This window comes from Primulina eburnea, chromosome 11, assembly GCF_022965805.1.
Source record: "Primulina eburnea isolate SZY01 chromosome 11, ASM2296580v1, whole genome shotgun sequence".
In the NCBI taxonomy this organism is placed as follows: domain Eukaryota; kingdom Viridiplantae; phylum Streptophyta; class Magnoliopsida; order Lamiales; family Gesneriaceae; genus Primulina; species Primulina eburnea.
Window position 1 is genome coordinate 41,708,150 of NC_133111.1, and position 103,567 is coordinate 41,811,716.

General features: G+C 33.9%; 11 protein-coding genes and 3 pseudogenes across 20 annotated transcripts; 10 read left to right on the forward strand and 4 right to left on the reverse strand.

Annotated features, from left to right (window-relative positions):
- The first annotated feature begins 534 nt into the window (after window positions 1-534).
- LOC140806187 (L-ascorbate oxidase homolog) lies at window positions 535-3,763 on the forward strand (annotated as a pseudogene).
- A 781-nt stretch (window positions 3,764-4,544) lies between these two features.
- On the forward strand, window positions 4,545-8,931 carry LOC140806189 (autophagy-related protein 101-like). Of its 5 annotated transcripts, none has more exons than XM_073162699.1 (7): window positions 4,550-4,788; window positions 4,875-4,911; window positions 5,266-5,351; window positions 6,325-6,420; window positions 7,107-7,272; window positions 7,365-7,527; window positions 8,644-8,931. In XM_073162699.1, the coding sequence occupies exons 1-7, from the start codon at window positions 4,756-4,758 to the stop codon at window positions 8,837-8,839; spliced, it is 777 nt and encodes a 258-aa protein (XP_073018800.1). In that variant the 5' UTR covers window positions 4,550-4,755; the 3' UTR covers window positions 8,840-8,931. The 5 variants fall into 5 exon arrangements, with proteins under 5 accessions (XP_073018803.1, XP_073018800.1, XP_073018804.1 ...); XM_073162703.1 differs by having other exon boundaries at window positions 4,551-4,788; window positions 8,583-8,931; XM_073162700.1 differs by having other exon boundaries at window positions 4,551-4,788; window positions 8,636-8,931.
- Window positions 8,932-18,776: 9,845 nt separating this feature from the next.
- LOC140806191 (salicylic acid-binding protein 2) lies at window positions 18,777-26,361 on the forward strand. 4 transcript variants are annotated; one of them, XM_073162704.1, is made up of 3 exons: window positions 18,777-19,221; window positions 19,639-19,776; window positions 20,454-20,889. In XM_073162704.1, exons 1-3 carry the CDS (start codon window positions 18,841-18,843, stop codon window positions 20,733-20,735), a joined length of 801 nt encoding a protein of 266 aa, XP_073018805.1. In that variant the 5' UTR covers window positions 18,777-18,840; the 3' UTR covers window positions 20,736-20,889. The 4 variants fall into 4 exon arrangements, with proteins under 4 accessions (XP_073018805.1, XP_073018809.1, XP_073018806.1 ...); XM_073162708.1 differs by having other exon boundaries at window positions 18,779-19,221; window positions 20,443-20,567; XM_073162705.1 differs by lacking the exon at window positions 20,454-20,889 and adding an exon at window positions 25,950-26,361 and having other exon boundaries at window positions 18,797-19,221.
- Window positions 26,362-31,095: 4,734 nt separating this feature from the next.
- Window positions 31,096-35,487, forward strand: LOC140806193 (uncharacterized). The gene has a single exon (XM_073162710.1). It carries the CDS (start codon window positions 32,221-32,223, stop codon window positions 35,032-35,034), a length of 2,814 nt encoding a protein of 937 aa, XP_073018811.1. The 5' UTR covers window positions 31,096-32,220; the 3' UTR covers window positions 35,035-35,487.
- A 476-nt stretch (window positions 35,488-35,963) lies between these two features.
- LOC140806194 (uncharacterized) lies at window positions 35,964-38,050 on the reverse strand. Its single transcript, XM_073162711.1, has 5 exons — window positions 37,852-38,050; window positions 37,728-37,780; window positions 36,639-36,815; window positions 36,444-36,524; window positions 35,964-36,341 (listed from the first exon to the last, which is right to left on the reverse strand). Exons 1-5 carry the CDS (start codon window positions 37,909-37,911, stop codon window positions 36,179-36,181), a joined length of 534 nt encoding a protein of 177 aa, XP_073018812.1. The 5' UTR covers window positions 37,912-38,050; the 3' UTR covers window positions 35,964-36,178.
- Window positions 38,051-40,915: 2,865 nt separating this feature from the next.
- Window positions 40,916-45,680, forward strand: LOC140806195 (wall-associated receptor kinase-like 14; annotated as a pseudogene).
- On the reverse strand, window positions 44,961-45,401 carry LOC140805642 (uncharacterized). The gene has a single exon (XM_073161901.1). It carries the CDS (start codon window positions 45,399-45,401, stop codon window positions 44,961-44,963), a length of 441 nt encoding a protein of 146 aa, XP_073018002.1.
- Window positions 45,681-46,803: 1,123 nt separating the features above from the next.
- Window positions 46,804-50,095, forward strand: LOC140806196 (NASP-related protein sim3). 2 transcript variants are annotated; one of them, XM_073162713.1, is made up of 6 exons: window positions 46,804-47,176; window positions 47,349-47,596; window positions 48,652-48,843; window positions 48,946-49,036; window positions 49,176-49,449; window positions 49,522-50,095. In XM_073162713.1, exons 1-6 carry the CDS (start codon window positions 46,890-46,892, stop codon window positions 49,852-49,854), a joined length of 1,425 nt encoding a protein of 474 aa, XP_073018814.1. In that variant the 5' UTR covers window positions 46,804-46,889; the 3' UTR covers window positions 49,855-50,095. The 2 variants fall into 2 exon arrangements, with proteins under 2 accessions (XP_073018814.1, XP_073018813.1); XM_073162712.1 differs by having other exon boundaries at window positions 46,805-47,176; window positions 48,649-48,843.
- A 4,570-nt stretch (window positions 50,096-54,665) lies between these two features.
- On the forward strand, window positions 54,666-57,551 carry LOC140806198 (BTB/POZ domain-containing protein At5g66560-like). Its single transcript, XM_073162714.1, is given in 5 exon segments — window positions 54,666-55,239; window positions 55,338-55,407; window positions 55,508-56,776; window positions 56,858-57,241; window positions 57,243-57,551. Coding segments are annotated over 5 exon segments (1,944 nt in total). The 5' UTR covers window positions 54,666-55,192; the 3' UTR covers window positions 57,417-57,551.
- Window positions 57,552-57,683: 132 nt separating this feature from the next.
- On the forward strand, window positions 57,684-58,334 carry LOC140806200 (oxygen-evolving enhancer protein 1, chloroplastic-like; annotated as a pseudogene).
- Window positions 57,747-60,739, reverse strand: LOC140806199 (pentatricopeptide repeat-containing protein At1g20230-like). Its single transcript, XM_073162715.1, has one exon. It carries the CDS (start codon window positions 60,553-60,555, stop codon window positions 58,504-58,506), a length of 2,052 nt encoding a protein of 683 aa, XP_073018816.1. The 5' UTR covers window positions 60,556-60,739; the 3' UTR covers window positions 57,747-58,503.
- A 760-nt stretch (window positions 60,740-61,499) lies between these two features.
- On the forward strand, window positions 61,500-71,703 carry LOC140806201 (histone-lysine N-methyltransferase SUVR5). The gene is given in 13 exon segments (XM_073162717.1): window positions 61,500-61,836; window positions 63,239-63,784; window positions 64,362-64,664; window positions 64,831-64,941; window positions 65,672-65,782; window positions 66,434-67,961; window positions 67,964-69,195; window positions 69,476-69,637; window positions 70,241-70,357; window positions 70,424-70,527; window positions 70,629-70,766; window positions 71,048-71,135; window positions 71,274-71,703. Coding segments are annotated over 12 exon segments (4,485 nt in total). The 5' UTR covers window positions 61,500-61,836; window positions 63,239-63,301; the 3' UTR covers window positions 71,382-71,703.
- Window positions 71,704-72,794: 1,091 nt separating this feature from the next.
- Window positions 72,795-75,877, forward strand: LOC140806202 (BTB/POZ domain-containing protein At3g50780-like). The gene is made up of 3 exons (XM_073162718.1): window positions 72,795-73,282; window positions 73,522-74,487; window positions 74,768-75,877. The coding sequence occupies exons 2-3, from the start codon at window positions 73,843-73,845 to the stop codon at window positions 75,752-75,754; spliced, it is 1,632 nt and encodes a 543-aa protein (XP_073018819.1). The 5' UTR covers window positions 72,795-73,282; window positions 73,522-73,842; the 3' UTR covers window positions 75,755-75,877.
- Window positions 75,878-82,892: 7,015 nt separating this feature from the next.
- Window positions 82,893-88,497, reverse strand: LOC140806203 (BEL1-like homeodomain protein 4). Of its 2 annotated transcripts, none has more exons than XM_073162720.1 (5): window positions 88,231-88,497; window positions 86,686-88,035; window positions 85,589-85,971; window positions 84,645-84,705; window positions 82,893-83,613 (listed from the first exon to the last, which is right to left on the reverse strand). In XM_073162720.1, exons 2-5 carry the CDS (start codon window positions 87,979-87,981, stop codon window positions 83,083-83,085), a joined length of 2,271 nt encoding a protein of 756 aa, XP_073018821.1. In that variant the 5' UTR covers window positions 87,982-88,035; window positions 88,231-88,497; the 3' UTR covers window positions 82,893-83,082. The 2 variants fall into 2 exon arrangements, with proteins under 2 accessions (XP_073018821.1, XP_073018820.1); XM_073162719.1 differs by having other exon boundaries at window positions 88,199-88,497.
- Window positions 88,498-103,567: the final 15,070 nt, after the last annotated feature.

Consider the following 103,567-nt stretch of genomic DNA (forward strand, 5'->3'; position numbering starts at 1 on the left):
GTCTTATGTGAGACTGTCTCACGGATCTTAATCTGTGAGACGGGTCTACCCTACCCATATTCACAATATAAAGTAATACTCTAGCATAAAAAGTAATATTTTTTATGGATTACCCAAATAAGAGATCGTCTCACAAATATGAGACAAGTTATTGCCAAAACTTTGACCCGACCTAACCCAACTCTAAATTTGTTACATGAATCAAATCCATGATTTAATCTAGTTCAAAAAATGGATGCTAAAAAAAAGTAAAGATCAAGGAAAAAACAGAAAAAGCAATCAAACAAGGGAACTGCAAGTTGACTCCAATTAACGTATCTGCCATACTGCTGGCATTTGACTGCGACCGCCCCTTTTTTTCCCTGGCAGAAAAGGAGTAGATTTAGACAGTGATAATGGAGATTATCAGTAAGTTTTCTGAATAAAAATGGAGTCTTTATCATTAATAACGTATACTAATGTCTAATAACGCGGAAACGCGTGAACTGCACCGAAATGTGAGAGCTGGCAATTATGGACAGAGGCCATACTTACTCAGTGAAGATCATCTCTCCCAATTCAAATCTCTGTCAGTATCATTACTTTATATATTTATATTGTATATATATAGTATGAGTCGCTAAAAATCTTTGAATACATCCGGGTTTCTTGTAACTTCATTCAAATCAACCTGGTATGTTTCAAATCTTTCTGCATTTGATCTGGTTTCTACTTTCTTTTTGGTTGAAATCCCACTTCAGATCTGCTAGATTCTTGTCAGCATTTCATGTTTTGGCCTAGATTCGGTGTTCTCGTCTCATCTAGTTTGCATCCCATTCGTGAAAATGCGCATATAATGATGTGAATGAAACCATGATTACTATTTCTTGGCGTGTGGTTAAGATTTAAGAGTGTTTGATGGATTTGAGGTGGATGTTTGCAGATACATTGGTTCTGCGAAATGAGGGAAGCATTGCTGCTGTTCTCTATTACAATCTTGGCCTTTTGGGATGTTTCTGATGTGAAAGCAGAGGATGCTTACAAGTACTACACTTGGACTGTTACTTATGGAACTGCCTCTCCTCTTGGCCAGCCTCAACAGGTCAGTGTCATCTAGAGCCATCCCAAGATTTTGAAAATTTGGGTGGGATGTCTTTAGAATTTATGAGATGTTCATGTTGGGTTCTGCAGGTTATCCTCATCAATGATCAATTTCCAGGTCCTAGGCTTGATACTGTGACCAATGACAACATAATCCTTGACCTTGTCAATAAGTTGGACCTGCCCTTTCTTTTGACATGGTGAGTCACATAAATGATAAACTACCACGTGTAGCAAATCAAGAAACTGACAGCGGTAACCTTGGAACCTGTGGCTTGCTATGTATATTTTAAACGATAAACCCAATCTGACCCGAACAAGTTGCTTTCGATGCTACGATTTAGTTTCTTTTTTTGTACAAACTACGGTATGTTACTAGTAGTGTTATTTTTTTTAGGAGATTGGATGCTTGAAAGTTAAAATCTATCGCTTGAATTAGCTGCATTGTATGATATAGGAATGGGATCAAACAAAGGAAGAATTCTTGGCAAGATGGTGTTGTGGGGACTAATTGTGCAGTCCCACCAAACTCGAACTACACATATAAGTTCCAAACTAAGGATCAAATCGGAAGCTACACCTACTTCCCATCGACTCTGATGCACAGAGCTGCCGGAGGATTTGGTGCGCTTAACGTGTATGCAAGATCTGTTATTCCGGTCCCGTACGCTCCGCCTGCCGGAGATTTCAGCTTGCTTATTGGTGATTGGTATAAAACCAGTCATAAGGTGAGAGAGAGTTCCGTATTTTCGTGGATGATGCATTATAATAATCGTTTCCCGAGACTTACCTTGAGCTAGTTAGAATCGACGATAGATATATGTATTCCTCGGTGGAAACGATGAGAAAATGGTTGAAATCACGTGTGTGTTAAATACTTGATAAAAAAATGTTTTACAGGGGTTGCAGCAGATTCTTGATTCTGGAAAATCTTTGCCTTTCCCCGACGGGCTTACTTATAAATGGTCAGGGTCGAGCTACCTTCAGTGGCGATCAAGGTGATTTTCCAGGGGCTGAAAGTCTTAAATTCATGCACCCTTTACTTCTGGAACGAAATTTCGAAGCTGCCTTTTTTTTTGGGCTATGAAATGCAAATCAGAATAATCATGAAGAGCTGTGTATTCCAACTGTTTCCTGATCTGAATTTTCAGGTAAAACCTACTTGTTCAGAGTCTCGAATGTAGGCCTATCCACCTCCATCAATTTCAGAATCCAGGGGCATAAATTGAAGTTAGTTGAGGTTGAGGGGTCGAATGTGGTTCAGAACGTGTATGATTCTCTTGACGTACACCCTGGTCAATCCTCGACAATTTTAGTAATCTTGGATCAGCCTCCGAAAGACTACTACATCGTCGCGGACACAAGATTCACAACCACAGTTCTTACCGCAGCTGCGGTTTTACACTACACGAACTCTCAGGCCCCCGTTTCTGGACCCTTGCCACCCGGCCCACCTCCCGGAATTGAGTGGTCCATTGAGCAAGCTAGAACTTTTCGGTAAAACTTGAAGAACGACGGACTTGAGAAACCAACAGCCAGTAATTTGCCTTTTCTTTTCGAATAACCTTGTGTTCCCATCTCTTTTGCAGGTGGAACTTGACATCCAATGCAGCCAGGCCGAACCCTCAGGGCTCGTTCCATTATGGGAATATTACAATCATCAAGGACGATTGTTTTGGCTAATTCGGCCCCTATCATAAACGGGAAGCAGAGATACGCTGTCAATGGCGTTTCTTACATCAATGCTGACACCCCTCTAAAGCTTGCTGATCATTTCAACATTCCTGGTGTTTTCAGTCTAAATTCGGTCCCGAGTTCTCCATCCGGTACTGGCGCATATTTATCCACAGCTGTGATTGGAACCTCTCTGCACGAATTCATAGAAGTCGTCTTCCAAAACGACGAGAACGCCATGCAATCTTGGCATCTTGACGGCTACGATTTCTGGGTCGTTGGGTATGATACCATATTTAGCCACCTTGAAAAAATCGTATTCGAGGATTGAGTTCTAACCACATTCCTATTCCTTGTAAAACAGATTCGGGGCAGGACAGTGGACACAAAGCAGCAGGAAAGGATACAATCTTGTTGATGCCTTAACCAGACATACCACACAGGTAACTTCAAAACTCATCAGCATCATTCCACAATCCTTTTCGCGACATTTCCTTACTGCTTTTCTTTTGGGTACATTTTTTAGGTATACCCGAATTCTTGGACAGCTATTTTAGCATCATTGGACAACCAAGGAATGTGGAATTTGAGGTCTGCAATGTGGGGAAGGCAATATCTTGGGCAGCAATTATATCTGAGAGTTTACAATCCAATTCCCAGCTTGGCTAATGAGTATGATATACCTACAAATGTTCTACTCTGCGGCAAAGCTGTGGGCAGAACCAACATCCATGGCTAGTTCGAGGATTTTAATGAAATCATCAAGTATTTCTACTGTTTTCCAGTCATGAGAGGTTGACTGCTAGGCTAGTATATTTATATCGAGGAAGAATCTTGCCTTTTTTTTTTTTTACACTTTTTCTATTTTTATGATGTTTTATGTTATGACTATATTATTTAATAATTTTTAAAATTATTTTGAGAATGTGTATTGTTTGTACCACAACGAAGGGATGACTTCAACTTACCTGTTGTGTTACATTTTTATTCAACAATTCACGTTTATTTTCGCGTATGAATTCTACGATTTCTTTGTAGACTCTATGCGTGGAAAGAATTAGCACCATTGGATGCAACCTTAAGATATCATCTTGTCACGATGAGTAAAAGATATGAAAATAATTACTCGATTGAAATTTTTTCCACAAAAACTATCTGTTTATTACAATAGTTAAAGGAGTAGGTCTCTTGTGATACAGTCTCATGAATCTTATCTGTGAAACATGTCAACTTTATCGATATTCACAATAAAAAATAACTTTTTAGCATAAAAAGTAATATTTTTTCATAGATGACTCGAATAAGAGACCCGTGTCACAAAATACAACATGTGAGATCTCACACAAGTTTTTGTCATAATATGCTAGTTAGTTAACTTTATTGTATAGTTAGGTATATACATGGAAAATCAGTTCATGTATTACATCTTTTTACCATATTAGACACCACCAAACAAATGTTAGAATCCAAAAGTTTACTTATTATGACAATTGAAAGTAACCCACGATTAATCTAGATAAATAATTAATTAGAAATCGAAGTATGTTGACCAAATGAATACCAAATTAATTTTATTTATAACTTCTTTGTACCAAATTAATAAAAAAGGATATATCTTTTTTTTTCTCACAATATTTTGTAAAAATTCTTTATTTTATTAATGAAACTATTTTAAAAAATAAATGTATATTAACCTTGAGAAAATATTTCTATATATTACGTACTTTTTCCTAATAGTTTTGCAGAAAAAACAATTCAGGTGTACCAAAAGCGTGCTTGTGTACCTATCCCAAGCAGGTCTCCAGAGTCGTATAATATTAAATTAATGTGTGCGACAAAATCAACACGCTTCTCCGAGTCTTCCAACCTGGTATAACTTGAACTATTTACGCCACCACTAATCGGATCGGAGCTCACATCGGCGGGAGTCTCTCCGCTTGATTTCCTCTCTAGTTTTCCAAATTCGAACATCTTCTCACTCTTCCTTGTCTAGAAATCACGATGAATTGTGAAGTTTTCCAGCTCAAAGAACTCGTAAGTATCCTTTTTTTGATCACTCTCGCGATGATATATTTTTATACGCCGAGGGTTAACGATTAATTTTTCAATCGATAAATCAGGAAGTTGAGCATTTTGAGATACGTGAAGTTCTCCGATGTAAGTTGCTTTTCTTTTTACCTTTTTATTTATTTATTTATTATTTGTCGATGAACTGATGATTGGACTTTATTATAGTTTGGTAGATCGTTTTTAGTGAGATTTTTTCCTGTTTACTTGTGTAGCTGAATTTTGATTATTTTTGCTGTAATTTGTATGATGAATATTTGAAATTGAGATTGATGTATGATCTAGTATCATGATTATATGATCACTCTTAATATTTGTCATTGGGAACCATGAGTGGTTACGTTGTTGAACAAATCAAGATTTTGTGGATATCTAATATGCAGTTGTTTGTTACCGATGTCATTTGTGCTTACAATTACTGATGGGGTGAATGCTGATGTGCAGGCATTCTACACACTGTGTTGTTCCATCGAGCTTTAGGCCTAGTGCGCCCTAAAGATGTTGATTTGGAGCTTTTTGAGATTACATATGTAACTAATTACCAATTTCTCAGAGATTGGCTGATATCATCTTCCTTGATTCCATTTTTTGTTGATTATTCAGTTTCTCGCTGCTAGTAAAGTAAATTAATCCTGCTTAGAAGTTTTTTATAGTGTGCAAGTTTTGCATTCTTTGAACTTATATGTTGATTCTTTTGATTGGGACTTTTAATGGATAAGAGATCTGTCCCTATTTTTTAGATAATTATTGGATCCAATTCTTTGAACGAAAAATGGTTTCATTTGATATATGTCTCCTCATGCATAAGGATGAATTGACTGCTTTCTTTGGTGCTTCAGTTGTATGTATTGTGTAATTTAAACAAGCCTTGCTCTTTATTTAAGCTTTCCTTGAATTAGTGGACTTCACAAGGCTTCTAGCTTGACTGAGTTTTGTAAATTCTGAAGTGTCATGGCACTTCTACATCCATAAATAATATAACAATTATGAGTTAAAACCAAATTTTGTAAGATACAACACTATTATACTTCTCATTCTTGATAGAGTCTTAATATGGTTGCCATGGTGGTGCTTGATGTATGTTTTTATTATAATACTATGCCTTTTCATTTAAATTTCAGTTTTTCTCTCTTGTGTGGCCTTTGGGTAGGTATTCCTAGTATCACCATTTAAAAAATGTTTCTTTTTTGGAAGGAATGCCAACATATGCTGACAAATGTCTTAGGTTATATTTGGATGGAAAGATTTGGATTTCGAATCCTTGCTACATCCGTTCAAATCCATTATCTTTGATTTTAAGGCATTTTTTTAAGATAAAACCAATGTATTTCAAATCCTAAGTTATTGGAGTTGTTTCAGATCTATTGTTTAAACAAAACCACCAATCTAAATGGAGCCTTAGTTTTCCTAAAGTGCAATGCCCCCCTGCTCATGGGTAATTTCAGATGAGATTTTATTTTTGCTTTGTACCGGTTCTTCACATTTTTTATATCTAATATGCAGGTGCAATGTGGTGATATGGAGGTAGAGAGAAAAATTGATGAGAAGATCGACCAGTTCATTGATAGGGTGGAGAAGCACCCAAACAAGAAAAATCAGGTCCATGGATTGCAACAATCTTAAACTTTAAAAATCTGTGGTTCATACACTTTTGGTCAATTTATTTTATTTTTTTTTAAGTGCGTGGAAGGACAAATGACACTGAGGTTTCATAGGCATTAGTTGTGTCAAGAGTCAAGAATGTTCATTAGTCTCGATCCACCTTTGATTTTAGCTTGCATTTGGTCAATTTATTTTTATTTTTGTCATGCTGAAGAATTTTTACACAAGGTCTACATCCTTGCTAAATAATTCCATCCTAGCTGACATATTTTGCTGTGAACATTTTTTCGTTGAGTCCCTAGGGCAAGATGATGTAGCTATCTCTTTGTTAGATTAGTCTCCTGTTGCAATTCCTGATGTAACATGTATTTTCTTTTCAATGCAAAGGCTTATGAGGATCCAATCTGTGGCGGATACGTGTGTTTTTGCATGCTTTCAAGTAGTGAACATTTTGAGAGCTGGTCAATTATGTGAATTTAATTCATCCTGCTTTAGTCTAAATGATAATGCTAATCCACTCTGGTTCTGCTGAATGCAAATTGTTTTAGTGATGTATGTAGTTGTGTGAGAAGGAAATGGTAGACTTTATTATTGATGAATTGGATTCTGCCTTGAAAGTCTCTTTTCTGAATTCATTATGACATCTCTTGATGTTGTTTGTTCTGTAAATTTCTGGAACCCAGATATGTTTGTCCTTCTATGAAGTCAAAAACAAACAGGCGACATGGTTTACTAACAGAGTTGAACGCCTCTACTGGGAACAGTGGTACATAAACTTGAATGTTGCACATCATCCTAAAGGACATTCTGGCAAGTCTCATAATTCAAAAATAGTAGTTGATCCTGGAGGTAAAATTTTAATATGGTTTAGAGATTCAAGATTTCACTCTTTATTTTTAGCGTGCAAGTAGCTGTCACAGTAATTTTGTCATTGCCCACAGATACTGCGGCGGAGGCAAGGAGTGCTCGGCGCACTGCACTTGAATCTTCTCTTCGTGATGTTTTATTTCAGATAATTAGGTTTGTCAATGATAAGAAGGATCATGTTCCTCCAATACCAAACCTTGAAGGTGTTTCATTTCCCTATGAAATTATCATCTCAAGGTACTGTCCATACCTTCATTTAGATTATTTTATCATGCCTTCGCTGATAGCTTGTAGGGTTTTCGTATATTATTTTCACACTGTCTTATATACTATTTTATTTCAATATTTTAAAAGTGAAACCTTTTCAATTGTTTCTGTGGCGCTTGTGATATCTTGTACATAAATGGACTCAACTATAATCTTTATATATAAAGAACAGTGGAAGTTTTAAACCCTTCTATGACCCAGGGATAAATTTTAATTTATTCAGCTCATATTATGCAAAATAAAATATTTAAAATCTGGTACTGCACTGGTATTTGGATGAATCATGTTTACACTCAACTTCTCTTCAAGGTCATATCACATCTTTTTACCATGTAACCTAATTGCTTTTAAGTGATGTATAGTTTATTTATTTTATTTTGACGCATTTAGAATGTTTTCTTGTGAAACTAAAGCAGCATTCTAGCATTAGTTATCAGGTCCTTTGAGTTGAAAGTTAGGGTTTTCTTCTTAAGATGAAAAATATCTCGTGATGCCCATCAACTTGTTGGCCTAGCTGAAACCAGCATATGTGCAGTGGATTATTTTCCATTGCTTAATCCACTACATTTTCTGTGCTTTTTAATTTTTCTAAATGAAATTTGCTTAAAGCTTCTCTTTGATACACTACAATGTCTCCTTGGCATTACGTAGGTTGTTTTTAAATTTTTACTAGGATTGCAGAAAAACCTACGTTAGATTTAATTAGTTATCCATTCAGATGAGAACAAAGCCCTAGCTTTGAATTTGTTGGCAAAAGGTACACAAAAGGTGCTTTTCTTACCGAATATACGGGAATTTGGATTTTTCTTTTCTTTTCTTTCTAAAAAACAAATCTTATTCAAATCCTGTTACTGATGGTTCTCGATACCACTCATGTCTATCTGTTTTTGTAGTGAAACAGACTTAGAGAAAGTTATTAATATAGTTGGCCGAGTATAGATTAATTGATAATCCTCCGGTTTTGCGATTACAACAAATTATCACCATGTCTTTCAATGTTGCTATTGTTATTTTTGTCTTCCTAGAGGTGCCTGAAGCCAAGTATAAAGCTGCTTAGTTATGTACTGCCTTCTCTTAGTTCATCAGATTCTGCATTTGGGATGGATATGTTCAAGAGGATGCTCCAAACTGGGCATCCTACAATGCTCAGTTGACTTGCAACGACCCTGAGCCGACCCTTCTTTTATTATATGTGTTTGTCCAGGAACTCAAGTGGACTGCTTCACCTGTGAATATTAAGTCTGTGAATGGCAGCTGTAAGCTACAAGTGAAAGTCATTTGATTGAAGAAACTGTGGATATGTACATACCAACATTATAACTGCTTTCCCCAAGTTTCATTTGGTTTTGTGTTTATGTGTTCAGATTGGATCTAGGCTGAGAACATTTTGAGAGTCAATTTTTTGGGAAACTGTTCGAAATCAAAATCAATCCGTTTTTAAAAAATTGGTTATATTTCCCTGAGAAAGTAGAATCAGAAATGGTGATTCTGGAACCGAACCATCACAAGTAGAAGCAGAACTAGCTGTTTTAGAACCGAAGTGTGATCGCGGCTAGTTGACCATTATTCACATAATTTGGTACGTGGCCTGTTCCAAGTTTGTGTCTCTTTGCTTGGCTTGAGGCCTAAAAGGCATTTTTTTTTAAAGGAAAGAGATGTCCATATGACCATATCTTACATGTTGATCATGGCTTTTGCTCAAGTGATGGCCGTTAGGGCTTCTTTTTAGGTTTTTTTCTTCCCTTTTTTATGTACTAATTGAAATATTTAATTTCAATTTAAGATTTATAAGAGAAGCCTAGCGGGAAAGATGATTCTGAAAACTAAATTCATGATGTGACTATGAAAGTGCCACCACTAATACGATATAAAGTTGTATGTAGATCGAATGTTTGATATTCGATGAAAGCTTTGAAATGTCTTGCTGTTGAGATAGATTTGAAATCACCGTTAATATTTAAAAAATAACTAGTTATCTCATGCGCATTGAAAAGTAGCTGCGGGTTCCATCTTTAAAAAAATATTTAAAATTCATTATTCAATAGATTTGTCATCATGGATTTGAAGTCTTTAATTTCGAATATATAGATCCAAATGCTACATACTTTAGTGTCAACTAATGCTCGTTGTTATTTATGGTATTCCAATAATTTTTTTAATTTGTGTGAAAATATAAATAGACTTGTAATGATCACGGGTCTACTGATCTTTTGAGTCCGCAATCATATTTCTCACAGTGTTGTACTATTCTTTGATGTTATTTCTCTCTCCAAGACTCTAACCCATTACCTCCAAGTCAAATGTATAGGTTTTTAGAGTGCTGAGTACTAATTGAACTAATAAGATAACACACTGTGAGTAATAATCCATGAAATATTGTAAGAGATGTATCACATGTCCAAAAGATCGATAGGCTCGAGGTCATTACAAACCCAACCATAGTCCCATTGATTATTCAAATCCTTACTTGGGCCAATCAACTAAACAATCGATCACAAGGAAAGAAGGCTCAATGTGTTTATTTAATGGTCATTGATATCATGACATACCAAAACAGTTTTTATGCAAAATAATAATATAGCAGTAAGGCACGAAGGTCACCATCAGCATGCAGTCCATCAATTACCATTCTCAAACAAGCAAATAAAAATTGAATAATTCTAAAGATACAATTAATATATCGTTACATCGATATTTACAAATATTATATTGCAAAATTTTGTTATTATATTGCAAGATTTTGACAAATTAATTTTTGTGTCGTACAGATATTGACGTACATGTAATATCACATCGTAAGGATTTACTTGTAAGTATCAATATTCGGCATAGTAAGGCATTAGTGTCAGAACATATAGCGCAGCTTGATTACGCATCACTTATAAGAATTTACATTGAGCCAATTCGTTGCTCAACCTCGTTCCCCGCATCTGGCAGCTGTTCACCACTTGCTTAAGTATCTTAAATCATCACCAGGCCAATGCATATTCTTTTCTGCAGCTTCTTTGATTCATATTAAGGCATTCTCAGATGCTGATTGGGCATCGATCTTGCCCAGACACTACTCTTTGTCACGGGTTTCTGCATATTTCTTGGCGAGTCCCTTATATCTTGGAAAGCCAAGAAGCAAACCACTACTTCTTCTTCTTAAGTTGACGCCGAGAACCGAGCTCTGGCATGGACTACTAGTGAATTGGTTTGGATTGTTCAGTACTTATTCAAAGACTTTCACATGCATGGTTCTACCTTCTCCAGCCACCATCTTTTGTTCTAATCAAGCTGCTGTACATTTTGAAAATAATCCAATTTTTCATGAACGCACAAAACACATTTTTGGGGGAATTTTACCAGGAAAATTAATACTAACTTTGTGCGTCGGAGTAGTTTCGTTACGCAACACTGACATCTCCGACTTTGATATATGACTACCCACAAAATCTGCTCTCTAGACTATCCGAATCATCTTATTTTAGATAATATTAATTTTTGATATTTTAAGAAAGGAAACGGTAGTTCATGTTACTACCAAATTTGCTGGCATTTACCAAAAACAGAATAGCTTCTCTTGATAGACATTTTAAGAGGGAAAAAAAAAAAAAAAATTGGAAAAGAGAACCGCTAATTCATGTATATTAAAGGCGACATATTATCTCGATAATTTTGAAGAAAATTATATGATATTAATTGGTCGTACGTAGGATGTCGGTGGAGGAAATTACGTGCTATTACTTCCAAATTTTTTGATTTTTTAGTTACGTGTTCAAATTTAGTTCCAATGAACGATGAATCAAAATGTAACGACAAATTTGCAAGGTCGCATGGTCCTAAGCAATTAATCTAGTTTGTATTGTGAGTATAGAGTCGTGTACGTATGGTGGACATAATTAAGTGGCCCATTTGTAGTTGTGATCAAAGTTCGGTTTAATCGAAATGTAGAAAGTTTGATCTCAACTTTAAAATAAAAATAAAAATTATGTGAAAAGGATATTGATTAATATAGTTTTAGTTCTGTCAGTGAAATTGTAGTTAAAATAACTTATAAATGTAATAAATTGTCATTGATAATGTAGGAAGTTTTGAAAAGTAGACACCACTCTACTCCTGTTTAAAATAACTTATAAATGTAATAAATTGTCATTGTTCACTGAGTCGATTATAACATGTTCGACCAGATTTTTTTAACTCATATAATGATCTTTATAATTTCACATAATAACATTATTTTGGTTTTGAACTTTGTGCCTCAGACATCTTAAATCCTTCAAGGATTTTCATATAAATACACACACACATATATATATTACTATCGAGTGATCCGTAAAAGTAAGCTATAACTGTCACGCCCCGAAACTCGGGTTTGACACCGGCGTCGTTAAAATCACACAATTAGAACGACAAGCCTTTCGTAGCACAGTTTAAACCGAATCCAGTTTATAAATCATAATCTCAATAAAATTGTCTTTACAATACCGAAATAACTTAAATGACAGAATTCAATGCGGAAACGTAAGACTGAAATAAAATAGCTTAAACATATTAAATCTTTCTCGAGCATTCACCATCCCCAAAACTGCTCGGATTCTTCCTCCTCAATCTGTTCTTCGGGCTTATCTGGGGAGGGTCGTAAGGGGGGTGAGTATTTTGGGAATACTCAGTAAATGAGGGAAAATCGAGCACAATAATTACAACATGCATAATTTCGAACATACCACATGACTTGCATAAAATTTTCGTACCACATGCATAAACATATATCAAGCACTGCAATTTATCGACCTTCTATGGTTTATTGACGTCAGTCCCTAATTTTTACTCCTCTAAGGGGGCGAGGCCGTATAGCGGTTATGTCCCCCACCGCGTAAGGGTACGTCATGGTTGGGATTCCCAGCCATATACGGTTGACTCCTCACAGTGCGTTTAAAATCGTATGACAATGCAAGAAGTAGAAGAAAACGAATTGTACTCGATTGGTGTTTTTATCAAAAACCGAAAATCATGTATGCATAAAATCGAGATTTTTTTTTTTTTATTTCACAAACAAGCCCACTTACAGTGTTTTTGGATGCTAAAAAAAACGTAGGTTGCTTGCTTCGGCTGGATCGCTCCTTGCTCTACAGTTGACGGTGCTTCGACTCGATTTTTAGGCTAATTTTTGTGACGATAATTGGACAGAGCTTCGCTAGGGAAGGCTGCTGGAATTTCGAGAGTTTTAGCTCTAGAATTTCGAGATTTAGGTGTGAGGAATGGCTAGGTATGGTGTGGTATTTATAGGGGAGGGAAAATGATCTAAACTTGGTACTAAAATCATACCAAAATTCATGCCACATCTCACAAATTTGGCTCCAATATTCTTGCCCTTTTTCGAAAATTCAGTTACTTGATTAGTGAGATTATGTTCCAATTTTGGGGGATTTAAATCCTTGACTCCTAGCCTAATATTTTCGAAAATATGTAGCTAGATGAGGGGATATGCTTCCAATTATCCCTGTATCTATCCATATCAATAATGAGTCACACCTCCTAGTGCAAATTTCGAAATCTAGGGTTGTATCCCACCAAATCATGCATTATTTCATTCCTTATGTCTTGGCCTTGCACAATCTTCCATGATCTTGAATTATTTCTCCCAAAATTTCGAAATATGCAAGCACAAGTCTAGATTTTAATTGTCTTGGTAATAAAGATTTCCAATATACAAAAATTCCAATATTTATGTCTTATTCTAGTACAAGGGTCCAAGGTCCAAATTTCCTTGAAATTAATTAATTATATGGAAAATATATGGAGAAAAATTCGGTTCTCACAATAACAATATCTATAAGACGCATTTCTAAATTTTCAGATAACGCCAAATTAATCAAATACCGAAGCGTAATTGCATCCATAACAGGAGAATTCGTTTCTTCATAATCAATTCCAGATCTTTGAGAAAAACTTAGTGCAACAAGTCAAGCTTTATATCTTACTATTTCATTTTTTTAATTTCGTTTTCGAATAAAAACTCATTTGTACCCAACAGGTTTTACACCTTTGGGTGTAAGAACTATAGGTCCAAAAACATTACGTTTATTTAGCGAATTCAATTCAACTTGGACGACGTCTTTCCGTTTTATCCAGTTATGTCGATTTTTACATTCACAAAAAAATTTTGGTTCATGATTTTCATTGTCATTTTTGATGTCAAATGCTAAATTATAAGAAAATATCTCATCAATTTCTTTATATCTTTTCAGTTCCATATTTTTTCAGTATTAATATAATTGATAGAGATTTCACAATTCTAGTCAGTTTGTGGTTCTAACAGAACATTTTTATCATTATGTGTTTCTGTCGGAATATCATTTTCTATTTTATGATCATCGTGTTTTTCTATGCATTTTATTTTTTGAGGATTTTTATCTTTGGAATTTCAATTCGAGCAGGGGCATTTACAACATGTATATATGATTTAGTTACACTTTTTGTGTCTGCAAATGCATCCGGAATTTGATTTGCTATTCTTTGCAAGTGCACAGTTTGTTGTACATCTTTTTCACATTGTTTAGTTCTTGGATCCAGATATAACAATGATGATACATACCATGTAATTTCCTTTTCGATAAGTTTCTTTTATCCCCACACACTGGGAAGATTTTCTCATTAACATGACAATCAGCAAAACGTGTTGTAAACATGTCGCTTTTCTTGAGCCTCAGAAACACGTCGATCTTTTTTTGAGATCACATTCCTTTTCGTTGAGGCGGTGCAATAGGCACATATACCATACATCCAAAAACTCTCAGATGAGAAATGTCTGGTTTTATCAAATGTAAGCTGCAATGAGGAGTATTTATTATATGCACTAGTCTGATACAAATTAATGCAGAACCATGTAAAATTACATGTCCCCATATAGAAATAGGAAATTTTGTTTTCATAATCATTGGTATAGCAATTAGTTGTAGACATTTAATCACTGATTCAGCTAATTCATTTTGTGTATATACATGAGAAACATGATGCTCAACAGTGATTCTCATTGACATACAATAATCATTGAAACTCTGGAAAGTAAATTCATCAGTATTATCAGATATAATTTTCTTGATTGTATAATCGACAAATTGATTCCGCAATTTTGTTATTTGATCAATTAATCTTGCAAATGCCACATTTTGAGTTTATAATAAACATACATGTGACTATATGCTGAAGGCATTGATCAATACCATAAAATATTTAGATAAACCACATGGTGGATGAATTGGCCACAAATATCACCTTGAATACGGTCACATTGAAGCTAATTATTTTGAAAGATCTTCTGGTCTTTCAGCGAATGACCATATGTATTTTCTATAATTCTTCGTATCATTATTGAACCAGGATTTTCTAATCGATCATACTAATTAATTAATTTTGAAGATTATCAACTATCATGTTCGATTCAATTGGACTTATATGTGTATGATGCAATCAAGTATGGAACATAGATAGTTTTTCAACTACATATTTCTTTATTGATTTATATATGGTAAAAAAACATATATTTCTCATTTTCTTCATTTATTGTCCGAGTATTAAACCCATGGGGATATTGTCATTAAAACTCAACAAATTTCTTTTTGATTGTAATGAATACAAAGTTGTACCATTCGATAACAAAAATTGTGTTTTACTACAACATTTAATCAAGTCTACATGACCTGATATTGTGTTCACCATTGTTTTTGTTGGTTTTAGTTTCAAGAAATATCTTTTATCTCAGATAATAATATGTGTTGTACCACAATCATGTATGCAAACATCCATGGGATTAATTTCTTGTTTAGCTTTGTTCATAGCGTCTTCCATATTTGAATTTAAAAAATTGCAATGAAAAAATTACTGACAATACATATGTAATTTATTAAAAAATATAACACATATCATAATTAGACAATAAAACGTTATCATATAGCATATGAAAAATAAAATATTTTACATTTCTATTCCACTAGTATATTGATCATTTTCAGAGAAATCATTCAGAAAATTTACAGCATCAAAATGAGTTGAATCATTCAAACGGTCACTGTGTTCAGTGAAGTTAGTCTTTTTTATTTTCCTTTATTGATTCTTTATAGAGCTTACAAAGGTGTTCTGGGACTCGATAAATACGAGACCAATGTCCTGGAGTGCCACATGTAAATAAGAACTTTCAAATCGTTTTGAGTGATTTTCATTAACACTCATGTTCTTATGATGCCTTTTTAGTGAGTGGTTCATGACGCCCTTTTGAGATGAGTTATAGAAGTAACTATCTCGATTGTTTTCAAACCCACGACCACAACCACAACCACTTCCACGTCCATGACCACGACCTCGATTTCGACATCGACCAAAACCTTGTCTTCGCCTTTGATTGTTTCCAAGTTTAAATTTATTTTTACTTACGACATTTACTTCTGGAAATGTTGTTGATCCAGTAGGTCGAGACTGGTGATTTTTCATTAGCAGCTGGTTGTTTTTTTCCGTCACAAGAAGACATGCAATAAGTTCAGAAAATCTCGCAAATCCACGCACTCTATATTGTTGTTGTAGAAGTATATTTGATGCGTGAAAAGTGGAAACTGTTTTTTCAAACATTTCTGATTCTGTAACCTCATATCCACAAAATTTTAATTGCGAGATTATTCGATACATTGTCGAGTTGTAATCACCGACTTTCTTAAAATTTTGGAATCTTAATGTATTTCATTCATCACGGGCGATCAGAAGTATAAATTCTTTTATATGTTAAAATCTTTCATTTAATCATTTCCATAAAGCCATGTGATCTTTTTCAATGAGATATTAGTATTTTAATCTTTCATCAAGATGTCGACGCAAAAATATCATGGCTTTTGATTTTTCTTGTGATGATAAGATATCATTTTTCTTGTGATGCATTTCTACATCAAGAGTCAATGTCATATAATTTTTTCCCGTAATGTCAAACGTAACGAATTCGAGCTTTGTTAAATTTGACATAGTGATACTAGAAAAAAAATAACACGTCATTTTATTTGTTAAGTTCTAAATCTATTAATATGACAATACAAAGTAACGAATAAATTATAAGTAGAAGAATACTTAAAAATAAAGAAAAAACGTGAAGCGAATATTCTCCAATAAATACAAGACTAGTGAGTATAATAACCAAAATAATTATACAAATAACCTTGAAAGAATCATCTTCTTCTTCGAAAAATTGATGAAGAAAAATTTTTAAGGAGGAAAAGTAAGTTTGGAGTGATTGAATGTGTTTGTGAAATTATAATTATAAGGCAAAAACTAGTCGTTTATGACCGTTTATACAAATACAAAATCTTTAAAAAAAAATAAATGTATGTTTATGCATAATTTTATGGCAATAATATGATGTATATAATGTTAAATCATGTTTAAATAATTATGTATATCATATCACATTATTATAATGAAATTTCAGAGACTCTTTTTATATAATATTGTGACGTTATTCAAATATATATATATATATATATATATATATATATATATATATATATATATATATATAATTATTATATAGCACAATAAAATATATAAACAGTGAAATAATCACACCACGTTATTATAATAAGGTGTCTTAGACTCTTTTATATAATAATATGATATTATATATTAAATATATACACAATAAAAATAAATAAACAATAACACAATAAAAAAAATATATAACAGTGTAACAATATAATCACATCACGTTATTATAATGAGGTGTCATAAACTCCTTTTATATAATAACATGATATTATATATATACACAAATAAATAAATAGGGACACAATAAAAATATATAAACAGTGTAATAATATAATCACGTCATGTTATTATAATGAGGTGTCATAGACTCCTTTTATATAATAACATGATATTATATATTAAATATGTACACAAATAAATAAAAAGTAACACAATAAAAATATATAAACAGTAAAATAAATATTCTTATTTTTGAATATTGTTACTTTTTTCTTGTATTTTGAGGCTTTAAATAATATGGAGAACCTTAGAGTTTATTGTTGATAACGTGTTAAAAATAAAAATTTACGGTAAAATAAAATTTCGAACTCACAAAATATATTAACTTACACACTTTATAAAATTTTTTCTCAATTGTATATCTTTTTCATAAATTGATAAACCTATTTATAGAATATCTTTGAAAATAATTACATCATTACATACATCACCACACACTAATTTTCAATATTTTCGACTCTTATCTTCAACAGAAAGACATATCAGCCTATTAATATTTTTTAGGAGTTTTATACTCTTAGACGGGGTCGGGGTAATAATTGCTATTAAACACCAAATAGTCTATCACTAGTAATTTATTAGAAATTTATAAAATGATTCGAAACAATTATTACACCAAATAGTAGAAATTTAGAAAATGACTTGAAAACAATATATCTTTACTTTGATAAAGGCATTGAAAAATACACCAAAAGTCTCAATTACCATGGGACCACTTATCATTTGCCAGTATTAATAAGGCAAAAATTTGTGTGAGACGATCTCATGGATCGTATTTGTGAGATTGATCTCTTATTAGGTCATCCATGAAAAATTATTACTTTTTATACTAAGAGTATTACTTTTTATTGTGAATATGGGTAGGGTTAACCTATCTCACAGATTAAGATCCGGGAGAAGATCTCACATGAAACTCACTATATTAATAATGTCATCAATTGTATTTAATAAAATTAATGGACCACCCTCTAATTAATACTGCGTATTCACCAAAGGACCATCGGTGCTCCAATCTCGTAAGAGCCGGCCATAATCGCTTTTGTTCATTGAATTGTTGGATTCATGAAAAGTTGTATTATTACTATTATTATTATTATTATTATTATGTCAAATCAGCTCGTAAAAAATAAATTTATTTTTCAAACGATCACGCATGCATTATAATGACCAAACGTGGGCATAGAGATTGACCCGTATTAATCTCTGATCCAAACTTTATTTGTTTAGCAGATTGGTAGTCTAATTTGGAACCTCTCACATTTGCTGGAATGATATATTTGTTGTTACGCACTTTCATCCATACATATTATGTTGACTTGATGACAAGTAAAATAATTACTATTATGAATGTGTGAATTATGAACTTGTTCACACTCAAAATAAATAAATGAAGAATTATCCACCATGACTTGTAATTTCCCTCGTCCTAGCCTCTATATAAAGGCATATGCATCTGTCTCATGTTCAGCAATCAGACAAGAACATAAAACAAATGTAATGGAATTTAAAGTCTCAAGTAGGCAGAGGGCACGTATTGTTCTAGTCCACGGCGTATGCCACGGTGCTTGGTGTTGGTACAAACTCAAGCCCCTACTCGAGGCTTCCGGCCACGATGTCACGGCCCTGGACTTGTCGGCCTCTGGTGTCGATCAGAGAAGCCTGGACGACATCCGAACGCTGGAAGACTACACAAAACCCTTGTTGGAATTCATGGCTTCGATTCCACAGGACGAGAAGGTGGTTTTGGTCGGACATAGCATGGGTGGATTGAACATAGCTGTCGCAATGGACAAGTACCCTGAGAAGATAGGTGTGGCTGTTTTCTTGTCTGCCTCCTTGCCTGATGCTACACATGCGCCATCATATGTGCTGGACCGGGTAAATTTTTTCTAACTACTTCGTATGTTTATATTTTATAAAATAAAAATACATCAAAAAAAAAAAACAGTGGACTGTACTTGGTGGAGCATAGAATCAGCAAGATATCATGTGATTTTCTAATTTTAAGAAAATGGTCACTTTCTTTCTCACCTACCTGCCAACCTAGCATGATATCTTTAAACAATTGTTACAATCAACTACATCACATCTATCTTTTTATGTTAAACCATCTTACGAATTATTTGAAATCCATCAAAATCGCCACGTCGTGTTTCACCACTTTGCTTAATGGAATATATTCAGATCACTGATCCAATTGAAAAAACAATAATCAGTTCTTTTTTCGTATATTTTATCATTTTTAGTTGATTGTTAATTAACTTTGTTAGAATGATTTTGTTTTGAAATTTGAAGTATTGCGAGCAAATTCCAGCAGACGAATGGCTAGACACAAAATTCTCGCCCATTGGTACTCCTGAAAATCCTCAAACATCAATGTTGTTCGGCCCCAAATTTATCAGCCTCAAACTTTATCAATTATGTTCCCCGCAGGTTATTCTTTTCCTATTTTTCTGCAAATTTGTCGTGCAAGATATGACTTATATCAGCCTTTGCCTCTTCTCATGATTTTATATAAATCAATAAGTAGAAAGATTATCTGATAAAAAAAAAAAGAGTAGGTCTCTTGTAAGACAGTCTCACGGATCTTTATCTGTAAAACGGGTCAACCCTTCCCATATTCACAATAAAAAATAATACTTGTAGCATAAAATGTAATACTTTTTCAAGCATTACCCAAATAGATATTCGCCTCACAAAATACGATCCGTGAGTCCGTCTCACACAAATTCTTGTCTAAAAAAATTAAAATTATCATTTTCATTTTTTATAGGAAAAACTTATGTGAGACGGTCTCACGGGCCGTATTTGTGAGACAAATCTCTTATTTGGGTCGTACATGAAAAAATATTACTTTTTATGCTAAAAATATTACTTTTTAACAAAATACGATCCGTGAGACCGTCTCACACAATTTTTTGTCTAAAAAAAATTAAAATTATTATTTTCATTTTTATATTATCCCTGAACAATTTACTTTACACACACATATATTCATAAAAATTCATATTTTAATTTACTTTTTATTCAAACAACGAAAAATCAATTAAGTTAATCCTGAACCAAATCAATTTGGATTAATTGGGAGCTAAATTCAACTAAAATGGCAGGATGTGGCGTTGGCAAATATGTTGCTTAGGCCAGGCTCGTTATTTCTCGGAGATTTGTCAAAAAAGACCCCTTTCTCAAATGAAGGGTTTGGATCTGTGAAGAGGGTTTACGTTGTGTGCCCTGAGGACAAGGCTGTTTCCGTAAATTTTCAGTACTGGCAAATTGAAAATTTTGGAGTGGACGAAGTAAAAGAAATTGCGAGTGCAGATCACATGGTAATGCTCTCCAAGCCTCAAGAACTTTGCCAATGTCTACTGGAGATATCGAAAAGTTATGTTTAGGGTTGAAAATAATAAACACGATAAATAAGTTAGTAATTTTATTTTATTTTATGTAATTTTTTTTTGTTAGTCTATTTTAATTATATTATTAATTGGATTTGATAATTAAAATTTTTTATATCGTTTTTTTTGTTTCAAATTCCATTGTTCCAAATGACGTTATGCCTAAAGAATTTAAAATTTTGGTATTACATTTTCAAAAAAAAATTATTGCTATTATACTTTTTGTTTTAATTTTTAGGTAATTTATTTTAGAACCATATTTTTCATTGTTTTACTTTTTGTTGTACTAAATCAATATTTTTTTATAGTTACTTTTTATTAAATATAAATATGTGCAAATGTAATAATAGTTTTTATTTTATGCGTACATATCAACTACTATATCTATATTTTTATACTTTTTGAAATTAATTATTTGAAAAAATAATAATAATTTCACCCTAGTTGATTATATTATATTATTAAAGTTGAGACGCTGAGAGTAATAAAAATTTATATAACACGATAAATTTTAATACATACGAACATATCGTACCCAAAAGATACATATATAAACTTAAATATTTCTTAACAACTTGTTTCAAAACCGGGACCAAGAATTTATTGAGGCCCTACTCTGGGGATCACATGTGCATACGTATATAATTTCGTTGAGTTCCTAAAAGTTGTTATCCTTGTTGAAGCGTAATAGAAAAAACCAGAAACCTAAATAGAAAAAATAGGAAACTCGACCGAACTGAAAACTTTATTTAAAAAAGTTTGGATATGAATGTTAAAATCGAAGTTTATATAGTTCGGTTTGGATTATAGTATATCAAAATCAAATCAATAGAAAAACCAAAGTTTAATTAGATTAATAATATTTAATATTCTCATTTAGATTATATATTTTATAAAAATGATTATTGAATTAAGTATCATTTTTTGGTAGATTTTTAGTTTATTGTTATTTGTTGAATTCATTTAGAATTTAAATATAAATTTTTTTATCAAAAAAATTAATTAAGAAGATAATATATTTATTTTAAAAAACTTTAATTACTAATTTAAATAATTGTTCAATCTGAATTAAACGAACTAGTTCAGTATAAACTGAACTAAACCAAAATAAAATAGTTCAGATATCAGATTATATATTTTTAAAATCAGAAAGAAAAAAATGAAATAAATTATATAAAACTGAACCGACCGATGACAGTGACTTGCATACCTTTGTCAAATCTATTATTTTAGTCTCTTTATTAGTGACACATGGGAATTGCTCTTTCTAATTATTTTTTTAAAAAAAAAAAATAGGAGTGTATTATTGGTCTTTTTTTGAATTACAATGGAAAATAATTCAATTTTTCGTTCAAATATAGCAACGAATATCAAAAATATAAGGCCCCGTACCGTACATGTTATCTTTTTCCCTCAGCGTGGCCTCTATATAATATAGAGACTTTTTGCATATTCCCCACGCAAACAAAAACAAAATAACTAAGCTCAAAACCAATGGAAGTCCCAAAGCAACGGCGGACACATATTGTTCTAGTCCACGGCGCATGCCACGGTGCTTGGTGTTGGTTCAAACTCAAGCCCCTACTCGAGGCAGCCGGCCACCATGTCACGTCCCTAGACCTGTCGGCCTCTGGCATCGACCCTAGAAGCTTGAACGATGTTCGAACTCTAGCCGACTACACGGCACCGTTGTTGGAGGTCATGGATTCGATCCCACGCAACGAGAAGGTGGTTTTAGTCGGGCATAGCCTCGGTGGATTGAACTTAGCCGTCGCAATGGACAAGTACCCTGAGAAGATTGGTGTGGCCGTTTTCTTGGCTGCCTTCATGCCTGATGCTAAACATAGGCCATCCTATGTCCTGGACACGGTAAAAATTTCTAACTACTTTGTTATATTTAAGTATATAAACTTATATTTTTCAATTATATATATATATATATAATATTATAATTTTGATACGATGGATGCTCTCACTGAATGTTATATGTTAATATCTTGCAAGTATTTAATGCACATATCTCCAGATCGACTGTTGTGACGATCAATATAAACATCTTTCAAGCATTGATATAACATTCAATAGATGTACATCTGAATATGTTGCAACGTCCACAAAACGTTTAGCCAGAAAACTTAGTATCATATTATACATATATAAACTTATTTAGAAAAGAATAATCAAATAAACAAAGGCCATATCCGTATGTTTTAATGGTGGAAAATATATTCTTGGCCCACAAAGATATTGTAGTGTGGTTTAGTCAAATTACGGATATTGGCTTTGATTTGAGATTTGAAAATTATCTATCGATAAAATGGAAATCTCCACGTTTTATAAAAAAAAGTAGTTCAACTTTTTTCAAGTTTGTATAGTAGTAAAAACATCGCCAAAGCAATATACGAATAACAATCTTTATATATATATAAAAAAGGCAAAAATCTGTGTGAGACGGTCTCACAGGTCGTATTTGTGAGACATATCTTTTATTTGGGTCATCCATAAAAAAATATTAATTTTTATGCTAAAAGTGTTACTTTTTATTGTGAATATCGATAGAGTTAGATCCTGTCTCACATGATTAAGATCCGTGAGACGGTCTCACATTAAAGACACTCAACAAAAAGTCGGAGGATGTAGGCAATTTCAATTCTTGTTTGTTTAGGAACAATTTCAATTCTAATTTGGGGAAATTCTGTGGATACAATTGAAAATTTTTATTTATACAATTATTTCACACGCTTTTTTTTAAATAAATAAAAATATAAATATTGTTTGTGGAGTAAGGAATGATTAAAATTTCATCTTTTTTATATAAAAAAAAATAAAGTATACGTAATTCGAATACAATTTATATTAAATATCATGTAGAATTTTAATGAGGATCAATATATTATTATTTTATTTCATATATTCTTCACCTTCGTATTGACCAATACATATATATATTGATTATCCAATGTGCCATAGATTTTGCTGTTAAAATGATAATGATAGTTTATTTTAAAATTAAGTAATTTATTTCTTAATATTTAAGATACTTTTAAATTTATAATAATTTGTTTCTCTTTCACGTGCTGCTGACCTTGTACCAATAATGGAATAAAAAATTTCCAGTATTTGACATTGCACCGATAATGGAATAAAAAATTCTAGTATTTGATTCTTCATCCTATGTAACTATGCATGTAAACGAGTGGAATCGAGCCAAACACTGGTTGGCTCGAGCTCAGCTCGTTTAAGTCAAACATAAGTTCGAGTTCGTTCGTTAATAGCTCGTTTATCATGTTTCACGAGTCAGCTTCGAGTTTGCTAACAAACTCGTTTTCGAACTCGGACATTCTTACATTCATTTAAGAAGTGTGGTCCTTCTTTTATAGTTTTCAGTCACTCTCATTCTACTAAGTTAATCATTGTGGGACAATACATAAAACCCAACAAATCAGCCCAAGAGACCAGTCGAGCCGACAGACAAGTTCGTGAGCTTACGAGCTAAATATCATGAAGCTCGAGTTTGACTCGATAAAATTGTCGAGTTCGAAATCGAGATTCAGCTCGACGCGATTACTTTAACAAAAGATTTTGATCGAACTTTTTATCGAGTCGAACTCTAAACACCTTTCAAATGACTTGTTCATTTATATTTTTAAGTGAAGCATAATACGGTCGTGAATATAACTTTCAATTTAAAAATGTTTTTATTATTTTATATTTAAAAAACAAAAAAAAAATTGTTATTTTCTTCTCAACCATCCATCTATCAACAATATGTCAAAATATGTCAGAGCTACATCACATCCAGTAGTTTTAGGATCCCACATTAAAATTATGAAGGATACTTACATTTAATGTGTGGACCATGTAATAATATCATTCCTACCATCTTAGGTTAAGCAAATTTATTGCGCCATCACATCAGTTTGAAATTTATGAATATAGCATCGTCAATTTATACAAATTTCTTATAAATTTTAACCATATTTAGTTGGTATTGCTGACTTTTTTAATATGTAAATTTGTTTTATGATTTGGAGTATTGCGAGCGAACTCCGGCGGAAGAATGGTTAGACACAGAACTCTTACCCATTGGTACCCCGGAAGATCCTCTAACATCACTGTTGTTCGGCCCCAAATTTGTCCGCTCCAAGCTCTATCAATTATGTTCCCCACAGGTTCTCTTCTTTTAATCGAAGAATTGTGTATTTCAGATTTAAATGTTGAATGTTGTGTTGTAACACGTAAGATAGCATGCAACGAAATAATTTAACACACAAAAATTTACGTAAATAAATTAATACGTAAATAATTGTGCACAAATTGGGCAAAAGATTCACCGGAAAAATAGTAAGTTTACGCACCAAAAAAATACTAGTGAAAAACAAAAAATGAATTCTCTTAACACATTAAGGGAGCAAATTGCATCTTAAATTTCTTATCACCAGAAATAACCAAACAAAATAGATGTAGATTCTGTGAAACAAAAATTCAGTTGAGTAAACAACTTTCTAGCAACAATTTAATTAAGTATTGTCCTCGAGTGTTTTCAATACTCCACGGCAACACAAGAAAAACACGACGAGACTTAATCACTTTATTTTTCCTAAGCAACACATATTTTCTCTATTCATCATTTTTCTCTCTTGTCGTCTCTCTACTTTGTAACATCTATCCTTCTATATATATAGTCTCTTTTAACCTATAGATAATTCTTTGAATAGATACCTACAAAACATGAAACTTAGAGTTTTATTAGGAAATTAATTCTTTTAACTAAAAATATCATATCTAGAGTTAATATAAATCTTATCATAAATAACATTAGTCTAGAAAATCAAAACTCATATAAAAAAGAAAATATAATTTAGTAATAATTCTTTCTTTCATGCCAAGACACGTATATATATCATCTTTGATATGGTGTCCACCTTCCGTTCTCATTCTATTGTCCACTGCCAATGCAACACTTACCCAGTAGATGATACAATTTTGATACGAATTCTCATCAGCTTCTATAAGCACCTAATAACAATGTATGCACATATCCTTATATTTGTATTAAAACAAGTACATTGCACGAATGTTTATACCTTTCTTATCAGGTGAACATCGACCAGGAACAAATTTAGACATTACGATATTTTCTTTTTCTCTTTGAGCAGACGCCGTAGTAATTAACAAATGTATTTTATGATTCCCGTGTGGTCCTGGCAGGATGTAACGTTGGCAAATGCGTTGTTGAGGCCATCCTCTCTATTTCGTGAAGATTTGTGGAAAAAGAGTCCATTCTCGAAGGAAGGGTTTGGATCTGTGAAGAGGATCTATGTTGTGTGCTCTCAAGATAAGGCAATTCCCAAAAATTTTCAGCTCTGGCAGATTGAAAACTTTGGAGTAGATGAAGTAAAAGAAATTGAAAATGCAGATCACATGGCAATGCTCTCCACTCCTCAAGAACTTTGCCAGGAACTTGTGGAGATAACAAAAAAGTATGCTTAGTTTCAAAAAAAAAATAAGGTTCGACTATCGTGTGTCTTTTGGGATTTCATCGCTTCGAATAATGTTTATGTTATGACAATATAGTATATTATATATATATTATCCAATAAAGAGTAAGGAAATTCAATAATTCAAGATCTTCATTACAAACTATGGCAAACCTGAATTTAAAATATTATATTTTTTTTCATTAAAAGTATTATTTTTTTCTTTAGCCTCTTAATTCCGAAATTTTAGTTACACCCCATGTAACACGGAGTGCGTGAAAATTGGGCTCTCTCAGAAATACCCTAGGCTACCCAATCCAAGAGGCCTAGCCTTGGTGGGCTTTTGGTTTGGATTGGATATAATCATCAAAATTCGAATTTCGATATTACGACGACATTATTATAACTAGCTACTCTGCACACGCGGTGCGTGTGTGTACAATTTTTTTTTATAATTATTTATAGACTAAAATGAAATTTGACAAATTATCGAGGTACTAAAGTGCTATTTGAATAATTGTAATAAAAAAAATAAAAACAAAATGTTTTTTGAAATTAAAAAAAAAAAACAAAAATGTAATTTTGATATCAAATAGGGGCAAAATAGGGAAACCAAAAAACAGACCAAAGACACCAAAAACAGTTATTCTAATATGCTTAAACTTAATAAATAGTAAAAGATACTTGACTTTGAGCGCGTCATAGAAACTGTTTTAGCATAACAACAGACACGTTTCCAATTTTATCGTGTACAATATTTTTTTTAAATGTAATTTTGATGTTCTGTATGTTCACGCTTCCTTTTATATTTACTATCATATTTTTAAAAATATTTCTCATTCCTCACAATTAAATTATGAGTAGGTCTCTTGTGAGACGGTCTCACAAATCTTTATCTGTGAGATGGATCAATCCTACTAATATTCACAATAAAAAGTAATACTTTTAGCATAAAAAGTAATATTTTTTTCATGGATGACCTAAATAAGAGATATGTCTCACAAAATACGACCCATGAGACCGTTCCACACAAATTTTTACCTTAAATTATACGAGCACATTGGATTGCTAGTGTGTGCATACTTAAAATATATAAATAATGAAAGATACATGAAGTCCAAATGACAAGTAGATAATGATACAAGTCAAATGCAAATAGGATGAGATTGAAATTAGAACCAAACGAGATGTGTTAATTTATCTTCAAGGAACAATTCAATTATTGATTTTGCCAATACATGTCACTCTTTAAAATTAATGTCTTGATCACGATCAATTGTGCACGTAAACACTTCAAAAAGTCAATTATTATAAACAAATATTTTAATTTGTTGTACTATATATTAGGTGGATTATATATAGTAGTGCGAAATAATTTTCTAGACGTGATAATTTTTATTATTTTAAATTAATGATTTTTTCATATATTTCTTATGATGAGTCATCTAAGATAAAAGTAAATAAATACTTTTAGAATTTTTTGTTAAAAAAATAAATTGATAAAAATATGTTAGTTATATGTACATTTATTATTAATTAATTCAAAAAGCCATATTTTCGTTATTATACAAATTATAAGTCATTTTTACATTAAATTCGTTCTTTTAAGTAGAAAAGTACATCAATATAAAATGAAATGCATCATGAAATATATTTTATCTTTATATTTTATTTAAATTTTATTTTTAGATTGAATCTTGGAAGTTGGCTATTTTACAAAATAATTATATTTACAGAACGGAGTGGATAACTTTATGTCGATGTTTGTCAATCGATGTTAAAATGAACTAGACATAGATCTGATATTCGGCCATTTATTACCAGTGACATCTTATATTCTTGAATTAAAATATATGTTATTGCATATCATATTATTGTGAGACTTTGTGTGATGGTTACAAGTTGCCATTTCCTACTTGTAAGTGTCATTAGCTAGTTTTCGAGTCATGTCCATCTCCTTTGTAATTATTATTAAAAAAGTTGGTATGGTTGTTATCAATTTTTTCAATCTTAATAATTATGAATATCGGTTAAGTATGCATGATTGAAAAAGCATTAGATGCCTCACGTCGGTTATATTAAGTTTTTTAAAGTTGTATATATGAACTTGAACAATCTTTCATAATTTGAGTTATGTTATATGTATATACTTGGACAATCTTCTTAAGTTTTTTTTGGGTAAATTTAAGTTCAAGTTACCATCTTGATATGATATAATAGTGCATGTCCACCGTCATGTGTTGAATTACCATGTGGGTGACTCGCTAATTTTTTGTAAATTCACGTTCAAATTGTTCATTCATGGACGTGAAATGATGTGTTAGATGTCTCATGTCGGTAAGATTAAATTCTTGAGAGTTCTATAAATGAAGTTGATAAATCTTCCCATTTGAACTAACTTTTAGGATGGATTTAAGCTCAACTTCTAATCTTAACAAGAAGTAATGAGACAATTGACCTTTTGAAAACCCCTTGTACATCAAGTTGTTTACATTGTGTCGTCTAATCTAATTGGCTTCTTATAACTTAACAGATTAAAGAATAATATTATCTATGTTGAGGACATGAGTGACAACAGACAAAGACTATGACTGGTCTCGAAGATATATGAGGCAACATCAGTGGTAAGGCACGACTCTCCCTAGCATAGACCTAACAATCCGACCTATTGTCACCTAAGTACGTGCAACTCGTCATGTTCACATATTGCTTATTTTAAGAATCTAGCGCTACCACGAGTATAAAGAAGTAAAAGTACATCTTAATTATCAGTTTCAAATTTTGACATGATGATAAATGTTTGATTTTAACAATAATACATTGATAATAAATTTCATGATCATCCAACTTAATCATTTCACACACTATATTTTAAATATCATAAAATTAATTTAAACTCTTCAAAGTGTTGCGAATGAAAATATCAAAGTTTTTGGGTAAGATTTGTGGATTTTTTCATGTTAAAATTTGATAAAAATACTTATTGAAATAATTATTTATTTTAAGACATGGAGAACTTTTGATTCCATGTCAAATATGGCTTACCCGGTTTGATAATTGACTTGTTAAAATAAACGAGGGTTAGGTGGATAGTTGCACATAAACTAATGGCTAATCGACATTTCGTAAATTGTTTAGAGCAGTTGAAAATAACCATCAATCGATTCAAAATATTAATTATTACTAGTAAAAATTGCACACGTTGTATGCGTTATTATTATTTTTAATTTGATTAAATAATATTAAACAATTAACATGTAATTATTTTCAATTTAAAAGAGTTGTTTGATTTAAAAAAGAAGTTTTGTTTATATATTTTTTTTAAATATGGAGTGACTTGAAGAGGTTTTTAGTAGGGTAAAAAGAGTAATTATGAAATTAAATATTTTGGTGTCCTCTAAAGTAGTTACTCTAAGTGTCTCAAACTTAAAATCCTCCCTTGTTCAATTCAAAATTCACGGAATACTTCTTTTAAATTTCCACTCTTCTGTTTCATGAAAAATAATATAGTCAAATTAAAAATCAAATCGTGTAAGGTCGACCTTTATATTATATTTTTTCAATAAAATAGACCAAATTACTGAAAAAATTAATTAAAAATTAGAAAAGAATTCACGAATATAGTAAACAATTAATAAGTTATTTTTTTCAGATATAAAACTTATATAAAAAAATCAAAATTAACATAATTGGATCAATTGATTATTTATTTTTATTGTAACTGTGATACACTTGTCTTACGTCTTATGAATTAAAATATTTAAAATGAGTTTATAATAGACTACAATTGACTTCTATAACAACTTGAGTTAATCATTTTCGTAAACTGAAGATGAATACGAAGTAGTTGTTATAGGGGCCCATTGTGCAGTCACGCAGGCGCGAGCCAGGATCGGGGCATGACAGAATGGATATCAGAGCTGGTCACGCATATTGAACATCGAGAAATAAGTGCTATGCGGGGCAAAGTGCTACGTACATGAGAACCACCTCTTGAACTTGCGGGGCAAAGTGCTACATAACGGGAGCCGCCTCTTGAACCTGCAGGAGCCACCTCTAGATTCTCGGCACTGGTGGATCGAGTGGTCATGCTGCGACGAGGACGCCGCGTTCTGAATGAGGGGTGATTGTGATACCTTTATTTCCCATCTTAAAAATTAAAATGTTTAAAATGAGTTTATAATATGCTACAATTAACTTCTGTAGCAACTTGTGTTAATCATTTTCGTAAAGCGAGGACGAATACGAAGTAGTTGTCATAGGGGTCCATTGCGCAATCACGCAGGCGCGGGCCACTCGGGACTTGACAGTAACTCTCCGCACATAGATAATCGATGCTTAGTTTTTGTAATGACAAGCATGGGAAAAAACTAGATGACGAGCGGTCGATACTCAGATTAGATTTCACCACATATTCAATTCAAATTTCCAAGCTCTTGAATTTAGATTTTATTTTTAGATATAAAAATATCCATATAGAGAGAGAATTAACCCGATTGGATAGATCGTGTTTGTTTTATTGCAACATGTTGGCATAAAGTTAGTCGATGTTTATTTCCGATGCTGATAAGCACAAATATTAACGGAAAAGAATTGTATCTATCAATGATATGTCTTATTTTAGGTGGCATAAATTTTAGTCTCTCATTTCCAATACTGAGCGTGCACATATTAATGGGAAAAACGGTCACGGATTCTAGTAAAATTTCCGAGATTTTTTAAAAAATTTGGATTTACAATTGACTTTTAAGTTCTCAAAATCCTTTAGTAATTCTACTGAAAAAGATGATGATTGATAAATAAATAAATAATAAATAAATAACAAACGTACTGGATGTGTAAAAGTCAAATCAGATTTCTTTGGTTTGTTAAGAACGTAAAAGGGTAGGGTGTGGTTTAGTGTAGCACACACAAAAAAGCAATTCCACCATAGCTTCGCTAGCCCCCACTAGGGTCAATGTCAAAGCAAGAGAGGAGAGAGACGAATACTTAAATAGGGAGAGCAAACTGGGGTAATGGTAATCAATGAGGGATATGTTTTGGATTCAATACTGTAATAAATGTGCAGTTGTTGGGGTGGGTCTGCTCTTTATTGACCTGCAGAGAAGAGGAGAGAGAGAGTGGAGAACGTGGAAATTTGAGAAGAATTTGTAGTTTTTGTAGGTCTTTTAGGCGATTGAAGACGAGTGGGAGAAGGGTTTTTTGTGTGACTTACAAAGGGGAGATCTTGTGAGGGTTTTATTGACGAAATTGGAGGATATATCGGAGTTTTTGTTGGTGTTTTAGGTGATCCAGGGAAAGTGGATTTTTTTATATGATTTACAGAGCTGAAATCTTGTGACGGATTTTGCGTAGTTGGGTGGTTGTGTTTTTCTTGTTAGCATTCGATTTTAGGCGTCTCCCTTTCCTTTGCAATTTGTTTGAAATCTGGGTTTTTTTTGTTTCTGTGTTCTTGTTCTTATCCTTTAATTGGGTGTTTCGCAAATTTGATGCTAAAAGATTGAGTCTTTGAAATATTGGATCTTGAATATATGTGGTTTGCTCGGCAATGTTCCTTCTCTTTTTTTCTCTGTCTTTTTTTACATTCCTGAGCTGTAAGTGCAGAACCTTCGAAATCCATGCTTTCCCCATAATTTGTGGGTTGGGTACACTTCTATTCTCTTCTTTTTGAAGAATACTCATTTCGTGCTTTCTTATTGGCTATCAAACTAGATTTTTCGACTGAGTTCTGTAATAGACAGAGAATGTTCTTGCACTTTACCTCCGTAAGATAGTTGTTCCGAGATTTGAAACCAAAGGTGTCTATTCGGGAGCAAGCTTTTTCTGGCATTGATTCCTTTTAGCTTTTGCAACTTAAGTTTGAAACCGAACCAACTTTTCTGGGACAGATCGGCTAAAGTGAAATAAAAAATATATATGTAAAGTTAAACGAAGAATTCCTATATTTATATATATTTATTGAATTTGTTTACTTGCGGGGGGTAGACAGAAGGAAAGATTTAATGCATCTCTCACTATGGAAGCCAATATCTCACTGTGCTGCTCTAATCTTGGACAAAAAGAGCAGAAGAAGTGATGGGTCGGAGCATTCGACTGATGAAATTAGGTCGAATCCATCAGTTCTGAGGAAACTTCAAGAACACAAGCTGAGGGAGGCTCTTGAAGAAGCATCTGAAGATGGATCCCTTGTTAAATCCAAAGATATGGATTCCGAGGCATTGAGTAATCAAGACGAGGGCTTGGGCAGATCAAGGTCTCTGGCGCGGTTAAATGCCCAGAAAGAATTCCTCAGAGCCACTGCTCTTGCTGCTGAGCGCACGTTTGAATTGGGGGATGCAATCCCACAGCTTAATGCGGCATTTTCCAAGTTCCTTACAATGTACCCTAAGTACCAGTCAACGGAGAGGATTGATCAGCTTAGGGAAGATGAATACTCACATCTCTCGGGTGCTGCTTCAAGGGTATGCCTAGACTATTGTGGATTCGGGTTGTTTTCTTTGCTTCAAACTGTACATTATTGGGAATCTACTGCATTTAGTTTGTCTGAGATTACTGCCAATTTGAGTAATCATGTTTTATATGGGGGAGCTGAGGAAGGAACTGTAGAACATGATATCAAGAGCAGGATAATGGATTATTTGAACATACCGGAAAATGAATATGGTCTTGTTTTCACTGTAAGCCGTGGCTCGGCATTTAAATTGCTTTCTGAATCGTACCCTTTTCACACCAACAAGAAGTTGTTGACCATGTTCGACCACGAAAGCCAGTCTGTAAGTTGGATGGGTCAGTGTGCTAGAGAGAAAGGTGCCAAGGTTCATAGTGCATGGTTTAAATGGCCGACCCTCAAACTCTGTTCGGCTGATTTGAGAAAACAAATTTCAAACAAAAAGAGGAGAAAGAAAGATTCGGCAAATGGTCTTTTTGTTTTCCCTGTTCAGTCTAGAGTCACGGGAGCCAAGTACTCGTATCAGTGGATGGCTTTGGCTCAACAAAACAATTGGCATGTCTTGCTTGATGCCGGGGCATTGGGTCCCAAGGACATGGATTCTCTTGGATTGTCTTTATTTCGGCCAGATTTTATTATCACGTCATTCTACAGGGTGTTTGGTTACGACCCGACCGGATTTGGATGCCTTCTGATCAAGAAATCTGTGATGAGTAGCCTTCAAAATCAGTCTGGTCATACGGGGTCTGGAATAGTGAAAATCACTCCCGTATTTCCTCTGTACTTGAGCGATTCAATGGATAATATTCCTGGATTTGGTTGCGAGAATGAAGCTAATGGGAATGGTGAAGTTAGTTCTGAAACCAACCCAGGCTCTCAATTACCAGCCTTTTCTGGAGCATACACTTCTGCTCAGGTAAGGGACGTGTTTGAGACGGAGATGGAGCAAGATAATGTTTCGGACAGGGATGGGGCGAGCACCATATTTGAAGAATCTGAAAGTTTTTCTGTGGGAGAGGTGATAAAAAGCCCGGTATTTAGTGAAGATGAATCTTCCGATAACTCACTGTGGATTGATTTGGGTCAGAGTCCGCTTGGTTCTGATAATGCTGGTCATTCAAGCAGACTAAAGTTGTCCACACCACAGCCGCCAGCTTGGTTTTCTGGCAGAAAGAATAATAAGCTAACCTCTCCAAAAGCATCAAAATTATCAAGTAGTCCAATGTATGACAATAAATTTAACATGGGGCATCATGAAAACTGCCCCGTCTTATCATTTGATGCGGCTGTTCGATCCGTGTCTCATGAATCAGCCCGTTTCATGGATATTCCTGAAGAAGAACAATATACAGAGGGGCACCCTGAATCAAGAAAATGCAGTACTCCCGATAGTCAGCATGTTCAGGAGATCGAAGAAGAACCGGAGACCAATCAACCAAGTAATTTTGCTGCAAAGGACTCGAGCACCCATGATATCTCTTCTGTTTCCAAGCATCGGGCTATTCAGAACGGGTCAGTTCCTGGGATATCTCTTGAGAAGGAGAGTGCTATAAGAAGAGAGACAGAAGGTGAATTTCGGTTACTAGAAAGGCGAGAAAAGAGTAGAATTGCGGGTGGCAGATTTTTTGGATTAGAAGAGACTGATCAGTCAAAAATCAAGGGGAGCAGGGTATCCTTTAACACCGAAGATAACAACAAAGCTCGTCTTGGTCATTCTGCGGAACCAGGCGAACTATCTTCCATCAATTTAGACGATGATGATTATATCAGCAATGGAGAGTACGGAGATGAACAAGATTCGGATAGGGGTGAACCAGAGATAAACTGCAGGCATCTTGATCACATTAACATGCTTGGTCTCAACAAGACCACCTCACGTCTGCGGTTCTTGATCAATTGGCTTGTTACCTCGTTGCTCCAATTAAGGCTGCCAAGTTCGACTGGAACGGATAATATGCCCCTCGTTTATATTTATGGCCCTAAAATTAAATACGAAAGAGGTGCGGCTGTGGCATTCAACGTGAGGGACAGAAATCGGGGCCTGATTAGTCCAGAAATCGTTCAAAAATTGGCTGAAGCACATGGTATTTCTTTGGGTGTTGGAATACTGAGTCACATACGGGTTCTTGATAATGCCAAGAATCTATCTTTGTGTCTAGATGATACTACCCTTTGTAAACCGATGGAGAATGGCAGACATGACGGCAAAAGTGCATTCATCAGAGTTGAGGTCGTTACTGCTTCACTTGGATTTTTAACCAATTTCGACGATGTCTACAAGTTGTGGGCCTTTGTGGCTAAATTTCTTGATCCGGCCTTTGTAAAAGACGGCGATCTTCCTTCTGTAGCGGAAGAGACGGAAAATTGAGACTAGGGAGCTGGTAGCCATGCTTTTGGTTCGCTGCTTATGGCTACAAAGTGAAGATTCAGAGGTTTACTGCTTATATTTATGTATCTCATTTATTTCGGGCAGACAAGAGAGTTGAATTCAAGAAAGGAAATAATAAAAACGCTCGGTCCCGGAGAAAACCTCCCGCATCTTTGCTGCCAGCTGGTGAATTTGTTCATTCTTGTTTTTTATTGGTTGGAATTTATCATTTGCTTTTTGGGATTCCTGTAAAGTTATTTTTAGAATTTTTTTTTTATCATTTCTGGTAGTGATGAACTACATTGGATATGAATGCTCTTTGACATCTCCTTGTCCACACTGATATGTGGACCGAATCAATTTCCTGTGTAAAAACGACCATGTTTTACTTGCTCCAACGCTACACATGTATTGTATAATTCATCGTGTTCAATTTTTATGAGCTTCAGGAAATCGAGCTGGTCACTTACTCACTCACTAATTCTTGAATGATTCATCTCTTTTTACTGATTCCAGTAATGCAAAACCGAACTGGATGCAAGAAATGATTAAATTTTAGCGAGGAAATGGGGGCTCTGTGGCATGATATCAAAAGGGGAGATAGACGTGCAGTATAACGTAAATCCAAGAGTTTCCTTCATTCATCCTCCACCGAGTGGGTCTTAACTATGAGTTTTGCGTGCTGATTGGATGCAAATTCAAATACTTGTCTCGAAAATGCGTACTGCTAGGTTTATAGATCATAAACCAATAAAAAAAACCAATCAAGAACTCATAGATTTAATAGTTTCATTGAGAAAACAATCTAGTGCATTTCAGAAAGGTGAAACTTACATATTTTAAGAGCAACCTATAGGCCATGGAATTTGAAATCTTCCATTAATTGTTTCAGAACTATCGTCTTCCACTTAAAAGTAAAAGGCAATAACTTTCACAGACTACTGGTTTCATGAGTAAATTAATGTGAAAATTGCATAGCATCTACGCTGAGTACACTTTTTTCAAAACTCCTTTGCCCTCTTCACCAGCGTGTTCATAAACTCACTGAAGTACAATTTCATTAGGTAAATAATGATGAAAAATATCATTTGACATGCCACAATGAATAAACGTTTAGGACTGGCTGTTGTTTCCTTGATATCCTCTACTTTAGCAAGCCAGAAGTGGACAGGAGGCGCAGTGCTTGTTTCGAATTATTCAAAACAGCAGCAGATCTTGAAACCTGCATTTTTCGTTTCTTTAGAAAGTCCAGCGAATTCTGCACACATTGAGCTGGTGGCATGTCATTCAAAATAACGGGTTCTAACCTGCTCAACAAACCAAAGAAATTGTAGTTAATTCGGGTTAAAAAACATCTACGACAAGAGCATATGTTTGTGGTATGTAAAATTAAATGGAGAGAGCTTAACCCATATTTTTTTGGTCTTCTCTTTCTTGAGGCTGGCTTCTTCTCCGATTTCTCATCCTCAGAATCTGATGTAAAAACTATCCTGCGGATTAAATGCGACATTGGTTAGAATTCATATAACCATTCAGAAAGTAAAGCTGGTACATGCATATGAACTGAAAAAATCAAGGAACTCGAATAAAGCAAGGACTAGTACTTTTCACGAGCTGCAAGAAGTTGGACAATGTCGTCCGGTAGCATTCCTTTGTTGACATGAGACTCTTCATGTGTTTCGATGATTGCTTTATCACTAGTTTCTTGTCCTTTCGGTAGAGACTTTGGAGTCAATTTTTGCGCCAACTTTTTGCGACGCTCTTTCCCTTCACGGAAGACCCTAAGAAAATCAAAAAATTTGTAAATGATAGGTCATCAACAAGTTGAATTCACCAGTAGCATGCAGTTATCAACAGAAGCAGAAAATAGTGTCATTTAAGTGCATCCTGAAAAGGACACCAAATTTCAAGGACAAAATAGCTGTAAGAAATCACAACAATGAAAAATACAGATACAAACAAGCACAACATATTGAGCTGACTTGCAACCAATGTAAGAGTTCTCTTCCACACTGCATCAACAAGTAAAGCTCGTTCTTCCAAAATTTTCTAAAGAAGTAGTGCAGCAAAGCACCAATTTGGGGTGAAGGCCAATGCTACAGCAAGAAGAACGAGGATGCTGGGTCCATGGAGAAAGGCAAGCAGGTTAAGGAAAGCTGATTCAAATTCACCCGAGGTAAGATTCCTACCACCCTACAGATTCACTAAACAGAATATACAGGTTCAATGATGGGAAACAGGAATTAACTACCAGAGGTGCTTCAACCTAAGATTCCCAAGGCAGCCTTTTTAGTCTCTGAGGACCTATATAGTACAGGAAGAAAAATTAACCCACTGAAAGCAGGATATGAGCATCCATGAAAGTTAATACAGCAATATAAACTGTATTTGATCTCTTACTTCGGCTAAGTCAATCACAAATGGACAAGATATATCTATACCAAGTAAATAGTTCCTCTTCTGAATCCCCTTTTAGTAACAACAAATAATTGTATTTGAATAGATACTTCTAAAATCTTCCAAGTACCAAATATTTAACATATAACTTAATGGGGTTCCAAATCAATACCGACGTATAAGTTACAGAACTCTGAAGACATAATTCATTGCTCAAGTCTCACAATAACAGATTCTCAAAGCAGGTAATCCGCATATTCTTTGGAAAATAACAAACTCGATAAATAACTTCATGCCTGGCCTTATTTTCTCTTTGGATTTTCCTTATCTCTTCGTCTTGTTGCATCCCCTGAGTAAAAAAAACGCATTTTTTCACAATATATTAAACACTTGAAGCAAATAAATGAGAATTGAGCAAACCTGTTGCGAAGTAAACTCCTCGGGCGCATCGGAGTCCCAGTCCACTTCTCCGTCTGACATTTAAATTCAGAATATCAAAGAGGTCAATCAATCTGGTTCAACTGAAGATTCCACGAGGCTAAAAATTAGGGCTTTCGAATTAGGGGTTTCGCTGGCTCAGATCTATGATGCGGCGGAGTACTGAATTTTGACACTGGAATTATTTACACGACCTACCTTATTACAAATTATATTCTATTTTAAATTTTATTTAAAATCCCAAAAAAAAATTAAAAATAACCTCAATAAATATTTCCATGAAAATATTATTCTCAAACGTGATTTTTTTCCAACTTTTTTATTCAGTTATTTTTAAAATTAGTATTAAAAACTAACAACTTCTAGTGTTGTTTAAATCATAATAACTCCATTAATATTGGATTATGAGTAAAAAATCAATTCGATCCATCAAAATCGTGAATCAATATTTAATCGAGTTTTTCACAGATAATTCGACTTGTTTGCAATATCATATGTCAAAACCTAGATCCCAGATCTGCACACGAGCACAACTACTTCCTAATGGTTTTCATTATTTGAAAATGATTAACGCAAATTATTATACAGATTTATTGTATTCCATTATTAAATAATTTAAATATATATTTTAATTCATGTGCCATGGAACATCACATAAGTAAAGCTCATGAACATATCATTTACGAGTTGTTGAAAATATCAATGGTGTCAATCTCTATGTCCACCAATGATGTCGTGTGATGATTCTTCCAATTGGAAAATATTCAACGATATGGGTTGTTAATGTGATGAAGTTGGTAACTTTATTGCATAATGATATCAACGTTGATAATTTAATCTCATAGTTATGCAACGGTGAGATGATGTTGCATAAAGGACGTTGAAATATTAATTTTTTTATTTCATTAAATATATATGTATCTAAACACAGAATTAAATTACATATAACTGAAAAATTTAAAATTATAAATAATTAAAATTTAAAAACTCACACGTAGATTTAAAATCATAATTAAAAAATAACAAAAAAATTATAAATATCAAATTACACATAATTAAGAGGCTAAAATGATTTTAATTTTTTTTTATGATTTTTATTTTTAAAAATTATGATGATCTTGGCTGTTGATCTAAAGTAACCAAATCATCCAATTCACTCCTTTTAATTTTTTTTAAAATGTTATATTATTAATTTTTATATTTTTATCTTTGATTTTAATAATTAAAAAAATCGCCAAATTAATTTAGTCGTAGATTTGGTCAGAGGACGTGCCTCACCCATTGTACACGTCCTTATAGTGGAAAACCGCGACTTTAAGCTGGCAAAACTGATCAAAATATGCCTTTCCTCGAAACTGGTAGGATTTGTCATTTATGAACAAAGAATTGATCACTAATTTTACATACGAAAAAAATCTAAACAAAATTTCACTTTTAAATCGAACAAACTCTTCTAAATTGAAAATAATTTCGCGTTAATGATTTAGTGTTATTTTATTAAATTAAAAATACCAATAATACATACAACACGTGTACATATTTTGCTGGTTATAATAATTGATATGTACAATATAAAGAAACCGAGTTCAAACCATATTCCATTGTGTTACCATGGCAGGAAAAAAGCATATAATTTTAAAAATCATAGAATTCAGATAGGAAGGCCTCATAATTTATTATAAATAATAATAATTTTAATAAATAATAAATAATATTTGGTGTAGCTCATCAATGATGGTCAAATTTTTCCGCTCTGTAGGGTTACGACCAATTGTTTTTCAAAGAAACAATTTATTATATAATATATTTGTTTCCAAGTTTTGACTTAGAAGCCCACTCAAAATGATATTTCGTGGAATTTCTAAAAAAAAATTAATTTTTTTTTTAAAGATGGAGACCATTTATCTTTTGACGGGTGAAATGGCTTAAATTACATTCAAATTCAAATGACATTAACTACATTTTGAAACATACGTTTTCGAGAACCAATATATTATTTATATTTTTCAACCAATCAAGATCTTCTCGGCGGTACTTTCCGGGACATCAACAAGCTAAATGCATGCTTCGATTCATGACCAGATTCATGAGACACTCGGATCAGTCATCCCAGGTATATGTTTTATTTTTTGAGTAAGTCTCTCGTGAGACGGTCTCACGAATCTTTATCTGTGAGACGGGTCAATCCTACCGATATTCACAATAAAAAGTAATACTCTTAGCATAAAAAGTAATACTTTTTCAAGGATTACTCAAATAAGATATTCGTCTCACAAAATACGACATGTAAGACCGTCTCACACAAGTTTTGTCTTTTTTTTTTTTATCAACACGAACATGTATTGATAGACGCATGAACATCTCAGTCATTCTTATCTGTTATATTTATCGATGAACATGAGATAACTACTATTTAATTGGATACGGTGTTTGTGTCTATCATGCTGTGTGCATTTGATCACTCTATTAACTGAAGACGAGGATAAAAATCTGTTTCAATTTATCAAAAATCTCCCATTTTTAAGACCAAAGGAACATATATGATACACATCTAAATCTACATAGATTCGTGATGAAATTAAGAGAATCAATTATTTGATTTTTTTCATCGAAGAATTTTCTATATACATCAATTGTAAAGCTAAGTTTGTGATTTTAACTACACCGTATATAAAACAAGGAATTTTTTATTCATCAATAATAATTTTTTTTAACTATTATCAAACTTTACAAAATATCAATACATAATTCAAAACATAGCTGATTGTTTGTGAAAAATTTTAAAAATCATAAAACTCCAAAAAAATATCAACAGATTAATACATCATTCATTTTTAAAATTAAACTCATTTCACTCATGTTGTAAAAATTCTGAGATATTTATTATATGATAGATGGTTTAATGCATGATTTTTAAAATATCGGGGTCTAAAATATTATTAATTTAAATTAGATTTTTTTTTATTTTAATTATAATTTAAATTTTTTTTTTTATCGATTTCCCTTCAAACAATTAATTATAAGATGTATTGACCAGAAATTAAAGAAATCACGAGAAATCGTGTGGTGAACGTTCATCCGATCCTTCATGCGCCTCTGCACATAACATATTGAATTAGCCTGTTTGTTGCATTATCACATAGCGTTCTTCTTCTTCTTCCTCCTCCTCCGCCCTTGTTCGCCTTCTGCTCATCAAAATTAAAACCAGTTTCTTGCAGTAGCCGCCATGGTCAAGAAGCAGAAGCTGATGGAAGTTGGAACATTCAATAATCTGAAATGACAGAGCCATTACAAAATGACAGTAAAATGCATTTAATTTCTTGCCACCAGTATCAACTGTACCCCTTTAATGGCCGCCAATAGTTCTATCCTTACAAGTTAACCTTCTCACCATCACCATCTCGATTTTGCTCTCCCCCAGTTAGTTTTTTTTTTTACTGGGCATTCTCCCTTTATTCTGATGGTAACTCCTCAAGTTAGCCCACAATGATTTTTCGGTTCTTTTCAGTAGTTGTTATCTGTTTCAATCTCTCAGTTTTAGCTCAGTTATCTTCTGCTCTGAGGATAAACTCAACCGGGTGCGATCAGTTTTGCGGTAAAACCCGCGTGCCGTATCCGTTTGGGTTCTCTGATGGATGTGAAATACGGTTGAATTGTAGTAGATCGGGAGATATTATGGTAGGTGATTTTCAGGTTCAGAATTTGACTTCCGATCAGATTTTGGTTAGTGTTCCGGGGACGTGTAATCGTCCGATTGAAAAGTTGTCTCAGCTTTTCGGCGAGAACTTCGCGCCAACTTGGCATAACGGTCTTCTGGTGGAGAACTGCAGCTCCAGCCTCAACGATTGTGTGATCCCGGGTAGATTGATTCGGTCCGGGGTCAGTTTTGGGGGCTGCAGTTCAGGGAACCATCTTCACAATATAAGCTGTTATTCCGAGGGGATTGAAGATAAGTCGCAGTTCTTGGATTATGAAAAGGTTTTGAAAACGGGGAACTGCACCGTGTTGCTTTCGTCGGTCACTGTGAATATGATCGGAAGCTTTATTCCCAGGAGTGGGATCTCCGCCGTTTCTCTGGAGTTTCAGACAGCGGAGCTAGGGTGGTGGGTTGTGGGGAACTGTAGCTTGCCATCCAAACGCGACGTGTACGGCGGTGGACGAGCAGAAGGGGTTTCGCTGCCAATGTGCCGAAGGGTATACCGGAGATGGTTTCGCCGGTGGCGTAGGTTGTCGGAAAGGTCAGTCCATTTTCATTTAGTTTAATTAGTGATATTTTTTAGTATGGTAAATTCCCGTGTTGACTTTTTGAAGATTTTGAACAAGTCAATTGAAAGATGCCATATTTGATATACAACATAATAATAATAATAATAATAATAATAATAATAATAATAATAATAAAATTGGATGATTTGAGGGTGATTTTTTAAAATGCCTGATTGTGTGCATTATTTTTTAAATAGCCATTTTCTGTACATTTTAATATATGCGATAACTATTAATGAGAATAATTCTCTCTTTGGAAAAAAACGTAGCTGAACAAAAAAGGTTTACAAAATAGGCCATAAAAATGAGGTATATATATTTTTAAAAACTGTATGGTTCTATTTTTGCAATTAAACTTTTTCTAACCAAAATTAGAGCAAACGTGGATTAGATTTTTAATTTATGAAAGTTTTCTAATCGTTAACGAACGTGTAAGAATTGATTTAACTGCCAACCATGTTAGACTGTGTATTTGGTCAACTAATCTATTTAGCATGCACAAGATAAAACTTGAAACTTTATCTTATAATAATACAAGTTTTTGGATTTTTTGGGATTAAAATGAGAAGAAAGCATCCGTTAGGTAGATTGACTAAATCGTACCCAATATTTTATTCAACTATATATCGGGAGGCTGTTTAATTTCTTGATCTACTTTACCCGAAAAACAGACAAGAAATAAGTTAGAGGAGCATTAATTCATGCCTATATGACAAATACAAGGCCCGACCAGAGGAATGAGAGAGGATATGGATTGCTAAATAAAATTTTTTTACGGTTGTGTCTATGTTGGACGTGATTGTCTCGATAGACGGAGATCATATTTGATCTCTGTAACAGGAAATTACGTGACCTTACATGTCCTCGTAAGAATTATCAGATGAACTTGTAAGATTTATAAAATCTCCTGATTTATTTAGTCGGCCTTCTGATGTTGTGTTCGGTTTGTACCAGTTTCTCACTGCAGTGCTTCAAGTCACGTGTTGGGTCGATGTGGCGGAACCAAAGTGCGCATTCTCATTGGAGGTACTTCTTCGACCCTTTGCTCTAGCTACATTGGAAAGAAATCTTCTATGATATATATTCTTCGTTTTATTCTCTGTAACATTTTAATTAATGAGTTTCTAACTTTTTTGAATTTCCTATTCAATACATGTCCTTTGTTCGAATCCTAACAACTTTCTATTTTTGTAGGGATCATTGCCGGAGCCTCTTCAGTGGCTGGCCTGGCTTTCATCTGCTACTGCATAAAGAAACGCTCCAGATCTTTGAAAAGCCAGTTAACCATAAAGCGTCTGATCTCTGAAGTAGCCGGCAACTCCAGTGTCCCATTCTATTCATACAAAGAAATCGAGAGAGCGACAAATGGCTTCTGCGAAAAACAACGGCTGGGAACTGGAGCATATGGCACGGTTTATGCAGGAAAACTCCACAACCAAGAGTCTGTGGCGATTAAAAAGATAAGATATCGTGATCATGACAGTGTCGAACAAGTAATGAATGAGATTAAGCTTCTGTCCTCTGTGAGCCATCCGAGTTTACTCCGTCTTTTAGGATTCTGCATTGAAAATGGCGTGCAGATTCTCGTTTACGAGTACATGGCGAATGGGACTTTATCTCAGCATCTACAGAGAGAAAGGGGCACCTGTACTTCCATGGACTGTTCGTCTCACCGTTGCTGCTGAAACAGCTCGTGCTATTGCCTATCTTCACTCGGCCATGAATCCTCCGATATATCACAGAGACATAAAATCAAGTAACATACTCTTAGACTACAATTTCAAGTCAAAAGTAGCAGACTTTGGGCTATCAAGATTCGGCATGTTGGATGATTCCCACATTTCCACGGCCCCTCAAGGAACTCCTGGCTACGTTGATCCTCAGTATCATCAGAACTTCCATTTATCAGATAAAAGTGACGTCTATAGTTTTGGTGTTGTCCTTGTTGAGATAATATCGGCAATGAAGGTAGTTGATTTTACCCGGCCTCACAGTGAGATTAACTTGGCTGCACTAGCAGTAGATAAGATTGGAAAAGGTCGTGTTGATGAGATAATAGATCCATATCTCGAGCCAAATAGAGACGCTTGGACCCTTTCATCTGTGCATAAAGTGGCTGAAATAGCATTTAGATGTCTTGCTTTTCACCGGGACATGAGGCCTTCCATGATGGAGGTGGCGGATGAGCTAGAGCAGATTAAAATAAGTAGTTGGGCACCTTTGGAAGAGAACATGCACATGGGATCATCAGAGGCCTCGTCTTGTTCATCAACCTACCATGGAAGTGAGAGATCTTTTAAAGCTTCCACAACAATCAAGAAAACCGTGGTGGCGAGTAGGAGGCTGATAATTCCGCAGATGGAAGCAGAAGATGTGGACTGTTCCCCAGTTTCTGTGCAAGATTGTTGGTTGAGTAGCCCGAGCTCCCCCTCAACCAACACCTTATTGGCCAATGTCGTTCAGTAATGACATCATCGCATGTTTTAGCCTTCGTGCGTGTATATTTGTGTACTTCTGGAGCTGAGTAGGGCAGTCTAAAGCGCAGAATGACTCGAGAACTAATCGAGATGGAGAATTAGGATATATTTGAAGAGGAGAAATATATTGTCTTGCTCAAGTCGATGGTGATCGAATTTTTTTGCCAAGTCCTATAGTATAAATACAATAGAGATGTATTTCAATTTTTCATTCAAATCTTGAGGTTGGGCACATTTATTTAAGATGGGCAGAAACACAAAGTACAGATAATAAAATTCTTACATAAATTTCCAAGAATCCAGAATATATTACAATCACGACATGAACGATAAAACACACGACTTTACTCACGCTTTCTTAGCTTCCGGGCCCAAAATAGCGTTCACAATAGAAGAAGTGATAACAACTCCGAGCAGCTCCGCCACAGCCACCGCTACGGCCTGCGCCAGATTACTGGTCCTCACGGCCTCCTCGATCTCCTTCTCCGCTATCACTACTTCCTTCTCCGCGACTTCAATCTCCTTCTCCGCAGCCTCCAACCCTTCCTTCACAATCAGTTCCGCCTCCTGTTCCACCTTACGCAGGCCTTTCCGGAGCCCGAACAGCGGTATATCCTGAGCTCTCGCGGGCATCTCCATCGCCGTCAATGCAGTCGTGGCGGTGAACAGAAGCAAGCACTGCCTCCGGGACGGCAGCGCCATCTGCACATGCTTGCTTACGTGCGCCTTCTTGGGAGTGGGGTGCGCGGGGGGGATTTGTGCGGCGGCGAGAGGACTTGTGGAGGCCATGGATTTCGTCTCACGATAGCGAATGTGAGTGTCAATTCAGTTCAACGAATACCCGTCATTCAGTGGTTGTGATTTAGCGGGTTTATAGAATGAAAAGACCAAAATACCCACCATCATACAAGCCCATGATATATTGGAAACTTGGAATTCATATCTATTGTAATACCAAAAAAAAAAAAGAAAAAAATCCTATATAAATATTTTTATTTGTCTTTTTTTTGTTGAGGTTGTAAGAAGAACTATAATATTTTTATATATTTATACAAAATTAGATTGATATTACAGTTCAGCTATATAAAAAAAATAGTTTGTCAAAAAATAAAATAAAAATAGTATCCATTATATTTATTAGGATTATTATCACATAGTTAAAACATTAAGGTTTGTCAATTTTACTATTATCTATATTTTATATTATTAAGCTTGAACACTTAATGTTAACTTTGGTACGTCCACGTAACACTAAAATTTATTTACAATTTTACTTTTTATAATATTTGTTAGCTAACTGTGTTGGTGTGAATTTATTAGTTATTTTGTACATTTCTCTATCTTTCTCCAACTTCTCTAATTTATCTAAAAGTTCAAACTATCTCGGTAAATATTATATAATATATAATTATCATACCTTAATCAAATAATATATATTTTTGTACTAAAAAATTATCAAACAAAAAAAAAATTTATTTGGCACGCATGGTGTGCCATGAAATCCTAGTATATTCTTAAAATAATTTATGTTTTAAATATTTCAATCCTATTATTAAAGAGATAAGATAATGATTATTTTTAAAATTATATTTTAAATATTTATTATCTTTTAAATTTCATTTAGTATATAAAAAAATTTTATATCGCACACATTGTGTATGCTCAAGTATCAATATGAAGCCGACGAGACCTTGGCCCAATAATTAAAGTTGTGATCCTAAGACTTGTTGATATCGGGTTAGAGTCCCGCTAATTGTTGGTAGTTTTTTTTAAATTATTTATTTAGATTTAGTTGTTTTTTTGTATTTTTTATGTTCGAGATAAGCTAGTCTCAAATCCATGTTCAAATCTCGTCAATAATGCGAACAATTATATTATATCTTTGTAATTTGGAACAATACCATACATGTGGTATAAAAAAAAAGTACTAATATGAATAATATGGGAACGTGTAACTCTGATACTTGTAGAAATCGAGTAGAACTATGAATGAAACAACACAGTGGAAAGTGGAAGCAACTTGATGTATCGTGTAAGCCCGACGAGGGTGGACAAAAGCCCTATAGAATATAATATTGGGCTGGTCCATAATTTTTGTCAATCATCTGACAAAAGAATCAGTAAAATTATGGGTTGGGCCGCCATCCATAATTTTAGCCCAAAATATCGAGAAGTTGAATTAATTCTCCGAGTTTGCCTTCCGGATTCAATTTTGCGCGGTGAGGGTTTCTTGTTTCTTCCATTTGAAACACACAGGAGCGAAAGGGTTTTCCGAGTATGGCGGGAGAATCTGCAAATTCTTCGGCGCAGGGTCCTGCAACTGACGAAAACCTCAATTCTGTGGAAGCTACCATCGAGTCGGGAGTCGATTTCGGTGGCGCCGAATCCACTTGCAATAACAGCAACAATATGAGCAATGGAGAGAGCTCTGCTGCTGTGTCTGTTGTTGAGCGCGAGAAGTCGCTGGAATATGCCGAGGAGTTGATGGTGCGTGGCTCTAATGCCATTAAGGAACGTGATTACGCTGAAGCTACTGATTGCTACAGTCGTGCCCTAGAAATCAGGTGAGGTATTAAGATGTTCGTTAGATGGATTATTCCCCTGAAAACTGTTCTTGCGTCACATGCTGAGCAACTCCAAGACTTAATTGAGCCATTTCACATTCTTTTGGTAATTCTTATGCCAGAAATTTTTTAATGTGCTGAAAATTATTTATGACGATGAAAATGCATTCAGGGTTGCACATTTTGGTGAACTTGCTCCTGAATGTGTCAATGCTTACTATAAGTACGGATGCGCACTCTTACGTAAAGCTCAAGAAGAGGCTGATCCATTGGCTTCTATGCCGAAAAAAGAGGGGGTATCTCAGGAAGATTGTGATAAAGATGGTTCAGTGAAAAGTTCTGTTAATGGTGGATCTTCTGCTACTTCAGTTTCTACTATTGAACATGAAGGAAGCACCAATTGTCTGGATGAAGTTACAGGTAAAATTTAGTGTTTACTTCATCGATATTCACCAATGATTGAAATGGTTGTTTAATGGATAATGAGTGGGTAAACTTAAAAAATTATATGCTAGCATGTGTGCGTTATCAAAGATGGAAAATACATGCTTCTCGAGCATTAAATTTTCTCGACAGTCTTTTCTTCCTCTTAGTGCAGCTATGATTTAACTGGTGATTTTGTTGATCATGGGTTGATGAACTTAAAAGTTCATGTTACCGTGTGTGTGCTATTGAATATGGGAAGAGGCATACTTTTTTATCATTACAATTCACCTGATTATATGTATACTTCAATGTTTAAATAATTTTACACATGAAAAAATTCCTAATTATCCTATTATGAAAGATAAGTTCATGTTATCATGTGTGTGCTATTGAATATGGGAAGAGACATACTTTTTTATCATTACAATTCACCTGATTATATGTATACTTCAATGTTTAAATAATTTTACGCATGAAAAAATTCCTAATTATCCTATTATGAAAGAACTGCAATACATATATACTTATATATTTTTTAAATGATGTGTATACTTCAATGTTTAAATAATTTCACATGAAAAAATTCCTAATTGTCCTTTTATGAAAAAACTGCAATAGGTATATACATATGTTTTAAAATTATGTGTGGGATGGGGGTTGCGTTGACGAGAACCTGTGAACTCTCCATTTATGCCATTCCAACTGATAAGTGGATAGTACGGACTGCAATTTTCAGAAAGGTTAATGGGTGTTATCAATTGCTCAAATACCAGTTATACCAATTGAGTGATCCATCTTTTGAGATGTTTTGGTTTAACTTCTTGGGGAGGGTGGAATTGTATAATCTGTTAAAGATGCAGTTATATATGATTTTGAGGAATTATTTAGGTGTGGTGATGGTGGGTGTGTATACTCTGTTAAAGATGCATTTATATAGGATTTTGAGGAATTATGTAGATGTGGTGTACCTAGTTTTCTTCCGTGACATTTGTTTGAAGCATGACATACATTTTTGCTTATAGTTTTCTTCTTTTTGTAAATAACAGTAGAAGTGAAAAATGAAGAAGGAGATGACGAAAGTGATACTGAAGACCTAGCTGATGGTGATGAGGATGAATCTGACCTGGATTTGGCATGGAAGATGCTCGATGTTTCTCGGGCAATTGTTGAGAAGCACTGCGGGGATACTCTGGAAAAGGTGGATATCTTGTCTGCCTTAGCAGAAGTAGCTTTGGAAAGAGGTTTGCAATTTGTTTCAGTGATTGATATCATGACTATATATCTAGATAGCTTCGGTATGTGGTAATTTTTTACTCATTATTAAAACTTTCTGCTTTGTCCAGAGGATGTTGAAACTTCACTTAGTGACTACTTGAAATCCCTGTCCATTTTGGAGCGCCTGGTTCAACCTGACAGTCGGCTTATAGCTGAGTTGTATCCTTTACAAATTCGCACATCATAATTTGAAAGTATATTTTGCGAGATAGAGGACTTATAGTCATCGGGGTTTCAAATCATTTTCTAAACCTATGTCATAATTAGTTCCAGAAGATTTCTTAACATGAGAACCAAGAAATTTTAGGGTATGCCTGTGTTTGGAAATTGGTTCTAAACCTGTAGAAGCTGTTCCATATTGCCAGAAGGCTATTTCAGTTTGCAAGTCTAGACTGCAGCGACTTACAAATGAAGTAAAGCTCTGTCAAGTAGATGCAAAGACATCGGCTTCCTCTGAATCAAGAGAACTTGTTCCACCATCTTCTGATACATCCCATTCATGTGATCCCATTGCTGACAAAGAATCTGAGATTGACACGCTGACTGATCTGTGTGATGAACTAGAAAAGAAGGTAAGCATTAACTAGATATCGGCAATTGTTGGAGCAGCTTTGCTACTGTATTAACTTGTTTTCTTATTGCAGCTAGAAGATCTTCAGCAGCTCGCCTCAAACCCAAAATCTATCCTCTCAGATATCCTAGAGATGATGTCTGCAAAAGCAAATGCTGGTGAGAAAAGTGCAGTTTCAGTAGCAATGAACTCTTCTCAGATGGGTATAGCCATTAACACTGGTGGAATTACCGAGTCTCCGACTGTTTCCACTGCTCATTCAAATAACACTTCTGGCGTTACTCATCTGGGTGTCGTTGGAAGAGGAGTCAAACGAGTGGTCATGAGCTCGACCACAGAGTCCGGACCAACTAAGAAGCCTTCGGTTGATCCATCATCAAATAATAGTGATGGCAGTGCCTCTTGACCTTTCAGTGCTGACCATGGAGCTGATCTAATGGCTACCGGTAATGCTTTGTTATTTAGAAAAATTGGATCATGAAATACACGTGAATCTGAATGTGTCATAAATGTTCATTGTTGTTTTCTTTCTCTATCAACATTAAGGCTGATATAACCTCGATTTCTCTTGTATAACCATAGTTTGTGTTCTACTAGTTGTACTGACCCGTCGTCGAACAGTGACCTATGTTTGTACCTTCTGCTTATTTTGGTGTATTTTATACAAGTTTTTGTATAACTGTAGTTCACACAATCCGGAAGGTTCAGATAAGATAAAAACCCGCCACCGGGACTTATCATATCTGAATTCGTTTTCGATTTTTTTTCAAACAAAATGTACCAGCACTTTCTTCTCGGTTCTGGTTCTTCCCGGGCTTCCTTTTTTTCAGGTGACTATTATAAATTGTTGCAATTGTCCCGTTTCAGTTTTATTACATCGGCTAAACTCGAAGATGGTTAATCTGTTTGACAAAAACTTGTATGAGACGGTCTCATGGGTTGTATTTTGTGAGACGGATCTTTATTTGGGTCACCCATGAAAATGTATTACTTTTTATGCTAAAAGTATTACTTTTTATTGTGAATATGGGTAGGGTTGACCTGTCTCACAGATTATGATCCGTGAGACGGTCAGACCCACTCAACCTATTTATCTTTTAGCTGCTTCCAATATAAAAAGAATCCCAGTCATTGAACTCGAACGTTTTTGTTCTCTTATTCCACTCACGTTATCCAGTCCTATCATAGATGTGCATAAAATGTTTCAAATTTAGGAGGAATGTATTTTGACAGATTTTGTATGTATCCGCATGCTAATATCTGTGCTAGAATAAATATATGCTTTTTACAACATTTCTTATTCATAAACATTTAAAATTTTGAATTATATTTTGAAGAATATTTTTAAAAAATTTAATACAGGATATGATAGTTACTATTTACAATTATTTTATTCTATTTAATATTATTGTTATTATTAAAAGGTCTTAGAGCTTAAAAGTGTGGTATTATATCACGTCTAATCCATTTTAAATCAGAAAAGTGCTATAAAACAACATAATATTTTAAATAATTTTGGTTATCTTAATTTTGAAGTATAAGCAGTCACCGATGAAATCATATCTAAAGCTTATAATTTTTTATATAATCTCTATAGTTTTTGTTTGTATAAAAATTATTTCTAAGACCAACTAAAATTTATATACAAAAATACTAATTAATACACACACAAGTTGTGCAATGTGCATGGGAATACTAGTTACTGATTTTTTTTATTATTATTATTACAAGCTAGTTTAGAGATTTAGATTTTAGTCCTACTCATTCCTTTTCTGTATTAATTGTTGGATGTAGGTTTTTTTAAATAAAAAATGCATTTATTATAACAAAAATATAATTATAAGATAGTTGTAGAATTTATGGAATGTTACATGTGAGTGAGGTAAGAAGAAAGATGCAGTTAGGATTTCGTTGGTGGCTGCGTATATTGTTCAATAATCAATTTCTGATGAAAAGTCGCAGACTTTCATGTTAGACCATAACTACTTTTGTTTTATCTTCTTTGGATTCACGTTCCATAAAATGTTCTCGACCATGTAAAATTCTACTGTTATTGTAACACAACTCAGGCACTAACTCATGGATGCATATCTTAGTATTGTAAAATTTTACAGTTTTGAGAGGTGATGGTCGGTTTGCGGTTTTTTAATGAAAAATATTAGAACATATATTCGAATTGATTTGAAACAATAACAATGTAATGTCTTTCAAATATAAAATATAGTTCAAAGCATACAAAAATAAAATTTTTATTTTTAATCACGGGTTTTATAAATATCAGGAAAAAACGGTGCGGTACAATTCGGTTTAGACGGTTAATAAAAAAATTTTGATAACCTCAGATGTTGGACATCAACATAGCCCTCACGTTAGCTCAAAGAGATATGATTATCCAAATCCATATATACAACTCTCAAAAACTTAATTCAGCCGACATGGATATCTAACATGTTAAGATTGTGGATTTCAATTTAACTATATCCCAAAACTAGTTAAAAATATGATTGTCCAACAATATCTTAAAATTAAGATTTATCAATGCACGTGAAGTTGATTGATTTTTCATTAGACCTCACATCCATTAAATTTTTTTAAGAAAAGTAAAAACTCATCCACTTTTTTATTTTTATTTTTTAAAAAATATGTATTTTTCTATGCTATAAAACAACAAAACATCTGCAAGTTTATCGTCTGCGAAAAATATGTATTTTTCTATGCTATAATGTTGTGTTTCATTAAAGATTATGTAGAGCCTCTTATTAACAAGAAAACAGTATATTCCTTTCAACTACATCAAGTTCGAATTCTTTCTTTTGGAAGGGCTCGACCTTTTAATTAAAATATTCATAGCAAAGCACACACGTATGGTGAGAGCTAGGGGTGTAATCGAGTCGAGTCGAGCCGAACTTTTGAATGTTTGAGCTTGGCTCGTTTATAAACGAACCAAGCTCAAACATTCAAAAGTTCGGCTCGACTCGACTCGATTACACCCCTAGCTCTCACCATACGTGTGTGCTTTGCTATGAATATTTTAATTAAAAGGTCGAGCCCTTCCAAAAGAAAGAATTCGAACTTGATGTAGTTGAAAGGAATATACTTGGTTCGTTTATAAACGAGCCGAGCTCGAGCTTTATTTAACGAATATATGCATGGCTCACGAGCTTATTCAAGCATTTATCGAACATGTTCACGAGCTAACGAGCCGAATACTGTAAAGCTCGAGTTTGGTTTGTTTATCTTAACGAGCCTTATTAAACGAGCTCCAACGAGATTTTATCGAATCGAGTTTCGAATAACTCACAAACGGTTTGGTTCGTTTACATCCCTACTGAGAGCAGAATATAATACATATTTGTTTTTTTATATAAAGAAACTTAGAAATATCTACAATAAAACCTTAAATAAAAGGACATAATTTTGAAATATAATATGATTTATCATATAATTAATGATCATATAATTTATGATATAATTAATTTTTTTTATGAAATATGATTCCTTATTTTGGGTTGGATGATACGTGCACCAAAAGTGTGGTGTGTAAATTGAGATAATACGCATTTTTACCTTGTGCAGGGTGCCAACTTTATATAAGGGTGCCAACTTTATATATATATTATATATATATATATATTATATATATATATAATTAATTAAAGGTGGGTTTGCACTTTGTCTTTTCAGTCACTCTTAAAGGTGGGTTTGCACTTTGTCTTTTCAGTCACTCTTTCTTGTTACACACACACATATGATATATATATATATTTATATAAAATATATATATATATATTATATATATATATAACAATAAATGTTGTTTTCCTATGTGAGCACGTGATATTGGTGACAGTTTTATTTAGTGCCATATGAAGTGACATTCATCTCTCAATAGTTAGTATAGTAAAAATTGAATATAAATGTAATATATATATAATGTTTTTATTTTATTTTGTGAATAAATTTAATAAATATTTTACACATAAATAAACTTGGTTTATATAATATTTTATTGGAAGTAATATCAATTGTCACATGAAATAAATAATAATAAATGAGATGTAAATATAATTTCATATATATAATTACTCTTACTCAGCTTAGAAGATAACACAAATCAATGGATTTCGGACACAAAATGTAAAATAATGGCAAAAGTAGAAGGCAAAAAACTCGTGTGAGATGGTCTTACGAGTCGTATTTGTGAAACGGATCTATTTGGGTCACCCATAAAAAATATTACTTTTATGCTAAGAGTATTACTTTTTTTAATATGAATATGAGTATGGTTGACCCGTCTCACGGATTATGACCCATGAGACGGTTTCACATGAGACTCACTCAAAGTAGAAATATATAAGCAAATGAAAACGAATGGGTCTCATGTGAGACCGTCTCACGGATACTAATCTGTGAGACGGATCAGTCCTACCCATATTCACAATAAAAAGTAATGCTCTTAACATAAAAAATTATATTTTTTCATGATAACCCAAATAAAAGATACGTCTCACAAATTCGATCTGTGAGACCATCTCACACAATTTTTTGTCAACGAAAACTTGACCCGCTGAGTGTGACCATGTGAGGGGGAAAACATCTGCAAAGATTTACTGAGATTCCATGTGTAGTTTTCTAAAAATTAAAAATTTTGAAAGTGTCTTTGTTGGAGATGATTAAATCAGAGACAGGCTGGCAGAGGAGTTAATATCGCAGTTAATGCGAATTTAAGGAAGTGTACGGTGGGTAGATATGTTGTAATTAATGCCAAGAATCGATGATCAACAAGCGTCATTCACGCCAATACAATTCGCTCCATTGAATTGTTGAATGTTTTGAATTTCGGTTTTTTTCTTAAAAAAAAAAAAAATTGAATTTGGTTCGTGGGGTATATGTGACTAACCTAAAGATACCGGTTGAGGTGTGTTCTTGTTTAATAATAGGCAAGCTGAAAGGAGATATATATTACTGATAATTTATTCAACTTGCAAAATCATTAAATTCTAAGAGGCATCACCTCAATTGTATGACCAACTGTAAGCAAAATGGACTGTTTAATGGTCAATTTGACCCGTGAATAACGAATGTAAGGTTTTCACGAGTTGATTAAAGCTCAAGAGTATACTAAGTAAACAGAGATTTTTTATGGCCTAAAATAACCTAAAAGAACACTAAAGATACCTAACAAATCATGATGATCACATGATTACAGCAAAAAATGTTTCTTTCTTCAATTTTGAAAACCAAAATATGCTTCTTATAAAGTTGAAATAATTCAAAATTGCACTTTATAGTTTATATCTCAAAATCCGACCAACCATTTTTTTTTTGAAGACGACCCACCAAGCCTTTTTTCAATCTTCTTCCGATTCACTCTACAGTTCAGACATAGAAGTGCAGAAAAGAGGGAAGATTCTGGTATATTAATTTGATTCAAATAAAAGGCCCCCCAAAAAAGAGAAAAGAAGACCAATCAATCCAAATTAGAAAACCCATTATCTTTGAACTTTAATAATTCACCTTTCTCGATTTCTGCTCAGAGCCACATTTGTCTGTTCCAAAGTTTCTTGAATTCCTTCCTCCATTTCTCCCTTCAAGCATAAACAAGTGAATTCCCCTTTTAGTTTTCCACAAACATAATCATTCCACAAGACCCAGGAACTCAGAAAGTGAAGCTCATTTTTGGTACTCATTACACACGTAGTCAAATCGAATCCCTTTAACGCTACATGATTCTTGCTTGAAATATGTTGAAGCCGGCATCAGAAAAACCCACTTCCAAAGGGCAGGCTTGGTAAGCTCAAACTCCCACATGTACACTCTGAATTCAGATTCTATAATTTCTTTGCTTTCCCAAATCTTGCTTCTTGAATTTCTATGCATTGGTTGCAGGTTTTGCTCAACAGGGTTGCCGAGTGACGTCATAATCGAAGTTGCTGACATGACTTTTCATCTTCACAAGGTCAAATTTCTTCAAATACATCCGTAGTGGTGTCATATGTTGCCACTTTCACTGATATTCTTGTTTCTTGCGTCTAAAATCTGGATGAACTAATTTTCAGTTCCCTCTGATGTCAAAAAGTAAAAAGCTTCACGAACTGATAACTGAAGAAGAGAAAAACCAATCAAGGATCACAAAATCCCAAAACCCAGATGAATCCAACAAGAAAATTGACAGCGACTATCATGAAGAAGACATTGAAGAGGACGGGGAGTGTCACATCACCTTCCCAGATTTTCCCGGGGGATCCGAAACTTTCGAGACCGCCGCGAAATTCTGTTACGGCGTGAAAATAGATATTTCAGCCACCAATGCTGCAGCTCTCCGCTGTGCGGCGGAGTACCTACAAATGACTGAGGAGTTATCGGCAAACAATCTCATTTCGAGGACTGAAGTTTTTCTGTCCCGGTCTGTGTTTAAGAATATCAAACATTCAGTCAAAACGCTATCCTCTTGCGAGAAGTTGTTGCCGATGGCGGAAGATCTCGGCATTGTTCGGGGATGTATTGATGCCATTGCTACCAAAGCCGCCGCCGTAGATCCTTCGCTGTTTGGCTGGCCGGTGAATGATGAAGCTGTAAGCAACATAGGGAGTGAGAAATTTAGTAAAGGAGGATCTGCAAGTGGGGATTCATGGCTAGATGACCTATGGCTTTTGAGTCTTCCGATTCTCAAGCGGTTGATTCTCGCCATGAAAAGTTTGAATCTAAGCTCAGAAATTATCGAGAGTTGTTTGATTTCCTACGCGAAGATGTACATTCCCGGAATCTCGCGTACAACGCGGAAGCCATCGTCTTCTTCAAGGGTTCCGACAGAGAACGAGCAGCGAGAGCTTCTGGAGACTATGGTTTCGCATCTCCCCGTAGATAAAACCTTGCTCTCGAATCTATCGTCAAAAACGACAAGATTTTTGTTCGGATTGCTGCGAACTGCGTACATTTTGAATGCTTCGGAGATTTGTAAATCAACACTGGAAAAGAAAATTGGATCACAATTAAAGCACGCCACCTTGGATGACTTACTGATTCCGAGCTACTCGTACTTGAGTGAAACGTTGTACGATGTCGATTCTGTGGAAAAGATTTTGCGATATTTTCTTCAAGGAATTGCAGAGAGTTCGGTAAATAGAACATGTGGCGAAGACGAGAGTGGTAATCTCAGGTCGGCGGCTTTGATTCTGGTGGGAAAGTTGATCGACGGCTACCTATCGGAAGTTGCTTCCGACTCTAATTTGAAGCCGGAGAAATTCTACGACCTCGCTGTTGCGCTGCCGGATCACGCCAGAATCTTCGAAGATGGACTTTATAGAGCCGTAGATGTTTATCTCAAGGTAACAATAATATCAAATCAATAACCGAAATCACGTGTCATAAATTCAACACTCAATTCAATGTTTTGCGAATTTATGCAGGCCCATCCATTGTTATCAGAAGCAGAGAGAGAGAAGATCTGCGGTGTGCTGGATTGCCAAAAGCTCACTCTAGAGGCGTGCACTCACGCAGCACAGAACGAGCGCCTACCGCTTAGGGTGGTGGTTCAGGTGCTGTTCTTCGAGCAGCTTCAGCTCCGCCATGCAATCGCAGGGACAAATTATATCGCCGCCGATGCAGGAACCTCTGCGGAGGTTTCTCGGCCGTCCAGCGAGAGCGGACGAAGAATCGAGGTAGTGGAGGACGACTCGTCGAAGATCACGCCGGAGGAGAAACAGACGTGGAGAGCGGCTGTGAGGGAGAACCGAGTGTTGCGCGTGCGCATGGATAGCATGAGGACTCGGGTTCACGAGCTGGAGCGGGAGTACTAGCACCATGAAGGAGACAATCGAGAAGGTGGGGTCACGTGGACACGTGGATAGAATCGGTTGGCTGTCGAAATTCGGGTGCAAATTTAAAACCCAAGTGTGCGATTCACATGAACGGGCGTCGGCCGAGTACAAGGAAGGGCCGCAGCAACCGCCCCGCCGCCGTGAATGATTGATTTTAATTTCGTAGTCTGTATATACTTTCCATGAATTTCTTGATATCTTATTCTGTATGAAATATTATGGTTTTTTTTTTAAAAATTCAATCCAATTTGAAGCGTTAATGAATTGCAATTTGTACAATTGACATTTGAAAAAGATTGCAGCTTTTTATTCTGTAATTGTAATTCTAAATTTTAAAATAAAAATACTATTCAGTAACTTATAAAAGAGGGACCCCGCACAGTGTACAAACACACTCAATATAAAATAACAACATTCTATTCCAAAGTTTTTAGCAAGTACAAAATGTTATTCACTCGGCAAATCTACGTACATATGAATGGTTTTTTCACATTCACAGTGAAGGCAGAGGGTGTAAACAAGAATGCATCATTAGAGTTCCAAAAGACTAAGCTCATGACCCGTTTAACATACAGCCTCGATGAGATTGAGGGGCCTTTTTAGGTATCTTCGGATGGCAGCATAAAGTTTGAGGAGAAAGATGGGATCGATTATGCTGCCGTAACAGTAACGCTTCCTGGTGGCGAACGTGTACCATTCCTCTTCACTATTAAGCAGCTTGTCGCATCAGGAAAACCAGATAGTTTCAGTGGAGAATTCCTTGTGCCCTCATATAAAGGTTCATCCTCTCTTAACCCAAATGAAAAGGTGGATCTGCTGGTTATGATAATGCGGTGGCGTTGCCTGCTGGAGAAAGAGGAGATGAGGAAAAGCTCGAAAAGGAGAACATAAAGAATGTTTCTTCTTTAACTGGAAAGATCACATAAGTGTATCCAAATCGAAGCCCGAGACTGGTGAGGTGATTGGGGTGTTTGAGAGCATTCAGCCATCGGATACTGATTTGGGTTCAAAGGTTCCTAAAGATGTTAAAATCCAAGGCATCTGGCATGCACAGCTTGAGAAATAGAGTTGTTTAACATCATTGTACTGATTCTTGGTTTGAGTTTGTTGTAATGCAAAAGGGAACTTTAATATCAAATTTTGACCCGTTAAATCATGATATCTGTTTCCGCTAAACGAGGAGGATATTTTCCCTAACATTACTTGTTGACTTTACCATGAACTGAATCTTTATGTCACCAGAAATCTTTACAGGAACACAACCCATCTGTAAAGTGATGAAACCTCAAAGAATCTCTCACGATGATTCGAACTCCCACAGCTTTTGAAATAAATTTGATCGTGTTATGACAGTCGCCACAAATCCTCAAATTCTTAAAAACCCGTATCGATGATTGACCTTTAAAATTTAAGATTCCAAAAGCAACTGCCAGCTTCTCGCTGTGATTACACAAACTCGCCTCTTTCTCCTCTCCTTCCAAATCTTGGAGAACAAATTCTGTAACTGGAGAATACCCGGCTAATTTCATCTTCCTGCGCATTTCATCCAAAAATTCATATATTTCATTATCTTCATCACCAACAACAAATGTATGCACTATATTATTAACTTCAACCCAACTGCAACCAGGAACTTTTCTAACTCCTCTGTTTCTCATTAATTTTCTAATCTCTGAGGCTTCTCCCCACAGTTTAGCCGTAACAAGGATGTTAAAAAATAAAACATAGTTCCCAGGGTTGTTTGGTTCAATCTCGAACAAATGGTTTACTGCGATTCGGGCTAGATCTACATTCTTATATATTCGACATGCTCCAAGCAAGGCTCCCCAAGCAGAAGCAGTTGGTTCTACGGGCATTTTTTGGATAAATTTATATGCCTCTTCCAAACGACCAGCACGGCCAAGAACATCAGCTACGCAGGAATAGTGCTCAGAATCAGGTTCAACTTCATAATTCTTGCTCATTGAATCAAACACTGAGATCCCCTCATCTACCAATTGTGAATGGCTACAACCAGATAGGACACCTGTAAAGGTGACAGAGTTTGGTTTCACCCCTGAGTCAACCATTTTACGGAAGAGCAACAAGGCTTCCTCTCCTCTTCCATGCATTGAGTTTGCGATAATGATAGTGTTCCATGCTACTGTATCTTTCTCCGACATCATACTGAAAATTTGGTTGGATGCTTCCAGGCCACCACATTTTGCATACATTAACACCAGAGCGGTACTGGATACTATGTCCTCGGAAATACATCGTCTAACAAAATACAAATGAATCTCCTTTCCTTGCCTCAAGTTTTCCAAATGAGTACAGGCGGTCAGCACACTCGTCAGAGTGATTTGATTTGGTGTGATTCCAAGTTGCTGCATTTCTCCAAATAAATCTAGTGCTTTCTCTGGTTTTCCATTATCAATGCATCCAGCCATTACAGTATTCCAGGAAGCAGTATTTAACACAACTCCTTCAATTCTCATTTGACGAAATTTATTGAGAGCTTTGCAACATTCCCCATTTGAAAAATATGCTGATATTATCACATTCCACGATACTGTATCAAGATTTGGCATGTTATGAAACACTGATTCGGCATTCTTAATACTTGCACAATTAGCATACATGTCAACAAGTGCACAATTCACGAATATGTTATCTTTCATCCCATTCTTGATACCAAAACCGTGAATCTCTCTACCCCAGTTCAAACTCTTCAAACTCGAGCAAGCAGGAATTACCGTGGACAAAGTCATTGCATTAGGCATAATCTTGCTCAACCCCATTTCACGAAATACCGAGAGAGCTTTCTCTGGAAGACCACAAGCAACATGACATGAACAAAACGACGTCCAAGAAATTATATCTTTCGTACACAACTCACCAAAAACTCTCTCGGCACCACTCAAATACTTGCATTTCCCGTACATATCAATTAAAGCATTCCCAAGAAGCAAATCCGAACTATATCCATACATCACAGCATCACCATGAATTTCTTTAGCCTTCACTAAATCCCCAGAATTCGCACAGATTTTGGCAGCCGCTAGAATAACGAACTTATCCGGAATCACATTTCTGCTGTTTTTTATTTCAGTGTACAACTTTATTGCTTCCTCACACCGACCCATTTTGGTATAAGCTGAAATCAACGCAGTCCATGACAATACATCTGGTTCGGGAAAATTGTCGAACAGTTGGCGAGCCCGTGTTAAATCTCCTAAACTCAAATATTTCTTGATGAATTTCACGTTCATATGAGGTGGGAGATTCGTGGGTACCTTGGAAAGCATCTGATAGGCCACGTTAACTACTGCCACGAACCAAACAAAGCGCTGCAATGAATCATGGCCGGAAACTCATATATTAGCACTCGATTCTTTGATGGTTAGGATGAAAGAAAGTTCAGTCATGGCTGGTAGGCTGTAGCATCTCGCACAGTCCCGAATTTAGGACCAAACTCAGTTGTAAAAAAAAAAAAAAGAGTTGAAGGCCATGTTTGGTTGACGATTTGTCTTTGATTTCAATTTTATCTATTATTTATCTTATGTCAAACAAATCAATAATTATTTATTTCATTAATCTAATAATTGAAGGTAAAATATTATACTTGGTATCTTTATTTATTCATTATGTATTAATTGTTAAAAATAATAAAAATATAATTTATCATTATATCTCAAATTTAATCAGTCGAATCAAACATATCCTCATTATTTATTCAATATTATTCTACATTTACTCAATAATTTTACTAATAACAATATTAGTTATCTATTAAAGATAGCTGAGTTAGTTGAGTGTGCGAACCTTGAAACCGATATCTCAAATTCGAAATCTACAATAATATTTTCTGCTTGAGTATGTATATCGTGATCTATATGTTAACATGATATATTATCATGTATTTCGTAAGTTGCTGTACATATTCAAGTTTACTCAATGCTCAAAAGTTAATGAATAAGATCTCATTTAAAAAATATATATTTATAATATGTTTAAAATTTAAAAAAAACATAGGATAGCTTCAATATAATGCTATGTTCCTATAACTATGTCCAATTCTAATGTTCTCATGTTACCAAATTAGTGCAACCTTTTGGAATCCTTGTGCATAATTGTATTATTACCAAACGCATTCCACCGAATTCCCTAATTTGTCCCTAATCCATTGACACGAAACTACAAATCTACCCCCACCACGTTACAAGTTCCATTTTCCCCCGGACCTAGGAAATTCTAGCCCTAACTTTTCAATCTACGAATACAAATCCGTCCTCCCCATTTTCACTTATAATTTTTGCTTCACCCTCCCTCCCAATTTCCGCGTACCCCAACTTCACCGAATATCTGCCATTCTCGCACCCTTTAATTCTCTTTGTTTTGCCCCTGTTTTCATGTTAGACCGGTCACATTACGTACCCAATTTCCCCAGCCAATGTGAATTTGGTCACTCGCACGATTCACATATAATCAGTACCAAAATAAATTACTAGTCGAAATTTGCAATTCTCGTCAAAAAAAAAAAAATAAACCCACCTCGAAAATTTATGGTGATCCAATAGTTCTTTAAGGTACATTACCTACACGGTTTGAATTCGTCTGTAAATTATTATTATTATTATTTTTTATTTTTTTTCTTCTTCCCATTGTTATGTATATGGGTACAGTTGACATGACTGTGACATGTTTAATGGTAACATTGCATAATACAGCCGTGGCCTAGCCAAGAGTTTTTTTTTTCCTTGTGGTACCATCCAAATTACAGGTAAAATAAGGTGACCCAGAAAAAGGAAACAACTTGTATCGATCTATGTTTTGGTTATTTAAATTGGGTTCGTGTCAAGATTTTTTGTGCCATTGACTGTAACTTTACTGTTGCGTTAGGGGGTTCAAGAATTATTATTATTATTTTATTTTTTCCACGTGTTGTGGCTTGTAAAATCTTTGTTTGGGTTTTTTGAATTTTGTAGTGCTAGTCTTAATTTTTTTTTTCTTTTATTTGATTTGTTAAGGGTTTGAATTTTCTGCTTCAAATGAGATGATCTTTAGGGTTTTTTAAGCTGATGGGTGCTTATAATTTGGGGTATTTGAAAAGGGATTGTGGTGCAATGTTGCATACTGGGTAAAATCTTTGGTCTTTGCATGTGATTCTTGAAATTCAGTTCAAAGAACTAATATTGAAATTAAAAGTGTAATACTATTAGCATTTCTTATTTTGTCTCGTGATATATGTGATTTGTTTCTCTCTTTTTAAATTTTTGAATTCTTTTTCCTCTGATTCTGCATTTTATTCGGGTGTGTTCAATACAAGTTCAACTTACGCCTGTTTTGACTTTGGGACATCTCTAGGTGAGTTTTAGTTCGGGCACGATCTCCACGCAATGAGCTGGAACAACATAAATGCTAAATAGAGCTTTATTGGGAAAACTATATATAGATGATAGTCTGACTTATATGGCATGTTTGAAGGGAGATCTTCGTTTAAATGCCAACTATTTTTAATCAGTTAATTATTTTTCTTGAAATTGTTTCTTTTTTTAAAGCTATTTTTCGGACTGTGTGGATAGAGATTAGAGATATAGTTTCATTACGAGTGATGATTTTAGGAGTGTGGTGCCTTGAAACTATGTTGATGGTGGAATTTATCATTTTAAAAAGTTGATTTTTTTGTAAAAGTTTGACCAGCCCAGTGTGGGTCCGCCTCTGAATTTAGTCGCAGAGATAATAATTAAATTTCTGGGACGAAGAATTTGGTAAGTTACATTGCTTGTCATTGTATATTAGTTCCTCTGCATTATGTTCATGGTTTTAACTCAGACATAAGCATGCATGGGAAGCTTGTAAGTATCAACATCGATGGGAAATCCTCAAAACTACCAATCTTTTATGGGAAAATGTTTTTTGTTTGCAGCTGCATCAACATTTTCTTTATATACTCGTTTGAGTTTCTTTAAACTCTGTGTCTGGCTGCAGGTTTAATTTGGTTTAACTCCTTCTATGGACACAAGCTAACATTAAAACTTTTAGTTTTAAACAATGGAAACGCTCCCATGTACCGGTTCACATAATGTTGGAGAATCTGATCGTCCTGAACATGGCTTGCAAAGAGCTTATAAATATGATGGAAAATCGGAATTTTTCCTTGATGCAGAACAAGCTGGGAAAGAAGATCTCAAAGCTAATGGTGTGGTGCTAAATGAGGTTGAATCTCATGAGTTAGGGGAGGATGGAGGTCAATTTACTTTGGAGAGATTTCCTTCTTCAGAAGGCTGCTCTAATGTAGATATGTATAATTATTTTGATGTTGACAGCCAAAATCTCTCCGGTGACTCCCATGATTCTGAACATGACCATTTAGACCACAGGGATCATTTTTCTGGACCTGACGTTGTCTTAGATCACTGTCAGATAGTTTTTGAAACTGGTGAAAGCGGATTGCCAAATGACAAGCAAGAGGGATTATGCCATCCTGAAATCAGAGATATAGAATTAGATGAAGCCCAAGCAGTTTGGGTGAAGGTACATATAACTCTATTTCCTTTGACCAACCTTTTTGCAGTTTCATATATATGTTGTAGTTTCTATCCAGTGTTCATTATAGTTGTTAGCCAGCTCGGCATGATTTCTCGGATCTAGTTTCTAAGTTGAAGAAAATAAGCTAATTTCCAACGTTGTTTTTAGGGTCTGATAATGATCAGAAGTTTCCGAAGTAGAATAATGTAACCCCACTAACTTCAGAATCTCAACGTCAACAATGCTAAAATTTTCTCAAAATACTTAAAAGTGCAAGATGATCATGTTAATTGGCATAAATGCCTAACATTTATTTTCAAGCTTCATGAAATTTGAACTCAAGGTTTCATATCTAAAATGCAGAATGTGTTTTTTTTCCACGTGTTATTCTGAAGGTTAATAATGCAATATACCACAGGAATTCTCATTTATGACTGCTTGACCAATTTTTTTCTTCAAATCCCTGTAATATTTCTACCACGAGTTCATTTTAATGAAGTTTTACTCTTGTGGTTATGAAAATTCCAAAGAAAAATCATTTGAAGATTATTTGATGCTAACTGTTCAGCTTTGACACTTGCAGTGGAGGGGGAAGTGGCAATCAGGGATTAGATGTGCAAGGGCTGACTGGCCATTATTGACTGTGAAAGCAAAACCAACTCACCACAGGAAACAATATCTTGTGATATTCTTTCCTCGGACTAGAAATTATTCTTGGGCAGATGTGCTACTTGTTCGTCCAATCAATGAATATCCGGAGCCAATTGCATATAAAACACACAAAGTTGGTCTGAAAATGGTGAAAGATTTAACTCTTGCTCGTCGTTTTATTATGCAAAAGCTGGCTGTGAGCATGCTGAATATTCTTGACCAGTTGTACCGTGAGGTTTGCTTTTGAAGTTAATCCTTGATTTATTTTTGTTTTCTAATATACATTTCTAAGCATGTGTGTGTGAAGGGATTTTCAGATTGGCGAATATAATTAATTATTATCTTTATGTCGATTCTGCTGCTATTGAACTTTGTGTTAAGATCTTTTCATGGCAATCTAGGCTTTGGTTGAGACTGCTCGTGATGTGATGGTTCTGAAGGAATTCGCAATGGAGGCTTCACGATGTAAAGTTTATTCTGATCTTGGAAGGATGCTTTTGAAGCTTCAAAATGTAAAAAAATTCTCTCATTTCATTTATTATGTATACAACAAAAAATATACATAATTAATTTCTCCCTCATATGTGGAGTTTACATCAAGGTAGCTATAGTTATTTCTGCTATTACGATTCACTCTGCAGCTTTAGAAGTTGATGTTAAGCTTAGGCTACTGTGGCTGTGAATAAAAATCTAAAGAATGTTGTAGCTACAAGTTTCTATTGTTGCTAATTATTTGGGCTGAAATTTGTTGCGGTTTTTTGTAGCTTCAGATCCATTTTTTGATATGTTTCTATTCTGCGCACCTTCAAGTTATCGCCCCCTGTTTATTCTCCCCATTTTGTGGTTTGAGATTTACAGAATGTTTTATGTTGGATAGTTGCTTATGATGTATTTCTAAATTTCTAATTGCCCATAAAATTACCCTAAACAAGTTAGTTGTTATCCTATGCAAAGATTCATTGAATTTATTGTTAGAATGTTCAGTATGGTCCCTGGATATAGATTTTTTTCCAATATGATACAAAACTTCAAATGTATTGAACTTTACCAAGTTTTGAGTGTTCATTAGATTTTGTTTTCTATTCTATTTATATATGTACCATATGTAAAAATTTGGATAGAAGCAGTTTAGCTGACAGAAGAGAGAGATAATTGATGTTCTTTCAACATCCAATTGGCAGTGTTTATTATTTTCCTGGTTAACATAATGTCAAAATCTGGTTGTCTTTTTTTATTTTTCAGATGATACTGCAGAGCTGCCTGAATTCACATTGGCTTCAACATTCTTTGCAGCCTTGGATGCAACAATGTCAGAATGCAGACAGTGCTGAATGCGTGGAATTGCTTAAAGAGGTACTTCCAAAGCCACAAGTTTTAATCATGCATAGATGTCTGTGGATATGAAAGTCATTGGTGCAGGTTTAATAGTATCCGAGTCAACTGAAACAACCACTCAATCTGGTGTACTTTGTCGTAATTAGCCTCACCAGAGTAATCATTTACCCCATTAAAAACTTGGCTTGTAGTATCTACACACGGCTTGATGTTTTACTTGTTTTTTTCATTTTGACCTTGCTCACTGCATATCGTGATAACTTATAATCTGCAGTTTTAGTTAAAATAGAATAAATTCTTGATAGCACAAGTACCTAAGTACACTTTGAACACAGACATTTACGTAACTGTTCTGATATATGGATCTGAAGTCTGAACCAAATCTAAATTCTTGTTTTTATCAAATATGATGAGTTTGGTTAACTTTCATGCATTTTCTTTGTAATGGTTTTTAATGTTGTTGTTTTTCTTTCTGAGGGCCATCCTTGGTGCATCATCCATCTGTGGGATTGGGTATTATAATTTTGTTGATTACCTTGTTATAGGATTTCAAAAATGAGAATCTTATCTTGATTTCTCCTGTTTCACATGCAGTGAATTGCTCTTTCTTATTTTTATCTTTTACCACCAGATTTCTGAGAAAAATATTTCGATATATTCATGGTTCAGGAATTGAACGACTCCATCTTATGGTATGAGGTAAACTCTAGGTCAAGTTCAGCAGCACCGATGGAGTTGGGATCTGATTGGAAGAGTTGGAAACAAGAGGTGATGAAGTGTTTTTCAGTTTCACATCCTATATGCTCTACTGTAGGCTCAAACGAGCCTATTAATGATGATGCATTGACTGGGGGGCTTCAGATAAGCAGAAAAAGACCTAAGCTTGAGGTTCGTCGTGCTGATACACATGCGTTTAGTTCACATCCTTCTGCTCCTTCTGAAACCAACTCTACTTTTTTCAATGGATATGGTGTTGTAAACTGCTCTGCCCTCAATTCTGAGGCTCAGACTACATTAAGTTTTCAGGATGCAACTGCCCCAGCAGTATATACTGGATGTGTTTCTGATAAATGGGATGATATAATTGTCGAGGCCGGAAATGTGGAAGTTATTCAGGCTAAAGACGTGGAAATGACCCCTGCTGCTTCTCTAATGCCAAAGTTCCAGGAATCAGGAGATCGTAATCGACAATGCATAGCTTTCATAGAATCTAAAGGAAGGCAGTGCGTGCGGTATGCTAATGAAGGCGATGTATATTGCTGTGTGCATTTGGCTTCTCGTTTTGCTGGAAATTCAGCAAAAGCTGAAGCAATGCATTCTGCTGATTCACCTATGTGTGGAGGTACCACGGTTCTTGGGACTAAATGCAAACACAGAGCTCTAATTGGTTCTTCCTTTTGCAAGAAACATAGGCCACTCGATGGTAAGAATACAACATCTCCTATTCCTAACGTTAAAAGAAAAAGCGAGGAAACTGTCATGTATCCAGTGAGTAAAAGTCTGACACAATTTGTGCTTGAGCCAGTGACTGAAACTCCTTCCCAAGTTGATCCAATGTTAGATGTGGGAAAAGGCTTCATCTCAGCAAGCACTATGATAGAGAAACCTGAGCAGCTTCAGCAGGCTCACAGCAGCGATGAGATGGTAGAGTGCATAGGTTCATGGCCCCAAGTTGAAAATGATCCGTGCCTCGAAATCCCAAAACGGCATTCTTTATACTGTGAGAAACATATACCTAGCTGGCTTAAGCGAGCTAGGAATGGTAAGACTAGGATTGTGTCGAAGGAAGTATTCATAGATCTGCTAAAAGATTGTCACTCCAGGGAGCAAAAATTGCAGTTGCACCAAGCATGTGAACTCTTCTACAGGCTTTTGAAAAGTATATTGTCTTTGAGAAATCCAGTACCCAAAGAAGTACAGTTTCAATGGGCAATCTCTGAGGCTTCCAAAGATCCTAGGGTTGGGGAATTTCTGATGAAATTGGTGCACCATGAAAAAGAGAGGTTGAGAAAGCTCTGGGGCTTTGTGGTCGGGGGAATAGAGAAAGCATCACCAACTATCGAAGAGTTGGTTCCAGTTTCGATGCTGACGTCTCATGATAGAAATGACGAAAATGTTATCAAGTGCAAAATTTGCTCAGAAAAGTTTCTTGATGATCAAGTGCTTGGTGAACACTGGATAAATAGCCATAAGAAAGAATGCAATGGCTTTTCAGGGGCTATGTTTGTGCAATATGCTTGGATTCTTTTACTAATAAAAAGGTTTTGGAAGCTCATGTGCAGGAGAGGCATCACGTGGAGTTTGTTGAGCAGTGCATGCTTTTACAATGTATTCCTTGTGGTAGCCATTTTGGGAATCATGACCAGTTATGGTTGCACGTGCTTTCAAGTCACCCCGCCCATTTAAGGTTGTCAAATGCTACTTTGAAGCAAGATGAAGTTTCTTCGCAGAAAGTTGAACCAGAGAAGCAAGCTCCGGTGAAGCACTCCAATGCGGAGGATCAATTGGGCACACGAAGATTTATTTGTCGGTTTTGTGGCTTAAAATTTGATTTGCTGCCTGATCTTGGTCGCCATCATCAAGCTGCTCACATGGGCCAGAGTTCTACTGGTCCTCGCTTGACTAAGAAGGGAATTCAATTTTATGCCCATAAACTAAAATCAAGGAGGCTGACACGGCCACGATTTAAAAGGGGTTTGAATTCAGCATCTTATAAGATCCGGAATAGATTGCAGTCCTTGAAAAAAGGCATCTTCCCATCGAAGTTAGTTAACCCATTGGATATCATGGTTCAATCAAGTGTGCCTGAGGCTTCTACTCTTGGTAGATTGGCAGATTCTCAGTGCTCAGCTGTTGCTAAACTGTTATTTTCAGAAATTAAAAAAACAAAACGGCAACCTAGTATATCAGAAATTTTATCAGTTGCAAGATCAGCTTGCTGCAAGGTAAACCTTGTGGCATCATTGGAGGTTAGTTATGGAAATCTGCCAGAAAGAATATACCTGAAAGCTGCCAAACTGTGTAGTGATCACGACATTTTAGTGGAATGGCATCGGGAGGGCTTCATATGTCCCAAAGGATGCAGCCCTTGCGTTAGGTCACCAATTTTGTCACCATTGGTAACCACATCAGATTTCACATTTCAGGGAAGATCTATTCAGTCGCATCTTATGACGTCAGAGTGGACAATGGATGAATGTCACTGTGTTATTGATTCCCGACATTTTTCTCTTGACCTCTCTGAGAAAAATATCATTTTATGTGATGATATAAGTTTTGGACAGGAATCGGTTCCAATAGCTTGTGTCATGGAAGAAAATCTTTTGAATGCGGAGGGGCCTGATGAGCAAATTTCCGAGTCCTTTCCATGGGAAAGCTTTACCTACATTACAAAGTCATTAATCGATCAATCTCTCATTCTTGAAGCAGAGGTATCTTCATGCAACTTCTCTGCGAAAGAGTTGATCGTAAATGAGTTGTTTCTTGTTTTATTTTGTGCAATTACATTCGCTGTATCATGAGCACCGGCATGCTCCTACAGTTTTTCACATATGAGCAGCAGATTAATACGATGGGGTCTGCCTGATCTTAACAGTGTTTTCTTGTTATTTTTTGAATTGTAACTAATATTAACAGAGCTCCTTAAAAACGCACATACATTCTAGTTTTCTAACCAGATTTACGAAATGCTCAAATCTGTACATTGTCCAGAGCTTACAATTGGGCTGTTCTTGTGCACATTCTACATGCTTTTCTGCAACATGTGATCATGTCTACCTATTTGACAATGATTATGAAGATGCCAAAGATATTTATGGAAAGTCTATGAATGGAAGGTTTGCTTATGATGAGCGGGGTCGAATTATTTTGGAGGTAAGCAACAATTTCTTCCTGGCTAGTGATTTTTTTTCCCATTTGTGCAATTTGGATGCTCTCGAGCACTTCTTTATGATGGTTGTTGTACCCTGATAACTGTTCTATTCCTGAAACCCTTGCATAATAATCTGGCTGTTGGGTTTGATTGTTGGCTTATTAGATTTTTTCCAAAGTCGTTCAAATACTTACTATTTGATTAACTGGTATAGCGTTAACATAGAGTAATAGACTATGTTTTCTACAAAAATATTCAAAGCATTTCAAAATTGTTCTGTCTATTTCTTCCACAGATAACAGATTACATAGTGTGGCATTCACCTCAGAAATCTACTTGTTGTACAAGTTGAAAATTATGAAAGTTGATATTCCCAAACTTTTGTTACATGTTTGCATTACACATTACGTAATTGCGTCTTAGTTGACCGTGATACTCTTCGCTAATAACACCGTCGAGTGATGTAAGTTTAATGTTAGTCAACTGTATTTTGTATCAACAAATACTTGAGTTCGTTTAATGGTTGATGATGCTGTTATTATTTTGTGCTTCTTCATGGAGATGCTATCTGCATAACACGTTGAAGCTCTTTCCTGAATTGTCAGGAGGGGTATCTAGTATACGAGTGCAATCAAAGGTGCTGCTGTAGTAGAGCTTGTCAAAACCGGGTTTTGCAAAATGGAGTTCAACTGAAGTTGGAAATATTCAAAACGGAAAAAAAGGTGACTCTCGGAAACTGCTTGGAATTTTTTCAGTATCGAACTAAACTCTATGCATCCGAATTGTAGGGCTGGGCAGTGCGGGCACGTGAAGCTATTCTTCGTGGGACTTTTGTATGCGAGTATATCGGTGAGGTAATTGAGGAGCAGGAAGCAAATGAAAGACGAAACAGGTTTTTTTTTTAAATAGCTGATCAAATTTGTTCACCAGTTGATCTTACTTTTTAAATTGTCATTGACAACTTTAAACGTTGCCCTGCTTTTTGGATAGCAGGTACGGTAAAGAAGGTTGCAGATATTTTTATGAGATTGATGCTCATATTAATGATATGAGCAGACTAATGGAAGGGCAGGTCCCGTATGTAGTTGACGCCACAAATTATGGCAACATTTCCCGCTACATTAATCACAGGTGAGGAAGGTTTTAGTTTGTTATCTTTTGAATATATTTCCTCATTGAGCTCAAAGCCAGTTGTTTCTTAAATTGAAAATCCTATAAATCTGCCATTCTATTTCAAATTTCGCTTGAGATCTGATTGTGTTTAAACTATGGGATAAAATTGTTGGAAATTTTAATTTTTTTTTTTTAAATCGACCCAAGTTTTTTATCCAAGATCAAAGATGTGATCTTGATGCGATATCCATATATGTTGCTCTTTCAGCACCAATTTGATCTTCTTATGTTGTTCTTAGTTGCTCACCAAATCTTGTGAATCATCAAGTTCTCGTTGAAAGCATGGATAGTCAGCTCGCTCACATTGGTCTCTACGCCAACCGAGATGTGAGCATTCTTCAGCCTTTCCTCCAATGAATCAAAACTTTATGAATCATTAACAAGAAGCAAAATTATTCCGCCTCCATCGAAAAAACTCTAAGTTTGTAGTATTCTAACGCTTTGAATCTTCAATATATCGAGCAGATATCTTTAGGGGAGGAATTGACTTACGATTTCCGTTACAAGCTATTGCCTGGAGAAGGATGCTTGTGTCTGTGTGGAGCTTCCAACTGCAGGGGAAGACTTTATTGAACTGTTCCTATACTGGAATAAGCCAACTGCATAGTTCTATCTTTGATTCTTTGTAGTGCCCTGCTAAATTTTTCCTCTGAAAATTCAGATGTTATTTTCCTGTTGGAACTTCGTTAGGCTGGTAATGTTAACGTATGTTGCTCATTATAACGAGGTTGATGATAGACTGAATTCATACTAAGTACTAATTAGTAAATGAAATGTAGAAGTAATCGTATGTCCATACCTTTTTTTCCAGTTTTTGCATAAATATGATGAGAAGGAGGTGATTATATTTTTTTTTTTTCCTTTCCAATAATTTCCAACTATTGTGTTGGATTCATTTTGAACAGCAGAAACATTGAGCTTTTAACAAGCACATAACCAAGAAATTTGGCCTGGTCTCAATCTGATCCTCGGCTTCTGTTTAACTAAGCCTATTGCAGCCCTTTTGAGCCAGCCCTGGACCGGAAAGATATTGAATCTCTGATGGTTCTGAACCGGTTTTGCTTGTCCGAAACTACTGGACGAGTTTTAGGTTTATTGTTGGATGATGGCTTCCAAGAATCATGAATTGGATATATCCGACTCCCTCAAACATGAAAAATAATTTAATTATTTCTTGTTCAAATTTAATTTGAATTGGTGTATCAGAGATTCTATGATATAGTCCACATGAAAGAAAGATATGGCAACGTGGGGCAAATATTAGGAGAATGCCATCTCATGCAAGGAATTATTTTCACAGTCTCGAAGATGCTTCCTTTTTGTTTCACTTTCATAATTTACTCACCATCCCCTTTTAGCTCTTTTGTTTCAATTTTACAGCAACAAAATGGTCCATAGTTGGTCCATCCTCTAAAATAATAATGCAAGAAAAGATGAGAAAGTCAAAAGAAATTTGAAACCGCTCCATGAGATGTGTGAACATGGGGTCTACTCTATCATACCCAATTGCTTTTACTTCTGTAATTCTTGTCCTTTAATTAGAGGGATGATCATTTCTAAGTTTATTTATTTTTTAACATTATATTACAATTTTTTTTTAAAAAATAATATATGATACAAGCACAATTGTATCTCAAACTTGATATCACCTATAAAATTTAAGATTTTGATGTCAGATAAGTATATGGGAAGTAAATTACACGATTACACATCAACAGGTATTACGTATTGTAACATCAAATAACAACATATTATACTGCTGTGGTATCTGTCTAGAGGCATCATAATTGCTAGGCGTGGTCTGATTAAGAATATTCAATCAAGAAAGGCTTGAGCCGTTGCTTTCAAGAGCAACTCCTTCCATCTCACGCACACACAAATCCCACAAAAAGAGGGTATTTTAGACTACTCATGTTCCAAAAGACGTGGCTTGTAATCTACGGTGTCTTCGAGCAAAAGCTATTGATTACGTCTGATTCTACAGAGTACGAGGCACAATAAAATAAAGAACAAAAAGCAAAACCAAGATTGAAATGTGACGCAACCCATCTCCTCTTGCATGCTTGCCTCTCTCTTTTTCTCTCTCTCGGTTTGTTTTTGTGTGTACTTGCGAAATAGCATGAGATCATAAAACATATACTAGTAGTTCAAATCAAGAAAACATTTTTCAGACAGAGTCACATGCAGATTTCAAAGTTACAGAAACAGGCTTAGAAACAGGCATCAGCAAGCCTGTTTTACACCACTCCTTGCACAAACTATTTGCTAGTGTCAAATTGTTTATTCAAGGATTCTTGATCTTCGGGAAAATAATAATAAAAAAGAAAAAATGTGTTGAGTCCCCGTTAAAGTAGTTCCCTTTATGCTAGACATGATAGCTCTCTTCAATTAGTTTCAGTGGCTCATGGGTCATTGAGTAAAGTGATAAAGAGATGGGATTCTCAGAGAACCCTCTCAGATTTCTCTGTTTCTTGGTGAGTTTGCTTTTTTTTTAGTTCGATGAAATTTCTTGAAAATTGGTGTTTAAAGTTTCAATCTTTGTGCTTCTTTTGTGATCTGTTGGACTTTTACTGAGAAGCCTTCCTTTTATTTTGGTATTTCTAACACTAGAACTTGTATTTTAAGTTGCGGTCATTAGTTTGTCACTTTCTACCTTGTAGAAATTGTGTTCTAGCCCTAGTTGATGTGAAGTTGCTGCATTCTTGATTTTCAGATGTTGAATCTTTTGTGAGATTCTAGAGAGCAAATGCCTTTTGATTTCTGGCGCTCTTGCCTTTGGTAAAGAGAGAAAATCAGGGCCGTGGTTTAGATTTTCTTGATTGATCTTTTCTTTCAACTTTCTCGTGAATGGAGAGTGAGACATTTCCCTGTTCTGATTTGGACCCTTTTGTTCTTCATCTTTACTGATACCAAAGAAAAGAAGACAAACTAGTTCGAGTTATTAGCATATTTCCGATTTTGGGGGGGTTCATGTATTGTTTCCTTAGTAAAAGATCCGTTTTGACTTAATCGGGGATTTGAAGTGTTCTTGAACATGTCTGAAATAAGGGTTCCAAGAGTAGAACAAGGTCAAACCAAAATTAGGAATGTTCCAATTGCTGTGACCCCCGAAGGATTTTGGTGTTGCCCCTCTCCCGCTGTGTTTCAAAAGACTCAAAAGACACAACCTCCATTGAACAAGACCAGATCATCTCCTTCTCCCCATGGTACTTCTTCGGTTGAGAAAAAACAAACCTCCGCGACTCTGAAAAAGTCCGGAAGTGCGTCCAGGAGGACAGATCTTGTTACTGAGGAACAAAGCACACAAAGTTCCAATGCACCTGTTCTTAATAATAATGCCTCGGTGAAGAATGAGAGAGCTTCTCGGCCGAAGCTTGAAAATGTGCCTAGGAAGGTGAGAATTGAGTTTGGCGAACCTGGAACGAGTGACTTGAAGTTAATTTTGCTAGGAAAGCAGGGACTTTCTGTGAAGTTGTGTGTTCACAGGAGTGTACTCTTGGAAAATAGTAGTTACTTTGCCAGCGAAATATCCAAACAGCAACCTGTCTTTCCTTGTCTTGAAATCGAGGACTGCGAAGATGTGGAGATATATGTTGAGACTATTGGATTGATGTACTGTAAAGATCTGAAGCCACAGTTGATCAAGCAGAATGTTTCACGTGTGCTACGCGTCCTTAAGGTAGTCGAAATATGTTTCTCTATTGTAGTCTTAGCTAGATACTGGTTGAAAGATGTTTTTGTGATAGTTTATATTTGGAATTTTTCTTAATCTATAAATAATTCTGGGCTTTGAGCTTGTATATGTTTCGGTTGGTGAAAGACAAATTCTCAGTTAGACTACTTTTGACCAAGTATATCGTGAATTTATACTACTAAGGCTTCCATTATTCCGAGTCAGATATTAAGTTATTTCCCTATTTATAACGAATTCTGTAATTCTGATGGGAAATCTCTTTTAGATTGCTGAACAACTCGGTTATATTTCGTGCATCCAATCATGTTTGGAGTACTTGGAAGCGGTCCCTTGGATTGGTGAAGATGAAGAAGAAAAGGTGGTGTCTTTGGTCTCAAGTCTCCAAGGTGAGGGATTAGGAGTCGGACCTGTATTAAAACGAGTCTCTCCCGAACTTTCAGATCCACCAAAAGACACCCTTTGTCACATATTAGATCTAGTTCTGAAGAGCAACAAGGAAAGGGGGCGGCGTGAGATGAAATCCACTGTCCTGAAACTCCTCAAGGAAAACCAGTGTCTTCCCACCTCTTCTGGCTCGAATCACTTGTGCAATGAAACTGTCTACACTTCTTGCAAAAGCTCCTTACAGTCTTTGGTGTCTCTATTCAGACAAGCTGCTGAGCCCGAGTTTCGCGAAAAATATTTAGATACCAGGGAACCAGTGGTGAAGTTACTGGTTCTCGAATCAGATAACCTCATATGGTTACTCGATATACTGGCCAGCAGACAAGCGGCAGACGAGTTTGCCATGATATGGTCCACTCAGCAAGAATTGTCTTCGCTTCACACAAAACTTCCTACCCCGATACGCCACCATGTTAGCTCGATTACAGCAAGATTATTTGTAGGAATCGGAAGAGGGGAGCTGCTTCCATCTAAAGATACACGACATTTGTTGATCCAAACATGGCTACAACCACTTATCAACGACTACAAGTGGTTGCTACATGGCTGCAGATCGTTTGATCGTACGGTTGTGGAGGAAGGATTAGGCAGGACAATCCTCACACTGCCTCTAGAGGATCAGCAAAGCATTTTGCTCTCTTGGCTAGGTAGTTTTTTGAAGTCCGGTGAGGACTGCCCGAATCTTCAGCGAGCTTTCGAAGTGTGGTGGAGGAGGACTTTTATCCGGCCATTTGCGGAATTTGAGATTCTCCAGCAGGGAGACGATAGGCTAAGGACATCAACTTCAAAGATGGAAGTTGAGCAATAGAATCTTGCTGTTTTCAGTCACAATTGGAATCTTTTTGTGCTTTTTTTTATTTAATTTGATCTTTAAATTTGCAGTCCCCGTATGAAGTTTTTAAATATAATTGCCTCTTGGTGTGTTGCATAATAGTAATTGTCGAATTCAAGATTTTCTAAAAATAATATAATGATTTAGTTTTTCTAATTGTAAATTAAGATGAATGAATAATTGAATGACATTTTGCTTTCCTTCCCAATGGTTCTATGGAACTTAGTTTGGTTCAATTAGTTCAAGGTGTTCAAACAAAGTCGGTACCTCAAATTTGTAAAAAAAAATATATTTTTGAAACGTTATTCTTTGAAAACTGGAGAATTAGGAGTTGACAACACTCAAATGGCATTAGGGGCATGCAAGATTTAAATTTTCACATATCTAATCCAAAAATAAACATTTTATTTTACTTTGGTTTCTTTTTTCGGCAAAAATTTGTGTGAGATGGTTTTACGGTATTTTGTGAAACAAATCTTGTATTTGGTTCATCCATGAAAAAATATTATTTTTTATGTTAAAATTATTATTTTTTATTGTGAATATCGATAGGGTTGATCGTTTCACAGATAAAGATTCGTAAGACTGTCTCACAAGATATTTATTCTTCTTTTTTCTGTATTGTAGTTTGGTTAATTCGGTTAAGTTTAGATTTTGGGTGATAAATTGAATAGTAAATTAATCTGTATGTTTTACTAATGATTTACTAGTAAAAATGAACATTCATTTACAATCTCTAGAATATCAAATATCTGATAATTAAATAAAAGTAACAATTTACATAAATATAATTAAAATATAATAACATGATTAATATAATGTAATATTAAAAATCTATCAATTTAATATTTTACATTAAGTCCACGACTTTTTGCATTGATAAATATAACCTTTACTGCTTTAACATATTATATTATAATACTATATATTATAATAAAATTTCAACCATTAGAGTAAAAACACTTTTCCATTTTATCCATCATTTTATGAATAAAGATTTTATTTTATGTTAGTACATCTCATCAATCTTTCTCCACATTTCTCCCAATAATAATTCATATATATAATGTAAAACATCTGTTCATTTTTTATGATTTTTTAATTTTAAAAATGCGACGAAAAATCAAAATTACCAAAAATCAAAATCTAAACAGCCTAAAAATCATTTAAATCAAACTAAATAAACTGAAATTTAGGGATGTAAATGATCCAAACCAAGCCGAACAGTATCAGACTTGAGCTTGGCTCGTTTAAGATTAATTCAAACTCAAGCATCGAGCAGCTCGAGCTTGATTCGAGCTTTATCATCTAGCTTGAGTTTGGCTCGTTTAAGATTGATAGAGCTCGAGCTTTATTCGAGCTTTTATCATCAGGCTAGAATTCGACTTGTCTTGAAATTACTAAGCTTGTGAAAAGCTCGAGTTCGACTCGTTAAAAGCTTGTTTATCATGTTAATCAAGTCGGGCTCGAGCTTGGTTTATTAATAGCTCGTTTATCATATTTAACAATGTAAAACCCGGGATTTTGAAGTATCGTGATCTCATCAGAATAATATTAGATTAATAATTTGATGGTGTAATCTTGGATACTAATATTTAAATCATTCAGAATATAAGATATTTTTGGGTTATCAATTCAAGGATTTATTAAGAAATTTCGAACATTCGTAGGTAAATGTCTAAGATTTGAATTGATATTGAGATACCGGGATAGATCAAACAAAGGATAATAAAATCTCTAGAATTCGAAATTAATCAGTGTATATATATATGCAAATTTCGAAATTTGTATGGAATAAAAGATTTGGAATTCGGTTATCAGCCAAATCACGGATATATATATCACGATTCAAGATAAAAGATTTAAGTCAGATTTCAACGCGATATCACTCGATCCCGATAGCAGCCAACCCCTATAAATATGAGGACCCGTATAAGCTCAAAAATCACACATAAATTTCGAAATTCTCCCTCTAGTCTCCTTAGGAATTTTCGAGTACAGCGAAGCGCTGCCACCGTCCAGCCAGGGAAGTAGGAATTTCGAAGAACCCTAGTTTTTCAAGAATTTAAGGTAAGTGAGCTGTTTTAAATTTCGGTTTTATGCATTTGAAGGTTTCGTTTTTTTGGTTTTAAAAATTCGGTTGAACACCGTTTACGTTTTTAATCTTGTTACGTTTATACGTTGGCACTGTGAGAATTCCCTGAAAATGTATGGAATTCCAACATATGGCCCTTAACAGTGGGATAGAACTGTTTTATGGCCTCGCCCCTTAGAGGATTAAAACTTAGGGACTGATATCAGTAAACCATGAAAGGTGAAAAATCGCAGGTGTTACTATGTTACGGATACGATGTTACGATTATGAAAAGCATGTTGTATTTTTATGTATGTTTCGAAATATTGAAAAAAAATGTTTATGTTGTTTTCAATATCCTCCATTTACTGAGTATTTCCCAAAATACTCACTCCTTACACCCTTCCCCATATAAATCCGAAGAACAGGTTGACGAAGAAGAATCTGAACAATTTTGGAGATGGTGAATTTTGCGATTTAGTTTAGTTATGTTATTATTTTTTTGAATTTTAGTACTTTCAATTTTATGTTAGACGTTTCCGCAAGTTTATTTTATTTCAGTTGTAAAGACAGTTGTTTTTGAGAAATTATGAATAATAAACTGGTTTTCGGTTTATACTATGCTACGAGGCTGGTCGTTTCAATTGTGTGATTGTTAAACGACGCCGGTGTCAAATCCCGAGTTTCGGGGCGTGACAAACAAGCCTGACTTGAGCTCGGCTCGTTTTTGAGCTCGTAAAACATACAATTGAGCTCGAATTTAAGCTTGATTCGAGCTTGTTAAAATTAAATATATCTATGAACTAATTTTATATTAGACATTAAAGTTTAACTTTTATTAGTACTAATATTTTTATTTGTCAACTCAACAAATGAGTCAAGCTCGAGCTTACGAGTTACGAGCCACCTAAACGAGCCGAGTTCGAGCTTGGAGCCTATTAACGAACATGTTTGCGACCTCACGAGCCGAATACGCTTAGGCTTGCGCTTGGTTTGATTAAGTTGTCGAGCTCAAAATCGAGCTTGAGCTTGGTTTGATATGATTAACAAACGAACTCAAACAAGCTTTTTATCGAGCCGAGCTCCGAATAGTTCGCGAACGGCTTGGTTCGTTTATATCTCTACCGAAATTTATGGCTCAGTCAGTTTTTTAATTAGTTTCGGAAATTTTAATAGAAAATTGTACTGTTTAATAAATTTAAATAATATATATATACACAAAAAAATTCAATTATGTTAGGATTTCAGGATGTGCTTTAGGGTGGAGGTTGAATAGAGCACAATGCTAACTTCCTTTTTCGAATGAACTGGTGACCTCCGCTGGTGTTAGTAGTAGAAATCTGGTCTCAACCTTAAAGATCAATAGCTAATGAGTAATGTAGAATGAGGCTATCGAACCTTGTGAACAATAATGACAATAATAATAATAAAACAATAATTGTTTTTGGAAGTTCGAATGATAAATGTCTTTTATGTTTTCTTTTTTTCCAATTTCCAGAAGACATCCACTAAAAAACTTTGATATTTACAATTTCTGTAAACATCCACTTTAGAAAGACTTAATAGTGCTTACTGAAACTCTTAGTACAAATTCTTTTCACAATGAAAAGACTACTGGACAGAAAGACTATTTATGTTAGTTATAATGACTTACTCAAATCATAAAGTACAAGCACAAATAAAATGAGTAAAAAAATATGATATCTGAAAAGATCTGATATGAACTTTAGAATGTGCTTTTGATAATTTCAGGAATCCTTTTGAGTTATTAGAGAATGATCGTGTAAGTGTATCTTGCTAAAGACAAAGAAATAGCCTTATGTAGATGATCTTCAAACGTTCGGATACGAACGACTATAAATTGGTCGAATCATGATACGTAATGGATTTGTCTAAATTATCGAATATAATTTGACACACTCTAAAAGTAGAAGGTGACATTAAATGCTTGACACTAGTCTGTCAATTAGTTAGAATTTGTTTTCTTTAAATAGTGTACCAAACATTCTGAATGTTTGATTTGTTGAATTCATGCTCTGTTAAGTACGATAATAAATTGAATGCTCATAAATGATTATTTCCGATATTCAGTAATGCTTGTACATCATCTTGATTGACCATATTTTCTATATCAAAAGCAAACAATCGATCTGCTGTATTTTATCGGCTACGATTGAATTTTATAATCAAATCTAAAATGTTCCAACAAATTCCATGAACAAAAACAAAATAAAAAAATATTTTAATATGTGAAATTGGAAAATATAAGAAAAGGCATTTGATAGTTTAAAAAGGGTCCAATTGTTTAGGCCCAAACCAATCCAATTTATGGGCCCGTGAATAAAGTGGTAGTTGCGGTCTAATGCTTTATCAATCAGTATAAATTACCTTTCAAATAATAATAAAAAAAAACATCCCATTAATTTTAGGTATAGTTTTAGGGGACACAAAATTAGATACTTATTCAGCTCCAAATATATAAACTGCATTTTTTTTTATTTTCTTAAATATATTATGCGGTTTTTACATTTAATGGTATTATTTTACTAATTATTCCTATTAACTAAGTGTTGGAAGATGTGCAATCATTTTTTAAATAAATTAAATTAAGATAAAAAAAATTTGTTTGCACATCTACTTTTTTAATAATTTTTTTATCTATGGAGAAAAATAAACAAACTTATATTTTAAAAATAAGAAAGTATCAAACTATTTATAAGTATCAGCAAAGAAATTAATCTCAATGAGTAGGTCTCTTGTTAGATGGTTTCACAAATTTTTATCTGTAAGACGGGTTACAAAATACGACATATGATACAGTCTCACACTAGTTTTTGTCATTCTCAATTGTTTGTTAGTTCCTAGGATGCACGTGCCAGAATCCACATAAAGTGAGAATAAAGTGAATAATATATTTGATATTATAAAAATAAAAAATATATTTGATATAACAGAATAATTGACAGATAAAATTAGAATCTATTTAACAATTCAACAACTTATGTTGTTATATTAAATATATTTTTATATGATATATATGATATAACATATTTATGTGTTTGTACTTTCAACAATTTACTATTTGTTATATGTTTTATGTTGATAAACAACGCCACCCCTTGCATGCACATAGATGAAGACGGTTGGTAAAAAAATATATCAAAATTATATATATCTATATATATATATATATATATATATATATATATATATATATATATATATATATTTATGACCTCCCATTTGTACATAATTATTTAATTTCCGACAGCGAATTCAATATATATGTTTTGGGTAGTTAAGATGTAAAAACAATTGACTGCATTAACATTTAATTTTCAGTCCAAAGACATCTTAGGTTTCCTGCTGGACCATCATTGTATGGGAAACGAAAAAATGTATGCATATAGCTAGGCCACGAATTAGTTTGAGGAAAAAATTGTCATTTTTTTTTCTTTGTATATATTTCCATTTTTGCAATTTTGGATCTTTGTTTCACCCGAATTTTAGCAATTTTAATATTTGGTCGTTGGGAGTTACAACATGGTATTGTTTATGTAAGCTCTATGTCGATATTGTGTCAACATCACATCAGAAAAAAAAAAGATTACGAAATGGTGGATGATTTGTGGTTTATGAGTCTGAAAATTCATCGCGGCAAAGAAATATCTATAGGATATTTTTATAAATAGGAGTTTGAGGCAATAATTCTTAATTGAACAACATTCATTACTCATTACTTAAATTGTTAAATATTTTCTTTCCTTATATATATATATAAAGCTTTGATATATAACACACCAACCGTGCACATATATTGAACATCGATGAAGTGACACTCACCTATTTGATGTTATGAAACGTAAAATTTTTTTACAATCCAATAGGTGGGTGTCATCACCTCAACGATCTTGACATATGCGTACTCGGTAGGTGGATTCAGATACTGATGGCTGTAGTTAATATCAAAAAACTTGATTCACGGTTAAAAAGCAACTAGGTAAAGGGTAGTTGTCATGCTTTGCATATATGCCTTAATTCTAATCATTGCATATTTTAAAAAAACATACAATTGTGGTTTAATCACGTCCATAGATTGAATTAATTAAAGTTAATAATTTGGTGTTAAATATAATGGTTGCTAATGTTTTTCAAATATTAGATTTTTTATAATATATCTTGAGAATTTTCTTTTTGAACATCTAGAAAATCATATGTTACAAAATAAAATAAAATTTATTTTCATTGTTGCGTGGAAATGGCATTATAGAGACGAGACAAGCAAATCGTTACAAAGAAATTAATATTTTAGACTAGTAATTTAATAAGCAATATATAATAAATGTTTTGCACACATAACTCTTGTTAATTTGAAAAGTTCCACCATATTAAATATCTCACATGTCTTATCGACAAAATTTGAAATGTAAAGGAAAATAATATTGTTGGTCCACAACGTTATCTCATTTTGGGTTTTAGAAACTAAATATAAAGTTGGCAAAAACTTGTGTGAGACGGTCTCACGAGTGAAAAAGATCTCTTCTTTGGGTGATCAAGGAAAAAAATATTACTTTTTATATTAAGAGTATCACTTTTATTGTGAATATCAGTAGGGTTGACCCATCTCACAGATAAAGATTCGTGAGACCGTCTCACAAGAGACATTCGGTGCAATAATTTTTGTTTTTTTTTAGTTTTAGTCCTATTTTATCGTAGCACTGACAAGACATCGAAATATTGATGTGACGTTGGAAATTGTTGACATCGGAGTCGAAAAATACTATTCAACATGTCCGGTTCGTTCAACAATTAGACCAACATAGACATAATTTAAAAGTTATTGTACCAAGACCAAAGTTTAAGTACCTAAAATCCAAAAATGAACAAGATTATATAACAAAAAATTATTTTCCCGAATATAAATAATATATCCTATAAAAATTTATAATCAATTGCCATCACATGGTACACTTTAAATATATACATTAAACATGTGCCGAAGGATTATAACTAAAAATAATTTTCCCAAAATTTATATAGAACGTACGTGCTTTAGTAAAATATGGTACACCTTGGCAACACGATGTTGTACATTCTCAAACAATTTGATCAATTTATCGTAAACGACTAATTATAAAGCATATTTGAGAATATGGCAAGATCTATATTATAATCCATTATCTTATTAATGCAGCGTTTGTATAATAATGATTTGATGGTGTTCTAACAGCTATCCCCCGAAGTCTCTGATCGAGAACCGGCTCTTCTCCGGTAAGTTTCCGGCGTGACGTAATCCTAGAGTAAGGGACACGTCACTCGGATTCGCCCCGAACCTTATTAGTGTGGAAGAGTCATTAACTCGCCCATTTCCGGGTTGATGTGTGCTGCCGGAGTCAGTTTCCTGCATGGCCGGAAAAGATTGCGCCGACGACGTGGTGGCAGTTTTGTTTGTGTTGATAATGCTGGCTTGGTTTTCCGAGAAGCGTTGCCTATTAATTGCGATGAATGAAGGGTCGCTTTCTGGGGCATTGATTTCATGAGATTTTTTGGGTGCAGGCGGATGAGTAATTGCGGTGGTGGTGGCGTGAGGCGTTGAAGTTTGTGCATTGTTACTGTTGGTACCTGCAGCTGCAGCGCTGGTGCTGCTGCTGCCGCTGTGGTCCCGCTGCGGATCTACCTCATCCTTGGCTTCTTGCTGATACATCTCTTCCACCATGGGTTTCCACAACCGAACCCTCGCATTTATGAACCAGTTTGAAACCTGGATTTACATATGTATAACAAAGTAAAAAAACAACCATAAACTATTAAATAAATTCATTGCAATTCAACGCAAATGAGTTTAAAACGCTCCCATTATACATACATACATATATATATATATATATACATATATATATATATATATATATATATATATATAACCCAGCAATCCTAGGACAAGACGGTCATCCCTCTTGGTCCGTCGCTTGGGTAAATCCGGATACGGCATGCACTAGATTTTGATATACTTAGATTAATGTTTATAGGTCAGGTGAATCATCTCCATCGATTTAAGGTTGTTTAAACATAAAGAATTAAAATCTACTTGAACTCTAATGCTACCCATTGCAAATGTCGTTGGAGGTTTGGTCCACCATGATCATAACAACAAGAAGGAATTTAATGATGTAAGTTGTAAATGCGATGTAGGTATATCCATTAGGCAGAAATCAAGAATAATTAAGAAGTAACAAATGCGTCCAAGAACGTACAGTAGATGCATGTTCGTGTCATTTTTAGGGTTGATTCCAAGAAAGACCTAATCCACAGCTTTCGTTGCATAATCAAATCCCACCATTTTCAGTACAAAAAACAGACTGTAACGGGGTGGGATCATTGAATGTGTATGCTGTACTTAAAAATATAAATGTATTAAACACTGGAAAATTTTCATGTCTTACTCTACTGTACTGTAATTGACTGATTTCCATCTGACCCTAAATATAACAGTCAGCTGTTTTTTCTCTGTTTCAGAAAATTTATCTTTCCGGGAAAAGAATCCAAAGAAAGCATTATAAGGGACAAAAAAGATAGGTTTTTCTCCAACAGAAACAAGAAAAATTCACAGAACAATGACACAAATCCTCGCAAAGCCAACACCCACGAGCCCCCTACCTCAACAAACCCTCTACAGGAGCAATAAATGATGCTCAAAATATGGAAAACCCGCTTTTGGGCCGCTAATATGTGAAAGAGAGAGCAAATGGAAAGGGCGTGGTTTTGGAAATGTGATGATAATAAAAAGAATACCTGGTTCCTCGATAGGCCAGTCTGTCGCGCCAACAGGTGCTTGTCTGCGTCGCTTGGATACCTGAGAAAAATGATCCAGAGGGAAGAAAACGACGTTAGATTCAGAAAATAGAAGCCTTCTTGCCCAAACAGTGTAATTTGACGACCATACTTTAGGCTAATTTTAGATTTATTGTACAACAAAAAGAGAGAGATTTGTACGTAATTGGATCAAAATTTCTTGGTTCTTTTAGCATTTTTCGTTGCTGCATGGGCGGGACAATCTAGGAGGAACAGAGCAGTTGCAGCAATGGCTGAAAAAGATTCCGAATTAAAGTCGGCAGCTGCAGTCTCTGCTCTCTTTTCTTTGACATATTCATTCATCGTATTCTCTAAATGCTATGTATTTATTTAAAACAAGCAAATATACTAATTTTTTTCTTTATTTAATCGCCCCATGTAGATCCATAATGACCGTTTATAGAGACTAATGAGGACATAATATGCTAGGGTCAGAATCTGGTCAAAGCAGCATTAAATGGTCAAAATTAACATCAATTTATTGCATGATATATTACTTAAATTTACATGACATTTATAGCAGGAGAAATTTTAGAAAAAAGGGGTTGGAAAAAAGGAAGGAAACAACACAACAATCTTTTTCAGCTTTTTTTATTGAAAGAACAACATCAGGGGCTGCATTTCTGTACCTTTAAACGACAATCACAAGTAAAAAAGAATTGAAGGGGTGAAAAAAATAAAGGAAGAAAAAGTCAGAACAGTTTCCCAGGCGGAGTTTCAAGAATCATGAAGAATTTCGCCTTATCACGGAATCCCACAAAAATAATTAATCTTTAGTGATTAACTAACTCCTTTTCTTGATCCCATAGTAAAGAAAGAAACTTAGTTTTTTTTACTACAAATTACTGTAGATAATGTGTAACGAAAGGGCAAGAAAAACGTACGGATGCAGGAAATGTTCAAAAAGCCAAGCTCTCAAAATGTTGACAGATCGGTCGGGCAAGCCTCTTTGAGGTCTCCATGCTTCTTGCTGCATCATTCCAATCTGATGAAATGCTCTTTGTTGCCGCAGGCTTTGCTCGAGAATTTTCAGCCTAGGTGTCTCGCCTTTTGTTATCCCCGACGTGCCGCCATCTTTTTCCCCCAACAGCTCGCAGGTGAGCTTCAACTGGGCGGAGATGGCGTCTTTCAGGCACCGGAAATGGCGGGACATGGCCTTCTGAGCGAGGCAGGTGTACGGCACTGCCGCCCCGAAACCCATCACCATGTCGAACGAATTCATCACCATCTGCATTTGCTCGCAGTAGTGGCTGTATCTTCTATCCACCTGCAAAATATCAATTCTTGAATACTTTGCCACTACTCAAAGTGTACATGATGAGATGTTTGGACAGAAATTATTTTGCTAATAATTGTTTGATGATTTTAATATTCTTTCATTTTATTAATAAAATAATTAGATCTGGACTCGAAATATATAGTAACTGTAACTATATATATATTTATATATGGGATCAGATCATCAGTTAGTACACTGAAATGATTGTTGACGTGAAGGAAAAATATCCTATGTCTCATCTGTAATGCAATCTTTCGGCGATATAGCCAACAAGATTTCATATTTTTTTCTATGAGATTGTTTGAATAAACAAGTATTGTATGATTGGAAGGAAACCCAAAAAAAATAAAACAAGAAATGGAAGAAAATGCAGCTTCATTATGTCAAGTAGTCAACTGAAATGAACCTAATCAGATGGAACTGAATATTTCACACTCCCGGTGGTTGTCTAGTCTCGTGGTCACTCACCAACTTATAATCCAGCTAGAGTTCCCTAATTGTGCCCCACTATTTCTACCATTTATGTAATAAAAATTGATTTTTTATATTAGCATGTTCCATTAATTGGCCGCGGGCAATAAAATATCCCACAGAGGTTGCCGGAATTTTCCATGTCCCCGGTTGGTTTTTATTATAAAGAATTGGACTAAATGAAAACAATGATTATTATGCAAAATGGAGAGGGAAAGGGAGATTACATGCCTCATCAAGCATGGATATTAGTTTGACCTTTCTCCTTTGATGATCGAGTCTGTCAGCAGCTGACAAAGGAGAGGGATCTTTTGAAGTAGAGGAAGAATTGACGCCGCCTGCCCCGCCCCCACTGGGGTTGGAACTAGGGTTAGCGTTGTTGCTGTTGTGATTCTGCTGTCCTAGTTTGTTTTTCTTGAACTGGCCTCTTCCGACGCTACAAAACTCTTCCAACAACTCTTGGGTTGCTTTGGCGTACTTTGAATTCCTCAAGATATTGACCGCTCCCAAGGAAGACCCCAACTCCACCTGCAATTGGTGGTTCTGACCAACTACTCCGCCTTGCAGGTGCAAGGAGGAGGCGGGGGCTCCGGAATTCAAATTCTTGAACTGATACTGTACTACAGAATTAGAGGGCCCCACGCCTTGCCCGAAACACAACATCCCTCCTTCTCTCATCCTCAGTTCCTCGGCCTTCACCGCTTCCAAGTGCTGAAGTGAAGAGGATAGAGATAAAGAAAGCCCTTGTCCTTCAATAACTCCCGGAATTTCATTAGGGTTCGTTTCATCCTCGCTGTTTGGAACCCATGTGAATTGACCGAAAGCCGCTCCCGGTGCGGCATGAAAGACTTGGAGATTGGAAGAATTAGGTGAAGAAGAATGGTTGGGAAGCAGCATATGAAGAGTGGAGGAAGTAGGAGGAGGATGATGGTGGGAAGAAGACGGTGAAGGTGACCTTTGCTGCTGCGAGTTCATCAAGAAGAGTTGCATGGCTGCTGCTGGATCCGCATTAATGCTCGAAATCTGATTCTTGGAATCTCCTAATCCACCGCCTACTACCATCCCTTGACGGTGTAAGAACCAATCAGCAGCAGAAGCTGCTCCGGTGGGAGGCGGTTGCTGCCTCGGATTCCGGTAACTCTGTGAAATTTGACTTTCCAACAACTCAGTAGCCGTAGGTACGCCTCCCGACGGAAAAGTGAACATTTCAGATAACATCCCGACAGTTTCGTAAACTGGGAGCACAACACCTGATTCCTTCTCTTCAATACCTAATAAGGGCGGCGGCGGCGGCGGGTCGAAGCCTTGAATCCTCAGTTTATCCCTTCGGATCTGCTGAGCTATATGCTGCTGCTGAGCTTGCTGATGCTGTTCTTGTTGTGATCTCTCGAATTCATTCGGGAAACTGTAGATTCCTTGGTGGTAATCCTGGGACATAGGATTCGACGAAGTTCCCTTGTCCAAGAATTGAATCGAATTGTAATCTTGTGAGTGAGAGGTAACTGCACAAGCCACTCTTATTCCCATGTCTCTTCCTTCATCATCATCGTCGTCGATTTCCAGTAAACTCAACTGCTGATTCTGCGAACAAATCCATCAAGAAATGAAAAACCCGTATCGGAATTAATTTCAAGAAATAAAATCTGACAATATGAAAATACATGAAAAGAGAAGAATAAAAAGGCAAGTGAGAAGCAAAAGCGAAAGCATCAAATTATGAGCTTATTTCTTCTTTGTCGCTTACAAATTCAGCTTTATCAATCCATACACGCATACATAAAGGCATCAGACATCGTTTTCTTCTTTCTGGGATTTGAGCGAAAAAATGAAAATAAAAAATAAAAAACTTGAATAATTCTTCTTCTTCTTCTTTGTTTTTAAAATCTCTCGCTGTCTGCTATTCCTGAATCTGTCGTCTCTCTCTCTCTCACTCTCTATCTATCTCTTTCTCTCCTTTTCTATCTGTTTGCAGAAGCTAGCGGGAGTGCTGTTGTTCTCTGCAATCGCCTTCTCGAAATAAAGAAACAACAAATAAAAAGAAATGTTTTATATCATATTATGTGTATGTGTATATATATGTGTGTGTAGATGTCTTTTTTGTATGACGGAGGTGATGATTATTTCTGTGTACACCATATTTATATCTGCGCTGTAAAGTTATTTCACTGACATTCACTGTGCTTCCATTCGTTTGGTTAAATTCCAAGAAAATAAAATAACTCACTCAGTTAAATTATTATATTCAACGTTTTTTTATTATTATTATACTTTACCGATTCACTATTAAGGATGTAAAAAATATCGAAATATCGAAATATTATATCGAAAATCATATCGAAATTTTCGATATCGATATCGGTATGAAATATTTTTTTTCGGTTTTTCGGTTTAACTTCGTTATATTTTTTATATACCGATATCAAAATTTTCGATGTCGATACGGTACCGATATGAACTTTTTTCGTATCGAAAATTCGATATACCGAATGTGCGGTATACCGAATTTTCGGTATCGGTATCGATATCGGTATGAAAAAATTCCATATCGATATTTTCGGTACGTTATACGATACATTTATACAAGTACCGTATCCACCCCTATACACCATAGATCGTGATAATCGACTTAATTTATTTTTAAATTTTAATTTAACAAATTTATAAGATGTAGCAGCAAAGGGTTAGTATTTTTATTATACAAAAATTTATGTGAGACGGTTTCACAGGTCGTATATGAATATGGATCTCTTATTTGGGTCATCCATAAAAAAATATTATTTTTTATGCTAAGAGTATAACTTTTTATTGTGAATATAGGTAGTATTGACCCGTATAACATATTAGGATCCGTGAGACGGTCTTATATGAGATCCACTATTTTATTATAGAGTTTTTTTTCTTTGACATCACGTATATCTTTTATTGAGGGAGGTCTATTATTACATCACTGGATATTAGTATAATTTTACTTTTGTTTATATTAATTGGATTATTTCAAATTAATTTTTTTTCTTTAACACTATTCTCGTTTTATAAGCATACATTATGTGCGCATGCTTTTAATTTTTTTTATTCTCTTATGATCAAAAACTTATAATTGGATCAAAAGTTATAGTTATTAGTTAAGAAGCGATTCTATTTCTTTATACCTGTAACAACATGGAGTGTACTAACTTAGATGGTAATAGGTTGGGCTGTTAGGTCCACGAGTTCGAGGAGGTATGAGTCTATCTGCTGATTCTGTCTCATATCTCTTAAATATTAAGTCTTACCATTTCCATATGGTATGTCAAGTCCTCAACATTAATAGTATTACTCATTAAGATTTGGTGTTACTATTTTACGGTTCAACTAGCCAATTAGATCAGGTTGCGCAACGTCAGCAGCTTGATGCACGAGAAATATCTTAAAGACCAGTCTTATTATTTCTTTACCATCGGCCATGTCTCTAGCAGAGATAGTATTACTCGTTAAGACCTGACGTCATTCTTTTACAACTCAACTAGTCACCCAGATCAAGAGATGTAACATCAACAGCTTGACGTACGATATAGCATCGATCACTCATCTAAACACTACTCTCACTCATTCACGCTTAAGCCAACATATACTGGAAAATTTAAAAAAATAACAAATTAATTATCATATTAATATAAGATAAATCCCATACATTTATTGATATAACAAAGATATTTAGATGATAATTCAAAATTTTATTTAGTTACGAAGCATATATAATATGATTAAAATGGAAAAATATAATTGTCGAATTTTTACTTTTTTGCAAAATGTTAATTTTACAAAATACCGATGGGATTTTAAACTTTTATGTGGGTAAATTGTATATATTTAATGAATCGAAGGGCATTCAATTAGGCTAGTTCGCTTCTAAAATATAATAGAGTATGTCTTTTGTGAGACGGTCTCACAGATCTTTATATCTGTGAGACGCGTCAACCCTATCGATATTCACAATAAAAAGTAATACTCTTAACATAAAAAATAATATTTTTTATGAATGATCCTAAATAAGATATCCGTCTCACAAATACAACCTTTGAGACCAGTCTCACACAATTTTTTACCAATATAATATACAAAGATACCGGAGCAATTTTATTTATTTATTTTATTTTAATTTCTTGTCCAACTAGATAAAGAAAGTTTAGAAACAATTGCTTTGTTTTGTTTTGTTAGAATGCTGAAATGACGATGGTACCCTTTTCTCTATATAGAGGTGGCATGAAAGTTTTTATATCGATAAGTTGCATCCATAGACCAAGACAAAATTTTGATTTCCAATGGTTCTCTAAGAGATCAATTAATTAAGCTTACATGCTTTCTTTTCTTTTTGGTAGTAGAAAATATATAATTTAGTTTCTACATTTAATTATTATTTCATTATTAACAATAAATTTATAATAGAAATTCATGGATTTCAAATCAATCCATCCAAATCCAACCTAAAGAAGTAGACATTCGACAACCAAAATATTGTTTAAATTACTAATATTGAGATTATATTTTGTATTAATTATATTTCATTAGTTTTAGTGATATTTTTGTAATTTTCAATTGTGAATGCATGGCTATGTACGTTTGTATGTAGTTTTTTTTTTGTTTTTTTGTTTTACTATAATCGTAATTTAATTTTTAATATTGCAAACATTTTTATTTATTTGGAAAAAAATTTAAAAATGAATAAATCTGAAGAATTTTTTTAAAAAAGCATCGATTTCATATCCATAAGACACATTTTTTTGCCATAAAATTTGTATTTGGAAAAAATAGCATTGGACACTGAATAAATCTTATTTGAAATTATATTTATATTAATACATTGATAAGTAAGAACCAATAATTTTACAAGAAAATTCGAAGGGCGGAGAGGTAATTTTATCCAATGTGCTCTGTGTAGCAATCATTCAACTAATCAAACATTAATTGTGATTAAATAATTGTTGTTGACTAATGGCACTGCAAAAACAATGACTTAAGGACAAAGCTAATCTTTGATTAAGATGATTAATCATTATTATAATGAAAATCCAATGTTGTTAACTTCAGGTTTAATTAAATTGTGGTTATGTCTATGTCTGTCTGATTTCTTCCTATGATAATTAATATCAACATGCTTAGTTGAGGTCAATATATAATAGCTGAATTTAAATTCATATAACACAATTTCAAGGTGACTATTCTGATATAATAAGTCAAATATCAAAAATAATTCTGAATCTAAAAATTTGTAAAAGGATAACTAAAATCATGAACTTATAAATTCTATTAAATTTTATATTATCGAACTCACCTAAAATGAAGAAGAAATTATATTTTTGATCATATAACGTGCACGCTTTTCATTTTTTGTCTTGGTGTCGGTCAATTCACCATGTGATTTCACTAATCTGTTTTGTTTTTTTCAATTTCAATAATTTTTCACTTGTGCATTGACGTGACATCGTGCTCATTGGTAACATCTGGTATCACATCATCAATTTTTTGTTTCACGTCGGTACTCCATAATTAAATTAAAATTTTAAAAAATGAAAATTCATGAGTTAAGATCATAAATTAATTGAAGACATAATAAAAATGCAAAAACATGACAGTCACATTAAAAAAAATAATAAGTTCCCCAAAAATTAAGTATGTAAGTACCATGGAAAAATGCACTTCAACTACTAACTTCTTTAAATTGACTTGAGATGCAAGTTTTTCTCTTTTTGGTTTATTTTCGTATATCTTATTTAGAAGTTATAAAAAAAAAAACCATGCATGTCTTCAAAATTTTGATATCATTTAATGATTTAGCAAATGAATATAGTGTGTCGGCTAGTAAACTGAAATTATAGGTTAATTAATTATGTCAGGATCTCATAATCAAATTGTTATGTGAGACGGTCTCACGAGTCGTATTTTATGAAACATGTCTCTTATTTGAGTCATCCATGAAAAAATATGATTTTCTATGCTAATAATATTAATTTTTATTGTGAATATCGGTAGGATTGATCTATCTCACAGATAAAGATTCGTGAGACCGTCTCACAAGTGACCTACTCAAACTTTTCATAATCTGTTAATTATTTTTTAATTTTTTTAAATAAAAATAAAAAACAAATTAATTAATATATATTATTTTTTATAAAAAAAATATTCTGGAAATACCCACATACAAATTATATATCCATATTTTGTTATGGAAGAAATTAAAAAAAAAATAGGATTCAAGCTAAAAAAATAATTTTAAATCGGGTTAAAAAAATACATAAATAAAAATAAAAAGAGCAGCTAGAGAGAATTAATGCTCCAGCCTCCAATGATATTGACATGGGTGATACGGTTGCACGTGGGAAAAGTTGAAGTCGGGCAGATAGAGTTAGGTTTTTATGCCTGAAAGCCACACTTAACTGATTACTTTTTGCATCTACGAAATCTTCGTAAAATCAAACCCCTTTGATTATTAATATTCATGCCTCTATTCAGGATTTTATTTTAAAATGAAAATAAATTCTTAAATTTTATGTATATTAATCCTAAAAAAATTAAATTTTCTGCCTATTTTTTCATTCTTTAATTAAATAGATTGAAGACACGTTTTTAACTAAATTAAAAGGAAAAAGTATTAAAAGTGTAATGTAATTTGACCTATGGTAGATTTTGGTCATCTAAGAAGTCGAAATTTTGTGTTACCGGAATAACATTAGTTTGTTTTTACATTATAGTCCCACTTTTACCGGACATTGACAGATTTCAGACATGTTAATAATTCTGTGCGACTGTCATATGGATAATATCCGACATCATTCACTAATTTCCAATGCGATATTAGCACTCCACATGAGCAAAAAAATAATATTTAAAGTGCAAAAACAAACCAACACATCGTATTAAAGGCCAAATTTTGATTAAGGTTAATTAAATTATAGGACCTAGCGCTTACCGCTTTACCGAAAGTTATAGCTGGTGGTAATGGTGCAACTCAAATCTTTTAAACATGCATCAGCTCAAACACAACAGTTCGATCGCTCTACCAAACAGGAATAATTATTGCACCCAACATAAATTATCAAAATTCATGTCAACTTCCATGACGATTTTGGTTATTTTCCTAGTCTAAACTTTTCATGATAAAAATGTAATGATTATGAATGTCTCTAATTAAAACGAATCCATAAAAAAATATTAAAATATTGTTCATTTAATAAGATATATATGAGATAGAGTAGAATAAATTTAGCTTTAATATGAAGTCAGACGAAAAGTATCTCTCATAGAATCTACGGAATATAAATCCTATATATATATATATATGTATGTATATGATTCTGTAATCAAATTGATCAGACTGAAAGGGAAAATGAAAAATAACTTTGTCTTGTTTAACGAAATAAATTAAATAGGAGTATTGCTATTTATAGTACAAAGTCGTCTCTAATTAAAATAATATTTTTTTATATAAAAAACAAAGAAATTATAAAATATTAGAATGTTTTGTCTTTGTAGAATAATAAATGGTAAGGCTGAGCGTTTGTCGCTTTATCAAAAGACAAAAACTATAACTAGTGGTAATGGTGCAACTCAAATCTTTTAAACCGCGCGCACAGCAGCTCAAGCATCACGTATTGCTCTACCAAGCATTAACAATTATTACACCCAACATAAATCAAAATAATAAATATATATATGTAAATAAGACATGAGTGCTACATTCAAATTGTAATGGAGATAGCATTTGCACATTTTTGGTCAGCATAAAGTTGGCACATGAATCATTTCATAGAGTTAAAGACTAATAATAATGTCAGAAATATGGAAATTAATGTGGCACATGAAAAGTTAGATAGGCACATTTTAACATATTGAAAACAAGAAGTTCCTAAAAAATTAGAGAGAAGGAAAATCTTGTCTAATATAATTTTAAATTGTAGATTTAATATAATAAATTGTTTATTGTTTTCAGTACTTTTATTCGTTTTTCATTTGAGTGTTAACGATACATCAGAAAATAAATAAGACGCCATACAAAATCAAATTTAAAATTATTTTTCAAATAAAATCTCCGAATGTAATTAATTACGTAAGTAAATTAAAATTACTTAATCCAAATGCAACCTAATGAATTTTGTGTGACTCGTGGGCATGGAAAGCAAGATGTGGAAGCAAAAGAAGAAACTTTACAACTAAAATGTAGACCAGATTGAAAGGTGACAACCCATCCGCACATCATTTTTTTAAAAAAATCTCAATCTCTCGTGAATCTCATGCAACTAGCCAACCCCTTTAATTTCGTCCATTAATTCTACGTCTCTTCTATTCTCTTCTACTAGAGTAGAGGACCACTTCGATGACATGGATGATAAAATCATTTTATATACTGTGATTATTAATTTTTTTTTTTTTTTTTTACTATTTCATTCATTGGATTCATCTTTAATTTAGGTATAATACCATTTAGTGAATTTCAGGAATATAAAATTTTATAAACTTGAAAATCTTTGACTCATGGGGTTAATTTGCTCCTCGCCTCCATGACTCTAACTCTCAACACTGCACAAATCAGCATCATATCGAAGTCTTATTCACAGCACATTGATGCCACATGGAAAATAATTAAAATTGCAAAAAAAAAAAATTAAAGATAATATACTAAATCTAATATTTTAACAAAAAAAAAAAGAAGCTCGGAGTTGAGCAATCCTACCTTGGATGGTCGTTTTCGGGAGTGCGAGTAAGAAATATGTAATCTCGAATTGTCTTCGTAATATTAAATTTCATTATAGTAGAAATTTGCAGCGATGTAAGTCGACATAACTGATCGTTGTATATCTTGTGTGTTATTCAATCAACAGTTATTATCAATAATTAAGGCATTTTGAGATATTTCCGCCTATGGAAGCCCAATTCAAAACTTAGTTTCTCTACATTTAATTTTTTTTATTACAACATACGCAGAGAGAGGGAAGATCGAACCTGAAGAACCGACTAATCTGACAGAGAGTAAGACCATTGGGCTACAAATCCGATCTCTTCGTTCATTCATTTAATTTTCAATATGCAAATTGTGACAAAAATATATTATCTACTGTAGCATCGAGCAAGTGACATCAACTGGGATACAAGCTGCATGGAATCTAATAATTAATGTCTGGCCTTTTTATTTGTGCACTATTTTCGAAAAAATAAAGGGGAAAATTTGATTATTTTTTTTTAATAAAAAAAGTAGTGTTAAAATGGCAATGATTAAATGGTGAAAAAGAAAGAATGGTAAACATGGTACGAGGAAGCGTCAAGGCCAATTCATTTTTATCAACGGTCTCTTGTTTCCCAATGTAGGTGTTTAAAAAAATACTAAATTATTATTTATATAACAAAAAACAAAAATGCTTCGACAAACCAAAATCACCCCCATCCCGGGGGGAGGAACCTAATAAAACCTAAAGAATTTAATTTTGGTGGGGCTAGTAAATCAAATAACATAAGATTTGAAATTCATGAAAAATGTAGAGTCCCAAACGCGTTTTTAAAATTTTTAATGTTGCGATGATAAATAGAGATACAAGTGAGTCGAGTCGAGTCGAGATGATTATCGTTTAGATTTTTATTTTAAGCATTGATTTTGATGAGTCGGATCATATTGTATTTAAAATTGAAAAAGTGAATCATTTTAATCGCGCGCTGAGCTTGAATGAGAGTTTGGATCTGAGTTCTATACAAGTTTATTTTTTCTTCTTGTTTTAAGAATGATTTGAGTTCTATGTTGTAAGGTTTGATTTATTTATTAGCAACGGTTGATTCAATTTTTATAAAAATATTATTGAATATAGAGAAATGTGCATCTTATACTTACTATATACGACACTTGAGCCTTATAAAGACAAATAATTCGGGCAAAAACTTGTATGAGACGGTCTCATGAGTCGTATTTTGTGAGACAGATCTTTTATTTGAGTCATCATGAAAAAGTATTACTTTTTATGCTAATAATATTACTTTTTATTGTGAATATCGGTAGAGTTGACCTATCTCACAGATAAAGATTCGTGAGACTGTCTCACAAGAAACATACTCAATAATTTGATGTCATGGTGCATATTTTTATTCATTATCAAATTTATCTTTATAAAGTTTGGTAATTATAATATTAGACTATTTCAAAAATTACAAAGAAAATATTAAACTCCAAAAAAAAAAATTTTGAAAAAAAATATGTACGAGCACGTAACACATATATCAAAGTACTGGTATGAATAACAACGATGATACTGATTTTATGATTACGATATAAAACGTGCAATAATCCTAGTTAATATTTGATTACTGTGTCCACATTCACAATCTTCTTCCTCTAATGTCGATTGGGATATAATATTTGAATATGATATAACAATTTAATGTGCGAAATGCAAATATATATTTTATGATTATTTAAAAGTAATTACATTGATTTGTAAAGAAATGTAAAATGGAGGGGGAGTAATTCCAGATTCATAAGATTGAAAATGACACATGAGGAAAATAACAAAATTATTTATGTAAGTCTGGAAAATTTTGATTTTGATATTTTGTCGGATCAAATACTTGGCACTTTACAAGAATATATGATCGATAGTAATCGTGAACTCAAATATTTTAAACTAATACTATGGTGTTACGTTCAATTGATATCCCAAAAAAGACAAAAACTTGTGTGAGGCGGTCTCACGAGTCGTATTTGTGAGACGGATCTCTTATTTGCGTCACCCATGAAAAAGTTTTACTTTTTATGCTAAAAGTATTATTTTTTATTTTGAATATGAGTAGGATTGATCCGTCTCACAGATTATGATCTGTGAGACGGTCTCACATGAGACCAACTCCCCAAAAAAATATTTATTAATTTTCAACAATTTTTATTCGAATAATTTCAATCTGATCCTTGCAATTCATACTTAACGGACGTATGATCTTTCCTTTAATACAATTATATGATCGAACATTTGTCATTTTACCATTAATTATAACTAATGATAATGAAACAACTTTAATATTTTAAATATACAGCAACTCAAACGTCATTTATCACTATCCCAGTTGAGATACTTATTTCTTTTCAACACAACCTAATCAGTTAAAAGCATGTTATAGTGCAATAACTTGGGTTTTTTTCCTTGCATTGTTAACTCCTTTTTCGTTAGAAGACTAATAACATTGTTTTAAATATTGTCGATATATATGATGTAATAGTTATGTCAATACTAAAACGACTAGAAGTATAAAATAAACAATCCAATTAAGTCCGACTTTCAGGATAAAATTGTTATTTTTCATTCATACAACGTGAAGGATTTAGATCATGGATTTAAAATCTTTTAATTTAAATGCTCCACAGAGATTTTATTTTAAGTTCGATTAATTTAATGTGATCTCAATATATTATCCTTAACATCTTGTGTATCATTAGACATGGTATGCACTCACCTAATACGATCCTTACACAAAAAATGTGGATGTTTTTTAATTTTTTTTTTTAAATGTAACTGAATTTGGAACATCTTTGCCTTCTTTTTTTCCCTTTTGACTTGACCAAATTGTTCCTTTTCTTTTCGAGATGCTCCTTTTTCTTATAAATTTCAACACACACAATCCATATACCTAGCTTTTATTTTTCTGTGATCATGCAGCCACTTGGGACCCTATTTGTTTACTTAAGATTTTTTGTGTAATAAAATAATGCTAACCTTAAGTTGTATTAATAGCTCAAGTCAATATTTCAATCAGACTGAGTAATTTAAGCTACTAAAATCAATTTCTAAGCGCAACTCAAATTACTTAGTGGGGTGTATTCAATTCAGAGTTTTGATGACTTTTAATGACTTTTTTAAATGATAGACTTTTATGAATTTGATAAATTTTTATTGACTTTTATGGAATCTCACAGATTTATAAACAGATTTATGTAGACTTTTTTGCAAGATTTTTATAGACTTTTGTAGATTTTTTTAATAGAATTTTATAAATTTTGTACTTAACTATAACATGTGATTTTTTATTAATTTCTTTGAACCAATAATTAATTGACATATATAACATATTCAATTTGAAATTATTTTTAATATTTATATTAATAAATAAATTTACTTATTTAAAAGTTAAATCGTTTAATCCATACATTTATATATATGTGGGTTTATATGCATGTTTGTAAATTTTTTAAATACATCAATTGATTAACATGTAATCTTATTTTTAAATTGATAATATAAATGTAAAAATAATATTATTTATTATTGTGTGAATATAATTTTGTATAAAAATATCATAGCTTACATATTAATTAAAAATACGAAAATGAATTTAAAAATCATTGTTGTTACGAAACTATTCAATTATTAAGAATTAAACAACATTTTTTTGATCATCTTTTATTATTATTGAATATTACATTAATTTGTATAAATCATAAATTAAAAATCACAAAATCAATTCTATAATTCAAAATTTCTCCGTGTTATTAAAATAAAAAATTATTAAATGAACAATCAGCTAAAAAATGAAAATTTTGAAAAAGAAAGATGAAAATATATATAGAGATACACTTCGAAAATTTGAGAGAGTAATAGAAATAGATGAGAGTAGAGAAGATATGAAGATATGTCATGTGAAGCGACAGAGAGAGAGTTAGAAGTTTTAAAAATCTATTCAAATCTTTGGGGTGAACCAAATACAATTTTTTACAATTTGTAGTTGTACATTAGGCTTTAATGTTTGTATGTCAATGAATTCCATGGAGTTATTAAAAGTCCATGGAAAATTTGAATACCTGTAGACTTTTATAGAGTTTATAAAAGTCAATGTTGAATACCACTTGAATTTTTAAAACTCCATGAAAGTCTATTTTGAATACCACAAGACTTCTATAGAGTATGCAAAAGTTTTGATTGAATACCTCTAGATTTTTAAAATCTACAAAATTCATTAAAAGTCAATAAATTTCCCACGTTGAATACATCCGCTTTAGTGAGTATGATATATATAAATACAATAGCTCACTACGTGATTGATTATTATGTTTCATAATTGGTGAAATATATTCAGCATTAATAACTGTGTGTCTACATCAGATATCCCAAATGTTAAGATAAAATCGGACTTTCAAATAAACAACAGATCATTTGGATAATTTTTTTAATAAAGATAATATATGAGCGGGTGTAAACATATAAATTAAACTAAAATTGGGCTTTCAAATAATTGCAATGTAAACGCTATTTTAACTTGAAATTTAAGAAAAACGACAATTTCAGTATTTTTTGTATGTATATGTATCTTTGAGATTTTGGTTATCTATACAATCAAATTTCAGCCTTATGTTCGTCATCTTTGATTTTATTTATGATAATTTTATTCTTTCTTTACGTGACATTGATATATGCAGTGTCACGTCAAACTCACAAAATATATATTTATATATTATATATGCAAGATTGAAATAAATTCATGATCGGTTGTACCTTTAAACGAGACTAATCGCAATTAAGTTCACTAAAGGTACATTCTACCTAATGATGTAAAATATTAACCGACAACTTTACGACAATTGAAGTCAGATCAGATCCCAAGATAAGATGTAATTTAAGCAACAGAAACCCTTTTTACTTAACTTAGCATTTCAGGCTCCTCCTCTATTGGTCCAAAAAGTTGAAATTTGCACACGTTGGGAAGTATACCAAGGGGAAAAAAGTACTAAAATAATGTCAAAATTAATTGATTTCAAAGGTGCCATCCGTGTCACACACGAGTTGATTAATTATTTTTGTTATTTTATTGGGGAAAAGCAAATTAAAGGCTACTGGTAATTTAATTATTTATTAATATTAATTATTGTGATTGGATAATCAGTCTGGGCCAGGATTACGTCTTAAATGCCTTCGGGAGCACCAAAATTTCAAAGCAAAAATTTATATGAGACGATCTTACAATTTAATTCATGAAATATATCTTTTATTTGGTTCATCAATGAAAAATATTACTTTTTATACAAAAAAATATTATTTTGTATTATAAATATGAACAAGATCCGTGAGATCGTATTACAAGATACCTACTAAAATTTAAACCATGTGCTTTTACCGTGTTACTATAGATCAAGTAAAATAATTAGTAGTTCGATCGTAAGATGTTCGGGCTAGTAGAGTAAATAAATATTTAATCAATAGTTATTTATTTGGTTTTCTTGCCAATATTTTTTCGTGTTAGTATGTCACACAAAATTTGCTTGATGCGATTTACCAGACTAACATGATTTGCATTTACTTCGTTAGCTGAAAATTTATCCGTACCTAGCGAAAATTAGCGGTTGCATGTTCGTCGTCATAATAATAATACTAATAGTAAACTAATACTAATAGTAAACTAAAACGATTAGTGCATTTATCTATTTCCAAATGGAATATTATATTAGTACAATTTGATAGGATTGATTTGATTCAACTAAAATTTGAAACTGAACTCCCATGTATATTTGTGAGTGATTGTGTGTGACAAATTTTACAGTGTACGCAATATCAAATGTATCCTCACACTTGAGCTTAATCTCATTTTAGTTTATTTCTTTATGTAGGCTATCCATAATCTCCTTCCAAAGCTTAGATTTAATCTTCAATATATTGTATATATAACATCCAATAATGATATATACGTTAGACACAAGAATATGATTGTTTGGAAATGTTGTGTACGGATTCTATTAATTGCAATGGTCAAATTCGCGTTTCTGATTATTTTCTGAAACTGAGCTGTTATCAGATATGATCAAACAGTGATAGTATGATGGTTTGATCTAATCTTTTATAAGCTTGAGTTGTTGGCTTGATCTTAGCTGTTCCAAGCAAGCTGTTGCCAAGCTAGTACAAGTCAAGCTGTTGGCTTTGTTTTATCATGGCTCTTGATTCGTCGATTTTTGGACAAAGTGATAAATATAAAAGTTGTAGACATTTGTCTTAGCTTTTCATGAAATAAAAAATCACTCAATTTCAAGTCTGTATGAGAAATATATACTTGACAGATCGGGCTGTTAGCAATCTAGAATTTGTTATTTATTATGTGTAGAATCAACAACTTTATCGTGTTTTATCAACTTCTTCTTATCCGAATCAAATTTTGACCAGAACTGCTCTATCCAAACTGATTGTTGTTTCTGTTTCATAAGCTCAATCTTGCAACTAATATTTTTGGCTAGATAACATTCGAATCAACTGAGCAGTTGTGAAATATGACATGTGTAAAATCGAGTTTTCTATTCATTCATTTTGACAACTTGTCATTTGTATCACCGAGATTGCTTAGGTTTCTCAAACTAACACAATTTATCATGCTATATATGCTACTTCTTCATCCATCAATTTCGATTTATCGTGCACATCAACTTTTTTGCTTGACTTCAAAAGTTCAATTTATTTTTTTTAGAAAAGTCGTTTTATTATACATTGCTGGATCAAAAAATGGTAATTGTGAATAGTGAGAGAAATAGAAAACTATCATCATCATCATCATCATCGAAAGCTATTACACCATTAACTGTAATAGTTAATTAAAATATCAAGGTGAAATATATCTCTCCCAATTATCAGAGTACATCACTTTATTGTCTACATATATTAAAAATTGTCATCTTTATATTATACTTTATTCATAATCGCGTCATTTTATAAAAATGGTGTTTATATAAATTATGTAATAATCATAATTTCGAAGAATATCCATCATATTGTAAAAATATAAAAAATACTAGTATATATATATAAAGACAAAAACTTGTGTGATACAGATATCTTATTTGTGTCATTCATGAAAAAGTATTACTTTTATTGTTAATATCGGTAGGGTTGACTCATCTCACAGATAAAAATTTGTGAGATCGTCTCACAAAAGACCTACTCGTATATAAATGGTTAATTTTGAAAAGAGTGGGACCGTACCATGAGAATGTTGGTCATTTCTGTTAAATGTAAACCTTCAAAATAGAAAGTGACCCCAATTGAGAAGGACGTTACTCTTTGGAATAACAAAATGTCCCAAAATAAAATTCGGGCATGCGCTCTTCTTGGATTATGTGCAAATATTGGAATCAAATATTACCACACAAATCAAAATTTTCATTCACTTTTACCTGTGGATTGTGCGAAAATGCCAAATTTGATTTGGTTGGCCTCTGGAATCATCTTGAAAACGAAATTTACATAAATTATAATAATATCTAAAAATTTACTGTTGGTTATACTTGGTCTGAATTTTCCAAACCGAAATAAAATTAAAATAAAACCAGATCAAATACTAAAGTTTTTGTTTTGTTCACAAGATACTCGTTGTTATATTGTTTTCTAACGAAAAATTGCGAAATCTATTTTTCGAGGTAAAATTCTTTACATAATTGAAAATGTTAAAAGTCTTAAATGAATTTGGTTCAAAAAAATCAAATGAAATCGATGATTTCGATTCTAATGAAATGAGAATTTTTCGAATCGAACCGACGATTATCCGGTTATGTGACGAATCTGATGAAAAAAAAGAAGAGCACAAAAAATTGTGTGAAGTGAATATGGGTAGGATTGACCCGTCTCATATATTATGATCCTTGAGACAGTCTCACATGAGACCCACTCAACGAAGAGAAGGATGGAAAGATAAAAAAAATGGGAAGATGAAATATATGGATTGATAGGTTCAGGGGATTGGGGCCGCCATGAAGACAATGACATGAAATAATTAAAAGGAGGGGCACTTAAAATGACATGTGGTGGCCAATTGAGGTGGTCCTCCACCAATCGAGGTGGCTTGGCCGGCATGGGGTGGCCGGAGCCACATGGGAGCGGTGGTCCAAACAGGACGAGCCCGTTCGAACCGCGACATGTGTCGAAATAAAAAGATAAGTGCCAGACTGGGGATAATTAAAAGATAGCTTGTGGATGATGTGATCAAATTAATTATCAAAAGTGTTCATCTCATTTAAGAGTGGGTCTCATGTGAGACCGTCTCACGAATCTTAATATGTGAGACGGGTCAACACTACCGATATTCACAATAAAAAATAATACTCTTAGTATAAAAAGTAATACTTTTTCATGGATGA

What these genes read in the sequence shown, in the direction of transcription:
- LOC140806189 (XM_073162699.1), top strand. Translation starts at nt 4,756, where the DNA reads ATGAATTGTGAAGTTTTCCAGCTCAAAGAACTC. An exon ending in TTTTCCAGCTCAAAGAACTC is followed by an intron (nt 4,789 to 4,874) that starts GTAAGTATCCTT and finishes TCGATAAATCAG; the next exon opens with GAAGTTGAGCATTTTGAGAT. An exon ending in ACCCAAACAAGAAAAATCAG is followed by an intron (nt 6,421 to 7,106) that starts GTCCATGGATTG and finishes TCTGGAACCCAG; the next exon opens with ATATGTTTGTCCTTCTATGA.
- LOC140806202 (XM_073162718.1), top strand. Translation starts at nt 73,843, where the DNA reads ATGTCTGAAATAAGGGTTCCAAGAGTAGAACAAGGTCAAACCAAAATT. An exon ending in GTGTGCTACGCGTCCTTAAG is followed by an intron (nt 74,488 to 74,767) that starts GTAGTCGAAATA and finishes AATCTCTTTTAG; the next exon opens with ATTGCTGAACAACTCGGTTA.
- LOC140806194 (XM_073162711.1), bottom strand. Translation starts at nt 37,911, where the DNA reads ATGTCAGACGGAGAAGTGGACTGGGACTCCGATGCGCCCGAGGAGTTT. An exon ending in AGGAGTTTACTTCGCAACAG is followed by an intron (nt 37,781 to 37,851) that starts GTTTGCTCAATT and finishes TTTTTTACTCAG; the next exon opens with GGGATGCAACAAGACGAAGA. An exon ending in CAAAGAGAAAATAAGGCCAG is followed by an intron (nt 36,816 to 37,727) that starts GCATGAAGTTAT and finishes TGATTTTCTTAG; the next exon opens with GGTCTTCCGTGAAGGGAAAG.
- LOC140806193 (XM_073162710.1), top strand. Translation starts at nt 32,221, where the DNA reads ATGCATCTCTCACTATGGAAGCCAATATCTCACTGTGCTGCTCTAATC.
- LOC140806196 (XM_073162712.1), top strand. Translation starts at nt 46,890, where the DNA reads ATGGCGGGAGAATCTGCAAATTCTTCGGCGCAGGGTCCTGCAACTGAC. An exon ending in TTGTCTGGATGAAGTTACAG is followed by an intron (nt 47,597 to 48,648) that starts GTAAAATTTAGT and finishes TGTAAATAACAG; the next exon opens with TAGAAGTGAAAAATGAAGAA. An exon ending in GTGATGAACTAGAAAAGAAG is followed by an intron (nt 49,450 to 49,521) that starts GTAAGCATTAAC and finishes TTCTTATTGCAG; the next exon opens with CTAGAAGATCTTCAGCAGCT.
- LOC140805642 (XM_073161901.1), bottom strand. Translation starts at nt 45,401, where the DNA reads ATGGCCTCCACAAGTCCTCTCGCCGCCGCACAAATCCCCCCCGCGCAC.
- LOC140806191 (XM_073162704.1), top strand. Translation starts at nt 18,841, where the DNA reads ATGGAATTTAAAGTCTCAAGTAGGCAGAGGGCACGTATTGTTCTAGTC. An exon ending in CATCATATGTGCTGGACCGG is followed by an intron (nt 19,222 to 19,638) that starts GTAAATTTTTTC and finishes TGAAATTTGAAG; the next exon opens with TATTGCGAGCAAATTCCAGC. An exon ending in ATCAATTATGTTCCCCGCAG is followed by an intron (nt 19,777 to 20,453) that starts GTTATTCTTTTC and finishes CTAAAATGGCAG; the next exon opens with GATGTGGCGTTGGCAAATAT.
- LOC140806199 (XM_073162715.1), bottom strand. Translation starts at nt 60,555, where the DNA reads ATGCTTTCCAAGGTACCCACGAATCTCCCACCTCATATGAACGTGAAA.
- LOC140806203 (XM_073162719.1), bottom strand. Translation starts at nt 88,240, where the DNA reads ATGCCTTTATGTATGCGTGTATGGATTGATAAAGCTGAATTT. An exon ending in TTTGAACATTTCCTGCATCC is followed by an intron (nt 84,706 to 85,588) that starts GTACGTTTTTCT and finishes CATTTTTCTCAG; the next exon opens with GTATCCAAGCGACGCAGACA. An exon ending in CTGGCCTATCGAGGAACCAG is followed by an intron (nt 83,614 to 84,644) that starts GTATTCTTTTTA and finishes ATGTAAATCCAG; the next exon opens with GTTTCAAACTGGTTCATAAA.